This window comes from Tachypleus tridentatus, chromosome 4 (genome assembly GCF_004210375.1).
Source record: "Tachypleus tridentatus isolate NWPU-2018 chromosome 4, ASM421037v1, whole genome shotgun sequence".
NCBI classification, from domain to species: Eukaryota; Metazoa; Arthropoda; class Merostomata; order Xiphosura; family Limulidae; genus Tachypleus; species Tachypleus tridentatus.
Window position 1 is genome coordinate 102,054,240 of NC_134828.1, and position 106,619 is coordinate 102,160,858.

The 106,619-nt window shown below is 35.0% G+C and overlaps 1 protein-coding gene across 1 annotated transcript; it reads left to right on the top strand.

Annotated features, from left to right (window-relative positions):
* The first annotated feature begins 631 nt into the window (after positions 1 to 631).
* Positions 632 to 91,824, top strand: LOC143249791 (synaptic vesicle glycoprotein 2C-like). The gene is given in 14 exon segments (XM_076500219.1): positions 632 to 898; positions 6,119 to 6,235; positions 34,650 to 34,892; positions 47,733 to 47,880; positions 66,035 to 66,215; positions 66,565 to 66,716; positions 67,272 to 67,405; positions 73,577 to 73,660; positions 75,184 to 75,279; positions 76,756 to 76,844; positions 77,877 to 78,148; positions 78,151 to 78,378; positions 86,251 to 86,410; positions 87,847 to 91,824. Coding segments are annotated over 12 exon segments (1,905 nt in total). The 5' UTR covers positions 632 to 898; positions 6,119 to 6,235; positions 34,650 to 34,712; the 3' UTR covers positions 88,028 to 91,824.
* Positions 91,825 to 106,619: the final 14,795 nt, after the last annotated feature.

Below are 106,619 nucleotides of genomic sequence, written 5' to 3' on the forward strand. Positions count from 1 at the left end.
AATATTTCTGATCAACGTGTATAAACTGCTTCGACAAGAAACAAACAAACATGTCATGTATATAAAATCGTATGTTTACATTCTTGTACGTATTGATCAAGAAAAACGCAAATAAAATGCGTTTGTTTGGGGTAAATTAAACGGAAATTAGTGCATTTAGTCTACATCAATAAAATGGTTGAAATATAAGTTAAATAGTGCATAATTTATTCGTATTTTTGTCAGCAATGTAATGATTTTAATGATGTGCCTTTTCCCATCTCAATAGCTAATTTTCTCAGAAGTAACTTTGCGTTGAAAAGTGATAGACGGCGTTACAAGTTAGTTCTTTTTTTTTTTTTATTGTGTTTGATCTAGAAATTCCTACTTCTGCCAAATTTTCTGAAACATTTTAGCAAATTTTAATGAAAATTGTTTAAAATACACGCATACAAAAAGTATTAAGCAAAGTTATCGAAGTCTCTGTGTTACTTTCAATAGTACATGCGTGCGTGACTTATTTCCCTGAGTTCACGTACCACCAGTTCGATCAATCGTCTGTTCATCTTGCTGTGCATTATGGGAAAAAGCGCCAAAGGAAACTCTTGCTTACATCTCAACGAAGAAACAAGTGGGACTTTGATACGTGAGTACATGTGAAACGTTAATGAGTTTCTTACTTTGTACAGTACTAGTGTTTTGTTTTACGAAAGATTATAATGCCTTATGATTCACTATTTTTCTAATTTTCGGTAAATTGAGAAATGTAAGTGATAGTTGACTGGTTGACCTCGATGTCTGGACGCAGTTGCCTAACTTAAGAAGTCTGCCGCGAGGATGAAATCGATTCGGCAGTTGTAAAGCCCTAACCATTCTGATCTTTCAAGCTTGGTTAAAGCAAAAATTCTACGCACAGTAGGTATAGCAATCTAATATTTTGTTGGTAACTGTTTTTCGGCTAGCTTGAAATTTAAGTTTAATGAATACATAGAGACAATGAATACATTCGTATGGTTCATGGTTATGAAATGTAGAGTTAATAAGAACTAAACGCATACTGTACATATGTATATATATAGTTTATTGCTTTATGCGAAAGCCGTATGCTGGGAAGCTGGTTTAAGTGCAGCTAAATGTAGAACTAAACTTATAATATTAAGTATTAAATAAAAATAAAGATGGCCGAGTACCGTTTTAACTAAACTTTTTTTTTTTTTTTTTTACGTGTAAGAATGAGTAGTGGGTTCTTGCCCAATCTTTATAAACGCAGAGAAAGGTAAACTTCACAGTATATGTTATATGTGATAATGACTACCATACTGATGAAATATCTTTACTTATATTTCTTAATATTAATTCTGTATTTAAATTTTAAAAGAATGCACTAATTATAGTTAGAAACAGGGCATATGTAGTACTGAACGCTGTTTATTATTAGACGACAGCTGCATATATAGCAAATTGTGGCTATAGAGGTGGTAATAGTTGCACTGATTATTAACAACAGTTAAGTAGTAACTGTAGCACGGAACACTAACAGTTATAGAGACAACAGTTGTTATACTGAACATAAATTGTACTTAAGTGGTTGCTTTGCACTGAGCACTACTTACAGTTAGAGATGGTAACTGTAGCTCTAACTAGTAAAGATACTTTAGTCGGCACCTATAGCACCGAATTTTTATAACAGTTATAGAAGTTGTTGTACTGAAGAAAGTTTAAGTACTTTGAACTTCGATATTAGAAAAATGTTTTCCGTTGTTATGGGATATTTGTGTTCAAAATTGGAAACATGTTGATGGTTTACAGAATGAGACTTTTCTATATACATATTTTAATCGTTGAAAATAACAAACTGTTACGTTTGATAATTACAACGTGCTGTGATCTTATATAATGTTGTCTAAGCAACAGCTAGCAATGGCTGTCCGATAACATTATCTATATGTTACCAACAGCTAATTATATACATATGCATGATCTGTGTGTAGATATATATGTCTACCAATGTAGATAAATTTTACAAGTATCAGTTGTTTATTTTTTTATTTAATTTTGATCTACTACAAGAGGGGCTACTAATTTACCAATGAATTGATGGAAACATCATAATTCCCCCACGGCTGAAAAGGCGAGTATATTTGATGTGACGTGGATTCGATCCAGCGACCCTCGGATTGCCTGTCGAACACCCTAACCACCTGGCCATGCCAGGCAACGCAAAAAAACGAGCTCCCATATTTGTGTCCTTAGTTGCGTTATAAGGGTGATAATGAAATTCCACTATCCATTCAGACAACAGAAGCCCAAAAGTTGGCAGTGGGTGGCGACGACTAGCTCCCTTCCCTCCAGTTTTACACTCCAAAATAGGGATTGTTAGCGCGTATAGTCCTCGTGTAGCTCTGCGCGAAATAAAAAAACAACAAAGAAACAGACGTTTTATGCGGCACCGGAAGCGAATCATGAATTCTAGAATTCCATATACTATGCTTATCCCATAACAAACTGTAATTACATTATTATTGGTGTATATTTAGCACGAGTCTACGTATAATTTCTCTTATGTCATTCTTAATGTTAGAAAAAAAAACAAAAGGTATGTTTTTGAACAAACATCAATTTCAAGTTCATTTCGAAATTTTAAGAATTACACCCAAAAGTGCTTTGAATAGTTACAGTGTAACAGGGCGGTGGCCTAAACGAAAATCACGCGCGTATTCGTCAGTTTTGTTTTCAACTGTAAAATCAAAAGCCTTGAATATTTGTTTTTTATCATTTAGTCTGGTTGTTTTCATTGATTGTTTGGAATAAAGGACAAAGTTACACAATGGGCTATCTGTGTTTTGCCCACCATGGGTATCGAAACCCGGTTTTTAGCGGTGTGAGTTTGCAAGACATATCGCTGTGCCACTGGGAGGCTTTACGTTTTGTCTCGTGGAGGCAACAGTTCCAAAAACGTTTGTTCTTTTGTATACGATGAATTCATGGACTAAAATGCAATGAACATTTCTAAAACGGTGTATTTTTTTGCATAAAACTGTTAAAATCAAAATGATAAAAATAATTATTTTCTCAAGTTTTGAAGAGACAAAAAATCGTCATATGTATTAGAATTTTATTTTATTTTTCTTACTTTCAGTTTGATAACCTGTGACGTTACGCGTTTATCAAGGGGTTAAGGCGTAAACCGAAATATAGGGGATAAATAATGAAACTTTTTTTTTTTTTTCTGAAGTGTTTTGTCGTTTTTATGTAATACTCTTCATATATGTTTCTCTGAAATGGTTTATTCTTTATTTGGAGTAAACATGTTTACACTAAATACGGCCCGGCATGGCCAAGCGTGTTGAAGCGTGCGACTCGTAATCTGAGGGTCGCGGGTTCGCATCCCCGTCACGCCAAACATGCTTGCCCTTTCAGCTGTGGGAGCGTTATAATGTGACGGTCAATCCCACTATTCGTTGGTAAAAGAGTTGGCGGTGGGTGGTGATGACTAGCTGCCTTCCCTCTTGTCTTACACTGCTAAATTAGGGACGGCTAGCACAGATAGCCCTCGAGTAGCTTTGTGCGAAATTCAAACAAACAGTAAAAACACTCGTTGTACTTTAGAGTCAGTTAAGTTTGTTTTAACACTGTTGATGATGAAATATATGTCATCTAAAGTAAATACATTAGTTAACTGGTCACAGCATTGCTGCTTAATATTAATATTTTGTTTATTATAAGTTACTGACCAAAAGGCCTTTAATTTAATATTAGAACTTGTACGAAATCGAATTTTTACACGCCTCTGGAATTTAAGGAAAACAATTTGTAGTAATTTGAATTTTATGACAAATTTTAGCCTTGGTGTTTTAATGATTCGATAGTTTTCACCATATAAGCTGTATATTTATTTGTAGCTGAATAATGAAACTGTAACTATTATATTAACGAGAACAGATTTGTCTCCCTTATTTTGATAAGAGAAACCTTAAAATCACTACACTTTTTTTTTTCTTTTTTAACAGCGATATGCTTCCTTTGTCCTGCATTCCAAAACATCATTAAAGTTAGTGTGTTATAATAATTCTGTTAACGTAGAAAGTTAACAGTTAATTTGTGGTTACGTTGGGGCGGTTGTATATCAACCGACTCCCCGCTGTTACAGCGGTAAGTCTACGGATTTATAACGCTAAAATCAGGGTTCGATTCCACTCGGTGGGCTCAGCAAATAGCCCGATGTGGCTTTGCTATAAGAAAACACACAAACACACGCATATCAACCCTTGTTATAAGTGTAGCCTATATGATCATTAAAATCTAATTAGTAATTACTTTTATGATAGATGCTAATTTCATTTCACTTTTTGGTTGCCAATATAATAAATTAGAATAATGTTAAAATAATAAACTATACTTGAGAAAAAGAAAGATAAAACAACCTAACTTATAACACAGTCCACCTCGTGAGGAAGTCATCAAATTTCAGGTATTTGTCAAAATGTTTAAATGGCTAGTTGATTGAATTTCTAAGTTTGGTAGATCACAGTCCAATGAATAATACATCAGACTTTCATCTACAAACTTACTTTTATGTCCTGGCTATTACCGCCACAAAAATTGTCTTTAAAACCTCTCCCCAGTATCGCAGCGGTATATTTGAAGACTTACAATGCTAGAAATCGAGTTTCGCTACCCATGGTGGTAGGGCACAGATAGATAGCCCATTGTGTTGCTTTGTGTTTAATTGAAAACAAATACATTCTTAGGATTTCAATGAGGGCAGTACCATATTAGTAACCGTAACGTAGGACAAAAACTAGTTAATATTTGATTAAGGCGATTGTATAGGCTGTTAACCATGACAAGGATGAAACCCCCACCGCCACATAAGGGGATTATAACACTAAAAATCGGTGAGTACAGCATAAATAAGTTGTTATGCAACTTTGTGCTTAATAATAAACAACGAAAAATATATTAATTTTTATTCATTGTCTATAAAAATTATTCGATCTTTCAACTTTCGATGTTATGGCGCATCATGAAGACATGATATTAGATTAAAGTAAGACGTAAACCTTAATTTGACACCATTCTGATAAACATTGTTGTATGACCATTAATAAATCATTAGATTCAATCATACAGCTGTCATGTTCGTAGCACAATGCTCTTGTGAAAAGGTTGCAAATAACAACAAACATACAAAACACGAGAGAGTTACAGCCATTTGTTGTTTTTTTTTAATGTTTTTAGGGAATGATATTTATTTCATTACTTCATTTCTTTTGAACTGTTGATGTAAATCTTTGTTTTTAGTTTTACAAGAAAGGCATTAAATATTTTTTGTGTACTTTTGGTACTGGTTAGGTCTGCTCAGAATTTTGCTTACTAAACATTTTACTCATCCTGAATGTATATTTTAAATTTATTCGACCATTAGGTAAGGGTTTTTCAAAAAATGAAAATAAACCTTCGTTACCATGTAAACTTGATTTACAACCACTTAAATAACAAACGCAGCCCGGCATGGCCAGTTGGTTAAGGTACTTGACTCGTATTCCGAGGGTAACGGGTTCATATCCCCGTCACACCAAACATGCTCGCCCTTTCAGCCGTGTGGGCGTTATAATGTTACAGTCAATCTTACTATTCGTTGGTGAAAGAGTATCCCAAGAAATGGCGGTGGGTAGTGATGACTAGCTGGATTCACTCTAGTCTTACACTGCTAAATTAGGGACGGCTAGCGCAGATAGCCCTCGTGTAGCTTTGCGCGAAATTCAAAAACAAACAAACAAACAAACAAAACCATACAAATGTATCTTGTCAGATAAAACCGGAAGTAAACTTAGCAGGTTGTACGGTTGATATTCTGTATACGAACGAGTTCTCGAATTGCTTGTTTTACGTGATAACAGATTCATTAGATTACGTAACTTATAAAAGTGGTAGTGGCGTTACTGTTAAATATACTAAGATGGATTGAGGTGTAGAAACAAGAACAACAGCAATCTGAACTCCTAATCATGAAGAGTCAAACACTAATCATATATATATATCTATGAATACCATAATTCAATGAACAAAATGTTAAAAAAAATTATTAAACAAAGAAACGAAAAACAGCTTTTGAAATGTGTTTGTTCTATTTCAGAACCACATTCGACTATCTGCTGTGCCCATCGCGCGAAATCGAAACTCGGGTTTTGGTGTTGTAGGTCCTCACTGTTGCTCCACATGGGGAACCTTGAAATGTGAAACCAGTAATTAAGTGAGCATTTTTGCAGGTCCTTTATGTTTTTGTTTTGTTTTATTAAGTTGTAAGTAAGTCTGTTTATTGCTGGTATTGAAGAGATTTACCGTTGCACGTTTTATTTTAATACCTAATTGTGTTTCAGTTTGATGCACACGATGAAAATTATTGGATGTGTATTGCACAAGTCCCACCCCTTCTCTAAATTCGTAAAAGATTCTTGAGAGTAAGAATCAACAATATCTGTTTTACATAAATGTTAGCGTGTTTGAACTTTGTTGAACGTTAACAAATTTGTCTTAACTATATAAACCAACGTATCAACCGAAGAATATTATTGTTAATCAGCAACACTCAGCATGCTATGGGTCTCGGAAGCTATAATTGTGATTAATGCCTTATAATCCTAAAACTACAGTACTGAACCAGGAACATTTATAAATTACGAACACTACCAACCGTTCCACTTTACTGAATTACTTCTGATGTTATTATTTCTACGAGGAGATTGAATATATTCACCGGGAAAAGTCAGCTTGTTAAGGTGTGAGGCGAAACAGGAATAGAGGTAGCTAGCGTTCTTGTCAAGTGGAGTATATCCATGTATCAACATTAAAGTAATTTGCTCGTTGTGAGCCTGGAACGTCAATAAAATATTAAGTTCCATACCGAGTTATGAGCCTAAGCTTTGTTTGTACGTTTGTAAAATTCTTGTATATAAGTCATCATTTGTAATAATTGTTAGTAATAACCCTTATTATAAATTGTACTTCTGTTTCTATATTAAAATATATTTGTGTTAAGACAAAAAAATTGTATGAATCTTGTTGGGAAGTGTCATAAATATTATACATATCGAAATTCAAATAACCTGCTAAATTAAAATTAAGACTTCCGGCTATTTCAATTCATGATACGTAATATAAGTAATGTAATAAATCTGAGGATTCTCCTAAATAAATTTTGATACATAACAGTATATCTTCAACATCCTGATTTACAAATATACGAGTAAGTATAACATTGTGAATTTTTTTCCTGCTCACTAACTTTATTAGAATTCAACTATACATCTATTATATCATGAGTTGTTAACCTAAGCAAATAATATATGTTTTTTAAGCGTTTTCTTTCGTAAATTGGGAATATTGTGTACTTGTGGTAATAATTCACAAGCTATGGTAACGCGAGTAAGTATTCTATTCCACGATATCACACCTGTAGTTACAAAACGTGCTTATATTACTTGGAAGCAACCTATTACTTATAGTAATAATAAATGTTTGTACAAGATTTACGTAAAAATTAAAACCCTTGCAGCCGTGTAGTCCTAAACGAAAAGCATCTGGGTTAGAGGATTTTTAATGGAAGATTCTGAAGGAGACGCCCCAACAAACGACAGTTTTTTTTTTTTTTCAAGTGTTTGAAATATTGCAGGAGGTTAAGTTTTCGTGACCTATTCATATTTCGTTCGCTTATGTAAAGCTAAAACAATTGTTTTTTTAATTTTATCAATAATTCTTGTGAAATAAGAAAAAATATCAAGACACGTTTAACTTTTTTTTTATTTTGTCTTAGGTTTGTTTGTTTGTTTGGGAATTTCGCACAAAGCCTAGGGCCTGGCTGGACTATGCAATTACATGATCAAATGTGACGAATAGTGGGATTGATCACATTGAAGCATGTTTAGCGCGACTGGCGGATTATGACGCTTACGCGCTAGGGTAGGACATTATTTAAGCCTACCCTGGCTGGACTATGCAATTACATGACAAATGTGAAATATTGAAGCTTGGCTATGAAGCGGTAGGCCTAGGCTGGTGCGCGAAAACGAATTGTTTTCATGAAAAGGAGTCAATATGATCATCTATTTCACTTAATTGTTATTTTTTTCTTGTTTAATATGAAATAATAGGAATGAATATATACGCATACAGGCGAAAATACCCATTCCCTGTAACGGGAAAGTTTAGGTTAATCTTTCAATTTATATCATGTGCTTTAAAAAGTTTAGTTGTGTTACACTGTTTGTTTCACTCAACTAAATCATAGGTACTTAATACCGACCATCGTACAGGTTGTTGAACATTTCTGTCGTCCTAAGTAAGAGTCGCTCAAAAATAACATACGATACAATAAATCTACAAATTACGTCACACAAAATGTGGACTATAATGTGATTGATTTCTAACAATTTAGTGTAGAATATGCTGCTTGCAAAATACTATATACCACCAACATTAGTCATGTCTGTTTTCCTGTCATTTTAAAAATGGTGTGGAGCTTTGTCTGCGTGCGCAGCTTTTCAAACGCAGCGCGGGAAGCGACAGCCGAGAACGAGTGATAGACGAAAGCACGGACAGATACTACGGATTGCAATATACAGGGTGGCCCGTAAGTCCCTACCCATCTATATATCTTATGTATCCAGTGTATCTAGTGATTTACCTCATTCTCGCTGGATAATATTATGCACAATACGCTCTTCAAGTGTAAATGGGCCTACATCGGCCATATGTCTTTGAAAAAAAGAAACAAATTTATAATACATGCGTAATTGAATGGATGGGTAAGGACTTACGGGCCAACCTGTACAATATGTATATTGGCTGTAAAAGCAAATATCAAATGTTAACAATTATATTTATACCACGTCTTTATTTCTTAGTTTTTTTTTTTTTTCAGATATGACTACAAAATCCATTCTTTACCAAGCCAAAATAGTAAATGAACAAAATATTACAAAACTTTTATTGGTGTCTTAAACGGTTAATTATATTTATCTTAAGAAATCCTTTTCAACTACTGGCTCCCCGCTAGTACAGCGGTAAGTCTACGAATTTACAACGCTAAAATCAGGGGTTCGATTCTTCTCGGTGGGCTCATCAGATAGCCTGATGTGGCTTTGCTATAAGAAAACACATACACAAATACTGAATCTCCTCTTAGCATTCTAGGCCTATCGATAACAGAGTATTTCTTTTTTTTTTGAATTTCGCACAAAGCTGCACGAGGGCTATCTGCGCTAGCCGTTCCTAACTTAGCAGTGTAAGACTAAAAGGAAGGAATCTAGTCATAACCACCCACCGCCAACTCTTGGATTACTCTTTTACCAACGAATAATGGGATTGACCCTCACATTATAACACCCCCACGGCTGAAAGGGTGAGCATGTTCGATGTGATGGGGATTCGAACCCGCGATCCTCAGATTACGAGTCGAGTGCCTTAACCAGCTGGCCATGCCGGGCATACTTATCGAGTACAGCTCTACAGTTGTTTAATGGATGATATTGCCAGTGAATATTTAATAAGATTATATGTAATAAGAATTGATGCAACCCCTCTGAGAGGGTTCAGCATGGCCAAGTGGTTAAGTCACTCCACTCGTAATCTGAGGATCGCGGGTGCGAGTCCCCGTCACACCGAACATGCTCTTTCAGCCGTGGGGCGTTATAATATGACGGTCAATCCCACTCTTCGTTGGTAAAAGAGTGGCGGTGGGTGGTGATGACTGCCTTCCCTCTAGTCCTACACTGCTAAATTAGGGACGGCTAGCGCAGATAGCCCTTGTGTAACTTTGAGAGAAATTGAAAACAAAGAAACTTTTGTTCTTGTGGAAGATTTGTTTTACCAGGCGCCTCTTCAGAAATATACATATTTTACTGATAGGGCAATCTAATAATTATTATTTCCTAGGTTCTGCATGACCAGGTGGTTAGGGTGCTCGACTTGTGAGCTGAGGGTCGCAGGGTCGAATTCCTGTCACATTCTCGCCCTCTCAGTCGGGGGGGGCGTTATAATGTGCAGTCAATCCCACTATTCCCTCTAGTCTTAAACTGCTTAATTAGTAACGGCTAACGCTGATAGCGCTCGTGTAGCTTTGTGCGAAATTAAAAAAAACAAAAAAATATTTCCTAAATGTTTCTAGCTTCAATACTCCACAATAACATTGTTGTTAGATTTTAAGCATGAAGCTACAAATGAGCTATCTGCGCCTTGTCAGCTGTAGGAATAGACTCAAAGATTTTAGGAGTGCAAGTCCGTAAACCGACCACTAATCCGCCAGGGACAATCTGAAGTGAAGAATATTGCTTAATGCTATTTATCGACTTGACGACTTCATTAAAATATTTCCATATACTGTTCAGCTTCTATTTTCGCGGGTTCAGCAGTAATCTTAGAGGCTTATGATGCTAAAGTTAAAATATGCGTTGAGATTCTTGCTGTGGGCACAACTCAGATAGCCCATTACACAGCTTTGCGCGCTTAACAAAGACAATCAACTGTTAAGTAGTAACATCCTTCTGTAAATGTTTTATACTGTTTATGTTAGAGCAAAGCTTCATTGAGCTATCTACTGTGTACACCGCGGGGAATGAAACCCCGAACTTTAACTTTGTAAGTCTGATAACTTACCGGTGTCTCATCAGGGAGATGCTGTATTTTGTAATACAAAACGTCAAGTAGTTTTATTAATGAAAATGAGTTGTTTTTTAAATAAATTTTATAATTTCCTTTTTCTCATCATATGAGTAGACAAAAGTCTTAACCGTGCCGTATGTTTATACTATATGAGACGAAAGTGAAATAAATGTATTTAATAAGTGGTGGTGAACAAAAGCTTGCTTTACTTAACTTTTTTACACAAAACTCTTAACAATTTTATAATTATTAACATTCTGTCTCTCAGTAACTCAGCGGTAAATTTTAAGGCTCATACTGCAAAAAAAACTAATAAAAGAAACGGGTTTCGATACTCCTTGTGGTCATAACACAGATAGCCCTTTGTGTAACTTTACATTAAATAAATAAACAAACGTTATTTTAAAATTAATTTTAGAAAGGGAAATTACGCCGCTTGCAGATGGTGCAGATGGCGTTCACAGCTCATTGTTCCTTTCGTGCATTCAAGAAATGTACAGTTGCCTTAAAAAGCATTCAAAAATTAGACCAGCGCGCCATTTTATTGTTCTATATATACTTTTTATTGATCGAGGGTGGTTTCTCAACACACAAGTATTGCTGGTTTTCTAGAATAATCTTCCTACTTTTAAATACGGATTTTTGTTTCTTTATAATAAATATTTTGTTTGACAAATGTTTCGAAATCAATTCAGAACTTACGATGAAAACTATGGAACAATTGTTACTACAGTTCAATAACTGATTCTGTATTCGTTATTATCGTCTGCGGCTTTAAGCATCGATTTTTTAGTACTTAACGAATATTTTGGCAGTTAAGCGAATATAATACGGTATTCAAACGGTAAAAGGAATGAAGGTATCATATCGATTAATTCATTGTGCTTCGAAAGCTTACAGGCGTTACACACACCACATAAGTGTTAGTATTTCATAATACACTGATAGAAGAACAGTTTTAACCAGTGTTGTAACCTAGCTAGTTTGATGAGATTTTATATTATTGATGTTTTTATTATAAATCATTCGTTCTTCAAACCTGTAATAGGTAAGTAATGAATGACGTAATTAAAATTATTAATGATTGTATGACGTAATAGCTCTCAAAGAATCATGGTTAGTATGTTTGGAAGTTTCAACTACACAGGGGATAATCACGGGCGCTAACATAAATATTTTCAATGGAGCAAAACGTATTTGTAAGGGATTAATTTTTACAGTGTAAATAGACAGACTAAAAGAATATGTGTTATGTGTGCTTAAACGCAAATACAATTATTGTTTTAATAAACGTTACTCAAAATATTTAACTGCGATGTCAGAGAGCAGGTGAGTCATGCCAAGAAAAATTTAAGAATATACATTGCATGCATTAAACTGAAACAAACTTAGATATTAAAATAAATGTATAACAGTAAGTTCGTTACATTCCCGTATTACCGTACTGTATAATAAAAAGTAAGAAAATGTCAACTCTGCATTTTGTAGTTTTATAGATATATGTTATGAAAAATAGACAAACATCAAATAATAACTTACTTACAATAATTTATAAAAGTGCATAGTACAAAAAAATCGCTCATTCTTGGTATATCCACGTAGGGACTGTCTCTCCAATTCAACATTATCACTTTAAACATAGTATATCGAAATTCAACTTCAAATTGTAAATTCAAAGTTGAAATTCACGTTTGAATTATAGGTAAATCAAAGTTTACTGTTCCAGTATCAACTGGACCATAACTTGTCGATATTTGGAAAACAGTTTTCAACCGTTTTCTAAAGCACAAGGTTTACAAACATTTTATATGGCCTAAAAGCAAAAAAAAACTAATGATGGATTATAACAAAAACCTATGATTTCTGTCTGAAATGTCCATTCAAACTAGGTTAAACCAAACTTTTCAAAAACATTTTTCTCTCCCTCACAAACGGAAACTTGTGTGTTTTTTTTAAATAGAACCCCCAAAAAAAACCATTACAGAGAGAGTGCGTGCTAAAAAACTAGCTAATTGTACATCAACAATTAGGCAATGCACGTGCAGCTCCTCTCGAGTAAGTTTTCCCTTATTACAAAAATACTGCATCGTAACAATATTGTACTACCAAATATCCTCACACCTCGCGCGACATTTACTTTTTTGGTTTTCTTGTTTGCTTTAGAGCAAATTTACATTGAGCTGTGTCCACCGCGGGGGAATCTAACCCTAGGCTTTAGCGTTGTAAGTGCGTAAATTTACTGCCGTCCCATAGGGGAATGTTATTAATAAACAGGCTTCACGAGAGTCGTGGGACAATATACTTTCGTAATGCAAATCCGATGAATGAAGGCGATAAGCCAAAGCACCCGTGTTACACGCGGCATTAAGCGTCACTTATGTTTGTTTTCCGTCAGGTATTACGTATTAAATTTGGAATAGTTCTCAAAGTCGAATCTTTCTACTAACTGCTTATCCATTCACACATTATCTATTTTTGGAGAGAGTCCACCAAAGATGGATTAGCCAGTCTCTCACAACAAAAACATGCCGAACAGATGAATAACTTTGCTGTGTATATATTTATATGTTGTAATAAAAATCGGTTGTTTGTCCAGAACCATTCTGCCATATGCAAATTGAACATACAACAATGCTTTAATGTTTTTCTGTTAATAGTTTTCATTTAAGATGGTATGCAATAATGTTCAGCTTTTAAAAAAACTGTACCTTGAATTTTTTGGATGAAGCAATAGAGATATTTCTATTTACATCATTATGTTACTTCAGTTTCATACAATAGCGTGTCAGGTGACATAATTCTAAAACAGTCTCGTGTATTTTAAATTTCTTTGTTACAGTACTAACAAAAGGTTTCCGGGTAACCTTTCGTCACAGTTTTGTTTTAAACTTAACACGTTTTTCTTCGTTCAGTAACTTTTGTGAATTATCGTTTATAATAGACCGTCAGTATTTATAATTAGTCACCGCTTGGACTATGTTACAAAAGTATTTCGTTTTCAACTGCACAAAGAAAGTTTGTGGGAACTCACTCTAATCTGCAGATAAGTTTAAGACAACAGCCGTAAATGTACGCGGATAAAAACATTTAAATAAATGCCACGCTTTTGCTAAGAGCAGCTAAATAAATATTTTCCATATTTGTTCATTTGTTTGTTTTGAATTTCGAGCAAAGCTACACGAGGGCTATCTGCGCTAGCCGTCCCTAATTTTGCAGTGTAAGACTAGAGGGAAAGCAGTTAGTCATCACCACCCACCGCTAACTCTTGGGGTACTCTTCTACAAAAGAATAGTGGGATTGACCGTCACGTTATAACGCCCCCACGGCTGAAAGGGCGAGCATGTTTGTTGCGACGGGGATTCAAACCCGCGACCCTCACATAGCAAGTCAAACGTCTTAACTCACCTGGCCTGTGTAATTTAATCTATCAGTTTAAATTATTTTATAGATCTTAAAAAAAGGTTAATTGTATTTAAACGTTGCTTCACTCAGAGCCAAAGCTCTGAGCTACGTATTCCGACCGTCGTACAAATAATGGTCGAACATTTCAGTCATGCTAAGAGTCACTCAACAATTACATGTGGGTAATTGACAAATTACGTTACATTTTGAAATGTGAATGATATTTTGGTTAATTCCTAACAGTTTAGTGTAGAATATCCTGCTTGCGAAATAAAATTTGGCCTCAGTATTATTCATGCATGTTCTCCTTCACTTCAAAAGTGTTTGATGAACTTCGCCTGCGTGCGCAGCTTTTCAAATGGAGCGCGGAAAGCGACCGTCGTAACCGGGAGTCAAACGCCACAGTTCGCGACATGTATAAGAGAAACATACAAATAATTATTGTAAAGAACTTGATAACTTAAGATTTTGTTAGATCGTTAAGTAAATAACCATAACAAAAAAACAAAACACCCTATGTAACTCTGTAAACTTTTTACGTATAAAAGTAACTTGAATAATAACCCGCTAATTTGTCTTCACAGCTAAATTCAGAGAAATAAAAAACAATGTTACACTTAAAATATATATGTAAAAACGGCTCGTTTGGGTTGAGAAAATTTTTTACGTTCTTTGCTCCTCTACGTAAAAATTTACTCAACCCAAACGAGCCGTTGTTACATAAATATTTTTCTCTACAAGTGGGTTTTCTCGACGTCACTGAATGTTAGTTAATTATATGTTTTTTGCACGACATTGTGGAGTTACAACGATAGAAAACCCGGGTTTCAATACCCCTGATGGGAAGAGCGCAGATAGTCCATTGTGTAGCTTTGTGCTTAACTTGAAACAAACAAAAATACATTTTTCGGTTTAATTGTTCAATGTGTTATAAGGTGTCACTACATTCTCACTAGAAAGCCTGAATAAAGGCAGCTGTGCTTCAAATGAACATTCTTAATTAGATAGATTGCTCTGAACATTCTCAGCATGCGATGTGATTTTTGTGTTCGAGTAGCATCCACTTTTTGTTAAAAATATTACATATCGTAGCTTTAGGACAACAGTTGCTGTGGTACGCTATTGCTGAATTTCATCTGCTTTTAAATTTATTTATTATTATTTATATCCGACATTCGTACAAATAGAAAAATATGACAGCTGTAATAATAAAAAAGGTATTAATTGTTTTATTGCATACCTACCAGGTCTTGGTGATTATGACGCTCGACTCTCAATCTGTGGGTTACTGGATCGAAAACCGCTACTAAACATTCTCTTCTTCACGGCAGTGAGAGCGTTATAGTGTGACGGTCAACGACCGTTGTTCGTTGATAAAAAAGTAACTGAAAAGTTGGCGGTGAGTGGTGTTGGCACATGCCTCTCTTCCAGTTTGTTACTTGAAAATATGTACGGCTAGCTTTGCGCGAAAATTGAACAAACAAACAAACAATTCTCACAGTATATTTTGCTCATATACCCAGAGAACACTTTCAGATAGATTATGGTGGACTCACCAGATAGTCCGATGTGGCATTGCTATAAGAGAAACACACACACACAGATTAGTTATCATGTCAGTTTAGTACCGTGTTTCTCCGAAAATAAGACAGGGCTTATATTAATTTTCACTCCAAAATATGACACTAGGGCTTATTTTCGGGGGATGTCTTATTTTGATATATTAAAAAAATGAAGTTACAAAGTAAAACTATTAAACTAACCATTTAAAATAAACTATTATTAAACTATTAAACTAACTGGTTAATACTTAAACAAACTAATTAACTAACTATTAAACTAACTAATAAATTATTTTTTTTTATTTCTTTCCTCTTCCTGCCACTCTTAACTAGGGTTTATTTTAAGGGTAGGGCTTATATTAAAACTATCCCCAAAAATCACACTAGGTCTTATTTTATGGGTAGGTCTTATTATCGGAGAAACACGGTAGTAGTTACTGTCGTTATTAGCACAAAGACTCTCGATGGAATATTTCTGCTCTATCCATTAAATCCTGGATTTTAGCTTTTTACATCCATAAAGATTATAAATGCTTTGTTGTTTCCATTAATAAACCAGTAGGTATTGTAATGTGGACTTTAATATATTATACTTTTTCCTTAGATTGTGATAGTTATATTAGTGATAGACATGATGAATGGTTGCAGTACCTTTTTTCCCCGCGCGCTTGCGCGTGTGTGCATGTAGCTGCTGAAGTTAGTTGGACGGAAACGTCTGAGAAAATGTTTGAATATCCAGCATCTCCAGGAAGTTTGTAAAGCAGTAACTTGCGTTCTGGCCATGGTTTATGAGCCACGAGTCGCATACACTTGAAAATGACGTTGAAAAACGCCAATATTTTTTATGGATGTGTACATAAGTTGTTTAACATCAAGTGATTTATCAGTAGCTTCAGAGGGAGAAGATATTCGTCACATTTGAACACGTAGGAAGACGAGCACATACGCAGATAATAACGGGTATTCCAGACATCTATCTGTCTGTATCTGTATGTCGTGATGGATGGAAGTCATGTATTTTTTAGGTTTCGTGAAAATAACCGTTAACTGTGTGCGACTTTTTTTTTACATAGTTTAATGTTATTATTTGTAGATGTACTTCCGTATGGTCCCTGAAGGTGTTTTCTTTCAGGATTAAATAAAACCAAAATTAAGAGAAATAAATATTTTCATATCTTGTTCTTGCACTTCAGATGTCAGATCGTGTTGTATCCTACAGAACGAATAATTCTCCTCGTGATTCATAGTATGCTTAAGTTTTGCTACTGTCACGACAGCACAAAATGCAACGTTAAGCGTCCCTCATGTGACGTCAATTTAAAGTCTACTGACTGACTGACAGATGTTACATTACTGTATAATGGTACGAGTGGAGAAAACAGGTGATCTCTCCAGGCAGCCTTTGTTCTCCTTTCGGAGAAATAAACTAATTCTTTGCCTTAAAATCTGATACCTTGGTTTGCACGTAATTATTTGATAAACCACGGTTACGCCGTAAATTTTAAGCAAAATTGTAATTCAGATCTTTTATTTCGCACATAAATCATGGACAGGTGTAATTATAAACCTTCTTGTTTTTCTTACTTTACAATTGTACGTCTTATAGTCCCAATCCGATTGTCGTTGTCCCGATTAAGTTAAGACGTGGAGAGGATTTACTAAATGTTTTTAAAGTAATACTGATGTTGTGCACATCAGTTCCAGTTGCTCTATTGATAATGACAATTTTAGATGCTCCACCAACAGGGGCGTAGATTTTTTACACCCGATGGGGGGGGATGATTTTAGCAACCACTTATGTGTACTGTTCAATTTGCAAATTGGTAATCTCTGATTACGTGAACCTGAAAGCTGTAAACATGCAGTCACAGAGTAATCTTGTTGCCACGATACTTCAAGGTTTCCATGTAGGTTTGTATAAGTGAGGCGTTGCGAACAGTTTTCAAAATGTTGATAGAATAAAGACAAATGTGTCACAAATTAACTGCCATATTAATTTATTCATGCACACTGCACAGTATAAAAGATGGCCATTATACTTGACAAGGTTACTAATAACTTTCATTGCATAATTACGTTTTCAAATATTAATAAGATTATTAATTACCCTTGATAAGTTTATATCTACTGAAAAACTGTTCATGTTGTTTTATAAAGGCAATTAAAATGTCTTTGCGAACTCTTGAAAATTACATATCAATACATTGAAGTAAGATTCATTCAGTCCTCTAGTCTACATGTTCCCAAACGTAGACCTCCTTTGTGATGATCTATTTATGAATTATTTTATAAGCTCTTCTATATTTATCTTGTCGACCTCATCCTTGTGAGTGTGACAAACTGCGACATGGTTGAGACATAGTTAACCTTAACCACGTCTTCAACCGTCTTAATGAGAAAAGCTGCGTTCACATTCGCACCTGGATACTGGACATACAAGCAATATTTTCATGAGAATAAACACTCCACTAAACATCTGCTGGCTTGTTTCATGCATTTTACAGTAAGCATCCTTCGCACCTTTCAGAGATACTGTTTTTGTTGTTCCTTTGAGCATGGGCAACTGAAACTCGAGCCGTTGTGCAGAGATTTCTGGATAGAAGTTTATAACCGAGTTGTCAATCTTGCCAGATGTGATCATGTTCTCAAGTGCCAGATATTGCCTCAAGTCATTGTTGTCTGCATTGAATCTGGTGGTCAGATGTTCTATAACTGTGTCCACAAATTCAAAATATTGGCTTCTGTAGTAATCTCTAGCTGTTGCAGAATGGTGTGCTGAGCCATCACCTGTGATCCTTCTGGGGGGTCTGCGAATGCGTGGTAGTTCAATAGGCACCAGATCTAGGGAAATTACCGTTTCTCAGCTTCATCAAATATCCTGTTGTAATTTTTCTCTGTTTGCAATACCCGCAATTGCTCAACTGTTATTGCAAATGCTTCAATCATGCCAGACACTGTCGCTGATTTTGCTTGGAATGCACGGTTTAGTTTCCCTAACGCAGCTAATGGATGCTGAGCCATCAACAATCCTAAAACTGTCTTTCCTCTGTCATATCTGTCCAACAGACCTCGTGCTCTCACTGCTACATCTGATTTTTCATTTGCTAATTCAGACAAAAAATCAACAATGTCACTGTAGTGATCATTAGCACATTTAATTGCAGATAGGTGGCACAACCAGCGGGTTGGACACAGTGGGTGGATGTATTTAACTGGACCATTGTGGATGCCTGACGATACAATATTTTTAAAGATTGTCTTGTATTTGTCTGACCTCTGAAGCAAGACACCAAGTTCATATACCCACTAGATAGAATCTCGAACACATTCGCAAGTTTCAACTGGATGTTGCATTATTAAATTAGCCTTGTGTGCTCCGCAGTGAATAAACAAAGCTGACGGTTGCTTGTCTTTTATTTTTGCCTGGGATCCACTGTACGCACCATTCATGTTAACAGCTCCATCATACGTTTGTGCTCTTAATCCTGACAGTGGTAAATTGAGTCTAGTCAGTACAACAAGTATAGTCGAGGATATTGTTTTACCAGTTGTATTGGAAACACTGTACAAACCAAGAAATGTCTCATGGACGTCAAGGTTCTCATCTACGTATCGTACAAATATTGCTTCTTGTTCGGCACCTGTAACATCTTAAGTGCCATCAACCATTAATGCAAAGATTTTACTTTGCTGCACTTCGTGTGCTATGTTCCTCAGTATTTGATGGCTGAACATCTCCATTATTTCATTCTGAGCCTGGGGTGAAGTGAATGTGGTTTTCTTTGACAAGTAGGTCGTCAACTCAGGATCTTCCTCTTCCAGGAGCTTCATTAACTGCAGGAAGTTTCCCTCCGTATCAGTATGTCCACGAAATGCTAAATCTTGACGCAGTAAGAAACGTAAACTTCTGAATATTTTGGCTAGACTTATTTTGCATTCTTCCTGCTGCTTCTTTTTTCCATCATGTAGCTGGACAGTCACTGGAGGATTGGTGTTTGTTGAATTTCTGTCTTGCCTTTTTCCAGTTGCAAAAACCGGTGGATATGAAGGTATACTCCACTGGCTTCTCCAATTTCCCTGTAAAAAGGCCTCTATTTTCCGCCTTGGCACAATGAAAGCATATGACTTTTTGAGTCTGATTGTCGAAGTGCAGCCATGGGAACTCATCAAACCATTTGCCCTGGAAGTTGATATTTTGAGATTTTGCTTTCTGTTGTGGTATTAGTTGTACGTCTGGATGATATGGCTTTCCACACTGTATCTGTGGAGTGTCAAATTTTTCATTACCACACAAAATTGTTTCACAACTATCTGGCGGTTCATGATGTGCAATAGTTGCACAAGCATTTTCAGACTCGTCCTCTGATGAACATGGTATTTCCTCTGTATGGCAAATTTCTATTCGTTTGCTTGAGGTTGTTGGATTATCTGCATTGTCACTTGTAGTACTAGTAACTGGCTTGCAGAACTGTCTAATATCGGAAAGTTTCAGACACTTACTTGTCATAATTGGAATCTGTTTCCCAGATGACTTAACAGGCTAAAATACAGTCTTTATGGAAAAACTCTAACGTACAACGAACGAAGATAGAACAGAATGGAAGTAGGACTGAACTGTACAATGTATTTAAGTCGAACGCGCAAACCTCACAGTGACTACAGAGCCGACTGACCGCCTGTGCATCGCTGGGACAATAATGTGTGCTAGTTACAACACAAGTAATTGTAAGTTTCTCGGAAAATACTTAAACAATCACAAATATATTATATTCCTGTTAAAGTTCATCAAAAGGCAACACGTTGTGATATAATGTCTATAAGCACGTCTATTAAATAAAAACATCTAAACAAAAACTAGCAATACAATTCGAGTAGAGGCTTCAGATCGTTGAAATCGCTCCTTTTGTGTTCTAATTATACAAGAAAATACAATATTTTTACTATCTATGATAAGATAATATATTGTTCTTTTACCATAAAGCACCATCACTTTATTAGAGGGCGGTTATAATCTGAAATTTCATGGATTAATGAGGGCCACAAACACAGGTCTAACGAGCCCTGTTGTAAAATCGAGGCTCAGACTAAAAGGAGCAGAGAGGAGAGATGTAGGGCTCATCTGGATCCGAGCGGCCCGAACCTGTCGTTAACTGTACACTAAACGAACACTATGGTCAGCGCCTTCAGCAGCTAAGGAGAGTAAGGCGTTCGACAATAAAACCGGCAAGATATGAATAAGAACAAATGGCGTAGAAACACCGCACAATATACACATAAGATTGATGCAGCTACAAGCTACAAATGGCCAGCCAGATCTAGATCACAGGAGTTTACGCTTGGGAGTAATATTTTCGAATTTCATGCTCTGTTCAGTCTGTTGTAATGAAAATGTTACTTAATCTTACACTACATATAAGACGTAGGTAGATTCTGTGATAGTGCTTGCAAGCCTTGCATGTATACTTAGGCCTACTGACTGATACTTATGAACTATCGCTTAGATCGAAAAGCTTAGAAGCACGCCTATATTAAAGATGTACATTTCGACTACTGAAAAAGCCTATATCTAGGCCTAATTATGTAATTCGATTGGTAAGAACACGAGTATCACAAACACACATTGCAATAAAACAATTCAACAGACCAAACTGTAGGGGGGGATGATTGTATGCACCAAATGTAGTACTTTCATTGTCACAAATTAGCTCACGTTAAGAAAGTATGAATAATGACGTGTTAGGTAAATTTACTGTTTGGATTCACGACATCGCTCTACTACTGTATAAGCTGTATTTAAAGGTAAAGTGGACGAAAACACCTGAGAAATGTTTTGATCTTGTATCAACGGGTTAAAAATAAGCATGAAATTATTGCTATCAAGAAAAGTGTTCGTCAGGCATCTTTTAATACTAACAAGTACTGTGAAGAAAGACCCTACAGAACAAGTGAGTCAATAACACGTTATTTGTGAATGTAAAGAGTTCGCTTTTTCTTTGTGGGTATTTGGGTATGTTGGATTTTAGATACCCAGGAGGGTCAGTTGCACAAGACCTTTTCCTCCATCCCTAGCTTTCATTTCAGCTACTGCTATGTTGTAGTTGTAGTGCTTTAGGTCCAGAGTAACCCACAGTACTCCGGTCCTTTTCAGGGCAATGTCCATGTATTGTTTTGAGTTTCCTTTTTTTTAAATTTATTTATTTATTTTTTCTTCTTCTATTTTTTCATTATTATAATTTTTTCTTTTTAAATCTCTCTCTCTCTCTACATATATTTAACAAAAAAAGCTATGAATATTATACCAGTTCCTAGCGTCTAGTGCAGGGGTCACCAAAATTTTTTCACAGGGGGCCAGATTGTTGTTGTTGTTTTTGAATTTCGCGCAAAGCTACTCGAGGGCTATCTGCGCTAGCCGTCCCTAATTTAGCAGTGTAAGACTAGAGGGAAGGCAGCTAGTCATCACCACCCACCGCCGACTCTTGGGCTACTCTTTTACCAACGAATAGTGGGATTGACCGTCACATTATAACGCCCCACGGCTGGGAGAGCGAACATGTTTGGTGCGACCGGGATTTGAACTCGCGACCTTCGGATTACGATTCGAACACCTTAGCACGCTTGTCCATGGTTGGCCCAGGGCCAGATTACTTGGGGAATGAAAAGCGCAGGCCACATGATCATTATGTTCAATACTCATAAGCTAGAACGAAGGCTCTCTGTAAAAGACTTCACACTAAGTTTAGGATGCCACATTAGCCATGTGGAAGTAGCATGCAATACACACATATAATAAAAAACAAACAGAAATACAACCAACATTTTTATTTACCAAAAGGTTATCAAAGAAGGTGACATTAGCAAAAACAATTGTCACATCGCACATAGTGAGTACATATCTGAATTTCTCTAAGCAGCAAAAAAGTTATTGAGATTTATGAGATTTATTTTGACTTTCAAAATATTTTCAATGTTCTGTTTTGAATTGCTGCATCCAATCATTAGAATTGCTTTCAAATGTTCATCAGCCAATCTTGATCGATGTACCGACTTCACATACCTCATTTTTGAAGGGGCTTTTTGGCGCATCTGTAATGCGATGTTCTTTCCGAGTTCTTCAGCTCTCCTTACAACTAAAGTTGCTGAAAGGCTGATACTTTAAAAGAAATTGGCTTTTCCAGGACACAGCTCATTTGCTGCTTCCATCATACACTCTTTGATGAAGTTGCCGTTAGTAAAAGGTTTTCCTCGCTCTGCCATCCTATGCACTATTTTCTAACTTGTACGAGTGACAGATTGATTTTCAGCAAACTTTCTCTTGAAGAGATTCTTTTGAGATTCAGAAACACGTTTCATGGATTCATATTTCTCAGAACGGAACTTTCCTGAAAATTTCAAATATGTTGATAGATGTTTTGTTTCATAGTGACGCCGAAGATTGTACTCTTTCAAAACGGCAACACTTTCGGTGCATATCACACAAGTAGTTTCCTGGTTTTTGTTTCCACAAAGAAGTACTTTTCTCCCCATTCTTCATTGAAAGCACGACACTCAGAGTCAACTTTTCTTCTTTTAAAAGCAGCCATAACGATGGTTGAAAAAAAAACAGGATCTGAAAATGAAAAACACAGAACGCTGTGAGAAAAGTATTGTACTGGCCCAAGGACGCACAAACAAAATATATTGACACGTATGTTTGCCACGACACTTACCTAAGAACGAGTTACGAAAAACGCATAATCCGACTACTAAGAGAAACGAGCTTGCTGAAGCGGTAACCCTAGGCCGCTGAATTTACAAGACGAGTCGATAGGACGAGGGTTAAGTCTGTACGAGGGCTGTTCAAAAAATACGCGGACTGTTTGAATTGCGCGGCTCCAGTTGGTTCCATGGGAATCCGCTTTGTGTTGCTAGATTCGCACAGATCAGCTGATTACGACGCCATTTCCCGATTGCAGATATCTTTATTTGTGTATTAGCTACGCGGTTTTAAGTGAAGTGCGATTTTTTCGTTTTGCGGATTTCAGAATGAATGACCTGAAGGAGCAACGACTTGCTGTGAAATTTTGTGTTAAACTTGGAAAATCTGCGACTGAAACTTTTTGCTATGCTTAACATGACTTACGGTGATGTTGCTATGAAGCGTACGGCATGTTTCAAGTGGCATGAACGTTTTAAGGATGGTCGACAGTCCATTGAAGATGATGAGCGTCCTGGACGTCCTTCCACGTCAACTGACGACCCACACGTCGACAAAATCAACACTATGGTGCGGGCAAATCGACGTCTGACTGTCAGGGAGCTTGCTGAAGAGTGTGGGATATCAGTTGGATCTTGTTACGAGATTTTGATCGAAAAATTGAAGATGCACCGCGTTGCTGCGAAATTCAGCCCTCAGAACTCGTGTGTTTTTGGCCAAGCACTCGATCACTGTTCTTCCCCAACCCCCTACTCACCTGACCTTGCTTCTTGCGATTTTTTCTTGTTCCCCAAACTCAAAAGACCCTTGAAAGGAGGAAGATTTGAAACGATTCCCGAGATTAAGGTAAATGCGACGAAGGAGCTGGAGGACATTACAAAAGAAGCGTACCAGGACTGTTTCAACAAATGGAAACACCGTTGGAATAAGTGTGTGCGTTGGGGAGGAGAGTACTTTGAAGGGGTCCCAGACCTGTAACTTCTAAATAAAGTACATTTTGTTTTATGACGTCAGTTTGCGTATTTTTTGAACAGACCTTGTACTTGTTTTCGAAATTCTAATGCTTTCATAGAATACGTGCCTTGATATGAATAAACGGTCTGTAAGGACGAAAGAAGAATTTTCCTATTAGTTAAAAATACGCGTGACAGCCTTGTTTCTTTTTATTATAACGTCTTGTGTTTGCCAGCTTAAAGCGACCATCGGTGTGATTTATATTGTTATGATAATCGGATATTTGATGAAATGTCACTTTTAATTTCCAAGCGGCTAGTTGCTGGCGGGCCGGACAAAATGATCTCGAGGGCCGTAGTTTGATGACCCCTGGTCTAGTGCATGGTGGCCAGTGTGATTTATATTTCTTAAATATATACATAGGAGAGAGGTACTCAGGACTATGCTCACAATGTACGTAGATAACATAATAAATCATATTTATGCCAATTTTTATTATAATAGTTTAGTGCATTATGCAAGAGTCTTTCAGATACTGTCTCTATGTTTGCATGTGTGTGCATGAACGTGGATGAAGTACTGCGTGGTACTATATAAGCTATTGAGTCGTCTTCTCAAGGTTTAGTTTTGAATTTCGCCCAAACCTACAGGAGGGCTATCTGCGCTGGCCGTTCCTACTTTAGTAGTGTGAAGCTAGAAGGAATGCAGCTAGTCATCACCACCCACGGCTAACTCTAGAGCTACTCTTTTACTAACGAATAGTGGAATTGACTGACTGTAACAATGTTGACGCCTTCATGGCTGAAAGGGGAACATGTTTGGTGTGATGGGGGTTTGAACTCGGGACATTCAGATTATGAGTCGAGCGCCCTAACCACCCGGCTAGTCTTATTTGCAATTAACAAGTATAATTTAACGATGAAAACGGTTTCACAATGGTATGATGATATTAACCACACCTTGAATAAAACCTCCGGTGGCATTCTTGTTATAAAAGCTGTCACCCATCTAACTCTAGAGAGGACAAGAATTAAGATGGAGCAGGATGACATCCTCACTTTTGACCTTTAAGATCATTTTCTAGGTTACAAAGGGTGGCACGGGCTTAATCGTAAATTTTTGGAATTTGTTTCCGGAATTGTCATCTGTTTAAACATTACTTTGAGAAAAAACTTGCTGCTACCTTTAGAAGACTAACATTGTACGTGAAAGCGTGGTAAATATCTTAATTTATATGGACTTTGTACTTGAAATAAGAACATATAGTATTGTTTTTTGTTTGTTTTTCATAAATGTTATTATCAGATTAATATTTACCATAGATTTAGTTGTGTGTACATAGTTTTATCTCCTGGCAAATATTCTTGAAAAATGGGCCCTATTAATTTACTGTAAAGATAAATCAGTAAATTAGAAGTCCAGCATAGAAATATTATTTTACAGTCATCTGTCTGAGGACGCTATTTATATAATTTTTTCGTATAACATAATGTTGTAACATATTTGGTGTTTGAACGTCTGTGTTCTGTCAAAAATCTTTCAGATTGGTCAGTCTTATATTCACGTGTAGTACCACCAGATCCTTCTGGGTATATACAAGTAACGATGGCCACAACATACGTTGTCTACTAGCCCTCAACTTGATTAGTTTGATATTAATCTATGATACCACTAGATCCTTCTTGGTATATACAAGTAACGATGGCTACGACGTACGTTGTCTACTAACCAGCTTCTTGGTTAATTTCATATTAACCTATAATATCACCGGATCCTTCTCGGTATATGCGTGTATGATATGATGTTTACTAGCCTGCATGGTTAAAATATTCCTTTGTATCACAGCCGTAAGTAGGTGTACACATCATGTCTTTTCTGAGGTAAATGAAAACTATACTATTTTATTTTACGGATTTCATATCTTGAACTTATCCAGGACTAGAGTTAACTGCCTTTAAAAAACAAAACATCAATTTATATTCCGTCATAGAACAATCTTTAACTTCTATTACATTCCATATACCACAATAATTTTAGTTTTCAACGTCAGTAAAACCTTTTTTTCAAAATACCATAGTTTTCCTTGGTTATCACTACTGCAACAAGTTTGTTTGTTTGTTTAGAATTAAAGCACAAAGATATTCAATGGGCTATCTGAGCTCTGCCCACCACGGGTATCGAAACCCGGTTTGTAGTGTGTAAGTCGGCAGACATACCACTGTGCCACTGGGGGACGATGTAACAACTAAATGATCGCAACAAAAAGCGGAATCATTTGGTTTAAATTCCTGCAGGCACGTAGCCAGAAATTTCAAAAAGGGAACACATCATGACATTCAAAATTAACTATTATGCAAAAGAAGATATTTTATTGTGCTTTGAAAAATTCAAATAATAAATGTATTATGTATTCTAGATATAATAGTGCACAGTATAAAATTAAGATTTAAAGTATTACAAGATGATACTTCGAGAATTGAAGCTTGCAAACCGGTCTATGACATTGATAATGTAAACTTTCTCTGTCGAATGGAGGTACATAAATAAGTTGACACTTCACTGCCCAAAGGATGCCACCTCATGCTGATTGGCTGCCTTAGGGAGGTTAAAGGAGAGAAGAATGGGGTGATGTATTCAAAGATGACGTGATGAAAGTTTCAATTTTACCGCCCCATATGAATCGCCACCGAAGATGTGAAGGACATAGCACCAAGGTTTGCCATCAAGGGGCGCGTTGCTAGACTATCGTGACAAGCGGCCATGATGGATGATTTCGTCACAAAGTAGCGACTGTGTCTTGTTAATTACTTAATTTGTTTTAAAAATAACACTTGAAACTAATTCATTTATGATTAATTTATTACATTAATTATAATAATTCATCATAAGGAAGGAGTTTAACACTAATTCATTTATAATTAATTTATTACATCAATTATAATAATTCATCATAAGGAAGGAGTTTAACACTAATTCATTTATGATTAATTTATTACATCAATTATAATAATTCATCATAAGGAAGGAGTTTAACACTAATTCATCTGTGAATTAAATTTTGTTAAAGAGACATTATGCCACTCAGTCAAGTGATTAAAGATTTTCAATGATATAATAAAATATCAAAAACAATATTGAACGTAACATGATCTCAATTACATACATTTTAATAGGCACACAATACATGTCTGTAGATTTAAATAACCTAGAAAGAGCACCGTCATACAATATTTAAAACCTTGACTATAATACAACAGTTTATGTTTTCAATAAAACATTTATTATGCAACATCACTTTTACTAATCTGATTTTATGCAACAAAATAATTTACATATGTTATTTTATCTCTTATCTTATGTTTTATAAAGGTGGAGTCCTGAAAAAGGACATTACATTTTATTATTATTAGTTAGTTCTACAAGGATAGTTGAAACTTACTTAATCAACTGATTAAAGATTTTCAGTATTAAAGTATGACATTTTTCTGTTAAAAAAGAACCGTATCTTACTGAAACCAATCTATACAATGCATGACTATATGTTTAAATCGCCCTAAAAAGGGCAAATAATATAATAATTAAAATATTTACTTTATACAACATTTTACATCATTAATAAAACGTTTATTACACAATAATTAAAACTTTCACCAGTTTGTGACAAAATATTCATATACAACACTTAGTTTTAAAAGGGTTGACTTCTTCATATGAATATTGTAAAAATATTGTTTAATATAATGTGTTTGAATGAGATCACAACTTACCTTATGCTACGTATGATTAATTACTATTATAAAATATATGACACGAGTATAATAAGTTGTTAGGAACGTTATTTAACATGTTTAAATGTGATTACAAGCTACGGAGAAAATCATGCGTCTGAAATGAACAATACTATAATTAGTACAAGCGTCAAGTAATTAAAGTTTTTATAACAATTCAGTGTTTCTAACACAAAAAAATATAGGTTACTATAATAATTTTTATAATAATAAACATTAATTAATATTCGCTTTGCACAAATAATGGTTACTATAATAATAAACTAATTCATATTTACTTTACATAAATAATCAAAGTTTTCTTTATTTTATACAAAACTAAATCAGTAATGCACCTTATTTATACTTTACAAATGAAGACTTGTAAAGTGCCATACATGAGAGAATAGTTAAATATTTACTAGTATAAATAAAACAAATATATTAGACATGAATAGACAGAAAACATGCCAAGAATAATAAGTATTTCTATCGTTTATATAAAAGACAAACAACTTTGAAATTTTATATCACTATCTTTCAAGTTTTTTTTTGTGATAAAATGTAGTGCCTACCTTTTCTTTCACGTTTTGTGAATCCAATATGTTTACAATCTAAATAAGCTGTTACGTCCATTATACTAAGTTTCCGTCTAGAAATCGTATATTTGTTGTTTAAATACGAAGTTAGATAACGTAGTCTTAACTTCTTGAAGGTGTGATCATTTAAGAAATATTTGTATCGTCTTACAGTTTGAATAAGTTTTATCTCACGTTGAAAGTATAAAATACATAACTTATTTCAATGTTTCACAAATCATACATACTATTTAACTGAGACAGTTATTATAATATAACCAACGTTTGTCGAACCACTAAATATAATAAATGAGTGACTTACTCATTATCATTAATTAAAATGCCAGAACTTTCAGACTGTCTAAAGTTAAGACACTAATTTCAAACAACATACATTCAACATGGAAACAGGAGTTTAACAATTGAAAAGGTCAAATATAATTAGCGTGGACACTGACATCAAGACAAGATTGTTTAGAGAATGTCACGTTGTCACACATACAGTGTAGAACTGTGAGATATTTCAACTCAACCAATCGATCACCTTTGCTTATTAGTCACATTCAAAAGAACATTGAGGCAGCCAATCAGCACGAGGTAGCATCCTTTGGGCAGTGAAGTGCAAACTTTACTACTTACCTACCAACAAGACCATTCAACCTTGTTTCTCTGGTTCTGTTAATGGAGAAAAGTTTTTAGGAGGATAAAAGCAGAAGTTGTTCTTTCAAGTGTAGCAAATGATCAAACTAATCATGAGCAAGGCACACAACTCTCTAAAAACATCTTTGTCACAAGCTGTAAATGACTCGAGCAAAGTTTCATGTTTGTTTTGTTGTGTTTCTGGAACACATCTCCATTTAGAACGCTATTATCTAACTTCTGACAAGGCTTTCAGTGCAACCGTATCACTGTAACCAGTATTATTGCTATGTAGAGTTGTAAAGCACGTCTTTTAAAGATGCAAAAGGCTTTCTTTGACATCTGGCACTGAAATGCAGACGTACAGTCGTTTTAATTTTTTTAGATTGAATCACAATCGCAGCTGTTTCAAAATATTATTCAGAAATGGTAAGAAAATAGTAATTCTAAAGTAGGCATCTTCATCGTTTGCGTTAGTGTCTGGATTTGCTCTATTCAGTTGACGAATATACTTTATGGTTTGATCAAGCTTTAGGTGAAATAGAGCAATAGTATCCCTAAGCTATTTCATCATTTGGAAAAGTGAAGTTTTGGTTGTTTACGAATTTCATTGAGAATTTCAGTTATATTTTTCACACTGTTCATGTTTTTCATTTGAAAATTTTTGCTTAGAGCTTGTATTCAACCACAGTGATACTGAAATAAACAATGCAATTTAAAATGTATTGGAAGTGGAACTTTTGAGTAATGTGGAAGCTTTTACGAACGACCTGAGTCTTTCCAAAAGTTGATAGACATAACTGCTATTACCATTGCCACATAGTTGAATATTAAACTTTTTAGTGTTGTAACTCCATTCACCTTGTTTATGACATTGATTGAGGTCTGTGGACAGCAGTGTTTTTTGTTTTGTTTTTGTCCTGATTGCGGCTTTTTCAAGAACTATTTTTCTTTTGTTGTTCGTTGAAAAATGGACAACTGGCCTGCACAGCTCCGCTTGTTTTAATATTTCAGAACTCATTACACATATACCTGCTTTATTGCTGCAAATAATGAAAGCTTCTACAATTGTGTTTCCAATGACTTTTACAATCAAGATTGGTTCATTAATATTCTTAACATTTCCTGTTAAGGTATCATAGTAATCAAGAAATTTATCTATATTGCTTGGAATTTCAACATGGTCCTGTACTTCAACATTAGCTAAAATATTCTCTGTACTATTTGTTTAAATATAATAAATGCAGTAAAATCTTCGCGAATATCACCCAACTCTTAAACAAGATATCTTATACATAGTGACAGTTATTCAGTGCCGGAAAAATCAGTTGTTTCATCTACTGAGAATAGAAGCCAGCTTGTACTTGAGCAATCATTTTCTCTTTTAATTGATTTTCGATGCACTTTATTAGATAATTCTAATTTCAGTTGACGTACAGCACACATTTCGTGGTTCCTTCACCATTTGGTCTTCAGATTATTATCGTTGTGAAATTTCAACAGTCTTTGAATGTTTATTTGAAGTTAAGCATAAAGATACACGATGGGCTGTCTGTGCTCTGCCCACCACGGGTATCGAAACCCGGTTTCTAACTTTGTAAGTCCGCAGACATAACACTACGCCACTGAGGTACTTTTTCGGAAGTTTCCTTCGCCTTTTTTCAGTATTTCCAAGTTGATAGAGCCATTACCATTGTTATCAAGAAGTTGAATATTGCCTACAATAGTTTTGACAATTGGTTCTAACTTTCTTCTGCGTTCAGCAACAGCTTCCTTATACTTGAAGTTTAGTTGTTTTTGAATATCTGCTTCTTCTCTTTTTGGATGCAATAACATATTACATTTTTATTCTTCAAGCTTGTGATACTCAGTATTGAAGTGAGTTTGTAAATCACCAGTTGGTCCTGTTAATTTATCGCACATGTCCAACCCCTTTGTAACCAGTTTCCCAATTAATAAAATGTAATAACTTAAATCAGCAGCAACAAAATATATATTTGATGATTTTATTTCCACAAATATTTTTTTTCTAAAATTATTCGTTGCATATGTAAATAATTAGAATAAGAAATTATACCGTATTAATGTAAAATCATTGCTTTAATGAATTTCTCTTACTACAGATGATATAATTGCAGATGAAGAATACTGAAGGCCCGGCATGGCCAGATGGTTAAGGCGTTCGACTCATAATCTGAGGGTCGCGGGTTCTAATCCCCATCGCACCAAGCATGCTCGCCCTTTCAGCCGTGGGGCTGTATAATGAGACGGTCGATCCCATTTTTCGTTGATAAAAGAGTAGCCCAAGAGTTGGCAGTGAGTGATGATGACTAGCTGCCTTCCCTCTGTTCTTATACTGCTAAATTAGGGACGGTTACCGCAGATAGCCCTCGAGTAGCTTTGCGCGAAATTCAAAAACAAATAAACAGTATACTGAATAATTTGGAATTTTAAATGTATATACCATAAACAAATGAAACGAGTTATAAGTAATTTCCAGCGTACCATCAAAGATACTTCAAGTTTAATGATGAATGAATAGCATATGATGAATAACACATGAAGGGGGGAGCTATGATCTATGGCTACGCCCTTGAATTCCTGTAAATCATGTTTACACTTACAGGACAGCGTGTATAGTCCACTGTGTAGTATAACAATAAAATTAGTTAATCATATTAAACAACATTGTTGTTCCAGAAGGAAAGTAGGAGTTGAGATGTGGGTATAAACAGTCAATTCTGTACCCTTAATTAATTTTCCATGATTGCTTACCTGTTTCTCATCTGCTTTTTTTGGGTTTCGCTTGATAGATGGGATACCCTTAATGCTTTTGGATGTTATTACCACAGAGACAATCTTCATCATGAGTAGATGGGATACCCTTATTGCTCTTTGATGCTATTACCACAGACAATCTTCATCATGACCTTTGTATTATAAATGGAATGTGCGATATCTTTTTACAAAAAGTTATGACATTTTCTCACGGTTTTTATTATATATTTGTATATATTAGTAAAACACTAATAGAAGAAGTCTCATGTACAATTTAACACCTATATGGAAGTTTCATGAACATTTATACTAAAACATGTACATCTCCAATTTTTACACGTCGTGATCTATTACTTATTACAATATTGTATAAAATTTGGTGTAAATAATATTAACGTACTAAAAATTCGAGCAATTCAGTCGCTGTAAGTGATAAAGAAATTGGATATTAGGTTTAATGTGTGTGATGTTGTTTGATTAGCTAATTAAATGGACTTAGTTAAAGTTTCAAATACTTCCGCTTCAAGTAATTCCTTCGAGAAATTAGCTCGTTTAATATATTAACAGTTATAACGTCTCCTTTTTCAATTACCCAACAGTGACAGAGGTGTATTCTGCTTCAAGTGATATATTGAGAAATGTGATCTGTTTGACATAATTTGTTTTTAAGTGCCTCTTGTTTGAAGTTATAGTAACATTTCTTATTTGCTGACCGAGCTTAACCGGGTGATTAGCGTGCCGGAGTGTGGATCCGAGATTTCATGAACTTCATCTCGTTACTGCACATAAAAAACCCTATAAAAACCTTTGTAGCGATTGGGCCGTTGTAAGTGTAACAGTCAAATTCCATTATTCGATTAGAATAGCATGTGAGACAAAGGTGGGTTGTGTTGACCAGCTGACATAGTCTATCACGTTAAAATTAATGACGGTTAATGCAGATAGTCCTCGAATAAAGTTGTTCGAAATTGTAAATGGATGTCGCGCTAGGTATTTTGTGTTTCATGTAACTTAAAATGGGATATGCCTAGTTGTTTCTTGGTGGGTCAGCGGTGCGATTACGGAGTTACAATGCTATAATCCAAGGTTCGAGTTCACGCAGTGGACAGAATGCAGATAATTCATTGTGTAGCTTTGCATTAAGAAAATAACGAAAACAATAAAGTTATGCGCAGTTAAAGATATATTATGTGCAAAAAACTCAGATCATGTACGTATGCGACCCTACGTGACCTTTATGACCATGAATATTACTTTAAAGGTCAAAAGTGAGAATGTCATCCGGGCAGGTAGGTATATTTGACGTGGTCGATTTTTTGTAACAATAAATGCCATTAAGTTTTCTCGTTTTTAGTCTTGCTGGCTCGCTCTCTATATGATAGACGTTGGAAAGTGAAGATCTGTCAGGTTTTGTTGTTAAAAAAGCTACATATGCTGAAGAAGACTGTGGTTCATCTAGAACATAGAAAAATGTTTTGAGATATGATAGTGATATTTTGAACGTCACTGCGTTCTTCTTTCTCATTTGACGCAAGTTTAATCTCGAGATTTTGAATGTAAGTAGCTTTAACAATGGGACAAAAATGCTGCTTGTGCACATTTACTCAGTAGAAGGAATCGGCAGAATTCTGATCTGCATTCAACTGACTTGTGCAAACTTTTATAGCATTATTCACCCGTCGGATCTTCACGAAGTACTGACTTTATAAACCTTTGTAGTAACATTAACCAGTTCAGTTTCTAGTTATTTTGTCGTGAGCTTATAAACTTTTGTATCGACATTAACCAGTTTAGTTGGTACTTATTATGTCCCGATTTAATAAACTTTTGTATCGACATTAACCAGTTTAGTTGGTACTTATTATGTCCTGATTTAATAAACTTTTGTGTCGACATTAACCAGTTTAGTTGGTACTTATTATGTCCTGATTTTATAAACTTTTGTATCGACATTAACCAGTTTAGTTGGTACTTATTATGTCCTGATTTTATAAACTTTTGTAGGAACATTAACCAGTTTAGTTGGCACTTATTATGTCCTGATTTTATAAACTTTTGTAGCGACATTAACCAGTTTAGTTGGCACTTCTTATGTCCTGATTTTATAAACTTTTGTAGGAACATTAACCAATCTATGATGGTTATTTTGTCTTGAGACTATAAACTTCTGTAGCAGTATTAAGTAGTTTGGACCAACATGGCCAGATGGTTAGGGCGCTCGACTTGTAATCTAAAGGTTGCGGTTCGAATTCCCGTCACAACAAATAAGCTTGTCCTTTCAGCCGTGGAGGAAGAAGTCGATGAAACCTAACCCCTCCCGAGTATACAAAGAGAGAGAGAGCACTTGTGAATCTGTTTTTTTTTTTTTTTGCTTCAGAGGAAGTTAAGGAAGGATACAAAAACTTGCGAACACATTTTTACATCAGTAACAATATCAATTGGATATTTATTTTGAAAACCGAAGTTTGGATCATCGGCTGTTTGGTATTTTTAACATTTGCGTCTTTTGTAATGCACAAACGAAATCAGTTTTAATTTTTCTTTTGGTTTTCTCTTTGCCATGTTAATGTGCAATATTTCTGGGTTTGAAAACGTCTTACCGTTAGTAAAATTGCAATTTTGTATCCACTTACAGGAGTTTTTGTCTTCAAAGCTACCAGCGTGGACACTAGATGTTAACAGAATATCAGTGGAAGAAATGACTCATATTAAGTTGGAGAACCTGGAGAATATGACTCTTGTCAACCGTGAAGCGCTCCCTGCCGGTTCTTATACGCAAGAGGTTCGACGCCAATCAGACCCCGAGTTCACAGAAATGGATTACGTTGACTCTGACATGTCTGTTTTGTCACAGTTTCACGAGGACGCCATTTCTCAGGTAAAGTAACACTTTAAAACTTATTTCTTTATAGTTTTTATTTATTTATTTAAAAGTAATTTTAATATTTTAATTTTTCAGTATATATTTTTCTTGAACTGGAATACAAAAAAGTGTTTTTGTATTTGAGTACAAGTTAAAGGAAAAATTATCCATTGGTTTTGAAAGTTGATTTAAATAAAAAAACAACAAAACTTATTTGTTGCTCTCAGGAGTTCTTTTTTTTTCTTTTTGTTACGTACCCTGCTGGGACAGCGGTAAGTCTACGGATTTACAATGCTAAAATTAAGAGTTTGATTCCTCTCTGTGGACCCTGCAGATAGCCCTATGTAGCTTTCCAATAAGAAAAAAAAAACACACACACCTTATTTTACTGTCTCGCCTCAAAATATAAGCATACTTTAATCAAAAATGAAAAAAAAAGGTTTAAACCAGTTATAGTTTAGATAAGTTGAAAACACAAGATCAACAATAAGCACTGAAGCGTTCTCTTTAAGGCTTTCTTTATGTCTTATTATAATTCTCGTATATACACACATACAAACTTATATATATATATATATATGGAAAAATAATAATGCAAACGCCTTGCCAATAAGAGTAAGACTGAACCAGCTTAGTGAACTGATTTGTAACGAAACACAGTAAATAACACCACGTCAATAAGCACAAAATATGAGTTAATCAACATTGAATGAATTGATTTGTAACGGAACACAGTTAATAACATCTCTTTAACATGAACAAATATGAGTGAATCAACATTTAATGAATTGATTTGTAATGGAACACAGTAAATAACACCTCTTTAACAGGTATGAGTGAATCAACATTTAATGAATTAATTTGTAACGGAACACAGTAAATAACATCTTTTTAGTAGGAACAAAATATGAGTCAATTCACATTTAATGAATTGATTTGTAACGGAACACAGTAAATAACACCTCTTTAACAGGTATGAGTGAATCAACATTTAATGAATTAATTTGTAATGGAACGCAGTAACACCTCTTTAATAGGAACAAAATATGAGTGAATCAACATTTAATGAATTAATTTGTAACGGAACACAGTAAATAACACCTCTTTAACAGGTATGAGTGAATCAACATTTAATGAATTAATTTGTAATGGAACACAGTAAGTAACACCTCTTTAATAGGAACAAAATATGAGTGAATCAACATTTAATGAATTAATTTGTAACGGAACACAGTAAATAACACCTCTTTAACAGGTATGAGTGAATCAACATTTAATGAATTAATTTGTAATGGAACGCAGTAACACCTCTTTAATAGAAACAAAATATGAGTGAATCAACATTTAATGAATTAATTTGTAACGGAACACAGTAAATAACACCTCTTTAACAGGTATGAGTGAATCAACATTTAATGAATTAATTTGTAACGGAACACAGTAAATAGGTATGAGTGAATCATTTAATGAATTAATTTGTTTAGTAGGAACAAAATATGAGTGAATCAACATTTAATGAATTAATTTGTAACGGAACACAGTAAATAACACCTCTTTAACAGGTATGAGTGAATCAACATTTAATGAATTAATTTGTAACGGAACACAGTAAATAACACCTCTTTAGTAGGAACAAAATATGAGTGAATCAACATTTAATGAATTGATTTGTAATGGAGCACAGTAAATAACACTTCTTTAACAGGTATGAGTGAATCAATATTTAATGAATTAATTTGTAATGGAACGTAGTGAGTAACACCTCTTTAATAGGAACAAAATATGAGTGAATCAACATTTAATTAATTGATTTGTAACGAAACACCATACAGTTAATTTTCCTTAAATCATGCCACAAGATGACTCTACATAGTGCCTTGGAAACAAGATTGAAATTGTTTCGGGGTTAGAAAAGGTGACTGACGATAAAAATTCTTAAGTTAATATTATTTATTGAATAATAAACAACGTCAGTAAAAGTTTGCTAAACGTACATATATAGGTTAACGGCAAGACATCGTTTCAAAGATTACTGAAGGAGATTTAAAGGAGTAATAAATGCAGTTAATTGTATATGAGTTGTTCTTATGAAACTTTTGGTTGATTGGTTGTTTGGCATAAAGCACAAGGCTATCTGCGCCAAACAACCGGTAAAAATTAAAAATAAAAGTAAAATTATTAAAATACGTAAAAATAAAACAGAGGCCAATTTTAGAATCAACAACTTAAATATAACTAAAAAGGACAATGACCCTCAAAAGTTTAAAAACAAGACTGAAGTGGACAGTGTCATTATTGCCAATTATTGTCAGGGGTGAATCCATCGTTAAAGAATGTCTAAAATGGTGCCGTCTCTCACGGTCGGAAAATTTCGAAATATATATCTGCTAAAATAATAGTTTTGGAGTTAGTCACTATTATAGAACTATCAACAAGAACAATGAATTCTGCCATATTCTACTACTATGTTCTAATCTGTTGTAGTTATTAAACCAGTAATTAAACAGCTTTTTATGGTCAGTATTCTCAGTATCCATGAGCTCTGGTGAGTTATAATGGTGAGTTTTCTCGTCTAATATATATTTGTTACCAATAGTGAAGGGTTCAGTTGATGTGTTTGAATTTGACATTGAATATTATATATATATTTGTTTTATTGTGGTATTTTACATAAAATATTTATTTAAAATAAGACTGCAAGCTTCTTTTTTCCCCACTCTTTAAAGGATTTTTTACAGTGGAAATAATTTCAAAATTAACGCAAAATTTGGGTTGAAAAAATTGTTTAATTGTGTTAATACAACAAACTACATGTAATATGAAAGCGTAGAGGCCGTATGGGATGAAACATATTGATATTGTAAGATTTTATCTTAGTTGCTCTATTATCAGTGACTGTTGATTTCAAAACTAAAACAACTACCTTTTATGGTAGTTAGATACAAGTCTTGTTCTAAGGAGCGAGTGTAAGAGTTACACCAACAATAGGGATATCTTAGTTGCTCTATTATCAGTGACTGTTGATTTCAAAACTAAAACAACTACCTTTTATGGTAGTTAGATACAAGTCTTCCCGTTCTAAGGAGCATTTCGCTATCGGGTCTAGATTGTGGGCACATACACCAAATAACTCCCCTTCTGCCGGTTTTGCAACTGTGATAAAAATCATTAGTGAAATCTGGAGACTACTGTTTTGAGCAAGTCTGTCTTTGGTGTTATATAATTAATGGCTTCGGATGGAAAATGGCTGCCATATTATTGATACATGCATATAGCTTTATATTCGTTCATTACGTGTGTGATGAATTGCGGTGTGATATATAAGCTCCCAATATATAACAAAATTCGTCTACAGTCAGCTGGAACTGGGATCTTGGGTTGCGTCAGTCCTTACCAGCTCAAATGAGTCGACAATATAGCTTATTCCACCTATCAGACCTTTATATATACACATTTTACATTTTAACCGAAATAAATTAGAAAATGGATATTTTTTGTTTGATTTTTAATTTCGGGCAAAGCTACACGAGGGATATCTGCGCTAGCCGTACTTAATTTAGTAGTGTAAGACTAGAGGGAAGGCAGCTAGTCATCATCACCCACCGCCAACTCTTGGGCTGCTCTTTTACCAACGAATAATGGGAAAATGGGTAAATAAGTGGTTTTTCTTGTATTCACAAATTTTAAGATATGATTCTCAGCTTACCAGAAAATTATATTAACTTCTGATTTTTAAAATTTAAATGTTTTTGCTTAATTTCATATTGATAAGTTTGAGAGATTATATCGCTAAAAACCTAGGTGCGATACCTGTAGTAGGCTTTGCATAGACAATCCCTTGTGTAACGTTGTTTAAAAAACAAGAACAAAATTAAGACATTTTGATGTTGAACTTGTATTGAGACAATTATTTTGAATAACTAATGCAAACCTTAATGGATATTTTTGGAGAGATGTGAGATATTTTATAACAAGTGGTGGTGAGGGTTAGTTGCTGTAACTTTTCAGAGATGGTTTGCTAAGAATTATTAATAATCACAAAGATATTGCTTCATTTTCACGTAAACTGTCGTTTCTGTACTACTGCAGTCATACGATATTCATTTGACCATAAGCTTTCAGATATTATATCTTATACAATATCATTCATTTGAACACTGTACTCAGAAGGTAACCCGATGTAGCTTTGCTCTAAGAAAACACACACGCACACTCATTTGAACACAATCACTCTGATATATTACTACAAAAGTTACCCCTGCGACATCAAACATAATCTATATGATGAGCAATTTTTTTGAAATTTCTAAATTGATATTCTATATAGTATATAAAAACATATGGTTGTTCAACTCTTCTCTCCCCCCCAAAAAAAAAAAAGACTGTTTTGTAAAAAAGAAACTCAATGCTAGAGTCAAAATAAATTGAGAAACACCTAGATCTTAACCGTGAAATTTGGTCAAAATTTAGTTTTTAGTTTTTCTTTTTCGCGAAGAAAGGGAAACAAGTCTTAACAAGAAATATTTTGGAAGTTTCATTAGTTTGATTTTTTTTTCACTTTTTATTGTACATTTGTACTTTAAAATGGCGTTTACGAAATGAACCAAAACTGACGTTAAAAATCTAATGTAATTAATAACTGAGCAAGCTCAATATTTATCTAAATATTTTGTTTCATAAAACAAAGTTATACATAATTTTATCTGTACTGTGCTCACCAGTGGTATCAAAACCCGGTTTTCAGCATTGTAAGTCTCAGACTTGCCACTGGGAGGGCATCAAAGTAAAAAGATTCATTGTTAACCGAGATCAAAATCTCAGTTTAACTTCGTTGGCTGTGAATAAGACAGAAATATGGTTGTAAGTCAATTGTTGTTTAATAACTCGGATTCGTAATGTAGGTGTACTAAAATACTTCACCTTACCCATGTCTACAAACTGTAAGGGCTTTATTATTGTTTTTTGGTTAATTTTATTAAAAATATAAATAACTGATCTTCTAAAACAAATTTTTTACTTTAATAATTTCTGCAAAGTTATACACGGGTTATAATATAACCTACTGTTTTGGGAGAACATGAGACCTATTGGCCCTTCTCGGCTCTTCCATTTTCTAAAGTAAAATAAAACTATTAATAAATACATTTTTAAAAAATCTTAAAGCCAACCCTTATCATTCATATATTTATCAAACTTTCTATTAAACTCGCTTAAATTTACTGTATCTAAACCATCCGAAGGAAACTCATTTCAAAGATCAATTATATTGTTAGAAAATTAAAACTTTCTTAGCTGAAGTTGACTCCTACTTTGGCAAAAGTTTTATTTGAGCTCCATAGTTCTACAGTTCTTACTGTTAAGTATGAAGTAAGATGTTGATCAACACTACTATTTTCCTTTACAATCTTAACCACCTCAACCAGATTTGAGGTATGAATCTCGGTTCATACTGTTAAGTATGAAGTAAGATGTTGCATCAACACTACTATTTTCCTTTACAATCTTAACCACCTCAACCAGATTTGAGGTATGAATCTCGGTTCATACTGTTAAGTATGAAGTAAGATGTTGCATCAACACTACTATTTTCCTTTACAATCTTAACCACCTCAACCAGATTCCTTTTAACTCTTCTTTTTTCAAGATAAAACAATTTGAGAGATTTCAGCCTCTCCTCGTATGACAGCTTCACCATCCCAGGTACCATTCTGAATCCTTTCAGACAATTCAATACCCTTTCTGAGGCAAGGAGCCCAAGACTGAATACAATGCTCCAAATGTGGCCTAACCAGTGAACTGTACAATGAAATTATAACCTTTTTCAGACTTGCATTCAATATTTCTTTAGATACAACATAAAATCCTATTTGTCCTAGCAACAGCATACTGCTTGGATGGCCTAAGAGACTGATAAACTATAACATCAAGATTCCTTTCTTTTGACATTGTTGAGGTTATTCCCTTTCAAATTATGCATACATATTTAAATTATGATAACCCACATGCATTTTTTTAATTAAAACCCATTTGCTATTTATTTGCCCAACTCACTAAATGATCTAAAACCTTTGGTAAATCAGCAACATCCTCTTCACAGTTAGCAACACGCAGGACCTTAATATCATCTGTAAATGTAAGTAATTTGTTGACCATTTCTTGTCCATATCATTGATATAAATCAAAAACAGCAAAGGTCCTAAGATTGAGCCCTGAGGCACCCCACTTGTGACATCAATCCATTTTGACCAAATTACATTTGCAACAACCCTCTGCTTTCTTCCATCAGCCATTCTTCTGTCAAATTTGCGAACTTATTCCCCACACCTATAGAGATTTTTTTAACAAGCCCTTTCATGCGACACCTTATCAAATACTTTATGGAAAGCCAGATATCAAATCTATACCATTACCCTCATCTACATAAGCAGTTACCTTTTCAAAGAATGTTAAAAGATATGTAAGGCAAGATCTTCCCTTAATGAAACTATGTTGGCTATCGAATAAAATTCTAAATTTTGTTAAATGACTTTGTAAAGCATATTTTCTCAGACTTTCCAAAACGTTTTCCATAACTAATGTAAGACTAATGGACCTATTATTAGGACAATTTTTATCTTATCCCTTGAAAAGAGGATTGGCTTTGCTCTGGTACTTTTTCATTATTTATAGATTTACAAAAAAAAATAGTAGCATGTGGTTGACATGTCCAATCTTTAACCTCCTTCAAAACCCTTGAGAAAATATTATCTGATCCACGAGCCTTTTGATTTTTTAAACTTTCCGATGTTTTCTTAATAAGTTCAGAATAAATGCAGTCATATTGTTGAACATTGTTTTCATCCATCAGCTGCTCAAGATGAGGAATACTGCTTAAATATTCATTAGTAAAAACTGAAGAAAAATCAGAATTTAATAACCCAGCCATTTCATAATCATCAGATACGACTCTTCATTTGTCATCCTTCAAGCCTTCCCCATCTTAACATTTTTGTTTACTTTTAATATATTTAAACAAATCCTTACTGTTAATTTTTACATTTTCAGACAACATTTTCTTAAACATCTTTTTTCATGTCCTAATTTTCTGTTTCACTAATTTTCCTGATCTTCTATAATCTGCACATCTGTAGTTGGAACTAATTTTGAAATGATAAACTAGAGGGAAGGAAGCTAGAAACAGTATCTATTTTCTTGGAACTAAGCAATACATTTTATATTCCTCTACGGTTTATTTCTAATGACACTATTTTTGGCCCGGTATGCTCAGGTGGGTTAAGGCGTTCGACTCGTAATCTGAGGGTAGTGGGTTCGAATCCCCGTCGCACCAAACACTCTTTCAGCCGTGGGGGCGTTATAATGCGACAGTCAATCCCACTATTCGTTGGTAAAAGAGTAGCCCAAGCGTTGGCGGTGAGAGGTGATGACTAGCTGCCTTCCCACTAGTCTTATAGTGCTAAATTAGGAACGGCTAGCGCAGATAGCCCTCGTGTAGCTTTTCCCGAAATGCAGAAAACAAACAGACTATTTTTCTAATTCTTAGCGTTTGATAAGGGACAAACAGACAAAAACTGTCCGTTTTATTTATTTAGTCTTTATGTATAAAAATAATTAATACATATAACAGAACTAATAAATGCTCTTTTATGCTTAGTTAGGGTAAAATAAAAGAAAATTTCTCTTGAAATATATTTTTCCCAAAAAAAATCTGATAAAACTAGTGTTTTTCCACACCAAAAGCGAATTTGATCAGTGCCAAGTTCGCAAACTTTCGTCTAACAAAGGTGATTTGAAACGTTTTCACAGTTGTTTTTTAATATTAATTTTCATACACCTTCGGCTTTACTAGAACTGTTCATTATAGAATTCTTATTGCATAGAATGGGCGAAGAATGTGCCGTGAAACAGACTTTCATTTACTATTGATTTTCGATCATTCAGTGCCAAGTTAACAATGATATAAAAGTAGTGCTTCCCTCCAAAAGATGTGTAAAACATAAATCTTACTTTATATTAATATTATATGTAGCATTTCAGTTCGGTTATGACAGTTAAGTTTGTATGTTTTCACTGTTAGGCTCAAAAAAGTAAAAATAAATTTTAATTATCTATTAGCATTTTGTGATAGTTGATATATATATATATAAAGTTTGAAATAATTGTGGAAACACGCAGATTGTGTTCATAAAGGAGTCACTAATAATGATTAATTGCAAACTAAATATTTGTGGAAACGCACAGGTTGTACTTATAAAGGTTTGGTTTGTTTTGAATTTCACGCAAAGCTACACGAGGGTTATCCACACTAGTCGTCCCTAGTTTAGCAGTGTAAGACAAGAGAGAAAGCAGCTAGTTATCACCACCCACTGCTAACTCTTGGGCTACTGTTTTACCAACGAATAGTGAGATTGACCGTCACTTTATAACGCCCCCACGGCTGAAAGGGCAAGCATGTTTTGTTTGATAGGGATTCAAATCCCAGACCCTCGGACTACGAGTCGAGTGCCTTAGCCACCTGACCATGCCGGGCCGCTTGTAAAGAAATCACCAATCATGAGTAATTGAAAACTAAATATTTCCGGAAACGCATAGGTTGTACTCATAAAAGTATTACTAACGATGAGTAATTGTAAAGTAAATAGTAAATTTATCATTTGTTAAATAAATTGTTATAGAAAACACAAAAAAAAAAAAAAGCGAATAATTTGTACTACATACTAGTATTCTGTATATGTTTTAAGCAAAGTAACAGATATCGTTTTTATACTATCATAAATTCTTCTGGTTGCCATTTGACCTCCAAATATATCGGAACTGTGTTCAGGTCAAGCCATAGTGGATAAAGTTCTATAATATTTTTTGTTATTAGGGTTGTTTCTTTACATACATTTGATGCATACTTGGGGTAGTTGTGTTGTTGCAAGACGAATTCCTGGCCAGTAAATCTTGTTCTTCATGGGATGGTATGGCTTTTGAGATGCCGATTGTACCTGATTGTCATGGTGTCATCAATTTTTGTATGTAACTCCAATACCTTGAATTCAGATGCAGTCCACACTTGTATTAATCCCCAGCATATTTCATTATAGGTGTTGTATGTTAACCAGGATTTCGTTTTCCTGTCTGACCTCGAACAAATTGTTATTGAGTGTTGCCAAATAATTTAAATGTGTGAATGTGGACTCCTCTGGACAACACACCTTTCTCCAGCACATTATTCATCCAATTCTTTTAAGATTGATGTCCTCTTTAGCTATTTGATTGGTCAACTCAACTAATCAATGGTTTTCGAGCAACTTCACACCCATTTAGATCATTTTATAAACGTTTATCACATTGCTCTGAAGTTAACATTGACACCTGTACACCTGGATAATTGGCAAGAACTCAACAGGATTTTCGTGTATTAGATGAAAAGCATAGCGCGAGTAAAATATTTAATATATTTTTAAAGAGCGTAGGCTTTTTTCAACCACTCATGTTATCAACAGTACTATGCCATGTAGGCTGCTTTATTCAGTTTCCATACAGCTCCTACTGAAACACGAAATTTCGCCTCAGCTTTTGCATGTTGCATTTCTGATCTGGGAGCTATGAGTGCATAAACCTCACTACTGTTGAGTTTTTTTGTTTTTTGAATTTCGCACAAAGCTACTCGAGTGCTATCTGTGCTAGCCGTCCCTAATTTAGCAGTGCAAGACTAGAGGGAAGGCAGCTAGTTATCACCACCCACCGCCAACTCTTGTGCTACTCTTTTACCAACGAATAGTGAGATTGACCGTAACATTATAACGCCTCCCATGGCTGAAAGAGCGATATGTTTGGCGCGATAGGGATGCTAACCCGCGACTCTCAGATTACGAATCGCACGCCTTAACACGCTTGGCCATGCCGGGCCCACTACTGTTGAGAGTAATATACTTGCCTGTATTCATATAGATATTATGTTGGTGTGACACTGTCGGATTGATCAAATGATAGTCAGTTATAACATAAAGTATCAACAGAGAACTTTGTTGCAGTTCTTTTTCATAAAATAATGGTAGGGGTGCTCTAACAATATTTATAATTTTGTTCCTTTTCTATTCACTGTAAAAAAAAAAGTTAAATATGTCCTAAAAGTAGCTTTCTCAGAGGAGTGGTTGAGGTTAAGTCAGAATTTTATTGACACACTGATTTTAAACATCGGCACCAGGCTCTCCCTGCTGTTCGTGTTGAACCGAGATGTCGTGAACTATAAAGATTTAAAACGTAAACTGATCTTCACGTCATATCATATACCTTGTTTGATATTAGTTAAAAATAGCGAGTTTTATCTTTGTAGTAGTTTAAATATTATTAATCTGAATTATTCTTTAAGTATTTTGTACTGGTATTTACTTGCCAACGCATTTTATTTTTGGTCTGTGTTAATTTGGAAAGAAACAATGATTGATTTGATTTTTGAAATTCGCACAAAGCTACTCGAGGGCTATCTGTGCTAGCCGTCCCTAATTTAGGAGTGTAAGACTAGAGAGAATGCAGCTAGTCATCAACACCCACCGCCAACTCTTGGACTACTCTTTTACCAATGAATAATGGGATTGACCGTTACATTATAACACCCCCACGGTTGAAAGGGCGAGCTTGTTTGGTGCGAGGGGGATGCGAACCCGCGACCCTCAGATTACGAGTCGCACGCCTTAACAAGGAAAAAACAAAGTGTAGCTAAATAACTCAATAATTATTAATTGGACTTATTGCTAATAGACGATTTAAGTCAGCACTATTAAACAATAAATAATTTATGATCATTTAACGCATTTACGTTCCTGATTAGTCATCTATAATCGTAACGAATTAAACCTTGAAATAGTACCCCAGAAACGCTGAATTTAAATAAGTTGACCGTTATGGAAAATCAAAACAGGGGTGAGACGTTGTAGGCTAAGTACATCCTGGTTTTGATTTTCCGTGGATGTCAACTTGTTTAAATTCGGCGTTTTGGATTTAATGTGGTAAATGGAATATTCCCAACGTTTTTTGGGTGCTATTACCAGAAGGTTCAATCCCTTACGACTGTAAATAGCTAACCAGGAGCGGAAATGCATGCGGTGATTATATATACTCTTCAAAAAACGCAAAAGGCAAAATATGAGACAAATTGTTAACAAGTCTATTCCGGGTAGTTCTGTATGACATGTGTGAAACTTTGCACATTCACTGCTGAACATCCAAAGTCTGCAAAGGCGAAGCTCACGCTCACTAGTTGAAGTTTAACGTCAATAACGAGTATGCCCCCCGTGAGCATCAATAACTGCTTGGCATTTCCTGTCCATGGAAGCGATGAGATGACGAATCACATCCTGTGGAATGGCTGTCCACTCAGCCTGCAAAGCTGCTGCAAGCTGAGGTAGAGTCTGCGGTTGAGGTTGTCGCCGTCGCAGACGTCGGTCCAACTCGTCCCAAAGATGTTCGATGGGGTTTAAATCTGGTGATCTGGAGGGCCAGGGAAGAACGTTGATGTTGTGGTGTCTCAAGAAGACAGTGGTGAGTCGGGCTGTGTGAGGACGGGCGTTGTCATGTTGAAAAACGTCGTTGACGTTCACCATGATGGGTTGCACATGGGGCCTAAGAATCTCGTCGACGTATCGTTGAGCCGTAAGATTCCCTCGAATGAGGGAAAAAAGGTCTGTTCTGGCATTGTAGGCGATGGCAGCCCACATAATGACGCTGCCACCACCAAATCTGTCAACATCCTGCACACAGTTTGCTGCAAAACGTTCACCTCGGCGGCTGTAAACACTGCCATCCTGCCTACGAAGCATAAAACGTGATTCATCGCTGAACCAAACATGCCTCCATCATCGATGAGGCCATACCCGATGTGCCCGAGTCCACTGCAGCCGTGCTTGACGATGTTGCTGGGTGAGGATGACGCCTCTGACTGGACGTCGAGGTCGGATTCCTGCATCTCGTAGACGGTTGCGTACGGTCTGATCGGAAATCCAACGCAGCTCTGATATGGTTGAGGCAGTAGACGTCGCAGTGGTGGTCCTATCCCGAAGGTGACGTAACCGGATGTAGCGATCTTGTGCGGGCGTGGTCACACGAGGTTTGCCAGATCGTGAACGGTCACGAGTTGATCCATGTTGTTGGTGACGATTCCATAGCCTTGTGATGGTGCTTGGGTGGACATTCACAGCTCTGGCAACATCTGATCGAGATTCACCTGCTTCCAAGCGACCAATGGCGTTGTTGCGTTGTACTTCAGTCAGTCTTGGCGTAACTGTATTGCGTGTCGGTGGCTTAACACTGAGCTATGGAAACCGAGAACCCGTCACTTTTATAGGGATTTTGCACATGTTGCACTTGCAGAACATGCAGATCTCTCAAACAAATTTATTGGACACGCATGCGTTTTGGCGAAAAATCCGATGTTTTCCTCCGTTTTCAAAGTGCACAACGTTTATTGTCATTTTGTTCTGACAATCAGTGCCTTAACACATGTAACATTACATACTCTGAGCTTGTAACGTTATTACATATATTTCTCTTTAAAATAACAAAAATATCCCTTTTGCGTTTCTTGTTTTGAAGTGTATATTTATATTTATTAACAATTTACCTGAGCAAAATAAGATATTTTATTTTTATATACGTATATATATATATATATATGTTAGTTTCTATGTATAGATAATATTTTCGCACTTCAACATGCACAGAGTTTTCAGTTAATTGATGTTTTATGCGATATACTGAAGTTCAGGGAAGTAACGTGTAATAACTATTTTTTAATGTTTCATTTTTTCTGCAATAATATAATACTAATTATATTTCAAAAGTAATGGTCATTTTTTTGTTTTCAATGTGTAGGCAGGGTTTGGAAGATTTCAGTGGATTGTGTTTATGATTCTTGGATTAGGATTGGCTGCTGATTCCATTGAAGTCTTGGTGATAGCGTATATCCTTCCAAGCGCTGAAAGAGAGCTGTGCATGGAATCTTCTCAGAAAGGATGGCTAGGTAGGTACAGCTACTTACATCTATATCATTGTGTGAACTATGACGAATCACGGAGGGTAACTCCAAGTTCTCAAATAGTTTGGAGATCAATATAAAGAAAAGTAATAATATATTGCCAGCTTAGACTCTTGAGTGATAAACGCAACAAATTTAGTTTTTAACAGGAAAGTCATCAGCGATAAGTCATCCCGTTCTTCTTTCTCATTTGATGCAAGTTTAATCTCCAGGTTTTGAATGTAAATAGCATTAACAATAGGACGGAAATGCTACTTGTGAACATTTACTCAATAGAAGGAATCGGCAGAATTCTGATGTGCATTCAACTGACTTGTGCAAACTTTTATAGCATTATTCACCCGTCGGATATTCTAGAAGTACTGACTTTATAAACCTTTGTAGCAACATTAATCAGTCTAGTTGCTGGTTATTATGTCCCTAGTCTATGAAGTTTAATGGCAACATTAATCAACTAGTTAACAGACATTTTTTTCGTGAGCTTATAAAATATTATTGTAACATTAGTCATTCATTCGTGGGATTTTCTGACCAAGTTTATTAATCTTTAACAATAGTAACCCGTATACTGTCTGAACTTATAAAGTTTCGCAGCGACATAACTCATGTATTTTTCGGATTTTTTGTTTGTTTGTTTTCGAATTTTGCACAAAGCTACACGAGGGTTATCTGCGCTAGCTGCTTCTAATTTTGCAGTGTAAGACTAGAGGGAAGGCAGCTAGTCATCACAACCCACCGCTAACTCTTGGGTTACTCTTTTACCAACGAATAGTGGGATTAGCTATCACATTATAACGCCCTCATGGCTGAAAGGGCGAGCATGTTTGGTGCGACGGGGATTCGAACCCGCGATTTTCAGATTATGAGTCGAGCGCCTTAACCACCTGGCCGTGTCGGGCCCGGAGTTTTTGTTCCAGGTATATAAAATTTTGTAAAGTAATATAATTCGTCTACTCGCTTAACTTTCTGCCTATTATATTCATCTAATAAAGCAGAAAGCGTTCATCAATTATTATATCATTTTATTATTTCTTGTGTTTTAGAACTTAAATAATTCTAAGTACCTCCATCATGAATTGTAACTACTGTTTAAAGCCCGGTATGGCCAGGTGGGTTAAGGCGTTCGACTCGTAATTTGAGGGTCGCGGGTTAGAATCCCCGTCGCACCAAACATGCTCTCCCTTTCAGCCGTCGGGGCGATATAATGTGATGGTCAATCCCACAAGAGGTAGAAGAAAAGTATAAAAACTATGCAGAAAGTTGTCCGAATGATACAGGAGGTAGAAGGACAGTGTCGAAACTATGCAGGAAGTCGTCCGAATGATAAAAGAGGTAGAAGAAAAGTATCAAAACTATGCAGGAAGTTGTCCGAATAATACAGGAGGTAGAAGGAAAGTATCGAAACTATGCAGGAAGTTGTTCGAATGATACAGGAGGTAGAAGGACAGTGTCGAAACTATGCAGGAAGTTGTCCGAATGATACAGGAGGTAGAAGGAAAGTATCGAAACTATGCAGGAAGTTGTTCGAATGATACAGGAGGTAGAAGGATAGTATCGAAACTATGCAGGAAGTTGTTCAAATGATACAGGAGGTAGAAGAAAAGTATCGAAACTATGCAGGAAGTTGTCAGAATGATACAGTAGGTAGAAGGACAGTGTCAAAACTATGCAGGACGTTGTTCGAATGATACAGAAGGTAGAAGGAATGCATCAAAACTATGCAGGAAGTTGTCCAAATGATACAGAAGGTAGAAGGACAGTGTCCAAACTATGCAGGAAGTTGTCCGAATGATACAGGAGGTAGAAGGAAAGTATCAAAACTATGCAGGAAGTTGTCCGAATGATACAGGAGGTAAAAGGAATGCACCAAAACTATGCAGGAAGTTGTATGAACACTGTAGATAACACCCGAATGTTCAACGAAACATTTATCAACGACTACTATCTTAAACAACAAGCAACAAATTGATATTTGGTACAGATAAGAATTTTTTACGTTATAGAGTGAAGAGTTATTTGCAGTATTTTTATTTCTTTGATAGTTTTTATGATTAAAGCATGCTGTGTTCACGAGCGCATGATGTTTTAGTTTTTCATGCTTACAGCAATAAAATTGCATGCTGTATTTTCTAAATGGTCGATTAATAACTTTATTATTATAAAACTTTACAATACTCAGTAGGAAGTGAGTCTAGCTTGAATTTGTTAAAATGTGATAGTTCATCTCACGGTTTATAAAGATAGACATAATGCAGTTTTTCGATCGTACATCACCAGACGTGCTGGAGTTTTTCAAAATCACCACATAAATATCGTAAATGAGTAATACCATCGCTGATAGCGGAGAGTGAATGAATAACAATTGAGCGACATTTCGCCTGTATAAAGAAATTAATTTTAAAACTGTATCACAAACTTGCAGTATACTAAATATTAAATCCAGGGAAGACAATGCAGGATTTTAAAAAATACAAATAAACTTGGTGCTATTTTTCTGATAACTTTCTGAACCCTTGATAGCCAAAAATAAAATTTCTTATAAATGCATTTTTCTCTTCAGTGAATAAGCAATTTGAACAAAACCTCACAAAGGACATTAATAATTGTATTATTTAATAACAATAAGTTTAAGATCACGCATGTGCATAAACAACGTAATTTTTTATTCTGAGTGTGACTTAATTTTTAAACCAGTAGTAAAATAATTACGTAGGCGAGGAAAATACAAATACAAAAAGGTGAAAAATCCATAAATAAACTTATTTCAATTTGTCGAGTGTTTGATCTTGTTTTTCTCTTTCATTATTATTTTTCGAGCCTTATTTCACCAGTACGTTAGCGCTAATTTACAGGCTTAATATGCTTAAATTTTGGGTTCAGTTCTCTGTGGTGCACCTGCCACAGACTGCTTAATGTGTAGATTTTCATTAAAACAAGAAATTGTCTTGACACTAATCAGTTCTACTAATCTTGCGACAGACGTAGCATAAAACATCATTTTCAACGCTGCTTAAAATTTTTTGGTACAATTTTTTTTTTCACATAAATTAGAATTTTAAGAGAAAATTAAATATAATCGACAAAAAATAGGCAGTTTATAAGCTGCTGCTCCCTAGTGGTACGTCTGCGGACTTACACCAAGAGAAACCGAGTTTCGATACTCGTGATGGGCAGAGCACAGATAGCCCTTTGTGAAACTTTGTCCTTATAAGAAATAGCAACTGTTTAGTATTTTGTGGCAAATATTGGCTAAGAGATCTTTCTCTCACATAAACATAAGAGTCGCGTCAGTTTATAACAGTGTAGTAGACTTTTTTCCCTAGTGGACAAACGGCAAACATAAGAGCTAATTTTATTAAATAATTACAATTCAAAAGAAGAGCTGGATAACTAAGTACATTATCTTAACAATGCATTGGTGGAGAGAAATGATTATCCTATTAATGTGGTTAAAAATACTTGAGAACTGACAAGTTGAGAGGTAGAAAAAATCCGATAATTTGGTTTATTGTGTACTTCCTTAGGCACCAGTCAAATACAATGTAAATACTTCTGAAAGAAATTGAAAATTTGTACAACCGTCCAATTGTAGGAAAATTTCTATTTTTACAGGAAAAAAAAGGAATAATATAATTTTTAAAATAGAATCAAACTGACTACTATTGAGAAAGAAGTAGTTTATAGTGTAGAGTGTACGGACTGTAATATTCTCTACATAGGGAAGACTATTAGAAATTTAAAAAGTATTATAATAGCAAAACATGGACATGGTTCGTCACACGTCTACCAACATTTTAAAGATAGAGAACACTGTAATAAAAATAAAAGTGTTAAAATTATTTGTTGAAAACCTAATATCAATAAACGTAAAATAAAAGAAACCTTTTTAATAAATTGATACAAACTTTCAATAAATAAAACACAAGAGTAGGTTTACACTTATGCAATCTTAAGATTAAATTGGTGACGTCACCAACTGGGTGTATATTAGTGTCGTGTACAATTGTGCTGAATATCTGTTGATGTCAAGTTAGCAGTGGCAAAATGTTGTTTTTTTTATGCATTTTACCTGCTCTGTTTTAATTTTAAAAATCTTAGAACTTTTAAAGCTAATTATCTGGATTGGAAATCCGAGATGGGTAGCGCACAGATAACTTATTGTGTAGAACCAACCATCAAGACTTTCCATTGTTGTTTTAACCTCTTTATTTGATCTTGTGCTTCATGTAAATGTATCTGGTTATTATTAGTGAACACTATTTCTCAAATAGAATTTTATAAACATTACTTAATGTAATAATAATTTCGAATATACATTACTAGCACTTTCTTAATAGGCGTAGTATTAGAAACTTTATTGTAATAAAATCAGAAAGGCCCTAATACAAGGATAAGAGACATTATTAGTGCAGTCTATAAGTAGAAATTTAAAAAAGTCGAAATTATTTCTAACAGCCTTTAATCTCACGTCTTATTAATCAGTAAGTTTGTTTCATATGTTCCTAAAGTCACATCAGGAGTGTTTGTGCTATCCTTTCGTAATTTGCAATTGATAGAATAAATGGAAAACAGCTAGTGTGTATCACACGGCAGCTCTTGGGCTGCAATAATCATACAGTGAGATTTGACAAGCACGTTTATCCCAGGTCCCATGTGCTGAATGCCATTTGTAAGCAACAGGATATAAACCACGAACTTTGGGTTTCACAGTTAGCATCCGAAACACTAGTCACACACTTTCTTTGGTACTAGTGCTTCGTAATTAACATATCTTTCAAAGCTCGAAAATTACCAGACACATACAGGCCTTCATTTGATTGGTTTATGACATTACGATTCAGTTTTGGTTAGTGGATATAGAAGACTTGAAAGAGCAAACAGATTTAGTGTTTCTATATGTGTATACATCTGTTACTTCTATAGATTCACTCTTTATTGACAAACTAACTTTATATGCTCAGAATGTGAGATCCTATACAATTCTACTGAAATAATAAATCAATCTTGAAGACATTTTCCATCACTAAAAGCGTAATGAAACTTGAAAAGTAATACATATTACTACCAAACTTTTCAAACTCTGCTAACAACAACAAAAAATACATTGAAAATAATAGGAAATATATATCAGTAACATAAAAAATGTAACCACTTCTACACTAATATAAGCATATTAATTTCCAACACTATTAAAATATGTAAAAACATAGGTTAACATTTCTGTGCAAGAGATAAACCTTAAGTAATGATTTAGTCAAACTTCTTTGTTAGAATCTTTTATTTTACTCAGCCTGAAAAAGGTCAAAGGTCAGTGTTGAAAATTACTTTGCTTAAGCTTAAGTAGCATCAGGTTGACTAGAATGATTTTCATTAAAATTCAACGTTGCAAGGAGTGAAGTTAGTGTGACTAAAATGACCGTTTTGTTTACACTGTACATAAATCATTTTGTAAGGAATGTAACATTTGTATTACTCTGGGATGACGTTCAATATCTTAAAATGTTGTGTCAGTAGTAGAGCAGTCGTCACATACTATAGTTAAAGAGCTAACTGGTGGGTAGCAGGTAAATAAACACTACTCTAATCAATATTTTATTACCTACTTACAGAGCTGTAGATACTATACGTATATATACTCGTTATAGTAGCGCCCTCTATGGACATATTATCTTACAATATTATTGTGTTTTATATTTTAAAATAAATCAAGGAAAACTGGTAAGTACTGTAAATAAAGGTCATACTTGCTGAACATTTTAATTCCACAGGTTAATCTATATAAATATAACAGTACTGTTTGTTGTATGTCCATGTAACTACTTCGCAGGGTGTGGATGGATCTTCACCAAAACTAATATGGAGGTTTATTATGGCCATGCGGTGTTACAAACAAATTTTCAGTTTTGCATTTTGCATCTCCTGCTGGTACAGCGGTAAATCTACGGATTTACAACGCTAAAGTAAGAGGTTCGATTTTCTTTAGTGGGCTCAGCAGATAGCGCGATGTGGCTTTGCTATAAGAAAACATACACACACATACATACATACATTTTGCGGTTTTTGTAGGCGTTTGTTACACTACTTCGCTCCATGTTTACAGACCTTCACTAAATATAGAATGAAGGTATGCTGGATCTATTCGGAGATATATGCAAATTTGCAGTTTGACATTTTGTGTATTGTAGTTTTCACGAAGTTTTTTGTTTTTACAATAGCATATAAGGCAAACAGTTTTTCATACCCTAAGATACCATTTCGTTAATCATGAATCTACATAACTTTCGTTTGGGAGACGAGTACTCCAGCTTGTTAATAATATATCTAATAAATAACGACATTTGTGTATATTATTTAGACATAGGAACATAATTTATTTTAAAAAGAAATAATTATTTGCATTTATTCATTTTTCTCTTTAAAAAATCATTGATTTAATCTGAAGTAGCGATGTATTTTTTGGAAGTCGGTGATAAAGAGGAAGTAAATAACATGAACAACTCACTTACCTTCACTTTACTTCCGTGTTTTTCATCTGCAGATTTGTCAGGACATTGACAGTATTCTGTGGGCCATAAACATTTTTTAATGCTTATAAACTAACGTTTTTCTTAAGTAAGGAAGTTTCACTTAGAAGCCTGTATTTGTGAATACTGTTGCATTGCTAAATTATCTGGCGAAATCGTTTCAACGTCTAGTCCACGTAATAATCACAGATTTGGTTATTTCCTTCTTTAATCTGCAAGCTTAAATACTTGTGCGTTGTCGTAAGTTGCCGTAGGCCTACGCAACAAATGACGTTAACTAATTTGAAACTTACTCCTATAAAGGAACTGAATACGCGAGGTAGAAAAGTTAGATTCAAATATTTCACGAAAATACAGTGACAAATTCAACTTCCTATATTGAAAAACTCAACACACTTTACAACTATCTCATGGTTATAATTTATCTTTGAATGTACTGCCCCCCCCTTCAGTTGCACAGTGGTATGTCTATGGACTTACAATGCAAGAATCAGGGTTTCGATACCCGTGGTGGGTAGATCAATGATAGCACATTATGTTGCTTTGTGCTTAAATTCAAAGAAACATTAGATTCTCTAGAAAGAGATTGACAACATATTCGTAGAACTTTCTAGGCGTTTTACATCCAGTAGCTATCATATTTCAACATTAAAAATATCGGCTAAAACAGTAATTGCTGAAAGTTAGACACAACTTTATGCATTTTGCAAACACGTGCTAACAAGAATATTAATGCTCCACTATCCTGTACACATTTATTGATCTAAATGTGTTTCCTTTTTATGGAAGCTGTATTTACACTCTGAAGCAAGTTATATGTCATAACCATTCTATACATACATACATATTACTCTAGACAAAGTAACCTGTTTTCTCAATATAAACACCAAACCTGTTCTATGTTAGATATATATCACTCTTTAAGTTAATGCAAGTGTTATGATTTAGATGGTTTATTTTTAGAAGCAATAGTTTATCTTAGGTTTGTTTACGTAACTGTTTGCAAATCATGTGTTGTGTAGTTCACTTGTTGTGAACTGGTGATTATTTGTAGCGTTATGTTACTATAACCTCCTAAGTTTCTCTTGTTGTTTTGGTTAAGTATTACATCATAAAATCTCGTAATGTATAAAATGTTCTAGGCCTCAGTGAGGTTATAAATAAGCTTAGATATTGTACTTTGAGTTAATTATATAATAAGATATAGTTAGTTATATTATTATATAGGTAGCTATATCTTGACTGTGTAATTGTGAGTTTAGCCATAAAGAGCATATATTGGCGATTTTTAAAGTGCAATTATAACATTGTATTGTACTACCACAGTAAATAAGAAATAATTTGTCTGGTCAGTTGTATTCTAAAGTAATTGAACTGGACTGTGAGGACTTTGACATAAAATAGAAAATTATTTAAAGCTTTGAATTCAACTGTGGTAACCAACTATTATAATGGTGACTTTAAAGTGAAATTATCACAGACTGTATTGTAACAACAGACTAGGAAGAATAATTCGTTTTGTTAACTTGTGCTTTTAAAGTAATTGAACCAGCCTGTGTGGAAGTTGAAGAAAAAGGACAATTATTTAAATCTCTGGATATAACTGTGATAACTAAAAGAGTAACAAAGATTTACATCTACGTTTAACTTGTTTTTATATATTATTTTTGAACAAATGGACTGTGTGTTGTTTATTTATTGTTGGAATGTATTGACAACACGTCAGAGACACCTACTGTAAAGAATCTAGACTATGCATACATATAAAACCCTGACAACCCAAGTATATTAATCTTCTGTTGATCTAGGTACATTTATTCTCTTCATGCACTCTACTCACATAATGATTACAGTATGTTAACTTTTTGTCCATTCTGGCCTACTATTTGTTTATCTGTTGTAGAGCATAGCAACACTAGGCTATCTGCTGTGTCTACCACATGAAAACGAATCCAGGACTTTAGCATTGTAAAACTGTAGACTGACTACTGTCCCACCAACTGATACAGCGTTTATTTTATGCGTGGAAATTCGAAAAACGTTCTCAGTCACAAGAGTGAATGCTGTTATTAAGCCATGTAGAGAAATTTAATGATTTAGTTCGATACCAAAACTAATTGAAAATATGTTAACACCATGAATTAATTTTTTTAAATTATTACAATGAGGTATTTAAATTCAAAGTAATGTTAAATTTTCCTTGAAGTTTCTAAAGTGTTTAGCCATTGAATTGTATCTGAAGTTGGGCAACCTGAATTAAAATACAACTTTCTGACACTTTGAATTTTTCCATAGAAAGGTTATAAGTACGATTACCAGTATTGAGAAACAAATAATATGATGGGAATATTTAAATAGTAAGTTAGAAATTTGTTTTAATTAGTTCATGGTGTTTGTGAAACAAATAATTTTATTTGGTAAATCAAAGGAGAAAGATGTGCAATACAAGAGTGACAAAGAAGTCCATACAAGACAGTGGTTAACTAAGTAGTTGATAGTTGAATTGGTGGTAAAATTAATTAGAATATTTTAGAGATGTGCAATGCACCGGATCCAACGTATACCTTTGTAGTGTTTTAACAGTGGAGTAATCTAAAGTTCCTTCGAGAAAGATATCCACATAAAAGTTGGACAATAAATATTTTTTGGGTGAAGAGATATAGATAAGGAATGCTTATTATCGGACAGGCATTTAAGAAAAAAACAACCGGAATTCATCGTCGTGTAGAGAGCATGAGAATCCTGCCTTTTGTCAAGTGTGTGTCTCCTTAAAAAATTTAATTGCAATGGCACGTCTACCATTTTTACCTTTCCTGTCAAATGAAAATTTCCATGAGCATAACTGTAGTGTTCATGAATGGGACGAACTTACCGACAAGTATCAAATAACTTATTTAGCAATAACGACAGATTCTGCCTACGATACTTACAAATGTTTTTGTGAGAATTACAAGTAAACTGAGGTTTCTCTTCAGTTTGTAAATAACGAAGCTGGGCATATTTTGAGTAGAAGAACAGGATATTTATTCTGGCAACAGAAAGAATTGGTTTGGTTTTGGTTTTGAATTTCGCGCAAAGCTACACGAAGGTGTTCTGCGCTAGCCGTTCTTAATTTTGTAGTATAATACTAGAGGAAAGGTATCTAGTCATCACCACCCATCGCCAACTCTTGGGCTACTCTTTTGCCAACGAATAGTGGGATTGACCGTCACATTATAACGCTCCCACGGCTGAAAGGACGAGCATGTTTGGTGTGACGGGGATTCGAACCCGCGACCTTCGGATTACGATTCGAGTGCGTTAACCACTTGGCCATGCTGGGCCAACAGAAAGAAAAGCAGTGTGCTTGTCCACCGAGAAACAAGAAGACGGTTCTTTTAGTTCGTGTTTCGCTTCATTTCTCTCAGGAGTGAATGTTCTAAAATAAATACAATAATTCACGAAAACAGGTATTTCTTGTAGATTGACAAATTGAAAAAAGAACTAAGGAAGTATGCTTGATCGCAGAATCTTAACATGATTTTTTTTTAAATCTAGGGTGCAACATTAGTTCTCAGACAACTTTGAAAGGGTAACTTTCCATCAATATCATAATCAACCAGCCAAGGATATTCCACCCCTAAGCCATTCAGATGGAATGCTTTACCTAATGCTAAAATATCCTTGTAACCAGATGTCATCTATTAACATGAACAAAGAATAAAGTTTTGTTTGTTTTGTTTTTTTGGAATTTCGCACAAAGCTACTCGAGGGCTATCTGTGCTAGCCGTCCCTAATTTAGCAGTGTAAGACAAGAGGGAAGGCAGCTAGTCATCACCACCCACCGCCAACTCTTGGGCTACTCTTTTACCAACGAAAAGTGGGATTGACCGTCACATTAGAACGTCCCCACGGCTGAAAGGGCGAGCATGTTTGGTATGACTCGGATTCAAGTCCGCGACCCTCGGATTACGAGTCGCACGCCTTACGCGAAGAATAAAGTGACAATAAAAAAGTAATGTTAGTAGCTTTCTGGATCATATGATACCTCCAAGAAAGTTAAAACCCAAATAGTCAGATATTTTAAAGACTTCTGTATCACTAAAACGTATTAAGAAAGGGAAAACCAAAACATATTAAAACTTCAAGATATCTCTGATTTATTATTATATCTTTCATTTCTCTGTTTATATCACCATTCTCTGTGTATGGTTGTTTTATTTGCATTAATTTTAAAAGGTATACGAAAGATGCCGTGTAATCTTTCCAACATATGTCTGATACTATACACATGGTTGTTTATTTGCATATGTTAATTAATATATATACCTATGTTGCTGTTACACTTCGTCAAGTATTCGAGTAGTTTATACATATTGCTTTCAGATGCTGCATGGACAGGTTTGGTAACGTCTCAGTTACCTGCCTGTGCTCGAGATAGGACGGCCGTGCCATCTAGGACCAACTAAACTCAACTACTTTTTATTTCAGACTTCTCGAAATAAATAATTACTAGTAAAATTTGGATACACCGAGATGTTTAGACTAAATGTCAATTTACCAAGATTAAGAATCTCTGCTGTCAATACTGTACTGCAGCACACTTAGAAAAACTAGACTTTCTTACTGATTAGATCCGGCATATCTCCCAGAAAGATAGATATAAAATCCAATGAACACAAGATGGTATATGATATAGTATCCGCTACTCTATGAGATTTCCAGTTATTTCTTACAAACATTAGATGATTTTTTGCACAAAAAAGATTCGCACTGCGACTCAGGAAGCAAGGGTCCGCAAAGTCCTTTTGGTCGACAGTTTTTCAGCTGTCTGTCATAGTTTCTTCAGATTGAGTAGTTAGTAGTCTCCTCATGTCCTGACAGACCTTCCTACCCAATAACTTTGAAAACAAGGAATGCCACTTCATTTCAGACAAGCTTTATATCTGCTATACATGTCATACATTAGAGGGTAACTAACTGGAGTTACAGGTATAGAGCAGTAAAGCTATATCCTAGTTGCTGTTATGTTGGTGGCATGCACTGCAAGCACACTCATTGGCTATTATAAATGTCCATGTGTAGCTCCTCTTCTGTCTCTGTAATTTCTTTCTAACCCATGCACAATAGCCATTGTCGATCTCAGCCACTGTTCATATTTGTGTTGATGTGAGTACACAGTGCGAGAGACTGCATAGCGCTGCCCACTCACTGGAAGCCAATTTTCTTGCCTCATATTCTATGTATGTGGCTGACCGGCATCCTCGTTTTTTTTATTAGCCTTTTATGGTGGAGGTACCTGCATCACACCTTTTTTCGGTAGAGTTATTACTTCAGATGACACTGTAGGCTTTCACGTTTCTGGTGACTGGCTTGAAATTACAACTTCCTAGTGGCCCATGATGGTTGTTACTTCTGTGAGGACAAATACTTCCATCATTGTCATGTGTTATTACATGAGTTCAATGGAGAGTCCCTCAATGAAGTGATATATAAGGACGTCTTCATAATCTTTTTTAGGCCATTACCAGGTATGTCTTTCCATGTAATTAGTGGAGGCAGTGTTTTAGGACCCAATTCGAGTCCTCTTTCGTAGTCACCTTGATGATTGGAAGTATTATTTGTCTGTTTTATTTACTGAACTGTGTATGCCAGAATAGAATCGTTCCTTTTCATATTAACCCTGACATCTAGTAGGAGGAGGTGTTGCTAATATTTTCAGTTCCATGGCTGCTGGGTAATGGACTGTTTATAGGGGGTTCTCATATAGCTATACACTTCCCCATTCACCTCAGTGCCTTAGGCCATGCGTCATAGTCTTCATCCATTGTGCCTTTTTGTCTCACCTGTCAGAGACACTCTAAGTGGCAGAATTTCACTGTCAACAACAGATCCAGCCACTTCTCACGTTTTGGTCAGAACTGGGGCTTTTTTACTTAGTGGCAATGAACTTGGAGTTTAATAGAAACCTTCCCATGTAGTTTCAAACTTTCCATTCAACATATCGTACTGATGAACCTCAACAGTCCATACTTTCCTGTCACCGAGATTGTTCCTCATAAACGTTGTTTGCTTGTGTATATTGGGTGTCAGATAGATCACACTTTTTCTTGTTCCTGGGCAGAAAGTGTTATTTTCAAATTGCTTATGCCTAAAGTAAATTGAAAAGACCTATGTTTCTCTTCACACTTTGCTTTTGGGAACTGGGTAATGAAATTTTAAAATTTACTCATTTTTCCAGAACATTCCAGGTCGATTCAGTGCTGAGTAGCTGATAGAGAATTTTCTTGAACTTACAATAATTTTCAAGAACTTTCTAGAATGTCGTAGATCTTACGAGAGTTTTCAAGAACCTTTTAGAATTTTCTAGAACTTTCCATAGTATTATATATACAGGGGCTCACCACTTCAGTTTAGTTCTAGCTGCCTAAGTGAATATATAGATTAATCTGATTTTATCAGAGGTGGCATCAAGAAGCTGCAAGCATTCTCAAGAGGCACTCTGCTATGTATGTGGCCAATTTATCAAGAAAAGAGCGAAAAAGTACTCTGTGACTGCATCTGCTAAAATGTTTGAAACCTACAAGGCATATTTCGACATTTTACCTGCGAGCACTGCAGAAAAAACTCTAGAAAGTAAGACGGACAATTTTTGCTTGCTTGAATAGTAAGATTTTATATTATACAAATCTTATACCTTTTAAAATTTAAATATCTTTCGGTGCCCCTTGAAGTATGATGAGTATGGCTGGGAGGTTATATGCGACTTCAAAATGGTAACTTTCCTGATGGGTCTCTAAGGAGGCTTTACCAAGTTTCCCTGCTATCTTTGCCTTTGGAACAACAGGGACACCGCAGTGCACTACAACAGGAAGCACTGGCCTCAAAAAACCGAGTTTTCTGTGGGGAGGCACAACGTCAAGTGTAAACCATTAGTAGACCTCCAGAAGGTGTTGTTCCCACCATTGCACGTAAAATTGGATCTTATGAAACAATTTGTCACAGCTCTTGATAAGGAGTCTGCAGCTTTCAAGTACCTTCGAGACTTTTTCCCTGAGCTATCTGAGGCAAAGGCCAAAGCTGGTGTCTTCGTTGGATCACAAATAAAGAAGATCCTGGAGTGCACAGCATTCCTCAAGAAGCTCAGTAGGAAGAGGCAAAAGCTTGGGGCAGCTTTGTCGCAGTGGTTTAGGACTTCTTGGGCAATCACAAGGTCGAAAATTATGTGGAACTGGTTGAGGCTCTGGTGAAGAACAATGGCAAAATGAGCTGCAGAATGTTCCTGAAAGTCTACATCTTTGACGCTCATCTTGATAGATTTAAGGACAACATGGGAGCAAGGCAAGCGTTTCCACCAAGATATACTGGACTTTGAACGCCGCTACCAAGGAGCGTATAACGATGATGGGAGACTATATTTGGGGTCTGATACGTGAAAGTGATTTACATTACAGTCGCAAATCTCGAAAAACTACTCACTTCTAAACATTTTTGTATAACTTTAGTGTAAATACATGTAAGTCTTGATTCATATGTTATTTTATTCAGACCTTACGTGAATAAAAATGTGCAAATTTGTCCGTTTTTACATAAAAAAATGATTAATTTCTAAATTTTATTATTCAGGTCACAAAAGCAAAGTTTGAAAGAAATAATGACCATTTTCTGTACTTTTACAACATAAGCAATAAAGAAATAACACATACTATTCAGGAACAAAATTTGTGTTACATAGTGTTATTATTTAATAATGGCAGAATTCTTCCGGAAAATCTGCGTTTCTTTTGTAACAGGGGCCCTGCATGGCCAAGCGTGTTAAGGCGTGCGAGTCGTAATCTGAGGGTCGCGGGTTCGCATCCCTGTCGCTCTTTCAGCCGTGGGGGTGTTATAATGTAACGGTCAATCTCACTATTCGTTGGTAAAAGAGTAGCCCAAGAGTTGGCGGTGGATGGTGACGACTAGCTGCTGCTCTTGTCTTACTTGTCTAAATTAGGGACGGCACTGCTAAATCTACATGAGGGCTATCTGCGCTAACCGTCCATACTTTAGTGGTGTAAAACTAGGGGGAATGCAGCTAGTCATCACCATCCAACGCCAACTCTTGAGCTACTATTTTACCAACGAACATGAACATGAACATGTGTGGATTTGTAAAACATGAACAAGAATGTTTTAATATTGTACATACGTTACTGCTGCCTACTCAAAAGAAAATAACAATAATTACACATTACTACTACATTGTCCAACAAACGAATGTTTAATTTTTTATTAGATATTAATACTGTTTACAGAATGGTGAATTTTAACAGAATATATTTTTTGTGATAAATATGAACAGAATTATGTTTATTTGTCGAACTTACAATGAATGGTTTGTTTGTTGTATTTTTTAATTTCGCTCAAATCTACATGAGGGCTATCTGCGCTAACCGTCCATACTTTAGTGGTGTAAAACTAGGGGGAATGCAGCTAGTCATCACCACCCAACGCCAACTCTTGAGCTACTATTTTACCAACGACTAGTGGGATTGAACGTAATATTATAACGCCCCCACGGCTGAAAGGGAGCACATGTTCGGTATGACGGGGATTCGAATCTGTGGCCCTCAGATTACTAGTCGAGTGCCTTAGCCACCTGGTCATGATAGGAAAAGAACGAAATCACTTGAACAAAGTCATGTTAGCAACTTTATGGACCACGTATTGCCGCCATGACAAGGTAGAAAATAAATAATCTTTTAAAATAGTTTTATTTCACTGATAATACAACACTATTCAGTTTGCGTGTGCCACGTAACTTCTAAACCGCTGATCGCACTGCCTTCAAACAAATCGTTTCGACCCCGAGGTTTTGCACAAAGGTAAACGTTTTCCCCAACCCATTAGGGAACCCAAGTATTTTGTGAAAACACTTTTATGGGAATCCCAAATTTGGTATTGATTTACATTAAAACGCGTAAAAAAACTTGATTAAATAAGTTCCACTTTCATTATAACAGCAATAGTCACTAAACAGAAAAAAATGCCAAACAGCTGTTTGAGCATTAAATTTTAATTATAGCGGTCCTGTAAATGTGGGCCATAGGCCCACGGGTTCGTTAATTGAAAGTAGAAACACATATGGCATATCCACATGAACTGTATTTTTTACCTAATGTGTCCATTTGAAAATGTATGTTTTAAGTAATAAACTTGATTACATTCATTTCACTTTGACCAGTCCAAGAGCCTCTTAGAAAGCGATTTTGCTAGGTTCATGATGAGACTGAAAATGTGTCTGTCGCACTGGCAATTCATTTCTTCTTTCACGGCTACCGATTGGGACGCTCGCTCCATTGGGCGTGGCTAGGAGCTTGATTTTATTTATTGTTTGGTGTTTTTATTATTTCGTGTCATTATTGTAATTCCACGCATAAAGGAAAGAAAGAGGTTAAAATTATATAGATATATTACTGACAATTACTGATATACATAGAAAATTACAGATTTGATGAAACTTAACCCAAGATCATTTCTTAACTACTTTTTACGATGTAAATATAAATGCTCTCGTGATGTTGCCATAAAGTTCCAAGGTAAGCTCAACTAAAATACGTTACGTATAATTAGTCGGAACTTCGATTTGGAAAATTAAAAGGCGTTTTGTTATTGTAAGACTAAGTTTTTTAATATGGTGGTAATCAGTGTTATTAATTCGTGATGACGAGAACCCCACTAAAGTAAAAATGTATTCTCAAGACGGCTTGTATAGATGCTAAAACCTTAATTAAAGTAAAGTAGAGAACAACGTTTCGACCTTCTTAGGTCTTCTTCAGGTTAAATGACCTAAGAAGATGGAAACATTGTTTTCTACTTTATTTTAATTAAAGTTTTAATATCCATGCCAACCGTCTAGAGAATACCGTATATAGTGCTACTAAGTTGTATCAACTTTCAGTCAGAGCAAGCCCGGCATGACCAGGTGGTTAACGCACGCGACTCGTAATCCCCGTCACACCAAACATGCTCGCCCTTTCAGTCGTGGGGACATTATAATGTGACAGTCAATCCCACTTTTCGGTGGTAAAAGAGTAGCCCAAGAGTTGGCGGTGGGTGGTGATGACTAGCTGCTTTCCCTCTTGTCTTACACTGCTAAATTAGGGAGGGCTAGCACAGATAGCCCTCGTGTAGCTTTGCGCGAAGTTTAAACCAAACCAGTCAGAGCAAGCTGCCTACTTAGACAAAACCGTGGAACTTGGGAACTATACTCGAAATTTTCAAGCACAGAAACAACTGCTTTAAGTGTTAACTCCGAAATAGAGATTTTAAAGTGGAATAATAGAGAATGCAAGAATAAGAAAAGATCATCTGAGATTTTCAACACTGAACAGGTTACCAACGGTTAAACCAACAAAGAACACTAGAAATATTATGATAATTGTTATACACTTCTCTGACGGGAAGGTGTTAGAAGAACAGAAAGACAGTTGTAAATATTTCTATAATTAGAATATCTACGATGGAATAAACGAACATATTACGAGAAGAAAACGATGGTCATAACTTATAACCTCCGAATAAGAGTCAGAATAACCAATAGGAAGAGAATGTTTGTTTTGAATTTCGCCCAAAGCTACACGGTGGCTATCTGCGTTAGCCATCCCTAATTTAGCAGTGTAAGACAAGAGGGAAGGCAACTAGTCATTACCACCCACCGCCAACTATTTCACCAACGAATAGTGGGATGGATCGTAAAATTATAACGCCCCCACGACTGAAAGGGCGAGCATGTTTGGTGTGACAGGGATTCGAACCCGCGACAATCGGATTACGAGTCGAGCGTCTTGAACACCTGGCCATGTCGGGCTTGAAATGAGAAGGACGGTCGTAACTGTTAACTTTAATATAACAAACTGTTTCTTGTATTTTATTGTTTATCTAACAGAAAGGGAGGTTATTAAAACATGTTTTCCATATTGAAAAAACAAACAGAAGCTGACGGTGCTTGTTAATATTTCACTGGAAAATAATTACAGCTGTCTTATATTTCTCAGTAGGTTTTTAATTTAGTAAAAAACTAAATTATCTTGATTACAAATTTTATTTAGAAACCTGTTTAAACAAAAACTAAATAAGAAATTTAAAACATCCAATAATAATATTGCTATTGAAATTTCCATTATTTTAAACGTATTTAACTCTAGGCAAATTTAAATCTAATAATATACCTTCACTTTTTGCATTATAAGTAACACTTATTAGATATGTTTAGGAGAACAAATAAATGATTTTACTGTTTTCTTCAATCAACCGTTCGAATGTCTTATTATTGGCTGAACTTATTTATCATCAGAGGGACACCAGCGAGATACATTTAACTGGTTACTTGTTTGTTTATCAGCAGTTAGTTTATCTTATTGGCAGTCGGTGTTGACATTGTCACTTTATAATTAATTCGTACTAGGTCAAGAATAACCACAGAAGTTTTATGGAAATGTGTAGTTGTGTTGAAGTGATTGTTTATAAGCATTACTTATTTTTTATTTTGAGATAATGTTTGGTCAAAGTCATTTGGATTTTTGGATTTGGTCCAATTTCAAAAAGAAATTAAATTCAATTCTGTGATATAAGTATTTTTTTTATAATTTTCGTAGCGGGGATATCTTTCTTGGGAATGATGATAGGAGGACTTGTGTGGGGAATTCTTGCCGACAAAATTGGCCGCAGGAGGACGCTACTGTCTGCTCTTTCAGCTAATGCAATATTTGCATTAATTACTGCCTTCATGCCTACGTACGGCTTATTTATGTTGACCAGACTCTGCAGTGGTATTGGGTATGTACAAAAACTATGAAAGTTTCTAAAACCTTTAAGAATGCATCTCAAGTACACGGTTTTTAAAAGAGAAATAAGTGGTTATAAACTATATCATAGTAGGGAAAACTTGTATTATCCAAAAACTACAAGATTCAAACAATAACTCTCTCTCTCATTTGACAATTTATCAAGCTCCTTTTGTTCATATAAATTTTAGAAAATATTCTGTTTTATTTTTTTAAAAAAGTAAACAGTCTTTAATGAATAACCTTGCTACAAGTTTTTTGAATTTTTGTGTATATGAAATTATTAACATTTAACTTGAAAACGGAATGAATAACATCTGCGAACTTATCTTAATTTACAGCGTAGGCGGATCTCTTCCGATTGTCTTCACCTACTATAGTGAATTTCTTACCAGAAGACATAGAGGGCGCCACTTGAGCTGGTTGCTGATATTCTGGGGTGTAGGGGGCGTATTTGTAGCTCTCATGGCATGGGCAATAATACCTCGTACAGGTAAGTTTATTGTTGAACAAAAATATACGAAATAGTAAACATCTGAAAATCTCAACAGTTAAAATGTTAAGAGAAAAGTAAAGATGCGCTTTTTTGTAAGTATATGTAAGTATTGAAAAATACAAAGTTATCTATAAAAACAGTAAAAAAGGTAAAAAAAATTAATTGTTTTAGAAATTTAGCTTGTGTTTTTCATGCACAATTTTATTTGCAGTTACCTTTTCGTGAACAAACGTAACAATCAAGTGCATTCAAACACTTATCACTTTACGTTGTCTGAAACAAAACGACAGCAAAATAACGGTGGCGCTGTCGTTTCAGTCATGGCTTTAATCTCTTAGTGAGCCTGAGGTTTTCTCTATTTTAATGGGAATTTATGTCTATGTGTTATATGGCTAGGATGTATTAAGTAAAATATATTTTTACAAAATTTAATTTAAAACGTTTTTATCACTTGTTATGCTTGTTCTGCGAGAAGATAATTTTTTTTTACAAATTTGTGAAATATTGTGAGAAAATGAATGTTATGGACATATTTTACCTATTGAACTCTAGGTTTCAGTATTCTTCTGTCTGAAAAACTTCACTTTGCGAGCTGGCGAATATTTCTGGTAATATGTGCCCTTCCTGCTGTCATATCTTCAATTGGACTGTTTTTTCTTCCAGAGAGTCCGAGATTTCTTTTGGAGGTATATGTTTCAGTATTCTGTTGCACGAAACAATTATGATTAATTAGAAAACATATACTGTTTATTAAATGCCACGTTTCCAAAAATTACCATGGCGTTTTTGTTTTCCATTGTTGTTGTTTTGAATTCGCGTAAAGCTACACGAGGGCTACCTGCGCTAGCGGTCCCTAATTTAGTAGTGTAAGACTAGAGGGACGGCAGCTAGTTATCACCACCCATCGCCATCAGATTACGAGTCGAACGCCTTAACCAACCTGGCCATGCCGGGCCTTGTTGTCTGTTGTATTTTCCAATAATAATAATATAATATGCCATAATAATAATCTAGGGATAGCTGAGTCAGATCTTTTGTAAATCTCATCTCTTTTACATGGTAAACAAGTGATCATTTGATTATTTGCCTTTCTCTTACCCATTTATCCTCCCACAGTGGCACAGTGGTTTGTCTGAGGACTTACAACGCTAGAAACCGAATTTCGATACAAGTAATGGGCAAGACGACAGATAGCCCATTGTGTAGCTTTGTGCTTAATTGAAAACAAACCAACAAACAACTTACCCATTTAGATGTTTTATAAACAGTATTGTAATTGTACTACTGCGGGAATAACAATGTTCATGATTAAAGTTTCATCAAGGGAAACGTTAGTATATAGGAATTCGAATTCAAAACTAACCATAACATATTGGTCGGCAGAGGGAATTTTAGAGATTCCAGAAGCAAATGTAAAAGAATTGATATTTGTGAATTGGTTTGTTTGTTTTGAATTTCGTACAAAGCTACACGAAGGCTATCTGCGCTAGCCGTCCCTAATTTAGCAGTGTAAGACTAAAGGGACGGCAGCTAGTCATCACCACCCACCGCTTACTCTTGGGCTACTCTTTTACTAACGAATAGTTGGATTAACCGTAACATTAAAACGACCCCACGGCTCAAAGGGAGAGCACGTTTGGTGTTTTCTTATAGCAAAGCCACATCGGGCTATCTGCTCAGCCCACCGAGGGGAATCGATCCCCTGATTTTAGCGTTGTAAATTCGGAGACATACCGCTGTACTAGCGGGGGGCAAGCACGTTTGGTGCGACGGGGTTTCAATCCCGGGACCTTCGGATTAGGAGTCGAGTGCCATTCATTTTTTTAAAACAACTCTCGCGATATTTAATTGAATTACTGAAAAAAGAGTAATTTAACCATAATTACCAGATTTTCACAGCTCGTTGATCTGTATTTTAAAATAACGTACCAATCCAAACAGTTTTAATTTTAACTTTAATTATTTTTATCTATTTACTGCAGGTGTACCAACTAATCATAATATAAAAGGCAATAATTCTGTAATTGGTAAATTACCACTTTACGTTAGTGATATAAATTGTAGAAGCTACAATATTTTTATAGTATTTTTAAACGAACTTTTTAGGATGTATTGATCTTTCTGCATGTATGTCTGTGCGTTACTAAATCCATTTATGAAATCTGACATGCTTACGCGTGTGACGTAAAAGTAATTGGACATTTGATGTTTTAAAATAGTAGCATAGCCCTACAGTGATGCCAAGGTAGTGTGTTATCTTTCCTTCACTTTATGCCCACCCTTTGCTAAACAGTAAGTTTAGGGACTTATATAGCGAAAAATTCAACATTCGGTACAAACGTTTGGTTGAGCACAGATAACTCATTGTGTAAGCTTGTGCTTAACAACAAACTAGCAAACAAAATCTTCAATCTATCCCCGTTGATCGTTTATTTTCACAGACAGCTTTTGGATAGGAACTAGAATCTGGTACATAATAATGTTATTAGGATGGTGACGGGGGATAGGGTCTGGTACATGATGGTACTATAAGGATGGTGACGGGGGTAGGGTCTGGTACATGATATTAGGATGGTGACAAGGATAAGATCTGGTGTATTATTAGGATGTAGACAAGGGTCTGGTACATAATAGCACTATTAGGATGGAGACGAGGGATAGGGTCTGATACATAATAGCACTATTAGGATGGAGACGAGGGATAGAATCTGGTACATGATGGTAAGGATGGATGCGAGGGATAGAATCTGGTACATGATGGTACTATTAGGATGGAGACAGGGGATATAATCTGGTACATAATAGCATTGTTAGGATGGAGACAAGGAATACAAGGAATAGGATTTGGTACATGATGGTACCATTAGGATGGTGACGGGGGATAGGGTCTGGTAATTAATTGTATTATTAGGATGGTGACAGTGGCTAAGATCTGGTACATAATAGTATTATTAGGATGTAGACAAGGGATAGGGTCTGGTACATAATAGCACTATTAGGATGGAGACGAGGAATAGAATCTGGTACATAATAGCACTGTTAAGATGGAGACAAGGAATAGGATCTGGTATATAATAGCATTGTTAGGATGGAAACAAGGAATAGGATCTGGTACATAATGATGCTAATAGAATGAAGACAGGGGATTAGAATCTTGTACATAATGGTACAGTTAGGATGGAGACAAGGAATAGGATCTGGTATATAATAGCACTGTTAGGATGGAGACAAGAAATAGGATCTGGTACATAATGATGCTAATAGAATGAAGACAGGGGATTAGAATCTTGTACATAATGGTACAGTTAAGATGGAGACAAGGAATAGGATCTGGTACATAATAGCACTGTTAGGATGGAGACAAGGAATAGAATCTTGTACATAATGGTACAGTTAGGATGGAGACAAGGAATAGGATCTGGTATATAATAGCACCTTTAGGATGGAGACAAGGAATAGGATCTGGTATATAATAGCACTGTTAGGATGGAGACAAGGAATAGGATCTGGTACATAATAGCACTGTTAGGATGGAGACAAGGAATAGGATCTGGTATATAATAGCACTGTTAGGATGGAGACAAGGAATAGGATCTGGTACATAATGATGCTAATAGAATGAAGACAGGGGATTAGAATCTTGTACATAATGATACAGTTAAGATGGAGACAGGGAATAGGATCTGGTACATAATGATGCTAATAGAATGAAGACAGGGCATTAGAATCTTGTACATAATGGTACAGTTAGGATGGAGACAAGGAATAGGATCTGGTATATAATAGCACTGTTAGGATGGAGACAAGGAATAGAATCTGGTACATAATAGTACTGTTAGGATGGAGATAGGGAATGGAATCTGGTACATAATGATGCTATTAGAATGAAGACAGGGGATTAGAATCTTGTACATAATGGTACAGTTAAGATGGAGACAAGGAATAGGATCTGGTACATAATGATACTAATATAATGGAGATAGGGGATAGAATATGGTACATAATAGTACTGTTAGGATGGAGATAGGGAATAGAATTTGGTACATAATAGTACTGTTAGGATGGAGATAGGGAATAGAATTTGGTACATAATAGTACTGTTAGGATGGAGATAGGGAATAGAATCTGGTACATAATAGTACTGTTAGGGTGGAGATAGGGAATAGAATCTGGTACATAATGATGCTATTAGAATGAAGACAGGGGATTAGAATCTTGTACATAATGGTACAGTTAAGATGGAGACAAGGAATAGGATCTGGTACATAATGATGCTAATAGAATGAAGACAGGGCATTAGAATCTTGTACATAATGGTACAGTTAGGATGGAGACAAGGAATAGGATCTGGTATATAATAGCACTGTTAGGATGGAGACAAGGAATAGAATCTGGTACATAATAGTACTGTTAGGATGGAGATAGGGAATGGAATCTGGTACATAATGATGCTATTAGAATGAAGACAGGGGATTAGAATCTTGTACATAATGGTACAGTTAAGATGGAGACAAGGAATAGGATCTGGTACATAATGATACTAATATAATGGAGATAGGGGATAGAATATGGTACATAATAGTACTGTTAGGATGGAGATAGGGAATAGAATTTGGTACATAATAGTACTGTTAGGATGGAGATAGGGAATAGAATTTGGTACATAATAGTACTGTTAGGATGGAGATAGGGAATAGAATCTGGTACATAATAGTACTGTTAGGGTGGAGATAGGGAATAGAATCTGGTACATAATGATGCTATTAGAATGAAGACAGGGGATTAGAATCTTGTACATAATGGTACAGTTAAGATGGAGACAAGGAATAGGATCTGGTACATAATGATGCTAATAGAATGAAGACAGGGCATTAGAATCTTGTACATAATGGTACAGTTAGGATGGAGACAAGGAATAGGATCTGGTATATAATAGCACCTTTAGGATGGAGACAAGGAATAGGATCTGGTATATAATAGTACTGTTAGGATGGAGACAAGGAATAGGATCTGGTATATAATAGTACTGTTAGGATGGAGATAGGGAATAGAATCTGGTATATAATAGTACTGTTAGGATGGAGATAGGGAATAGAATTTGGTACATAATAGTACTGTTAGGATGGAGATAGGGAATAGAATCTGGTACATAATAGTACTGTTAGGATGGAGATAGGGAATAGAATCTGGTATATAATAGTACTGTTAGGATGGAGATAGGGAATAGAATCTGGTACATAATAGTACTGTTAGGATGGAGATAGGGAATAGAATTTGGTACATAATAGTACTGTTAGGATGGAGATAGGGAATAGAATCTGGTACATAATAGTACTGTTAGGATGGAGACAAGGAATAGGATCTGGTATATAATAGCACTGTTAGGATGGAGACAAGGAATAGAATCTGGTACATAATAGTACTGTTAGGATGGAGATAGGGAATGGAATCTGGTACATAATGATGCTATTAGAATGAAGACAGGGGATTAGAATCTTGTACATAATGGTACAGTTAAGATGGAGACAAGGAATAGGATCTGGTACATAATGATACTAATATAATGGAGATAGGGGATAGAATATGGTACATAATAGTACTGTTAGGATGGAGATAGGGAATAGAATCTGGTATATAATAGTACTGTTAGGATGGAGATAGGGAATAGAATCTGGTATATAATAGTACTGTTAGGATGGAGATAGGGAATAGAATCTGGTACATAATAGTACTGTTAGGATGGAGATAGGGAATAGAATCTGGTACATAATAGTACTGTTAGGATGGAGATAGGGAATAGAATCTGGTATATAATAGTACTGTTAGGATGGAGATAGGGAATAGAGTTTGGTACATAATAGTACTGTTAGGATGGAGATAGGGAATAGAATTTGGTACATAATAGTACTGTTAGGATGGAGATAGGGAATAGAATCTGGTACATAATAGTACTGTTAGGATGGAGATAGGGAATAGAATCTGGTATATAATAGTACTGTTAGGATGGAGATAGGGAATAGAATCTGGTATATAATAGTACTGTTAGGATGGAGATAGGGAATAGAATTTGGTACATAATAGTACTGTTAGGATGGAGATAGGGAATAGAATTTGGTACATAATAGTACTGTTAGGATGGAGATAGAATAGAATCTGGTACATAATAGTACTGTTAGGATGGAGATAGGGAATAGAATCTGGTACATAATAGTACTGTTAGGATGGAGATAGGGAATAGAATCTGGTATATAATAGTACTGTTAGGATGGAGATAGGGAATAGAATTTGGTACATAATAGTACTGTTAGGATGGAGATAGGGAATAGAATTTGGTACATAATAGTACTGTTAGGATGGAGATAGGGAATAGAATCTGGTACATAATAGTACTGTTAGGATGGAGATAGGGAATAGAATCTGGTACATAATAGTACTGTTAGGATGGAGATAGGTAATAGAATCTGGTACTGAACAGGATAGGATTTGGCACCAATCCAGTGTATTGAATATTAGCTTGAATAATGGTTAAAGTTTTGTCTTTCAAAACTCAACTCCCGTCTGTCATTGAAATGTTAACAAACCATCTGATAAATTTTATAAGCACCCATCTCGAAGATAGCGGTAAGACTGCTGGTTCGCACAGGTGCCTCATTGTGTTAATTTGTAACTCACAACATCAAATCTTGTAAAATGTTTTTCACTGTTACATGTAAACAAGTTACACTATAATCTATTTCTTTTAAGAACTTTTATACCAATGTGGGGAACAGTTGGTGTTTTATTTGATTGTAGTAAATGTTAAAGGTTTGCTTTGAATGCTGAGCTAGATAAAATGTTGACTGTTTGTGTTTTTATAGAAAGGACGTGATGGTGAAGCAATGGTTATTTACCAGAATATCTTCAAAACCAACCATACTCACTCACCAGGATCAGAGTACCAGGTATGTGAAGTTAAAAGGTTCAAATACTGATTAAAAGGTTCATTCTACTAATTATAAGGTCAAGTCTACTGATTAAAAAATGTATTCTACTGATTACAAGGTCCAATTTACTGATTAAAAGGTTTATTCTACTAATTATAAGGCCAAGTCTGCTGATTCCAAATTTCAGTCTACTTATTTTAAGGTCCAGTCTACAAGAATTTCGAGACAGAGTCAGTAATGATAACAATATTCACTCTACTAATTTCAAAATCCTGGATATATATATATATAATTCAGGAATTCATTCTGTGTACTGATAACAAAATGCAGCCTGTATACTGATATAAGGATTCGTACTATATATATTGACCTCAAGGTTCAATCTACTAATTCTAAAGTTTAGTCTACTGATTTCTAAGCTCAGTTTTCTGATTTCAACATTCTGTCTGACTGCAGAGCTAGTCTACAAATGTTAAAGGTTAGTCTACTAATTCCAAATTCTAAGATATACATATATATGTATTGATTTCAGTGTTCAGTCTAAGTACTGATTCTAATGTTCACTCTTTTACAGTAATACCTAGGTTCAGTAATAACGTAATTCGAAGGTTTAGGCTATACAATAATTCTTAAGTTTGGTCTGTATTGGTAAAAATGCTCAGTCAAATGACTCTAATATTTTTAGAAGAAGGATAGTTTGAGAAAAAATGATGTTTATGACTAAAGTTAAGTAATACATTTGAAATGTGGATTGTGTAACTTCAACACTCTTAGTCACATATAACCAAGACACTTCCTGTCGTATTTTACTACTTAACAGCTGTGAGTATTCTACATTTATTATATGTACTTTAATAACGTTTAAGTCAGGCCTCATCATTCGTGTATCTTAAATAACTATTTGTATTCACAGGTGTTTGGTGTGGTAATGGTACAGGTTTATTTTGTTTTTCTAGCATGACTGTAATTTAATGATAAGGTGATACCATGAAGTTGGTATTCTAGTGACAAAATCACAGTATAATATATTAAGGTATGAAACATGAAGAAATGTCCCATTACAGTTGTTGATGTTTAATAAAAAATAATTCATGACTTTTTCGCCCTCAGTGGAACATCAGTATGTCTGCGGACTTAAATGCTAAAAATCAGGTTTCATTACCTGTTGTGGGCAGAGCACAGATAGCCCATTGTATAGTTTGTGATTAATTACAAACAAACGTAATTTTTCCAACACTAATTTCAACAGTGGCGTTAATGGAATTTTTACAACACCTTTTTGTAATCTGATGTCGACGCACCCTATGGCGAAAGACTACATTTGATTAATTTAAGTGGATAACATTACAGCTTTTATGTAGAGGTCATAAGGTATTTCATTTCAAGACCTGCGACATGAGAACAACCTAAAGAAAGATGAAACTTAATCGACTTACCGCCATAAACGACAATCTAATTATCACGTTTAAAGTCTCTAAGAAATATACAAGTAATTTCCTTTTAGCCTTTTCGTCAGGCATTCATTGGATCGTTTTTTCTAGCTTTCTGACATGGAAATGCCAACAAGACAATTGTTCACCATCCCTCTACCGACCAAGAGAGGTCTTCTTGCGGAATTAATCGATGCCTTAGATTCAGTAAGTGATGGTCGAAACGCTTTACTAGAGTGTTTATCACGTATTCATTACGTTAAGCACTGGAATAGATTTGGAAAAGATAAGGAATATATTAGACAGATTGATATTCATTTAAATTACGAGTTAGTGAATAATGCAGTGACTTGATAATTATGTACATATGATCAGACGTTGGTTTGATGATACGTGGGAGAATACTTTGCGATTACTGTGGGGTGGTGACCATTCGCAGCTTGAGTGAGTACAGTAGTGATCAACAGTAGTTAGTACTAGATTGTGAACATTTTAAGAATTGAAACAGCGTAACACTGGAGTTTCTGGAGCTCGAGTGAATACAATATTGTGTTACGTATTATAATTTAGCTCCGACTAGTATTTGGTTTATTATGTTACATACGTTACGTATTACGATTTCAAATAGCCGGAAATTTTAATTTAGGAGTTATTTCAATTTCTATATCTATCAAATTTGTGATATTTGCCAACAATATTAATACAGCAGTTTTCTTTCTCAACACAAATGTATTTTAATATACAAATAACAGTACAATTTATAATAACGGTTATTAAAAATAGTTATTATAATTATTATTGGTTTATGTACAAGAGTTTTACAAACTATACTGAGTCTTCTATCTAGTCTAGAACTGAATATTTTATCGATGGTCCAGGCTCACGATGACAGTTTAATTCTTATTTGATATTATTACACCTTTCTTAAGCTAGTGAGATGTCTATTCTTGGGTGGCCTCACACCACTTTAAAGCTCACTTTTCACCAACTAAGATATTTAATGTATTTGCAGAAATACGAACGTCCGATGTTAATTCACTGAAGTATGTAATGTTCGAAATCTAGAAACGTTCCTGGTCAAATACATGTATTTTTCTGATTAGTAAGAGTTTCTCATAATTACAACTTCCGAAGCGTATAGTATACTAACTGTAGCGACCAAACAATATTTTATCTCTGTCTCCTGAGGCGTCGGTTTATATACTTTAAGACGAAATTCTAGAATGTTCAACATTATTCGAAATTACGCTAGTGTTTTCGTAAAACGTACATTGAGAATTTTCCACAAATTTAGAGAACAGCCGAGACTTGCGCAATACACTTCAAACAATATACGTCACATGAATCAAACTGGAAAAAAAACAAAACACACACACAGATATTAAAATAAATTTACAACAGCAAATTCGTTACAACAGCCTTAAAGCTTTAAATACCTGAAAATACTGTTTGTGAAGTAAACAAAAGAAGGCCTCGTTCCAGTATTGGTATCGTTGTCACGTGTGAACTTAAGCTGATATAAAACAGCAACAGTCACATGGACATCGTTATATTGTTTTTAATTAAACATTTAGTAGTGTGTGATTATACATGTTGGGTTTTGCAGTTCGAATGTCTTAAGTTTTTCCACTAACAATAAAATGTATCTATATCTAATAAATGATTTCCACTTTTCTTCTTTAGTTCTGGAATTCCCTGATGCAAATCGTTTGTCGTCCATACACTCGAATAACCGCAGTTTTACTCGTAGTTTGGGTAACAACTGCTTTTGGGTAAGCATTACCTCAGAGCTCCTTTCCAATGTTTTTTAATGTAAAATAAAAACTCTCGAGTCAGAATTATATGTGTAATGTTACTTTGACTTGTATCGGTTGTGTGGGCAGACGATGGCAAAAATATTTTTATTTATGACTGTGTTTTTAATGTGTTTTTTTTTAACTCTTGTTATGTTTAGTAGCCTGCACAGTCACGTAACCCTGTTTATTAACTAGTGTCCCGTTTTTCTGAAGATGGCAATAGATTAAAGGCTGAAGACATGCGTTAAAACTAGGGTTGTAATTAATGTATAGTGATAGAGAAAAAATATTTAATTAAACATTAATTAAGTCATTGACAACCAATTTCCACAGACGTACCGTAAGTATTTATTTATGTCACTACATACGCAAATTAATTATTTTCTTACGTTGTTCTTTTCTCTAAGTTGCGAAGAGAACCAATGGTGGTTAGCTTCATAGTTTAAATCTAAGATAGCGTGAGATAAAAATACTTCATATTTAATTAAAGATTAATTTTTGAGAACTGATGGATCGTATATATTGGTAGTGCCTACTGAAAAGAAAAAGTAATATTAATATCACGTTTACAGCGCCATCTAGTGGGGATAATGTTTTTAATTTACATTTTATTCTTTTGAATAAAACTCCAAATTTTCTCCACCAAACATAATTTTCATATTTTAATGGATTTTACAACATATTAAAATGAACCAAATGCCAAAAGTAGTGTTACATCCTAATTTCGACTTTATTTATGTATTGTAGTAAAAGTGATATTTTAAAATCATGGTGTTTTAGTAGCGTTTTCTCTTTACATAGATTTTGGTTTGAGTTTTATTTTGATCAGCTTGTTTTATGGCAAATAGACCAAACAATTTTACACCAAGTAAACTACGTAATCTTGTCACAGTTTATAAAATTCGAAAAGTGTAGATTATATTACGAATGTTGTTGTTGAATATGAGTATTGTCTAATGCTACAATTTATTGTGTTTAATCTTTTCGCGTGTGATTTTACGTATGTAGCTTTTACGGGATGTCCATTTGGTTCCCAGAATACATCAAGAAAATTACAGTGGACGAGTTTCGTGCCCGGGCTTCTAGTGAGGTCAACAACACTGTCTACAACACCGTATTTAACAGCACCATGGAAAATATCCATTATTATAACTCTTACTTCGAAAACGTACGTTTTGAGGACATGGTGTTGAGCCACTGTACGTTTATCAATTGTACATTTCTAAATTGTACGTTCAGTGACGTGCGCTCCAGCAAAACGTTTTTTCGTCGAACTCACTTCTACGGTGCTTTTTTTACGACACTGATTTCCATGAATATCGATTTCAGGATTGTAGCTTGGAGAATTCACATTTTATCAGCACAACGGCTGGTTGCACCATTGACTTTGATATTAACTACAACCTCCAAACAATATTCCTAGAGAACCTCTTCGCTCAGCTGGCTATCATTCCAGGCAACATTTTGTCTTCTTATGTTATTGACCGTCTTGGACGAGTAAAAACCATGGGTAAGCAAATTGTATTTCGTTGTGTTTATAAAGTTACTACACGATCTGGCCGGACATGGCCAGGTGGGTTAAGGCGTTCGACTCGTAATCTGAGGGTCGCGGGTTCGAATCCCCTTCGCACCAAACACGCTTGCCCTTTCAGCCGTGGGAGCGTTATAATGTGTCGGTCAATCTTACTATTCGATGGTAAAAGAGTTGGCGGTGGGTGGTGATGACTAGTTTCCTTCCCTCTAGTCTTACATTGCTAAATTAGGGACGGCTAGCGCAGATAGCCCTCGAGTAGCTTTGCGCGAAACTCAAAAAACAAACAAACTATACGACCTACGTCACATTCCATTTTATTTTCTTGTAATACTCATAAAGTTAACCACAATAGATGTAGTAAGGCATAGTAACAAACTTATAATTCACGTGCAGTTATAAAATGTAGGTTATAGAAAGTAAGAAATAAAAAACAATCGAGTCACTCGCCAGGATGAATTCAGTTTGGTTTTTTCTTGATGTTATTTTAAACTTTTTTTTTATTCAGGAAAGTACTTTAAGATTATTAACATCGGAGGTACAGGGTGTTCGGAAAGTCACTGTGCACTTATATATTTATTAACAGACATGTCTCAATGTAGAATACAGGAGATAAATATGAATGACAATTATAAACAGTGTTGAAAGTGACCCCCGTTGGCATCAATACAGGCTTGAATCCTTCTTATTTTGTCTCTAAACACCGCTATCAGTTGCTGGCTTGAAATAAACTGAATTAATGCTGTTATCGCTGCTTTCAAGTCATCCAGCGTGCGCGGACAATCTCGATACACTGCAGATTTTGCTGCTTCCCGTAGGTAAAAGTCTGGTGGATTAAGATCTGGTGAGCGTGGGGGCCACACGTCTTTGGAAATAATGCGATCTCCAAAACATTCCTAAATAACCGCATAGATCTGTGAGATGTGTGGGCAGTAGCACCATCCTGTTGAAACCATGAGTAACTAATTTCATCACTTGTCATCTGACTGATGAAGGTGTGAAGAATCTCCGAACAATAGTGCTCGCTGTTTATTGTGTTCATAAAGAAAATAAGGCCAACAATTCGACGTCTGGAAATCGCAACCCACACATCAACCTTGAAATCATGTAGGGGTGTTTCGTGCAAATTGTGAGGATTATCGGATGACCACAATCTTGAATTTTGTGAGTTAACGTAACCCGAGAGATGGAACCATGCTTCGTCGGTGAAAAAGGTCACATACAACACATTAGCTGTATTCTCTTCGATGAATCGGTTAAACCATCTGCAATAGCGTATTCGTTTTTCATTATCAGTTTCATTCCAGTTCTTGTACCGCCATTATTTTGTATGGGAAGAGTTTTAATTTCTTTCTGACAGTCTTATGAGCAGTTCCAAGACCAATATCATGCTGCTGAGCTGACTTTCGTAATGATTTTGATGGACTCTGCATCACACTATCAGAAATATCCAACAGTTTCTGCTCCGATAGCTTTGCTGGCCTTTCACAGAGTTTGGCATCATTCACTGATCCTGTTTCCCGAAACTTATCAACAAGGTTACAAACTGCATTGTGATGTGTAACAGGTGTATCTGGGAGATTTTCAGCAAATCGCTGTCACACCACATCTGTGTATCTAGCACCTTCTCGGAATACGTGTTCGACGAGCCATACACGTTCTTCAGTTGTTAAAACCATATCGGGATCAAAATCTGAAATATAATACAATATAATTACAAAACTGCACAATGACTTCGAACACCCTGTAGTATCCGTGTTTGGCGTATTTATTGTTGTCGTGATTTTCCATCGGTAATTTTTCTAGATTACCTGTGAAAATTCGCAAGAGACAACAATTTTTGAACACCATGTTTTGAGCAGACAGTTGTATATTCTTATAATTTTTGTATGTAATTGTATGTAACTCGTTTTGAAATCCCGCCTCCCTTACGAAATACCAGATAGATCAATGTGGCTTCACTATAAGAAAAAAACACACGCAAACCCTTAGAATAAACCTGTTCGTGAAATTGAAAAAACAAAATTCCAAAATCCAAAAGCATATTATTGATTTGAATTTCTTTTTATATTATCATGTAAACATTCATGTAAATCCTTTCAGCTAAATACGAAAATCCCCATATTCCTAATTTGAAAATCTCATTATAAAAATATAAATGTAAATGGTTATACTGAACGATCTTTTATATGTCATTTTAATACATTTTCATGTAAATCCGTATAAATCCCTCGAACCCCCTTAGATACTCAGTGTGGAAGCTCTGATTTGAAAGTTTCCGTGATCAGAATTTAGATTTTTGTTTCGAACGGCCCCTTATATGTTAATACAAATTTTCAAGAAAATAGATTAATTAAAACCCGAGGATCTCCCAGATCTCTTGATTCGTTATTTTGGAGGACTTCCCACAAGTTTGTTCGAAAAGGAAAGAAAATATAGATATATATGAACAAAAAATGTCTATAGACGTTATCAGAATCAGTTACATAAAACGATTTGAATTATCCAACTCAGCAAGTCATTTGACCGATATGAGCTAAATAAATTCGTATTCGAATAGTATGTACCAGAGCTATATTTTTACATTGTTTGAAGTTTCGTAGATAGCATGTTGCAATAAAAAAGTGGTTGATTTTGGGAAGCATATGCTACGGTACTTTTCTCCGGTAATTATACACACACCCAGACCATAATGATCTCTCTAAATCGGGTACTTAAAACTTCCAATAAATCTGCAACACGTCATGTTTCTATAGCAGTAAGTACAGCGTTTTCTCGTAGTTGAGAGTCCACTAACACATTTGTTAGCATGTGTGTTTTCAGTTACGTCAACGCTACATAAAGGGCTGTGTTCAGCCCACCACGGGTATCGAAACCCGATTTTCAGCGCCTTACGTCAGCAGACATGCCGCTGTGCCCCTGGAGGGAGGACCACAAATACGAAAGGTCACTGGTAAAAACTATTTACATAATCCTGGTAACAATATGCAACTAGAATATAGAATCTAGACCAATAGAGCATGAGCTCACCATGTTCAGTCACACCTCCTATTGAATGGTCGAACATATCAAGCAGCTAATGAGCTGGTATTCATGCTATTACAAAGTTACCGGATTACAAATAATTCAGAAATCTGGAGAACAGCAAATAATTGAGACTATTCTTTATGTTATGTATTAACATGCACCGTACACTCAAAATATCAACGGTAAAATATAGACAACTACAAACAAAAGGTTTTAAGCCTAACATTTCTCCCAAAGAGTAACGGTTATAGACATAAATGTACTCACTTTATGCACGTGAAATTAAACCAAAGAAGATGGAAGCCCGACCATAGCAAATATTGCATAACAAGATGCGCAAAATCAGAGTTGTGCATAAAGATAAAAAAAAAAAGATTGAAAAATGTTAAAATACAAACCTTAAATAAAGTAACACACGAGCATTGCGATGCAGGTACTTCCTAACAATCTAAGTTGTGATAGAGTTTTTCGGTTGAAAAGCAGTTTAAATGGAGAATATTACTGTTACCAAGCTATATGTGAAACGGTTCCAAGGGGAACATAGTCTTTCAATCAGATGAAATATGTTCCAGCAGTTGGTTTATTACAGGATTATTTACTCGTAGATGATGTAAATCCCATGTATATCAACCAATATTGATATGACGCTTTCTTGTTGGGGTTTATCACATCTGGGCACAGCTGTTAATTGTTTGCCATCACTTTGTAACAGTTAAAATGGTGTCCATTCGTGCCTATTGTTTCTCTTGTTTTACTGACATTTGTCGCGCGTGTAATGGACACTGCTGAAAAGTTTCGAAGGACTTAACCTTGAACTTGAATGGCCTGAATATTACAACGGAGTCCTGAATCTCACTGTTTAATTAGTTGTTTTTTTTTCAAAAAGCTCGCTTGTTACAGGGGGCGGACTACATAAAATGTTGTTAATTTGTTATATCTTTTATTAGATAACAGAAATATATGTAAAACTATATATTTTTAGAATGCGCTCGACGAGAGATGTTCAGATATGATCTCAAATCCTAATTTTAACACTGGCTTACATAAATACCTGAATTTTTTTATGATTTTAGTTACATTAAAAGTGTTTTGCACGTGTTGTTGTTTCTAAGATCTTTTTTATTCCAATTAGCCTACAAAATGATCAAGCAACTTTGATTTATTGATACTACCAAATACGGTAAAGTTTAATCCTAACTAAAGTAACGCAAAAAATATTGAACTTGTTACATTGTTAATTTAATTATTTATCGAATATAAACCATATTTAATAAAGGCTTAACTGATGTTAAGCCTGAGACAAGTGGACTTGCATATTCTGGTGTCTTTGATTAGACATCTTATTTATTATTATCGAAGTCATGTATTTAAAGAAATAAGTGCTGTTCCAATAAAGATAGTAATTTGACTGCAATGTTTCGAAGGTATTTGTAAGTAACCCAGTACTTCATCAAACGTTCGTCTGCTCACAATGTTTTTTAATGTTAATGTTTATGGACATTACAAAAACTTACTTGTTTGTTCAAGATATTTAACGTTTGAAATTTTATACACATATTTATGAAATGAAATCAGTTCATGTAGCTGACTGATGATTAATAAACGTATTTGTATCACAACTAAAAATATTTGTCACTTGAACGTGATAATTTAAAGATTTATTTGCTTCCTTGTTATTCAAAGGATTCAAACAAATCAATATAACTCCAAACGTGAGGGTCGCGGGTTCGAATCCCCGTTGCACCAAACATGCTTGCCCTTTCAGCTGTGGGGGCGTTATAATGTGACGGTCAATCCCACTATTCGTTGGTAAAAGAGTAACCCAAGAGTTGGCGGTGGGTGGTGATGACTAGCTGCTTTCCCTCTAGTCTTACACTGCTAAATTAGGGACGGCTAGCACAGATAACCCTCGTGTAGCTTTGCGCAAAATTCAAAAACAAACAAAGCCGTACCCTAATAATACCTTCATGTAGCATTACACATTTAAGTCATTGGGATGCGTAGACTTCTCACTGTGTTACACGTTTTTCATAACCATTTTTGTGTATGCATGCAAACATTTTATCAAACATTAAATAAACTGTAACCCACAATCGTCAGTGGCTGTGATTATCTATAAGGTCTTTCCGGATGTCACCATTGAAAGTGGCTGTGATTATCTATAAGGTCTTTCCGGATGTCACCATTGAAAGTGGTAATATCTTTTATTACCTGCACGAGTAAGTATAGGACTAGTTTTACATCTCTTATTTCACCAGTAAGTATTGTAATTTTTCAATAATGTATTTTATGATAGCCACGAATGTGAAACTTTCATTGTAATCTCTCGCCAGCAAGAAATGTACTTGGTTTATTCTGTACTTGTCAGCGAAAAGAAGCATACCATATTTTTATACCTTGTCAGTGACAAGAGTTATGGATATATAGCAATTTGTAAACAGCACGAACTGTACGAGGGCTGTCTCAAAAGATCGTGGCCCAACCTAAAGGAAAAATTACGATATGCTTATCCCCCCATAAATATTAAGTTTTAACCTTTCAATTTATAAACATCGCGTAACTTATAACGTAACAACTTTATTATGCGTGTTGTGGGTTTCTGAAGGAAAGAAGTGTTAAACGTTATGGAGGAGGTCGAACTTCGTTCTGTGAGTAAATATTTTGTTAAAAAAGAAAATGACGCAAGAAATTCACTAGAAACAGGATTAGAAGAGGGTACTACGTCATATTGAACAGTGGATAAGAGGTGTGTTAAATTTAAGCGTGGTAGACAATCACGTGAAGATGATCGATCGGAGGTCAGATAAGCCATCGACATTGATCCCAGAGGAATTGTCGATAAAGTTCATGATTTGATTACATGTGATAGAATAATTGTCATCAGGAATTTGGAATACGAAGTGGGTAAATGTACTGTAGTAAGTCTTTTGTTGTCAGTTTAGGTATGTTGTTACCTCAGCAGAGACACGTTTGACTTGTTGATAGTTAACGCCGATTCAAAAGGCAGATTTGTTACTACAGAGGAAACTTGGGTTCGCGACTTCGATCTAGGAACAAAGTCTGCAATGGAAACATCCATGTTCACCCCTTCGATCTAGGAACAAAGTCTGCAATGGAAACATCCATGTTCACCCTCCTCAACAATGTTAAAGACACAACCCTCTACTGAGAAAGTCATGACATCAATTTTTTGGGGTGCCCTGGGCGTTTTACAAGATTTCTATTTGGAAAGGGGCCACACCGTTACAGGAGATTACTGTGCATCCTCAATCAACAATTTGCATTAAAAAAACAAATTAGAGTAAGATTGCTCCTAAGTGGACGTGGTCGTTCACCAGAACAATGCCCAATCTCACAAATCACCTGTTGCTTTGAACGCTATTCATATAACGCTAGCTTCAAATTCTCAATGGCCACCCTCCCCTAACTCATCAAATATAACTCCAAATTACTCTTTTTATCTTTTCTGACCTCAAACATTTTCTAAAAGGCTGAAGATTGCAGAGTAATAATTATCTCTTGCATCTGGTCATGGATTGAGGACCAAGAAGATAATTTCTCTCAAAAGAACATGAAGGACTTAGAGAACCACTGGCACAAGTGCATAGATTCAGGAGGAGATTATGTTGAAAAATAAATATTAGCTGAACCAGTGTAGATTTTCTTTATAGGTTGGGTCACGAACCTTCCGGACACCTCACGTAGTTGGTTTAATTTGTCTGCTGCTTGTACTAAGAGGTGTATTTTGATTTGTACTGTGGTTGTCAGCGTCGAGAACTCTCATTGGTTTACATTGTAACTTGCCAATGAGAACATTTGTGCATAGTCTGTAGAGCGTATTAGGACAATAATCATCAGAACCTCTCTCTATGATTATGTGTATAGATATTTGTTTTGCAGGACAGTGTATATGGAATAATAGACGATATTTAACAAAAATAGTCTATTTAAAGCTATGGTTCATTATTAAACTGTAAAGGAGATTTCTTTCAAATCACTGAATATGAAAACAGTGTTACTGTTCTTATGTTTTTCTCGTAAACTTCACATTCCAAGTCTTGCCTCGATTTTGCATTATTCGGAAATGTTATATTGTAAGCTAAAAGTGATAATTACTTCAAACTAAGTTCTTAATAATTAAAAAATTTGTGCAAGAATTGAAAACCTTCTCTTAGTTTAAGTGGTCCAGTTTTGTTCATGTAACTGTAAAAGTAACTATTACAGCAAACACAAATGATCGGGAAGTTAAAGAAAATAAAAGTGTCCTAGATTCCAAGTGTATCGCTTTATACCATAGACTTTTGAAATTAACACAAACATATTTAAGAGACTTCTGGCGTCCCGTATGGCTAAGTGGTTAAGGCACGTGAATCGTAATCTGAGAGTCGCGGGTTTGAATCCCCGTAACATCAAGCATACTAACCCTTTTAGCCGTGGGGGCGTTATAATGTGACGCTCAATCCCACTATTCGTTGGTAAAAGAGTAGCTCAAGAGTTGATAGTGGGTGGTGATGACTAGCTGCCCTCCTTCTAGTCTTACACTGCTAAATTAGGGACAGCTAGCGTAGATAGCCCTCGAATAGCTTTGCGCAAAATTAAAACCAAACCTTTTCCTGACTACGGTAGTTTTAATGCTTGTCTTTAGTAGTTTACTTCATATTTCTGACTACTCTTAATATTTACTTCCTCTTCCTTTGTTTTTTGTTCCTGATTAGTTTGAGTAATTTTCCTTAATGGATTACTTCTTATTTCCCTTTTCTAATTAATGTTATTAATCAGTTTTCTTCCTATTTGAGCATTTTCATTTTTCGTATCTGCTTACAGCTTCTTCCTTGTTCCTGACTAGTTTGAGTGCTTTCTTTATCTGGTTCCTGGACAGTAAGACTTCTGTCATTGGGTTTGAAGCTGTTTTCAACTTCATTTCAATTTCTGGCTGGAACGCTTTGGATGTTATTACAACTGAGTCTTACTGCGCAACTCTCAGGTAAGCGAAAACCGGCTGCACTGAGTATGGAAGTATGTGCTGCTTATATGGAATGCTTCATAATGGTGCTGTGACGCATGTCATTAGAAGTGTATATTTTACAACAAAAGTCACTGTTATTTTGTGTTATACTTTCAAAAACCACAAACAGTTCACTCAGCACATTTACTCCGTAATAGTGAGGAATATTACTCAATAGAGTTTCAGGTGTATGTGGAAGTTAGCTTATGTAGTAATTGTTTACATACACTTTCACCTTAAGGTACGTTAAGCTCCACTAGGTGACATGTTTACCATCGTTCGAGTTAAAATATTTAAAGCTGAAATTACATATATTAGGCTGGTCATTGTATAGGTTTACTTGTCTATATGAGCTGTTAGAAAGTGCTCGAATTTTTACGATCTCTAAAGTTTAATACTTTCTGGAAATATCGAGCCTTGCAGGATAAGCAATACGGAAATACAAGTTTATTTCTTTGAAACAAATAACATAAACTATGAAACTATAATAGTTCTGAACATAAATTGTCTCTTTTACCAACTTGTTCGTTTTTGTTACAAATAAAGAGTCATATTTTAATACTTTACAAACATTATATAACATGTAAGAACACGTTGTACATACATTAGAAACGAAATGTTTCTTTGTAAGATAAAACAGATCGAATAAAAATGGTATGGCCAGGTGGTTAAGACACTTGACTCGTAATCTGAGGGTCGCGGGTTCGAATCGCCATAACACCAAACATTTTCGCTCTTTCAGCCGTGGGAGCGATATAATGTGACGGCCAATCCCACTATTCGTTGGTAAAAGAGTAGCCCAAGAGTTAGCGGTGGGTGGTGATGACTAGCTGCCTTCCCTCTAGTCTTACACTACAAAATTAGGGACGGCTAGCGCAGATAGCCCTCGTGTAGCTTTGCGCGAAATTTAAAAACAAACCATTATTTCAAAAAATACAAATTCGGCAAAGACATCTATCTGCAAGCAGAGAAGTAAGTTGAAGCCGTTCGTGACTGTAGTTTTTTTATTAAATTAGATGCATTTCTAAATTATTATCACAGAGTGGTGCAGCTCTCCCTTTAAACATTTCTAGAGAGCATAGTTTTAATGTTCAACTTGAGACAATAGAAACACACTTTTAACCCCTTAATTGCGTTAAAAAACTTTCCTTATGAGAAGATAAGAAAAATCTATCAATGAACTAAACATGTGTGTTTGAACTATCTGCTCAACCGAGGGGAATAACTGATTTTAGCGTTGTAAATCCGGAGACATACCGCTGTACTAGAGGGGGGCGAACTAAACATAACTATATTTTAATGTGATATAATTTGAATTTTTCGTTTATTTATTTATTTTTTTCATTCCGGAATTTTGCTTGTGTCTTCTTCAAAACTCGCTGGTTCATGTAATCCAAGTTTTTCTTTGTAATCAGAACTACAGGCTATGGTTTTCTGAGTGCGATTAGTCGATTTGCGGCCATTCTTGGAAGTCTGACGTTCGGAAACTTCATCAACATTAGCAAAGCAGTGCCCATGCTGACCACCGCCATTGTTCTCTTTACTGGATGCCTCATTGCTTTCAAGTTACCTGAAACTAAAGATACACTTATGTGATGTGGGTACGGAACATTTATTCCACTCGTGTCAAGTTCCCGGATTCTGTTTACTTCGAGTTCTACAATCACTCCACTTCAGTGAAGGGAGAAGAAGTATCTAATGGAATGGCAGAAATTTTGTCAGCTGAAACAAAACTTACAAGAAAATATAAATAATCAACTTAAATTACAGAGAGATGTGTGGTGGACACTACAGCAAAAACCTTTAGTTGAAGAAAACTTAGTTTCCAAACTGGCTTTTTTTTTCTTGAAGAATAAAAACACTATATGGTGGCGTATTTACCTTCTAGTCGTGTGTTGGTGGATTGCGGTATAAAATAGTGTTAAAACAAAAGAAAATTCACAAATTTAGGCTTTCAAGGAAGAGGTTTAACAGTTGGTTCCAGTTTCGGTAATTTAATCTATAAAACTAAACAAAATCGTTTAGAAGCCACTATGTTATTGTAATCTTAAATAAATAGTTATGGATAATAAGACATTGATTGTTTGTAATGTAATAGTTAATAAGTTTACTGAATGGTGTTACCCCCTCCGTACGCACTTGATCAGGTGTTTAAGTATTCTGCAAATAAATTATAAAGAAAACAGAATATTCCCTTTTTTGCTGAACGTGTGGATATTTTAGGTTTTTATCATTAAAAATATATATAACATAATCTTTTATTAAAATCGTAGTCTCCACCATTCCAGTGTTGTGTTATTTTTGTAACGTCTACTCCATGTTTTACAGGCTTCGGTCACAAATATACCACTTGCCATTTATGTTATTGTAAAACAAACTTGGAAAAAGCCAAGGACTTGTTTGAATTATAACAAATTCGCCAGTGTATGAAACATTCAAGCTCACCTGCCATAAAATAAAAAGTTGTGTTGAATTATATTTAAAAAAACAACATAACTCCTGGCAGTGGAAAACTGTGTAAAGTACATTGATAAATTAATTTTATGTTTAGTGCTATTAAATATTGTTGTTTAGAGATTCCTAATTAGCTCATGATATCAGTATATAACATGATGATAGTGATTTAATTAGCTATTTTCATGCGTTTCCATTTTATATAATTCCATAATTAAACACTAAAATTATTGGATCCATTATTGCAAGCAATTGTTTGAACTATATCAGAAATCAAAATTATTATAGTATTGTTTCAATTGATAAGTTGTTGGAGATCGCTGAATACCATGAGTTCCAATGATTTTTTTTTACTTTATAAACTAAACAAATTAGTGGAAATGTTTTTGTTTATTACTATTTGTACATTATTGCATTATTTGCAACTTATTATGAAATATCAGGAGAAATTATTTAATTATGAAAGGTAAGTTACTTTACGACGCACAGTTCCAATAAAACTAATAATGTATTCGCTTCCCGTTTGCGAATTTATTTCCTTGTAATATGTTTATTTTTATTTTCATTTACAAGAACTCATGTATGTATTCCTTTTATTGTATCCATTAAGAAAGGTTGACCAGACCTTTAGATCTCAACTTTGTATTATAGATATTTATATGTTGGTTGTTTGTTTTTTCAATATATATCTATACTTGTGTTGGTCCTTCTGGTGCCAAGTGCATTTCAGATGTGCAGAATAGATTTTGAAATTATGTTTTAATAGCTGTTATATTGTGAAGCATTTTCCAACTTACATTTCTGACAATACTAACAGTGAGTGTAGTAAAAAAATGTGAATATTTTGGAGTTACTATTGATGTCTTATATCATCCGTTCGTGTGCCACATGTAAACGTTAAATTACAAGTGGATATTATAGAAAGTATGAAACGGCTGGTGCTTAATCTAAACTAGGTTAAGCTCATTGATGTCTTTCATTTATATTGTAAACATGGTTTTACGAGTTTAATTTATGCATTCCAAGTTTTTCATTGCATTAATCTATTATGGTTTTTGTTATATTTGTTGTAACAAATCATAGCCAGCAATAATTACAAGGACAACAGTTCTGTGTGCAAACATATCTTGGCTTATTGAAATCATGTACATGCACCAAGAAAGATTGGATAAAAACGCACGTGCAAGTTGCAACTGAACAAATAACCCAATCCAAATGTAAGAGTTGTAACTATGCGCATTAATAAAACGCACGTACAAGTTGCAACTGAACAAATTAACCCAACCCAATTGTAAGGTGTGACCAAACATACCTATATAATCCAAACGTAAGGCGTGACTGAACGAACTAACACAATCCAAAAGGTGCGACTGGACGAACTAACACAATCCAAACGTTAAGTGCGACTGAAACATTTACAATGTTCAACTGAACAGATCAATCTTCCTCAGAACCTAATAGTTTATTGAGCGAGGCTTTCAGAAAAAAACGCTCTGTTATAATTTGTTTTTCTGCATATATATATTTTACATATCGAGTTAAGACATTAAACAGGGATAATTTTTGCTGTGCTTTTACTTAAATGCTATTTACATGTAGTCTAAAATAAATTATGACTGGATGACAATTGCTGTAAGTTATAAGGTTTTCCTCTATCCAGATCAGTGAATGTGGATGCACTAACACTTGAGATGCCTGCTCTAAAGAAGTATAACGAATGTGTGCTCTTTTCCAGTGTTTAATCTTAACGAATTTAGTCTGTGATCTTAGGCGTGATTTGTTGTTGTATTTAATTAAATATAAAAACCTTACATGCATGTAAATAGAAATGTGAATTGTTATCAACAAGCTAGTCAAAATAATGATACTTAACAATTATAGTCTATTAGTTTTTAGATTTTATGGAAGGAAAGTAATCAAATACTGCCCTATGATAATGTGAATGATATATTTTATTATTTTTTAAATGTTCCTATTTATTTATTTATTGTTTTGAATGCTTTGGATAACCTACCTTTACGTTTAAAATAAGTTTTATTTACCATTATAAAATAGAAGCACAAATTTGATGCATATATAAAAGTAAAAACGTGCTCCCCAGTGGCACAGTGGAGTGCCTGCCGACTTATAATGCTAGTCAGTGTGGTAAGTCAGCGCACAAATAAGGTATTGTGTAGCTTTGTGCTTAATTGTAAACAAACAATGTAAAAACTTAAATTTAACACATAGTTAAAACTGTGGTAGGAGCTTTTTTGTTAACAATGGACAAACATTTTTGTTTAATAAAGACAAAATGTAAAATAACCTTCATAGTTCTCACTTTTGTTTACATCAATTTTTTGTACATTGCTTAAGTTGAAAAAACATACCCATGTTCTGAGGTTGCGGAAACCTTTTAAGGTGTATTAAATTACGTATTTTTTAAATTAACCCTAAAATAACTGTGCATTAAGGAAAAAATAATTAATTTGTTTCTTTAAAATGTATAGTAGTTTATTGTTCTTCAAATAATTAAACTTTATGAGTGATTGTATTATCTAATAATAGTGAAAATAATTATCTGTTTAAATCTGATTTCTCGGTGTATTATAGCTACGAAATTTCTTTTAAATACTTCGTAGCTTTTCTTGTAAAGTGAATATTTTTTTAATATTAAAATTCTTAAATAAACAGTAGCATCATTTATTTGACCAGGTGTATTACTGATCGTTTCCACTGTTTACCTACAGTTTTAAAGTTGTAAGGTAATGTTATAACTATGGAAGCATATGAAGGAAACTTCTGATATGCTATGCTGCTGGTATAAGTTTCAACATTTAAACAAATAAGGTATTGAGATAGAAATGCTTTAAACATATAAATATCAAAAGAACATCTTGAAATCTAATTAAATTAATGTAATTTCTTTCTTGTTGAATAAAAGCAGTCAATGTGTAAAACTTCCTATTTCACTGAGTGCATTATATTAAAAAAGCACAAGATACACATCTTATTAGTATCCATAAGAATTATACATTACAAATACCAATACATAGACAATTGTTGTCTGGTAGTAAAAACAACAACATAAATATAAATCTGTATATGCACGTGTGTGTATATATATCTATATCATGAAAAACTTGTATTTGTTCCTCATTTTGTTGGATTTTATTTTATTCTGAAAATGAGTCATGGAACAGTGGTCTTTCAGAACTCATTGTAGAATTTCCTTAAGGGCTAATATTATGAACATGAAGACAAAATAACGATTAGAATAATCTGTTTAATTTTTTCTATTACCACTATTGCTGTGACAGTAGTGTCTTCTAGAACTACATGAGATTTATTCCCACCAAATCCAGTTCTAAACTTTAGTTGGCCAAATTCTAGAATATCTCTCAATTGAGAAACTAATAGAATACGATGGAAATGTACCATGGGGAGATACCATAGGGAGAATATCAAACTTAGTCCGAAATAATTTCAAATGTGAACAGCTGGAACAGTGAACAACAAGCTATTCATTTTGCTTCTCATTTGAAAGGACTGACTTTAACAGTATCAAGTTACCTTCCAACAGCGATCTGTGACAACTACCAAGCATTGGAAGCAGTCTTATCCAACAGGCTCGGAGCGATGCATCAGAATGATTTATCCGCAGCAGAGTTTTGGAAGAGGGTATGGAGAAAAGAAAGTACCTTAGTCAAACATTTAGAAGAGTTGAAAAGTCTAACCCAGTTATTTTATTTGGTAATCGTGAAGTGGTTGATTCGTTAGCGCGCAACCAATTTATTGGTGATAAAATGGACAGGATTATGAGGCAGAAGGAAAGTAGGTATACATGTTCAAGATTTTCTCCAACTAGTGATGGAACTTGAAAATATTAAAGCTCTCGATCCAAGCTATATATAGGCACATGTAATTCCGTGTTGCCCAGCTTGGAAAGTGCGAATTCAGAGTTCGAGCATTTACTTTTGGTGGTATCCTAAAATCGCTGAGAACAGTAGTGATTTCTATGACATTTTGTAAGAAACTGATATAATGTACCACTATAAAAATAAAAGAAAATACTTTCTTGCTTAACATGTTTCTGTTGAGTTTGCCTTCGATTGCTTGAAACACTTGAAATCTTGTCTATAAATACCATGACAGAGATGTGGTTTACAGTACTGGCATTGTTGGATATTCTAACTATTATTACTGAGAGAGTACTGAGTACCTAGAATTTAGTGAATACTGTTGATCTTCTAAGAATGAACAAAGCAGTAAATACATATTTATATTTTTAATTTATTGGTTTATTGAGTATCGTAAACTATATGTTTAGCAGTAAGTGGGATATATACTCTTCCTATTCATTATAAGTTATTTATCAGTTATGGCTTTATTTTTATGGGGAAGGAGAAGTATTGTACAATGTTGATAGTCCACTTCTGAGTACTATAATTAATACTGGAAGCTCCTCTGATAGGTATCATACTTAGATGCTATTTTATGTTTAATAAAGTCATTGCAAATGTCAAGTCTATTACAATAAGCGCGCTACTTCAAAAAATATCATTCATGAAAGAAAATACAGTCTTAGCCATTTTTTTGCATATCTTGTAACAAATAAAATTATTATTATTATTAAAGTGGAGTACAAATACATGTAGTGCTGTTAAACTGAGAAATGCATGCTATATTAAATATCTACATATGTAATTTTATACTGAGACAGATTCTATGGTATCATGAACGTGTTGTTAGAACAGCAAACTATTTTATTAGAGATGTGTATAAATATGTGTAATTTCGCATTCCACATATTACAAAATAAGTTTACCAAAACATATATAGTGGCAAAATATAACCAAGTTATTATGAATAACGCCTGTAACCTTATATTAGTTTAAATTAAACGTTTGGTACTTGTTTGGTCCACCTCGTACCTTAATGACCTCCATAGATCCATGTGGCATGCTAATAATTAGGCTATTGATGTAATCCACCGTTATTTAATTCCAAGTTGTTACAAAAAGCGTTGCAACTCAGATACAGTAGTTATTTTAAGATTGTGGTTAGCTATTTTCCAGCTTAGTTCTGCCCAAAACTTCTCAATGTGATAACAGCCTGGAGACTGATCATGACAATCTCGTAACATCCTCCTGGTCGAGATAATCCTGTACAATACATACATTATGAGCAGTGGCATTGTTATCTTGCAACATAAAGCTATTGCCAAACCTACCCTAGAATATGGAAGAAATACCGTCTCCACATGATGTTTGTATGAAGTGCCATTTACGTTTCTCTGGAGTATGTAAAGAGAAATTTACTCCATGATGAATAGCTGCCCAAACATGTACTGCACCACCTTCTGTGGATTCACTGTAGGAAAGATAATCTTCTCTCATCTGCTTTCCAGGCAAATGACAAACACGAATCCCACCATCAACTTTAACATACTAAAACAGAATTCATCTGAAAAGATGACATGTTGCCAGTCTCCAAACTGTAAGTTAGCATGCTGTCTTACCTAAATAACATTGGTGGTAGTGAATTCTAATTATTATTGGCTTGCAAATAGCCATTTTTCCAAAATAACCTCGTATGGTCAGTTTCCTATTCACTTTTTTTTCTGGATACCATGGAATAAATGTGTTCGTGCTACTCCTGTTGTAAGATATTGCAAGACTACTTTCGACCTTGTCTTGTTAACCTGGTCAAAACATGATTATCTTAGGCAGCAGTATTTTGGTGTCCACCAGTAAACTTTCTTGGAACAACACTTCATGTACTCTGATGAAGGTTCAGCATTCGAGACACTGTACACTGAAGGTACCCATCTGTTCTGGAAATGTTTATTTGCTACATACCATTTCTGTACAGTCAAACAATTTGATGCCTTATAACATCTGGCACGTTATGAGGCATGATTCAACAAGTATAGAGAAAATGCCTGAACAAAATATTGATCTGATTTGAAAAAGATTGTATCAAATGCACATCCTTTTATACAAAGCAAGTGTGCCTATGTGACGAAAAAATACTCAGAACAATTTATACAGACCAGAATAACAACTCTTACATGTTTGTCTAATCATACGCTCTCTTCTCTGCTATATATATGTACTCTACTCCATATATGTACATAATAACATCAATAGAGAAAAGTATATAAACATTTATGCCAAGACTGTATTATACTGGCAATTTCTGTACGAAACAGGAACTCCATTTCTTGGCCATGTATTTGTATTGTTAGGTATCAAACACCACCCGGCTCTAAAAGAACTGGGCTGACAACCAGTCACATAGATGCAAGCTGACAATTGTGTTTCACCAAATCAATAGCCAGACAAACGTCGAGTTAAGCCAGGTCAGTAGAAGCCATAGCTTACCAGTAATTCTCCTTCACTTGCTAAGCAGTCAGACAGAATGAGTAGTTTCACCTTTTTACTGCAATGGGTTAACACATGAAGTACATTTTGGAGGAAAGCATTGATGGTATATGCTGCAACAAAATCATCCTTTAAAAAACATGCTCATTCAGTGACATCCAATGTATCCAAAGTAAAAAAAAAAAACGAATTGTGTTGTTAGTTGCTTTATTAATAGCAGAATATAAAATTGACATTTTGTAGGTTGGAGAAGGTACGACCACCCGAGTGCTTCTGCGAGCTTTTTTCTCTCCTTTGACATATGACATATTTGGCATCACAACTTCAAACTTAGTTTCTAAACATACTGCTTTTGCTGGGATAAGAATGTATCTTGTACTATGATGAATCATAATTTCACCTGATAATCCATTAACAAACTTATCAACAAGGGTTTTCTGTGACATGTCAGTGCCACAGTGAGATATGTTTCCATGAAGATGATGCTTGATGTTCACATAAGTGGTCCATTTTCTTTATGATACTTCCTCTAAACATTGAACTTCGCCCAATGAATAGTTGGCTCTTTAACAAGTCAAAATGTTGGCACAACTTGCCATGACTGTATTACATTCACAAAGTTGTTCCTCACTCAAGTGCTCACTGAGTCAGGCTTAGTGAAACTTAACATCGGACATTGTTAGCTTGATCCTCACTAATATTATATACAATATTCTTAGTGAAACTTAACATCAGACATTGTTAGCTTGATCCTCACTTATATTATATACAATATTCTTAGTGAAACTTAACATCAGACATTGTTAGCTTGATCCTCACTAAGATTATATACAATATTCTTTCATGCTTTCTTGCTCAATTTGAATCTGCTCTCACCTTATTAGTAATGAATGCAATCAAAGAATAAGAAAAGATTTGTCCTGAAGGCATCACCTAATCTGCCAGTGGAAAAGTCACTATTATTCTCTACTTAGTGTTCTAAAAGGGAACTATCTCTCTTAACGCATAATATAGTTCACATAGTAGCACAATGAAATAAAGCAGAATAAAACGTGGCGAGCGTGAAAAGAACTTAACCACATTACTTGAGCAACATTCTAGTGCAAAAACTACTGACACATGTATGTGTAAAATATTTCAAACATTGCTAAACTAAAGAAAACAAAAAATACTAAATATATTTTGTGAACTCATGGTAAAAACACGGAAGCTGAAATTGTAGCTAGATTTGACAATTTGGCAAGGTGTAGGAGAGGCAGTCTTCTGTACCTAGAGCTTTCAACAGATATGTTGAGACAATGTTAGTATTCTTGATACATTCACAGGACGAAGAGGTTGAATGGTATTTATCTGGGCTATCCTTGATGTCCTTAACATAATCCCAGATTACTATACCATATATATAGGAGTACAGAGCAGTCGAAAATGGTCGTGGTGTGTGCCTTAAATGCCATGAAACGTAAAGGGTTGGTCTTTATGGGGCTCGAGTGTTCATGAAAAGGTGTTATGTAGAATCTCTAAAGGCCAAGAAGAGTGGCATGATGCCTTACAAGATGAAATTCAACATATTTCATTACAACATCATTAGGTGGAACAGAGGGTATTTCATTATGATTTAATGTTGGTCAAGATCTTCCCAAACCACATCAAACTGCTCAGCTGAGGGAAATGTGGAATATGAAGATAGAATGTTGCATCATCACAATTTAAGTCATCTTATTGAAAACATATTTCAACTGTGTTACATTCATTACAGTACATGCAATGATGGCTTAAAAAAAGGTAAAACCTTAAGTGCACAAGGGGAACAGCAAATAAAATCATGGATTATTTGATCAAAACATTCAAGCAAATGTGTACTTGGACAGGATGAACTCAGGAACAGATGGCACAATACGTAATGTTGAATTTAGACAGTATGGTGCTTGATGCTTTATAACACAAGTGAATGACAGAGACAGTTGTTAACATCTTATCGATCCAGTGAAAAGTTAAAAACTCAAAGGTGAGAACCCCAAGATAACTTTTTCAATTATACGGCTGATTTAAGGAGGTTAATTAGAAAGGAATTTTCTTCTCTGTTTTCTAAAAATCACAGGGAGATACTCATCAACAACTGGAATAATGTGCCACTAGATGAGAGATGGTTTCGATGGCAAAATGATTTTATATTACAGCAAAAGTGGAATCTCACAGCAGTGCAAACTGTAGTTGTAGGCCCTCCTCAGAAGTTGCCTCCAGAGTTTATAAAGGCTCTAAAACACTAAAAATGTATCAATTCATCTCTACAATAGCTACATTGAAGAAATTATACAAGATAGCATGGTACAACATTCATGACACTCAGTAGCTCAGCATGGCTTCCTTGATTCATGCTGTGGCCACACCACTGTTATAACTAAAGTTTGCAAGCTTTAATTTTGACAAGCTTGGTCACTGATTGTGGAAATGCCCAATTGTCGTTGTGAAATAGGAGTAGTGAATAAACACACCTTTTAGGCCAACAATGCAACAGATGCAAAAGTTAGCATGAGCAATGGACGCAGGAACACCTACTGGTTCCAACTAGTAGAGTCTGGGTTGAATCTGGCCATCAACTCAGGAGAATGCAGCAATCAGTTTGAAACTAAAGTTGTGGTTACTGTTCCAGAGAACTATGGCTAATTGTCACATGGTACACACTGATAATGATAAATGGACACAAGGCTGAGTTGCCAGTATACACTGGAGCAACCAGAACCTTAATCAACCTAGCAGTGTATTAGGTGCTCTATGTTAATACATCACTTCCGGTATATGGTGAAAAGCTAGAAGTGAGAGGAGAGGTGCATCTGACTCTAACCGGTGATCAAACGCACTTAGTGAAGGAATTTCTCTCTGATATGAGTTAAGGTATTAGTATTTTAGGGATGCATCTGCTTCAGAAATTGTCAATCAGTCGTGCTTGTGCAAAAGGCTAGCTAAGTTTCTTCAATAAAGCAATCCAGTAGCCACTAGATTGGATCATAGAATATCTGACTACTCATGTGCACATGAAAAAGGATGAGGTAGATCATGTAAAGTACAAAAGTATTTAGTGATATAGAATAGATGTGAAGTAGTGTGTCGTTACCTTCTACTAATGTGATAGAATAAACATATGACACATGGGTTTTTGTCTGGAAAGAAAGCTGCACTGGCTCTAACAGTGATCTTTCCAAACATCAGTATTCTACAGGTGCCAGTCTATAATTGTGGCTATTCATAATGAAGTTGAAATGCACATAAGCGTGGAAACAGAGGTAACGATCACGCAGACGAATTATATTAATGGTGTTGCAAAATCTATGCCATTCAAAAGAAAGAACAAACAGATTCTAGAGTACTTGAAATGCAAACAATAAGAATTATACACAGAAACATGAATTCGGCAAATTATTTATATAGTTTCCTGATGTGTTTGTGAGACCACATAACCGACTGGGTCAGTCAACAGTCACAAATCATCACACAGATATAGATGATGTGTATCTAGTAAAACTAGTGCCATATAAAAATGTTAAAAGATAGAATTAACAACTTTAAAATTAAGAAAGGGTAAGAAAAGAATATAAAGGTTCTATGTGAACACCAGATAGATGATACCTCCTCTTTAACACTTATCCATGGGTATGTTTAGGTATATTGGAAGTTACCATAGGTTCAGTACACTAGATCTAAATTCTGAATAGTGTAAAGTGGAACTAAAGAATGAAAGTAAACTGAAATAAAATACGGTTTTCATAACTGGAGAAAGACTATATGAATACTACTGCATCATGTCTTTAGGTTTGTATAGTGATCTTATAGATTTTGAGTGGATTAGGAAATTTACACTAACAGGACTGTAATGTCATTGTTCCATATTTCCAGCCATAAGTGAGAGTCTGATAATGGTATTCCAGAGTATCAAGAATGCAGAACTTAAAAATGGCATCAGCAGAGTGGATGTTTATATTCATTAACATATTATTGATTACGTAGTTGCGAGATGGAGTACTCATTAATCCTGCAAATGCCAAGTTTACATCTGTATAGTTTTGGTAATCCATTATTTTTTAGTTGTGGTCAATTTATTCAAATAAGTCGCACCCAAGTCTATGTTAAGGGCGATGCACAGTTTGTATATCACGGGAAATTAGGATACATCCTGACTCTTGAAGTTAACCGTGGTGAAAGCAACAAAACTGGTTTATCCTTATCAGGATTACTTATTCATATTGGAAACAGATGCCAGTGATAATAGAATAGGAGTGTTTAGTCACAAGTACAGAATGGGTTTGAGCATGTGATTGCATATACTTGTCAGATACTGAATGCTCTTGAATGCTGATGTTGCATGATAAAGAAAGAACTGCTTGAAGTTGTAGCATTTATCAACTATTATCACTATTATTTGTATAGTAATATTTTCATCAATTAAGTGGAATATATGTCAAGAAAATGGCTCATGAACTCCAAAAATCTGTAAGGTACAGTTACACATTAGCTAGTTACACTGCAAGAGTACACATTTGTAGTATTGTACAACACTGGTTAGGTCATCAACGTGTGAAAAGTAACAATATTTTACCAAGCCTTAAAATCATGCCCATTTGCAGAATAATCAAGTCCAAAACAAAATGAAACAGCTAAAATCATGGTGGTTGCAGTGATATCAAGTAATACGAGAAGTGATGATTCTGAATTTGAATAGGCATTTCAGCTGAGTATTTCTTCACTAATTGTTTTGTTCAAGTGCAAGATGGTGTACTGTTGTTATGGGCCAGTCAGAACCACACTGTGATGCATCAAATTATCCTCAAGGTTCTAAGGTAGGAAATATTTCAAGCCTTGCATGATGTAAGTGTTTAAAACTATTGCCAGTGCGTGTTGTCTCTCTGGACATATTTGTATAAACTGTATTCACTACACTGGCCAAAAAAACACCATCGATGTTAGGAAAACAGATAGTAATAGGTTCTCTTTTGGAAAGGATTATACTAGACGTAACTGGTTTTCTATCAAACACTGGTAAAAAACAATCAATATGTGTTTGTTATTATTAATTACTTCATCCAGTGATATGAAACTTATTCATTAGCTGACATGTTAGCACAGTATGTTACAGATATCTTGGCTTGAAAATGGATTTCACACTTTGACGTGCCTGGAGAGGTTTACATGAACTTCAACAGCCAGTGGTTTGCAGAAAACTTTCTTTAAAAATGTGCTCATTCACTATAGCACCTATGAATTGTTCATGTACTACTGTAATCCATTTCTTCACGTAGACACCTGGGTAAGATTATCAGCCAAAGCTTTTCACATTTACAATTTCAGCTAAGGTGTTTTCTTTGTTCCTCACTCTGTTTTTAAATTTTGATTTATTAACTTTCTTTTGATGTGACATTCTAGATCTCTTCGATATGGCAGCGACCAATGCCTGATAGTTGTTACAGCTCTTAACTAGAAATTGCTTAATTTTATTATGGTTTGTTTTTAAATATGCTACAAAAATAAAGACATGTCGTTCACTACTCTTTCTGTTCACATTGTAAGTTATATACAACTTTCCTGAAATTTCTCCTGCGATGTTCTATCTTCTGGCTTCTTAACTGGATATTGTTATTGAACCGACCAGTTGAATTATGGAAATCGATTATATAAAGATAAAACTATAGTAGTTCAGAAATTTTTCGTAGTATAGAACCATACGTTGACACGTTAGAACCTAGGGCAGGTCATCATATTTATGCTCAATTGTGGGTGCCAAAGGAAGTCATTTTGATGATTTTACCACCTCTCACTACTTTGGGCTTGGGCAGCTGACACCTTTGCCCATCTAGTTGCAGCTTTGCTGTAGTCATTGGTTGTACAGTAGTAGTAGTGACAGGTGTAGGACATGTGAATTTTCCTCTTTCTTTTTTTTAGTTAGTGGTGTTAAAATTTATGAGTAAATAAAGATAAAGGTGTATCTTGATTGATCTTTAAATCTACCAATTTAATTTCTGTATATCTTCTGTTAATATTGATGTCCTTTCATAAATTCCCATAGTTTCTTCAGTCTTGGTCAGGGGCTGTAATCTTCGGATTACTCATGTAATGCGGTTCCAAGAATCCCAGCATTTTCAGAAGTCATTTATTCTTTGTGAATCAAAGGAATGTCATAGATTTCATTTGTTTTCTTCTTCTCATAGTGGTGATACTCAACTAATATGATTTCCTAATTAAACTACATTAAAATAAACATAAATTTATCTGCACGCAAGTGTATTTGCTTAGACTCTGGATATACAATTAAGTAAGATAAGAAAATAAGATACTTTAAATATTTTGTATTGAGACAAAAATGATCATAAATAAATAGAAGGTTTAGAATCCTGGCCAGGATTCCATAATTTGAGTCACAGTTTCTCAAAATCGCAGGATTTACAAAAATGCAACTCCTTGTTGTTATAATATGTTTGTACTTCATCAGTCTTATTATTATAATTCTTTATTTATCATCATTGGTATCCTTTTGTACTTCTTCAATTTTACCATTTCAGTTTTTATACTTCGTAATGTTTTGTACTATTTTAGTTTTGCTATTGTAATCCATCTGCACATATCCAATAGCTTCTCCAATCTTATGTCCAACAACATTTTGCTTTGTTTTTAATATTCCTTTATTTACACCACATCTCCTTCTCTTAACGTCTCTCTTACGGTCCCGATTCTTACCTTGTGAACTTTATTTAATGTTCTACCTCTTTCCTCTTGTTTTGTTCTTAACTTTCTGGTCCTGTCCTGTTTCATCACTTTCAACACATTTTTTGATCTAGATATAAGCACTGTCATCATGTTGAAGTTTGTTCTTGATTCAGTTTTAATTTTACCGAAATAATCTTACTTCTAACATATGTGTCATAAAGGTTTCTAAAGCCCTGTGTGTTCTTTCTATTATTTTGTAAAAGTACTGCATCAGCACATTTAAGAAGAAAGGAGTCATTTTACTTATTTCAACACAAGTTTTACTAGCTCACTGATCAATATGCGTAAAGCACTATTAAAACCAAAGAAATAGTCATTTATTAAATTTCCTCTCGTGTCATGACAGAATCTCGAAAACGTATTTGTAGCTGACTTATTTGTTGACTAACTAACTCGAAAATCAAGAACAAATATTTATTGTTTTTTTTTCCTTCATGACAATATTATTTTTAAAGTCCTAGAAAATTTGCAGTTTAGTTTCAAGAGTTTAGAACAGGGGTGTGCAACATTTTTCGTCGGTGGGCCATATAACCAACTTCATCAATCAAGCGGGGCCACTTAAAAAACAAGCTTATTCGTGTACATGCACAATAAATTAAAAAAAATTCTCAAAATGCAAGCAATAATATTTTATATTCTTGCATGAGTGATCATTTTAGTGCGACACTTGAAATTTAGAGTCCTTGCAGAGCTTGTCAATATCAGCTTTGACAGAAGTGGTTGCCACTCTTAACTGACTGGTCAAATGTTCATCAGTCAGCTGACTTCTACATTTGGTTTTGATGAGCTTCATTTTGGAGAAAAATTGCTCACAGCAGTAGGTGCTACCAAAAAGGGAGGCAATTCTTTGTGCATGACGGGACAAATTGGGAAACTTTTCACGTACACAGAGTTTGTAAAAGTCTAGCAAACTGTTTTCAGAGAATTTCCTTTTAGTGTCCATGTCAGCCTGCAGTTCAATGAGTTCCATTTGGCAATCATCAGGACTGTCTTCCACTGCCAAATTAAAAGGTTGAGCGAACAATTTCAATCTAATTTCAGTTTGTCTGAAATCTGGAAATCTGTTTGCAAACTCATTACGCAGCTTTTGTACACTGGTTCCATATTTGGTGCAATCCAGATTAGGAAATTCCAGTTTCCTGGTTGCAAGACATGTAAAATGGGTCAATATGGCTCTTCTCAACTGAACCTGGAAAAGTTCCAATTTCTTCTCAAAAGCACAAATATGCTCAAACAACTTATTCACAAGTTGACTTTTCCCTTGTAGTTTTAAGTTTAAATCAGACAGATGCTGTGTAATGTCTGTGAGGAATGCTAAGTCATTCAGCCAGTTCTCATTGCTCAAGAAGTCCACATTCTGACGTTTGCTCTCCATGAAGAACTTAATCTCCTCTCGCAGATTCCAGAATCTCTTCAAAGTAGCAGCTCTACTAAGCCAACGTACAGCAGAGAAGTACAAAACATCTGAATACTCACTGTCCAGCTCATCTAAAAAAGTTTTAAATTGTCGATGATTTAATCCTCGTGTTCGAATATAATTTACGCATTGGACGACATTTTCATGACTTCTGCAAAATCCAGAACTTTGGTGCACAAGCTCTCTTGGTGAATAATGCAATGGCTTACAACTACGTCTTGTGCTCCAATTGCAGTCAGAAATTTCTTGGTGAATCCATTTGTCCTACCTGTCATGGAAGGAGCACCATCTGTTGTAACACCACATAATTTATAAGGATTCAGTTCAAACTTTTCTACAACCTTAAGCACTTGTTCACAAATATCCTGTCCTGTGGTTGTGGAGGAAAGGCTTGCCATATCTAAAAACTCTTCGAAAACATCAAAGCCTGCAGTAACAGCTCTGATGAAAATGACAAGTTGGGATGTGTCATTGATATCAGTGCTTTCATCCAAAGCCAGACTGAAAGCTTCACACGAATTCAATCTCTCTTTCAAAGTTTCTTTGATGTCCTCTGAAAGATCTTTTGTCCTGCGTGAGACAGTAAAGCGGGAAAGGCTAGTTTGCTCCACCAAATATTTTTTCTCTGGACATGCATATTCTGTGAATATTGTTAAACAATTTTTAATAAATTCTCCATCACTGAAAGGCTTTCCCTTTTCTGCCATACATTCACAAAGCTTAAAACTCAGTTTTGTCACCAGTTCTGAATTTTTCTTGAAAGTGGTAAAAACACCTTGTTGCTTTTCAATGGATGTTTTTAAATGTTCAATTTTGTCCTTTCGTGCCTGACCAACAATTTCATCAAACTGGGAGAAGTGCTTAGTTGCGTAATGTCGCTTAATATTGTACTCTTTCATGACTGCAATTGTAGTTTGACAGACGAGGCAGACAACACCTTAATTATGTGGGACAACAAGATATTTTGTGCACCATTCACTGTTGAATAACCTTCCCTCATCATCAATTTTTCGTTTCTTAACTGCTGACATTTTACTAGCCCTGAAATCAAAACAAAAATTATTCTCACGAAAATAGCAAAGTAGAAAAAAACATAGAATTTATTTACACATGGAACCTCTTATGGACAGAAACACATGTTTCTAAATTGGCATCCCGATCATAGCCTTCCGGTACTTAAATTAATTGAGAATAGCAAAATACAGTGTGACCTCGCCTATTCGCGGTTCGCCATTCGCGGCCCCGCATATTCGCGGGTTATGCGCGAACTGCGTTTTGTAGGTCACAGAGACTGAAAGGGCTTTTCGAGGAGATTTCTGTTGTATTTACTCAATCAAGCCGTTTTATCAATTGTCGTCTTCACCAAACAAGATTGACTGCTATTGGCTGACTGCCTCAGCTTCCCAACAACGCAAACGGCAAAGCACAGCCCGGTAACGCACGGTACAATTTAGTGAAATACATAACAGTATGCAATATTGCTACATTATTACTGCATCAATGAGTATAAGTATCATTAGTGTTTGGGAAGCATTTCATATAGTATATAATCGCATACATATACGTTTTAAAACTGCGTCCAATATTCGCGGTTTTTCGCTATTCGCGGGAGGGTAAAGAACGTAACCCCCCGCGAATAACGAGGTCACACTGTACATAGAATCAGATGCATCTGAAAGCAAAAATTTTAATAAATTCAGTAAAGTCACAACAATATGCTAAATAATAATCAATTTACCTTCAATCTCTTGTAGTAACTGTAAAAGGTAATAAAATTTTCACCAATAATGAATGACGGACAGCAGAGGTTAGGGAAAATTGTCGCCAGCGGGCGAAGGCGAGGTTCAGGACATGACGTTGAGTCGTAGACAATAGTGCTAGTGCACGTCACCTATTCATGCCCTAAGGAGGCCGACCAATCGAATTCGGCCTGCTCCTCTCTAGCAAAGATAATTTTAGAAGTTTGTCGAGTCGAAGCCTGGGAATCCCGTAGGATCGATGCTTTTAAAAATATTCCATTTGCGTTGGATTACAGATCAGGCCACATGGTTAGATTACAACAACTAGGGCCACACTAAATGGCTTGGCGGGCCGGGTTGTGGCCCGCGGGCCGCCTGTTGCACACCCCTGGTTTAGAACAATGACACTCGTGTTTTCATAGCCGCGGAGTACAGATTACAAAAAGCCCACTGTGGTCACTTTGTGTTTAATAACAAAAACACAAATAAACTAGTAAAATTCGAGACCTCACGTCAAATCTACACATTCTAAAATACCAAAGCGTTATAAATCATAACTACGCCACGCCAAAACTTCCTCTAGTAAATGATAGAAAATATGTAAATTAAAATACTGTTGTAAACTATATTTTAAATGTTGTAATTTCTTTGCTTGTCGGAGAAAAGGTTTGTTGGTAATAATGGTCATAAGAACAAAAGTGTATAAAACGCTAGGGATTTTGATTTCAGATTTTATAATACAGTTAAGGGTAGGTTATGAATATGAGACAATTGTAAAGGTTGTAGGTTTGTTTCTATATAACAGTATCGCAGTTAGTTAGTCTCCCGCTTGTACAGCGGTAAGTCTACGGATTTACATCGCTAAAATCGGGGGTTCAATTCTCCTCGGTAGACTCAGTAGATAGTCATATGTGGCTTTGCTATAAGGAAAACACACACAAAACACACTGTTAGTTAACAGAATGAATGAGTTAATGTTTTATTTATTTTTAGTGTTTCAGGCGCGAAGTTGTGCAAGAGCGATTGTTTTTTACATTAGTGTAGTTGGTTATTTGTAAACGTGACCCAGAACAGTTTACAGTGAAAACAATTCGTAAAAGTGTTAAAGAAGAAATAAAACTAATTTGTTACAGTTTAGACAGGCAGTAGACTTTTAATTATTTATACTTGATAATAAAAAAAGAACCGTTAACGAAAGAGCAGCGTTAAAACAATAGTTAAACATAACTTACGACAATATTAAACATTTAAGGAATGCCATTAAACAAATTAACAGTAAACAAATGACATATTATAACTACTTCACAAAATACATAAAAATTAGTGCTTGCTTCGTCCACCATCACTGATTCCTTGAAAAATCATACCACTACGAATTCCCAAAATGTTAACTGTTTGGCATTATGTTCAAATTAATTTATTTATCTTTGATAAGCTTTCACCCTTTTTCAGTTATTATC